Genomic DNA, 144179 nt, shown 5'->3' on the forward strand with positions numbered 1-144179 from the left:
GATTGTCAGATTACATGGTCTGCCCAGCAATATCGTCTCAGACCGAGGGGTGCAGTTTACGTCCAGGTTCTGGAGAGCCCTCTGCAAAGCCCTGAAGGTGGAACTCTGCTTATCGTCCGCCTACCATCCCCAGAGTAATGGGCAAATGGAGCGAACAAACCAGACTTTGGAGCAATATTTACGGTGCTTCTCTGCTTTTTCTCAGGATGATTGGGCATCTCTACTCCCATTGGCAGAATTTGCCTACAACAACTCAGTCCATTCTGCTACAAACCAGTCGCCATTTTGGGCCAATTATGGATTCCACCCTTCCTCCATACCTGACACCATTCCTGAAGCTTCAGTACCCGCAGTACAGGACAGACTCTCCATGCTACAGAACAACTGTAAAGTCCTCCAAGAGTCTATACTGAAATCCCAGGCTGATTATAAAAACCACTACGACAGGAAATGGAGAGGAAACCTTCCTCTGAAGATTGGAGACAAAGTTTGGCTATCAACTGCCAATCTAAAACTCCCGTGCCCGTCACGTAAGTTGGGTCCAAGGTACATTGGCCCTTTCTGGATCAAGAGGGAAATCAATCCAGTGGCGTTTGAGTTGTGCCTTCCGGAATCATACAAGATCCACCCAGTTTTCCACGTCTCCCTACTCAAGCCAGCTGTTCCTGATCCTTTTCCAGGGAGAGTAGAACCACCTCCTCTGCCGATAGCAGTTGGGGAGGAGACAAAATACGAGGTTGAAGCAATTCTGGACTGCAGAAGGCGGGGAAGACAAATCCAGTACCTGATCAGATGGAAGGGGTACTCACCCGAAGAAAGTTCCTGGGAACCAAAAGGGAATGTACATGCCCCAGGCTTCTCCGAGAATTTAATTCCAAGTATCCTGAAAAGATGGCCCAAGTGGGCATCCGAAGGCTACCCTTTGGGGGGGGGGGCACTATCAGGGTCCTGTCCACGGCAGGAGTTCCGGAAGATCTGGCATTTCTGCCAGTACTCTACATGGCCGCAGAAGTACACATCAGCCTCAGTCTGGTGCCAGACGGCCTTTATAAGGAGGCTCATCACTTCCTCTATTTGCTGGATGATCTCTAGCTCCCCGTTCCCTGTTCCTGTTTCCTGTGACTTGACCCGTGATCTCCTGTTACTGACTCGGCTTGCTCCTAGACCTGTCTACTCTGCCTTACTTCTGATCTAACCTCGGCCTGGCTTACGGATACTCTCTCTCGTTCCTCTGTGTATGACCTCGGCTATCCCATTTCACTACGTCTGCTCTGATTCCCACCTGGTACCTGACCTTGGCTTGAACCGACTACCCAGTAAACACCTAAATCCCGGAAGGGCTTGCATACCACGCACAGGCGGCTCCTGTCTGCAGGCCTATCTCCGTGCACCAGCTGTGCATCTGAGTGGACCACCAACCAGCACTCCTATAGGCGACCTGGGCAACTTTGGGCCTGACTCCCACTGTCCCACTCTCAGGGGAGTCCGGAACTTAGCCGCAAGGGAAGCCCTCTCTCCATTGGCCTCCATCACCAGGTACGTGATACACCCCTAGCCCTATCCCAGTTCAAATACCCTAATAAAACTTAAAATCAAAGCTCAAAGGCTGGTTACTGTCTCCTGGATGTAAGTTAATGTGGAAAATGCATGTTGCCTAGCTGTGTAGGACTATAGGGGGACCCAAACTTCAGTAACTCCTAAAGGGGTAGTGCTACAATTGTAAACAGGACAAATAGAGAGGGAGAATCTCTTAATGGGTGCCCAGACAGCAAATAAATAAAAAAAGACAAGTGTTCTAATCCCTCTCCACTCTGTCCAAAATTTTAAAAAGTTTTGCCTTTAGTTGTACTTTAAATACATAGCAACCTGCTATCTTCTTACTGCAAATTTATATACAATCATTATTCCTATATTATGTTATACAGTAATAGCTATTGGTCGTATGAATTCCAAACCTTATAATCAGTTATTTATTAGCTTAGGTCAACATTAAAATACCTGTCTGGTTAGGGCGTCCTGACCAATACTTTATAAACATAAGTGTATCACTAATTATTCTAAGTATTTATATAACTAAATTAGATATTCAAATAACACAGTTTTAAAAGGTACCCACAAACAGATGATTATTGCCTGATCCTATCAATTTAAAGTGCAAAAGCAAAAATTATATATATGCTGCAGTCAGCAAGTACCATTAAAGCAGAACTCCACCCAAAAGAGGAAGATGCGCTTTAGGGCTTCATTCCCTGCTCCCTGTTATGGATTGGAACTTTTCAGAAGCGGGGGGGAGATACCTGAATTTGAAAGATACCCACTCCCACTTCTGCTGCGATCGCCTAGGTAATCGGAAGAGGTAGTTGTCCTCCCCCTCCCTACCCATAATCTTCTGGGACACGGTCCCAGAAGACTATGGGACCATTCACAAAGTGCAGCACTTCTCACGCATGCGCAGTGCGCACCCAGCTGTGAAGACACAAGCTGTCACAGCCAGGTGCCCACACTGAAGAAGCCGGCACCAGGAACACTGGGCAGCTGGTAAACCGAACCTGGGTGGTGTGAGGACACTGCTGGATCAAGGGACAGGTGAGTGTCTGTTTTTTAACAGTTTTTGTAACTACTGACTATTTTTTTTTTTTGACTGAAGAGCCACTTTAACACAGTACCTGGGGCCTCCCCCTGGCAATACAGTTTTATTACCTGTAGATCCTGCCAGTAGATATGTTGATTTTTAACTTTCTTTAGGGTTCCTTTCACATAGGCACAACATTTTTACCACCAACTTGACCTCTACCTATAAGCGGACATGGTGCCAAACAAATGAGTATGCACTGCATCTTGGTGCAGCAATATTAATGCTACTTGCTGAGTTTGACAGGCAGGGTATTGGGGCTTTTACCCCTGGGACAGTATTAATATGATATCCATTTGGGGGCCCTGAGTGGAGTTACTTCATCATTCAGACATTACTCAGCGTGGAACTTGCAGTCAATTAGTTCTGTGGAGCGTTACAGATTTGCCTGTTCCCCATTTAGGACTGTGATCACATCTTCTGAGCATATCAATGGCCTTGTGGTACAGCAAACACTGGGGCCAATAGTACTGCCAGTTTAATCAATATAAAATAGGTGATCGCACAATAAACACACGTAAAAAAGCTGCTGGCATAGAAGGATAGAACCCCTAAATCCTCTGGTAAACTGGTAAAACAATATGCAACGCTAGTGGAATAATATTAATCTGGTAAAAACTAGAGAAAATTCAGTAACAAGACATAAAGTGTATAAATAAAATAAATTGAATGGATAAAATAATTGTACCCAAAAAAAATGCACAAAATAAATCAAGAAATATTGCACTAAAAATATATAAAATGTAAACAATAATTGATAAAGTGCCTAAGAGTGCTCAATAATCCATGATCCAGTAAATTCGTGACTGGATGTGAATAAAAACAATGAACCAGAAATAAGCACAAATATTGTACTAAAAATAGATGCAAACATTAAGTGCCAAAAAGTGCTCAATAATCCATAATCCAGTAAACTCGTGACTGGATGAGAATGAAACCAGTGAATGTCATAAAACTTCAAATGTAGTAGTGATTATGGTGACTGGGAAGCAGGAATATTGGAAGTGACTCCAGTGCTCGTGACTTCAGAAGGTGATAAATTGATATGTGCTTGCTCTTACCAGAAGCGCAAGTCATATGCGCATGTAACAATGACTTCCAAACAGTACCCTGGTGGTCATCATGGATCTGGTCAGGGGCAGAAGGGGGCTCCACTGGCACACACATACAGCAGGGGAAGCACTCCAAACATCCAACGGACCAATCCAGCACAAAGGGTGGGGGAGGAACTGCTCCATAATACCCAATTCAGCCAAGGTACTGTCTGATGTTACGCTTCCTCCTTAAATGGATGTATAGAGATAAAAGATGGCCGCCGGACCAACATGCGGCCTCGGCGGATTAACGTCAGCACGGCAAGGCTCCTCCTGGCGCATTTCGTGCGACAGCACGTTATCGAAGGGATGGCCTTGCCACTGATGCCGTAAGCTATTTATAGCTCCGTACTGCCAGTTTGATTAACAGTTCTCTGTGAGTCTCTCTACCTAGACCCAGGGAAAGGTGGCAGCTTCTCTTGCATTACGCTTGGATGCGGAACAAGCTGTCACCTTTCCCTGGTCTATTTGAAGAGACTCATGGCAGTACTGCTTGATGTACACCACTGGACAACTTATGCTCAACCTATTCCTACTCCATGGAAGTGCATTTTATATCTTTTACAATCAAAGTTGTTTTAGTTATTGCACAAAATCAGTGCAATCTGTTTTGTTTTATTGTTCTGCTTTTTACCATAGCCACAGATGCGGCACCATGGATCACTTTGAGTGGTACAATTTCTTTAGCCTACAGAAATCTATCCCTACCATGAATGAGTTAGTTGCCCAAGGCCAAAAGTCCCAAGTCCTCCCTGTTATTTTAGCTTTCTTACTGGCAACCAGAAAAAAAGACCCTATTAATTACAAAATTAGATGTATATTTGGGGGGTGTACAATACAGGCAATATTTTTGGTGAAAAATTAAGATTCTTCAAGGGCCCCCTGCTTACCAAAGTTTCACTTCCTAAATCCAGAGCTATGTTGGCAGTTCTACTCATATGAACAATTTATTGCTACTATTCATATGAACGGTAGGAAAGGATTTTTCAATAATATGCCCTTCACAGCTAAAAAGAACAGAAGGGTGCAGCAAGCACTTGTTGATTTTTTTGCTCATAGACAGGGAGGCACTTTTATGACCAAACATATAATGCCTTGGTTGTACCTACCACCTTGAATATGTGAGATTTGGTTGGTGCATGTTAGATGTGTCTCAACATAGCTTTCTTCTAGCCATACTGATAATCCTAAATATGTCTCAGTTTAAGAGATTGTAGCTATATGCCTCTCCACAAACATTTCTAGTAGTCATACCGATAACCCAAATATTGTCTCACTTTAGGAGACTGAAGCTATCAGGACTGGACTTACTAGGAGGCAATAGGCTCAGTAAATTCTGTGCTCAATAACCTTTTTGCCTATTTGCTCTGGATCATTATCCCAGTGACAGTTTAGTGAGAAGATGTACATTCATACTTTTAACCAATTTGTGCATCCAACCTTTTTTTTAGCTGTTGCATTTTATATCATTTATATTTTTTTGTAAAATGTTAACTTATTATTAGGGTAAATTAGAGCATATCTATGAGTAAATATTTATAACCCTACCATAACCCATTTGGTAAGGAGTGCTACATTTCCTTGCATCCTTTGTTATCCGGTGGTCATCAATGAAACAACTGTCAAACACTGCTGACAGTGGTCTGAAATTTCTACTTTTTCTTTTTTTCCTAAAACAATTTTTTAAGCTTTTATCTTACACATATGACTCCTTTTGCACCATTTTTGCTGCCATGTGTCCCATTGCAGTTTTATGCAACTTTCTATTCCAAACCACCAAAGTTTCCTTGGTAAAAGTGTTTTTTTTTTCAAATGGGTATGAGTAAGCGGGCCACCTTGACCACTAGAACATTAGCATTTGTGGTCTAGCAGACATAAACATACAGCTTTATGCTGTTATTCATAGACTGCTACTGTAACTGCTGGATTTCTTTCAGCCAAAGACACATGAAACACTAGTGCTAGGGTTGCCAGCTTCCCAAAGCAAAATTTACTGACACAACACCACAAATTAGACACAGTCAAGTTTTTATGGATATTTCAAGACATTGCAAAAGTACAATTTTCAGTGCAAATTTCAATAATTAGCAATGAGATTAAAGTAGACGCAAATGCAAAAACGTACTTCTCATTTTGGATACAGTAAGAGTGGGATATTATAACCAGTGTTTTCACCTCTGTCCAGTTGGAGATATTTCCCTTTAACTTATTTTCCAAAATAAAGCATTATTAGCCTTTTAGGCAAAGATACACAAACAACTCCAACATTTTCACAACTCAGACCGTAATTTACTATGTTTGAAACAGTTTAAATGCTATAATATATTTAGAAATCAAATTAGCACATTCTTCTGACACCTGCAGTCAGTCCTCTTCCTCAACTACCACCATCATTTCATTGTCATTTCCGGCAGCAGAAGAAACACTGAGCAGTTTATCTTTTGGGTTTGCTAAAGTTTCAAGCTTGTGATCCATACACTGGGACATCAACATCTTTCGTACACTTACAATAGATGGATTTTACTATTTTTGAGTCCGGAAACCAGTCAGCAATGTTATCAGTAAGATCATCTAACAAACTTAGTGGCAAATCTTTTTGTGAAAGAAAATTAATCATATTTAACTCCATTTCAGAAGTTCTTTTTTATGAGCCAACATTGCTGGATCTGGTGGTGGTGTTTTGTTTAGCAAAATTAACAATTCTAGAGTTGGCTTTCCTAGATGTAGCCACGGAGTTGTGTTTTAAACTTGCAACAAGACTACAGACATCACGAACACCACCACGTTTAATTCAGCATCTGCTGTTAACCAGTATTTAAACTGCACATCTGTTAGCCATAAGCCTGAAAAGAAACAAACAATGTCTGTGTTGGTGAGTTTTCTGGCAGGAGGTGCTGACACTTCCATTTCTACAGTATAGTGGAACTGCAGACATTGTAATCTACAACCCACACAAATTTTGAAATGTGCAGTTTTACTAACATCAGCTCTTAAATGTGTCAAACTTTAATCTGCAGTCTTTTACAGCCCTATAAAATACTTTTCCACTTTTGTAGGAAACCTATAGCTAAAATAGCATTCTTAAATTTCACCCGCTTCTAGGTGTAACTATGACCACACCATTACTTCTGGATGTAACCTACAGCAACACCAGCCATAATAAATTCCACCACTTCTCAGGCTTTGTATGCTTTGGGTTAAAAGATATCAGCAACAGGCAGATCTTTATGACTTGACCTAGCAGGTGAAGGTACAGACAAAAGCCAGAAATGCTGACAATATTCATTGTATTAGTTTACAAAATTTGCCTAGCTTGTACTGTGGTTAGGGCCTAATTTTTGACACATCCAAAGCAAGAATGGAGATGAACATTTGCTTTTTTATTAGGTTAAAAGTATCTGCAGTTCCGCTTTAGTGTTACACAAAAACCTAACGATACGAACAATTTTAAAGTGCGAATCTGCACACTTGAAGACGTTTCTCATATTTATAAATGTACTATGAGCTACCACATACTGTATATACTGCCTTGTGTGCTGCAGGAAACCAATTGCTGTTAATGAAAACTAATCTTTGCATACAAGCCTTATTTATAGATGCATCATGTGTGAAATTTGGTTTACATTCTTAAAGGAGGGTGCCTAAATTAAAAAAAAAAAAAAGAAGAAAAAAAATCATGTTGTCTGTGTTGCCCATTTGCCATATGCAGTAGGGTTCTAAGACAAAATGGGTGTATTAGTATTAAAGAAAAACACTTACAATTTAGTAAATCATGTTGTATAATTTGGTTGCGATGGTGGGGGTGGCTGGCGTCTCAATGCACTGACTGTTTTCTAGGGCAAAAAAACAAAATTCGAATTGGTCTGATTTCCACACATATAAACAAAGTTGACACACAAAAAAAATTTGGCTTTCAAAAATGACAAAGACTTAAATATCAGTCCAGTAAATGCAGTGGTGATGGTGGGTGAGAGTAAAGGCAAAGTTACCTATACAAAAGAGGGAGAAAGAGAAAAAACGAAAGTGAGATCATTGCAACAAAATATTGGAAAAAAACATGAAAACAAGCTGTGTACCTACCATAAGATCTAACTGTAACTTCAATCCTAAGACTGTCACTGAATGTTTCCAGAATTTGCAGGCAGCAGTGGTGTTTGTATGCAGGCACCTGAGTGTCCTTGGTGCAGCTAACTTGATCAAAAGAGGCTGTTGAAAAAGGTTGGTCAATAACTGTGACATCAGTGGGTGAGGGTCCAGAAGAAGCTAACTGTACAAAGAGTGAGAAGGTGAAAACTTTGACCCCAGAAAGAGAGAGAGAGAATGCTCCACATTGCCCCATAAAAAAGAGACTGCTGCACATTCCCCCAAGAGAGAAAGAGACTGATCCACAACATTGTCTCCATAGCCCAGAGAGAGAGACTGCTCCACATTGCCCCCAGGTCCAGAGAGAGAGAGCGAGAGAGACTGCTCCATACTACCCCAAGGCCCAGAGAGAGACTTCTCCACATTGCCCCAGGCCCAAGGAGACATACTGCTCACATATTGCCTCAGATAGAGAGAGACTGCTCAATTTGACCCAGAGAGAGAGACTGCTCCACACTGCCCCAGACGGAGAAACTGCTCCAATATTGCCCCCAGTGAAGGAGAGAGACTGCTCCCATATTGCTGACAGATACCCAGAGAGGGAGGGAGACTGCTCCCAGTTGCCCTGAGGTCCAGAAAGAGAGAGACTGCCCCAGAGAGAGAGAGAGAGAGAGAGAGAGAGAGACTGTCCCAATTTATAAATATATATATAAACAGTGCAGCTCTAAAATAAATGTGAATAAATAAATAATGCAAAAATACAAAAAAAAACCCAGTGCACAAAGGGGTTAAACTATTATAAAGTGCAACACGTGCATTCCCTAAGGGAATATTAAATGTGTAAAGGTGATCGGTGTCCTACCAGCACTCAAAAAAATCCAAAAAAATCAAATAATCACTCTGCCGTGCAATACCTGAGATACTATATATCTTTCCTGCAGGATGACTGGCTGACACTTCTACCAATGGCGGAATTCGCTTATAACAATGCGAATCATTCCGCCACCAACCAATCCCCGTTTTTTGCTAATTATGGGTTTCACCCTACCTTCCTGCCAGATCTGGTTCCTGAGAACTCAGTCCCGGTGGCCCAGGACACCTTAGAATTCTTCACTGCCAATAACAAGCTACTACAAGAGACAATGGCTAAGGCCCAAGAGGACAGTAAAAGGTTCTGTGACAGGAGGAGAAAGGGAGAATTGGCTATACATCCTGGGGATTGGGTTTGGTTATCAACGGTCAACCTGAAACTGACTTGCCCATCCAGAAAATTGGCACCCAAGTTTGTGGGGCCCTTCCAGGTAGAACGTAAGATTAACGACGTAGCGTTTAAATTGACTCTCCCTGAATCCCTCAAGATACACCCAGTCTTCCATGTATCGTTGTTTAAGCCTGTGATTCCAGACCCCTTTTTAGACCGCAGGTCTAGACCTCCAGATGCCATAGACATCGGGGAGGAAGAATTTGAGGTGGAAGCAATTTTGGATTGTAGGAGGAGGGGTGGTCAGTTACAATATTTAATTAAGTGGAAAGGCTATGGGCTGGAGGACAACTCGTGGGAACCTGCCCAGAACGTCCATGCCCCCAGAATAATGCGGGAATTCCTACGTAACCAGCCTCAAAGGAGGAATCGGGTGAGCATCCAGAGGCTGCCCGTAAGTGGGGGGCAATGTCAGTGTCAGGGATGCAGGTGTGACCAGAAGTGTGTGGACTGACACAGGGATACACAGGCCTCAGATATAGTAAATAATATAATTTATTAAGACTAACAATACAAATATAAACGCAGTGCACCAAACCCCAAGCTAACACAAATACATACAACAAGGTGAAACAAACCCAAACCTAAACTGGTATAGATACACAGGTACATACACATATAGAGCACAACGTAGTCAGGCAGGCCGGGTCGATAACTATAAGGCAGGTAGGTACAGGAGAAGCAGGTGGAGAGTAGTCAGGTCACGAGCCGAGTACAGCAACTAACGGACAGGTAGGTACAGGGGGTTAGGCAGAGAATGGTCAGGGTCACAAGCCAGGGATCAAACAGGAGAAGTCAGCAGAGGTCGGGATCAGGCAGGGTCGGCAACAAGTCAGGCAGAAACAGGAACAGGACCAGGAATGCAGGTTACAAGGTACAGGGGCCCATGGAAAAACACACACCAAGGCACAGACTGCAGGTCTGGCCATCCCTTAAATACACCACCTGCAATCAGCCCCAGGTGATGGCTAATTGCCGAAGTGAACCTCTGGTTGTTGAGAGCACCGACTGGCCAGCCCTGGTACTGCAGCCCACAAGGCAGGTGAGTCCCACCACTATTGGCAAGTCCATTCCTGACAGTACCCCCCCCCCTCAAGGAGCGGCCTCAGGACGCTCCAAACAGTCCTAGCTGGGCCAAATGTTCCACCGCCCGGGTCCGGTGACTGGCGGGATATCAAAGACTGACACAACGGGCTGGGCACCGGACGGAGGCACTTCGGGCTGGGCACCGGACGGAGGCACTTCGGGCTGGGCACCAGAAGGAGGCACTTCGGCCTGGGCACCGGACGGAGGCACTTCGGCCTGGGCACCGGATCACCAGGCGGAGCAGCGGGCACCGGGCCACCAGGCGGAGTGGCGGGCACTGGGCCACCTGGCGGAGCGGCGGGCACCGGGCCCCCAGGCGGAGCAGCGGGCACCGGGCCACCAGGCGGAACGGCGGGCATCGTGTCGTCTGGCAAGACTGCGGGCTCCGAGTCGCCTGGCAAGACTGCGGGCTCCGAGTCGTCTGGCAAGACTGCGGGCTCCGAGTCGTCTGGCAAGACTGCGGGCACCGAGTCGTCTGGCAAGACTGCGGGCTCCGAGTCATCTGGCAAGACTGCGGGCTCCGAGTCATCTGGCAAGACAGTGGGCTCTGAGTCATCTGGCATAATAGGATCATCAGGCTGGATCAGTTCATCAGGCTGGGTAGAGACATCAGGCTGGGTAGAGACATCAGGCTGGGTAGAGACATCAGGCTGAATTGTGGGCGCCGAGGCACCAGGCTGCACCACGGAAGGCGGGTTCTCAGATGGCAGGCTGACCGGTTTGGATACTGGCAGGATGGTATTGGTTGGAAAGAATGTTCGCCTTTTCCTGGTTTTAGTTACAGGAGCACTGTAAGTAAGCGCAGGTTTGTAAATGGATGGAGCAGCTGAAGACAGAGAAGAGCTGGAAGATGGAACAGAGGAGGGAGCAGTTGCTACAGAGGACTTCTTTACAGGGTTAAAGGCAGGATAGGTGCAGCGAGTGGGAGCAGAGGACTGATATGTGGTAGTTAGAGTATACTGGGCCGTCACTGGGGGTGCTGTCGGGGATGCAGGAAGAGTGCCTTGAGCGGAGGAATGACGTTGCAAGCTGACTGAGGCTGGGTGCAACAAGTCTGACCATGTCTGCAGTATGGGTTGAACAAAGCTCAGCTTACACAAAGCCTGTCTGGTCAAAGACTGCACTGCGTTTATACAATCTCTTAGTACCTGTTGTGAACATGCAGCATAATGCTCCAAGAAGCAATCCACATCATCCTCTAATAACCATACCAGGGACTCTACCTGGTCTGCACTAAATGGTGGCAAAAAGTCATTCCTGCTTTCAGGGGTACCAGATAAAGCCAACTCTGCACAAACCTGAATCAAAGGCTGCACCTCAGAGAACTCTGTGCCCTGATCTACTAGAACATGAGCAATCCGTATACATTCTAGCAGTTGATCCCGGGTATACTCCCTCAGAGTCTGATAAGCATATTCTCTGTCATCAAAAACCAGCAGCGACAAATACACAACCTCATCAAGATCCATCCTTCCCAGCAACAAGCCAAGATGGCTTCCCTGTGCAGCCACTTCTGGTCAGGAGGGCCTTGGTGTAATGTCAGGGATGCGGGTGTGACCAGAAGTGTGTGGACTGACACAGGGAAACGCAGGCCTCAGATATAGTAAATAATATAATTTATTAAGACTAACAATACAAATATAAAACGCAGTGCACCAAACCCCAAGCTAACACAAATACATACAACAAGGTGAAACAAATCCAAACCTAAACTGGTATAGATACACAGGTACATACACATATAGAGCACAACGTAGTCAGGCAGGCCGGGTCGATAACTATCGGGCAGGTAGGTACAGGAGGAGCAGGCGGAGAATGGTCAGGGTCACAAGCCAGGGATCAAACAGGAGAAGTCAGCAGAGGTCAGGATCGGCAACAAGTCAGGCAGGAACAGGAACAGGAATGCAGGTTACAAGGTACAGGGGCCCATGGAAAACCACACACCAAGGCACAGACTGCAGGTCTGGCCATCCCTTAAATACACCACCTGCAATCATCCCCAGGTGATGGTTAATTGCCGAAGTGAACCTCTGGTTGTTGAGAGCACCCGCTGGCCAGCCCTGGTACTGCAGCCCACAAGGCAGGTGAGTCCCACCACTATTGGCAAGTCCATTCCTGACAGGGAATGGGAAGATCGCCGCGGTGATCGAATCTGCACATGCGTAGAATCCTGACAAAACGTACAGGCAGGCGGGCACTAGGACCCAGGTGCGCCTTTCACCAATGACGGCGCCGGGCAAGCATTAGGACCCAGGAGCGCCTGTCAGGAGTCGGGCAGGCTATTTAAACTCGGCTCTTGCAATGCTCAAGTGCCGTATGGTCTTATCTGTGTTCCTGTGAGTAGATTGTTTCTTGCCGACCCTGCCTGACCCGGATTTGCTGTCCGTCTCCTGCTCTGATCCCTGGCTTTGTCTGACCATTCTCCTGCCTAACCCCATACGTTCTGACCTCCTGTTGACGAACCCGGCTTGTGACCTGTTTATCCCTCTGCCTGCTGATTCTGTACTACACCGCCACCACTGTTACCGCCCCGGCCTGCCCGACGCTGCTCTAGTTACCTCCTCACATCAGACTCTTTTTTTTTTTTTTTTTTTTTTTTTAATTTAAATATTTATTAAATTTTTCATATTATTACAAAAACCCAAAAAGGGAAAAAAATTTTCATACAAATAAACATTTCTAACATTTCTATCTATCCCTTACTAAAAACTCTTTTCTTTCCCATCCCACTACCCCCCCTTCCCACCGCTCCTCCCCCCACCTCCCCCTCTGCAGACTCTATCCCATTCTACTCTCTTGAGGCTTATTAAATTTTTTTTTTTTTTTCTTTTTTTTCCCCTTCCTTTCTTTCTTTTTTTTTCCCCTTTCCTCTCTTTTTCTTCCTCTGCTAACATCCTGGTTCATATTTTCCTATATTTCTCTTTCAATCCTGCTCTTTCCCATTTTTCCCATCTCCTGAGATAAACTCTCATCTTATCTTCCTGCATATGATATGATCTTTCCATTCTACCTATCTGGTTTACTCTATTAATCCAGTCTTCCTCCTTTGGTACCTCAGCCCTCCGCCAAAACTTGGGTATCAACCCTTTCGCCGCATTCAAAAAATACCAAATACCTGAGTCTTTATATTTATTTACTGATGTCTCTACATTGTGTAGGAGGCACGTCGTTGGGTCTAACCCTATGTCAATTTCAGTTATTTCTTTAATCAATTTGACTATTATCTTCCAAAAAGCCTGGATTTTCGGACATTCCCACCATATGTGAAACACCGTGCCCTTCTCTCCACACCCTCTCCAACACTTATCTGAGTCCTCCCCATTCATCTTGTGCTCTACACTCGGTGTAATGTGCCATCGTGTCACACACTTATAATTAACCTCAACCTCTCTCATACTCACATTATCGTGTATCAATCTAAACATCTTTTTCTGTCTATCTTCGTCAAACCCAACTCCCATATCTCTTTCCCATTTTGTGATAAAGATTAACTTTGTGTTTGTGTCTAATTCTGTGAGTATTCTATACACTTTTGAAACACCGTGCTTCCCATCCCTTCGTGTCTCTAACAACCTTTCAAACATATTCCACTCCTGTTTTACTCTCAAGGGTTTCGGAAGATTTCCAATAAAACATTTCATTTGATGATATTTCCACTCATCTATTCTAATAAAAATATCTCCCTTATTCTCCATTACATCTTTAAGTGGTCTCAATTCCCCCCCCACCAAAACATCTCTCAGTTGGGTATCCTCCTTTCTAAACCATCTCCCCGATATCTTATTTTTTCCCGGAGGAAAGTAATCAGTATTTGTGAGAGGCATTAATATAGAATTAAATTCCCATTTCATGGTCACATCAGACTCTTAACCGCTATACACCTTCTACGATGCCTCTACCACAGCTGGGTGAACCCAGGGGCCGCGACCTGGTCTCGGCCTGCTCCAAGTCCATCCCCACCATCAGGGGCTCTGGTGAACAAGCAGGTCGGAGCTTAGATTCTGCGCCTTGGGGGATTCCGGTCTGTGGAGTGCTAGAGGATTCCTGACAATAGGTGCCAGTCATATGTGTCCTCATGAGACGTTTAACTGTCTGGCCCTCCCAGTCCAGTATAGGGCTTGTCGTGGCTGACCCAGCGCCGAGCTGAAGATCTGCATGAGTGCGCTGGCCAGACTGGGGTGACCACTAGATCTAGATTATCCAGCCAGTCACCCAGCCCAGATGTTGTTTGAAGATCTCCGCAGGAAAAATCCAAGGAAAAAGCTATGGAAAAACAAGTCTCAGCAAGAAACCCAGTTCTTACTGCTGAACACTAGGCAGAAAAAGAAAATGAGATCTGCAAAATACTCACCATGCCTCTTAGCAAATACCTTGGGGTGTCTACTTTCTGAAAATGGGTCATTTGGGGGGGAGGGTGCTATCCTGGAATTTAAGAACTTCTGAAACTGTGATAGGCAGTCAGGAAGTGAAGAGAATTACACCAATTGAAAGCCTGAAGGCAATCAAGGTTTTCGGCCTCTGTAAGTGGCTAGGCTGCCATAAAGTCTCTCACATGTGGTATCCCCATACTTGGGAGAAATATCAGAATGTGTTTTTGGGTGTAATTCCACACATACCAATGGCATGTTTAAGAAATGTCTTATTAAAGTGACAACATTGTGTAAAAAATTATATATCTTTTAAAATGTTCCAAAAATTTGTGCTAAACAATAAAATCTTCCATGGATTCAAATGCCCCTCAGCAAATAGCTTGGGGTGTCTGCTTTCCGAAAAGGTAATTTGGGGTGGTGGGGGATTGGTTATGCTATCCTGGCATTTCAGAGCCTCTGAATCTATGATAATTAGTCAGGAAGTGAAATGAGGAAATTACGCCCTTTGAAAGCCTGAAGGTGGCCATTGTTTTTCGGCCCCCATACGTGGCTAGCCTCCAAAAAAGTTACACATGTGATATCTCTGTACTTGAGAGAAGAATGTGTTTTGGAGTTTAATTCCATGGCATGTGTGAGAAACATCTTATTAAAGTGACATCTTTGTGTAAAACAAAAGGACTTTTTTCATATTTTTAAAAACTTGTGACAAAAATTAAAATCTTCCATGGGCTCAACATGCCTCTCAGCAAATATCTTGTCTACAAAGGGGTCATTTGGGGGTGTTCGTACTGTCCTGGCATTTTAGCACCTCAAGAAATGTGATAGGCAGTCTGAAAGTAAAAGCTGTGTTAATTCCTATATTCCATAGTTTATAGACGCTAGTGGTGATCAAATACCATCAGACGAAAGCTCTATTTGTGTGAATAAATTACAAATTTAATTTGGATCAGGTGTTGCATGACTGAGCAATTACCAAGGGCCAGTTTACACTATGCATTTCAGTTGCTTTTTTTTCTGCATCCAAAACACACAGGAAATAGGTTGTATGGTTGTCAATGTCATAGTTCACATCAGTGTTTGCAGTTCCAGTGTGTTCCGGATACAGAAAAAAGTAGAACAGGCTGCATTTTGCCTGCACAGAATTGTACTGGAACACAGTAAAACGCATCAAAAACACACTGGAATGCAGTAAAACACATCAAAAACACACTGGAACGCACATGTCCCTATTTAAGGCTCCGTCACACCAATGTGTTTTTTAATGCTTTTTGCAGAAACGCACTAGTCTATCTAACATGGTTTCTATGGAACATGTTCACATCTATGCTTTTTTGAGCTGCTGCGTTTTTGGGAAGGGTTAGGGACTTTTTTAAAAGCAAAAAGCAGTGTTTTTGCTACTATAGAGTTCAACGGTGAAGCATGATAGTGCGTTTTTGCCGCATTTTGCATTTTTATTCTGGCCAGCAAAAAAAAAATTCTGCTTAAAAAAAAGAGGTAAAGAAAACGCAAAAGCGGTAAGGGATCATCAGTTCCACCCTCAGCCTAGGTTCACACCTATGCTGTTTGCATTTGATCCGTTTCTGCAGTGCATTTTGTGGTGCATTTTTGCACATGCGTTTTTTACGTATTTTTGATGCTTTTGTGTTTTTTTTGTTGCTAGGCAGATTTAAAATGCAAAACATATCACAAAAAGCAAAAGCGCAGCAAAAACACACCACGTGCTTTTCTGCAATGTTTCCACTGAAGTCTATAGAAAAAAATGCTACTTTTTGTGTTTAAAAAAGTCCCTGACCCTTTCCAAAAAAAAATGCACCTGGTGAGAATGCAGAGATGTGAACCTGCCCCCTAAGAAATCATGTCAAATGGACTGTGCTGCGTTTCTGCAAAACGCTGCGGAAACCACTTAGGCTCCGTTCACATCAAATCCGATTTTGAAATTGTGCGACTTGCAGTGAAGTCGCATGATTTCAAAATCAGGTGAGATGCCGATTTCCTTGCGATTTACAAGTCATCTGACACAGATGTCTATGCAAATCGGAACTAAAGTAGTACATGCACTACTTTTGAAATCAGTGCGGCTCTGACCAAGTCGGATCCGCACCATTATGACCGCTCTAATTGCGGACAATAGGGTGTGACTTGGCATGTGATTGCAGGTCATAGGGCATGCAAATCACATGCTAAGTCGCATCCAGTGTGAACTAGCCCGTTAGGTGTGAAACTAGGGTCACACATGATCTCTACGGCTGAGTGACGTAAGGCAAGGGGAGTGGAAAGTGAAGGCGGGCGGAACAGATTAACAATCACTGGAGGCCGAACACCCGCCCTTCTACTACAAGCAGCCCCACATAGAGCGTGATTGGCCTCTCCAGTTGTGTCCCCGGCGGAAGCCATTTTGCGTGAGGAAGTTTTGTGTCATATGACAACGAAGTCTCCGGAAAAATGGCGCCTTCATTTGTTTTAAAGTCAAGCAACGAAAGACGGGTTATATACAGTGTTCATTGACACTTTCTGAGAGTTGTTTTTTTTCTGTGTATGTCGCGATACGTTAATACGGGCGAACACTTGCGTCAGTTTCATGTTTGCAGTGCTTTATTTCGTTCTTGTCACACATTATCCCGTCGCGCTTTACAGATTGGTGAAGGGTATAATGGTTTGTTGCTTTTGCGGAGTAGTAATGTAATCTTAAAGTTACTATAAATAAGTAAAGTTTTAGTATGTTCCATCACTTTCAGTAGCTGAAAGTGTAAATTGTCAATAAAGCTGGATGAAGATTAAAAAAAAAAAAGACTTGTGTTGGTTGGCTGATCGGACCATGTGACTTCCGTCACCAAGATGGCGGCCTTCTCGTACAGGTTGTGTGTGACCGGAGTGAGAGGAGTCCTGTGGAGCCGGGTAATGGGGTGAACAATGGATGGGGAGTTACTAAGAGCCGACATGTGACTACAACCGATTAACAACCTTGCAGAGCAGGCCATTTTTGGCACTTTTTGTTTACATGTTACTATTAGTACTTTTTGCTAGAAAATGTCTTTGAACCCCCAAACATTAAATATATTTTTTTTAAAGCGGAGGCCATAGAGGATACATTGGTGGGTTTTGTCATTTTTATGTCACACGGTATTTGCACAGCAGTTTTTCAAACACTTTTTTTTTTTAAATACACTTTTTTGAATTGAAAAGATATTTGATTTAAAGCAGAGTTCCACTCACCCTGGTGATAAAAGTCCGGAAGTGACAAAACGTGTCGTTTACCGGAAGTGCGACCGCGGCCATTTTGCTTGTGGGAACACGCGGTTGTTCCCACTCTCTACAATTCCTGTGACAGCTGGCCTCTGTATTTTTATATGTGTTTTTATATGTGTGCAGGGAGTGTTTTACTAGGGGGGCGGTATATGTGTGCTTCGTTGTAATCACACTGCTCTGGATGGCTGCTCTGGATGGCTGGATGGCTGTGCTGTTCACAGCCATCCAGAGCAGTGTGCCCGAGATGACAGAGAGGAGAACTGTTAGTAAACAAAACAGTCTTCCTCCCTGTCAGAGATCTTTGGAAATCGCTGGGCGCCGGCGAGTAATTACCGACCAGGACCCGGTGATTGACAGCCATGGCCGCAAATGGCAGCGTGGGTAGGGCGCTCGTGCGTATCCCCTACCCGGGAATGCAAAATCATGTATATATACATGATTTTCCGCACCCATGCCACCCTGTAGCAGTATTTCTGCTATAGGGCAGTCAGGAAGCGGTAATATTACTTTTATTGTCATGAGAAATGTAAACATCCTTATGACAACAATAGGCATATGCAGGAACTCTTTATGTAGGAATCTGGGCTCTATAAGATTCCGACTTTGTTCAGCTCTCCGACTGGTCGCTCAGATCCCCCAGCAAGCCATGGCAGGGGGGATGCCCAATCCCATTGCTTGTAATAGTAATTAAGCAGCTACTTACCAGCTCCGATTGTTCTTGGGAGAGAGCCGACTGCCGGCTTTAAAAAAATGGTACCGGGTTGAACCCCCGTTTTTAACACAAACTGTTAGGACAGTTCGGTTGGTTGCAGGCTGGTCGGTGAGTTGAGCTGGGAATTTTTCTTTTTTGTTGTTTGACATGTGTCGCCTATCCATGTGCTCCTTGCTGCAAAGGCCAGTTATAGATTGGGGCAGTGGCCATTTGTGTGTACTGAAATCAGTTTCAGGTCTCTGGGAATCCTTGCTAATAATTATTGTATCTACATCTCATGGTGTTCCTGCTGAGTTTGTGGAACATGGGAGGGATTTTTATACAGGCTTGGAGCATGACATACTTATTTCAGGTACTTCTATAGTGCCGTCAATTTACGCAGCACTTCACGTAAACATTCTACATTCATATCAGTCCCTAACCCTCGAGGAGTATACAATCTAAAGTCCCTAACTTATATTCATACATATACATACTAGGGCCTTGTCTTTGGAGTATGGGAGGAAACCAGAGTACCCAGAGGAAACCCACGCAGGCACAGGGAGAACATGCAAACTCCAGGCAGTTGGTGCCGTGGTTGGGATTCGAACGACCCTAGTACTGCCAGGCAGAAGTGCTAACCAAGTGACATTTCTCTACATGTCTACAGCTCATGGCATATTAGCTTGAACAATAAATTGAAATATAAAAGAGAATCACAGATGTGTATTTGACACCTGGGGCTGATTTATATCAGTTATTTTCAGTAATAACAATGAAATAAAAGTAATAAAAATTCTGCCCAGAAAAAAATATGCGGACGGTGAGTATAGTATCGTTCTTTGGCACTGATGTTAGTGTAGTCTTCCTTTTATATTTGTAGTCCTTGTGGTCGTCAGGGTATTGTTTCTTTACATTGGTTCTCTTTTACACAGACACTTAGTGGAAGGGGCCCCTTTACATTGGTGGTTTGTAGAGAAGGACCCTTTTACATGGTAGGCGCTGGGAGAAAGAATGTCATACTTCATTGGTCTCTGGGAGTTAGGGCCCCAATACTCTGGTGGTCATTAGGAGAAGGACCCCTCTACCTTGATGGTCATTGGAAGAAATCCTCCTTACACTGGAGGTCACTGGTAGAAAGGCAGTATTTCTCTGGTTGTCAGTGGGAAAAATGTCCTTTACTTTGGTGGTCAGAGAGAAAAATGCCTTCCTTACAGATAACTAAAATAATAATTGGTGTTGTATAATTTTCTGATGGTCAAAAATTGCTCAGGGAACCCCTAGTAACCTCTGGGGGGACCTGGTTGAGAACAGCTACTGTAGCATGTTTACAGGGCTGGGATGAAAGCAGTGCGCAAATATAGAGAGCCTGGTTAGCTTGAAATGCTGTCCTTAACTCTCTCAGGCTTTGTGATGCTGTAAAGGGGATTACAGGACGCTCATATCAAGACAGCTTTAGCTACTTATGTTCTACGAAAAAATGCATTTCATGATTTTTAAATGAACACATACTGTAGTTGGATCAAAGTATGTTTTTTTTTAATATCTGCCTGGAGTTCAGCTTTAACTTTGATGTGCTTAAATAACAATTGCACAGATGATTGGTTGAATGCCAGTTAGTAGTAATGTAACAGATATATAAGAGACGTGTCATTTAGCAGTGTGATGTGCAGATTTCTAAATTAACATGAGGAAACTGAGCAAAATAGCTGAAACATGGGCCTGGACTATGTGATAGGGAAGGAGAGGAAATACATTTTCTTCCAGTGGTACTAAATTGTATATACATTTTGTTTCTTCTATAGCCCCTAGTGTCTGTGCTGCCTGTTGGGGTTCGTGCGCTCTGCAACCCGCCTGAAACATTCAATGTGCCATCTCGGTATAAAGATAAGCCCTGGGAATATATGAACAGTGAAGGTATTGTACTTTAAGCTACACTTGTTGCGTGTTTATTTTTTAAATAAGTTCACCCTATGTAACCTGTTACACCGGTATTCAGGGTGTAACATGTGACTTTGGAGCAGTCCCCCCCCCCCCCCCCCCATTTTTCCCTTTGACTGCAGGCAGGGTATCCTCTCCCCACACCTGCTGTCACAATTTAAAAACAGTGCTGTTGTGTGGAGATCCACCCACACAGTCACTTCATTCATTCACATAGATCTGTGAATGAATGAACTACAAGTCCCGTCTGCCACCATGTCAGACAGCTTGCAGTTCTCAATGAAATGAACTGTGACGGCACTGATGAGCGCCCTTGTAGTTTACTGACTCTTCCTGCACTTCAGTAACTGCCTGCAAGAGCCTGACACTGCACCTGTGATCCACTGATTGCAGGTGCAATGTTTTGCAGGCTGCAGTGTAAAAAAAAAAAAAAAAAAACATTCACATCATTTTTTTTTTTTTTTTAACGTGCAAAATCATGTGCATTTATTTATTTTATATTTTTTTTACAAAAGATTAGCTTAGCCTTTAAGCTTAAAGTAACATTTCACATTTTTGCTTAAAGTAGAGAGACCCTTGAAATTATTTTAGGTTTCAGAGGCCCCCTCACTTAAATGATTTTATTTGTAGCTCATGGTACATTACCATGATCAGTAAATTGGAGAAAAGTTACTTCATTTTTGTTGAGAAAAAAACATTCCCCTCTGGATGATGTATATATATATATTGCAGGGATTTTAACCACTTACCTTCCAGAGGATTAACCCCCCCCCCCTTCTTGACCAGGCCATTTTTTGTGATATGGCACTGCGTTACTTTAACTGACAATTGTGTGCTCATGCAACACTGCACCCAAAGGAAATTTAAGTCCTTTTTTTTCCACAAATGGATCTTCCTTTTGGTGGTATTTGATTGCCTGTGCGTTTTTTTATTTTTTGCGCTATACACAGAAAAATGACAATTTTGAACAAAAAATACTTTTGACTATAAAACATATCCAGCAAAAAATCAACTTTTACATATACTAGTAATGGTGGCAATCAGTGACTTACAGCAGGACTACGGCGGGCATTGTGACAAGGAGGGTGACTAACAAACTGACACTGCCATCCTCAGTGACACTAATACAATGCACTGACACTGTACTAATGACACTGGGCAGGAAGGGGTTAACATCTGAGGCAATCAAAGTGTTAACTGTGTGCTGTTTTACTAACTGTGATGTGTGTGTTTTACTGTGCAAGCATGCTGTTTCGTATTGCTGTCCTATGCAGAGCAATACAATGCAGCATGCTGGTGCTGACAGGGGAGAGATCTGTGTTGTTTACATACAGACCTCTCCCCTGCCAAAGTTCCTGGTGGTCGCCGGGTGCTGGTGGGGAATCTCCGGCCGGTACCCAGTGATCAACAGCCGTGGCAGCTTGGGTAGGGCGGCGCGTACGCCCCCTACCTGGAAATGCAAAATCACATATATATGCAGTTAGGTCCATATATATTTGGACACAGGCACAATTTTTGTTTTTTCAGGTATTTACTAAAACATATTCAAGCTATAGTTATATAATGGATATGGGCTGAAAGTGCTTACTCTCAGATTTACTTTAAGGGTATGTACATCCAAATTGGAGGAAGGGTTTAGGAATTACAGCTCTTAAGAATAGCCACCCCCGCTTTCTCAAGGGAACAAAAGTAATTGGACAATTGAATCATGGCCAGGTGTGGGCTACTCCTTTTGTTATTCCTTCATCAATTGAACAGGTAAAAGGTTTGGAGTTGATTCTAAGTGTGGTATTTGGAATCTATTGCTGTGAACCTACATCATGCGTTCAAAAGGAGCTCTCCATGCAAGTGAAAAAGGTCATTTGTAAGGTTTCAAAAACAAAACAAATCCATTGGAGAGATCACAGCAACATTAAGAGTGGCCAAATCAACAGTTTGGTACATTCTGAGGAAAGAATGCATTAGTGGAGCCCAGCAACATAAAAAGGCATGGTATCCACAGAAGACAACAGTGGTTGATGATAAATATAGTGGCTCTGAGGAAGAGGCAAGTCCTTGAAACGCGTCAGCCTTTTGGATGTCTATACTCCCTATTGCGGACTGTTACTCAGTGCAGTGTTGACCCAGCTGTTCTTTTATGATGCGCCTTGACTATATTGTCGTTTGTGAGTACAACACATACTTTATTTTTTATTAAACATTGTTTATGGTAATGCACTAGGCCTGTGCGCCCTCTGTTTTTTCTTTCCTCATTCAGTGGTTGATGATAGCAGGATCCTCTCTATGGTAAAGAAAAACCCATTCACAACATCCAGACAAGTGAAGGACAGTCTCCAGGAGGTGGGCGTATCATTGTCAAAGTCTACAATCGAGAAGACTTCACGAGAGCAAATACAGAGGGTTCAACACAAGGTGCAAACCATTCATAAGCCTGAAGAATAGAAAAGCCAGATAAATTCTGCAGTGTTTAGAGATATACTGTCAGCCCAGATTCATCCAAATGCAGCAAAGTTGATTGGACAGCGCTTCACAGTACAGATGGACAATGATCCAAAACACACTGCAAAAACAACCCAGGAGCTTTTGAAGAAAAAGTGGAATATTCTGCAATGGCCGAGTCAGTCACCTGACCTCAACCCAATTGAGCATGCATTTCACTTGCCGAAGGCAAAACTAAAGGCAGAAAGACCCACAAAACAAAGAACAACTGAAGACAGCTGCAGTTTGAGCCTGGCAAAGCATCAGAAAGGAGGAAACCCAGTCTTTGGTAATGTCCATGGGTGCCAGACTTCAGGCAGTCATTGCCAGTAAAGGATTCTCAACAAAATATTAAAAATGAACATTTTATTTATGATTATATTCATTTGTCCAATTACTTTTGGCCCCTTGAAAAAGGGGGGATGGCTACTCTTAAGAGCTGTAATTCCTAAACCCTTCCTTCAGTTTGGATGCACATACCCTCAAGTTAAACCTGAGAGTGTGCACTTTCAGCCCATATCCATTATCTAACTATATCTTGAATATGTTTTGGTAAATACCTGAAAGATCTAAAATTGTGCCTGTGTCCAAATATATATGGACCTAACTGTATATGATTTTGCGCAGCCCTGCCAGCCTGTAGCAGTAGTTCTGCTATTGGGCGGTAGGGAAGCGGTTCACAAACTTTGTTGCAGATTCCAACCTTTTGGTATTCTGAAATAAATAGATTGCAGGCAGCCTGTGAAATATTCATATTTGGTGAGACACTTTCAAGATTCTCACAGACTGAAGAGATAAGGATAAAAGGATGCTACTTTTTTTAATCATAATACTGAGGCTAATTAGATGATTAAAAATGTAAGCAGATAAAATTTTGTACCTCTGTCTATTGTGGTCAACGGGACAAAGAGTGAAAGGAATATCCTCACCTTTCTACTTTAAAACATGGCATAAGCTGAGATTAGTCCAACACCACCAATATGATAAAACAGGGCAGCAAAATGATCAACTTAATTGTTAATTATTTTTATTGTATTTGAATGTGTATATGTTTTATCATATCAGAGACTCAGCTACTTTATATTTCTCCTTTTCTAGAATACCTTGAGCGTTATGGGGAAAATCTAGTATGGGCTAGTTACAGGAGGAACTTCAAAGGATCAATCCCACCACAGAAAACACGAAAGAAGTGCATTGTAAGTAAGTTCCTTTATACAAACAAATTAAAGATTTCCCTGCACACATACCAGCTAGCCTACAGGAAAAAAAAATGAGGCTAACAATTTACCTTAAAAACAGAGTATAGTTGCACAACATATGTGGAAGCTGCACAGCCTTGCCAAGCCTCTTCTGTAAAGTGGTCCTAATGCTATATTTGAGAGTCTGCAAGTTGGAGCATATATAGTAGTGGCTACATTAAGGGCAGGTATGCCTGGAGGGAGCCCATTCCTCAAAGTTGCAGGGACACATTAGAAGCCCAGCTGGAGTACTGTGGCTCCTGAAGGCGTCCAGCAAGCAAGCTGTACTAGAATGGCAACCAATCCAATTTATAACTATGTTTCAGTTAGAGACAAATCTCATCTCGGCACAGTTTGCCTGCATTTTCACTTTTGCTGAAGATGTGAGTTTAAGTTAAGAATAATGTAATGTATTTTTGCCTATGAGCCCTTAGATGTCATAGCTGCTGCCATAGTTTTTTTTTTTCTTTTTATTCATCTGGTGGAAAGTAACACATGTTTTGTAGTAGGGTGACAAAGTACTTTATAAAGAAGCTGCATGGTTTCCTCTCTTCTATCTACTCAACATATGGTGGTATTATGTAGTCCACAGAAGGACTGGAAACAGTCCTCACAGATAACAGTCAGAATAGAGCACAGAGTTTTTGTTTGTTTGTATGTCTTTATATAGATTAAAAAAAAAATTGGTTTACATAAACTTTAACCATTTCCTGCCCGCTGTATAGTCATTATACAGTGTCGGGGTGGTTCTCCAGTTTTAGGAGTCTGTCCAGGTATGTCCTTCCAGTCGCGTACCTCACACACGCATCTGTTAGATCCTGTGACTGGTGGATCACAGTGCTTGGTACCCAGCCGCTATGAGCGACCGGGGTATCATGTGATCGCTATGACCAACCATAGCGAACACGATAAGATTTAAACAAAATTGTCATGCCTTTTTTTAACATGGTGTCACCAGTCAGTATCCTCGTTAACTGCCACACCAGCCATATGATGACACTGTACTGCAGTGGTGACAGTATGTAAAAAAGAATTGTGAAAAAAAGTTTTATATAATTAATTTTCCAAAAAGTGCCAAAAATTGCAAATTCAAAAAACTTGCCTCTTACTAAATACCTTGCTAAATACCTTGGACTATCTACTTTGCAAAAATGGGTCATTTGGGGGTATTTGTACTGTCCTGGCATTATAGGGCCTCAAGAAATGAGATAGGTTGTCGGTACATCAGGATTGATCCATTTTCAAATATACTGTGTATATATACCATAGTTTGTAGACTGTTACTTTCACACAGATTAAATAATATACACTTATTTGGGTTATTTTTACCAAAGAAATGTATCGGAATACATTTTTGCCTAAACGTACGAGGAAAGATTATTTATTTGCAGAATTTTATAACCGAAACAAAGCAAATTTTTATTTTTTTTTTCAAAATTTTGGGGTAATTTTTCATTTATATGGCAAAAAAAAACCCAGTGGTGATTAAATACCATCAAAAGAAAGCTTTATCTGTCTCAAAAATGATAAAAATTTCATTTGGGTACAGTGTTGCATGACCGTAATTGGCATTCAAAGTGTGATATGACAGTGCTGCAAATTGCCTGGCCAGGAAGGGCGTGAAAGTGTCTGCTATTGAAGTGATTACTGCTAAACTCCAGGCAAAAAACTAAATCCAAAGATGAAATCCATATATAAAAACTATTTTACCTGCCAAATGATTTGTATTTCTATTCTTTTTCAGTCCTGAAATGTATTAATAAAATTGTGGTCATATACAATTGCTTCTTCATTCTGGTTTGACAGAGAGCGGGCAAGGTCTGTGGAAACCCATGTCCAATCTGTAGAGATCACAACCTTCATGTGCATTATCGAGTGAGTATGACTACCAATGCATATTCTACATCCAAAAAGTGAAACCTAATTTTTACAGGAAAAAATAAAAATGAATCCTCCTCCGCTTCAATGGATGATCTCTATACCTAAGCTGCTCACACCCAATCCTAAACCCAATAGGTGAAACAACAAATGAACATAAATGGTGTAGTGCTAAAAACTATATCATAAACAAATTAAATATATGTGCATATCACAAAAATATAAATACAATAAACAACAAGTGATAAGTTCCTCTCTGGGTCCAATAGTGTAAAATGGATAGTGAATCGAGTAACACGAAAAATCCTTGAAGTGAACACACGCATATATACACAACGTCCTCTCCCCAACTGGGGGATCAATAAATGGTATAATATGATGAATATAAAGGTGAGTCCCCTAAAACGAGGATAATAAAGTGTGTCCCCTGACAAGGGGACAAAATAAACTCAAAGTGATAAGTGTCACAAATAAACACACTTAACCACAATTAAATGAAAGTGACAATTATGCATAACATAAAAAATTGCAGTCCGCATAAAGCAAGTCCAATTAAAAAAAATCACATGTGAACATATACATGTGATCCATAAACGAAGATCATGCATGTGATGAAGTAAAACTTGTGCTCACAGCAATGGTGTAAGTATACTTAAATAGCCCAAGTGCCCCCTCACCTCCTCAAGGTGACCACAACGGCCAGCTCACTTTTTGGATTAACCATGATCCTTACCGGAACTAATACGTCACAGGGAAGAAAACCGCACTGGATCTCATCAGTAGTAGCACTTACTTCTCCTGGGTTCCCTCCAGATATAAATAATCGCAATACCACTCACACTTCATCAGAGGATCATAGTAATGAGACAAAAAAGATCCTCCATAGTATAATCCAGTTTTATTAAACAAATTAATAACGCCAAAAAATACCCACTCACATATTCATCCTGGAATAATCAGCCTTTCACCTCATGTAATGGGTGTACTGCATGGGTATCCTGGTGTACTAAGATGGCGCCCACTCCAGAAATGATGTCACCGCGTACATTGTCAGGAGATACACTCTAGTTTTTACAGGCTTTAACCTGACCATGCTAAGCAGAAGAGCAATGTACACAATGCTTTTTGCATGCTTCGAACATCTTTCTTAAAGCCCTTAAAGTGTATATCAAAGCAAAAAAAAAAAACCATTTGCAGTACTTCTGTGCAAGACATGCATATTTCCCTTTGTTTTTTGCAAGTACAAAAATACTAAATTTTTGGAGGTTTTTATGTAGTGTTCAGGCCTGAAATGTTTATTTAACTGGTTTCCACCCAGCCAGTTGTAGAATGATGGCCATAGGGGACCTCTCTCATTTTGGGAGGAACGTCATGACATCCTCCCATTCTTGCCGCGTATGCCCTGATTATCAATGCAACCCCATCAGTGCAGCATATCAGTGCAACTTATCACTGCCGCCTCATCAGTTCCTATCAGTGCTGCCTCATCATCATCAGTGAAGAAGAAAAATTAGCAAAATGTTATAACGGAAACTAAGAAATGTTTTTCCTTTTTCAAAATTTTTTTTTGTTTAGCAAAAAATAAAAACTCAAGTGGTGATTAAATACCACCAAAAAAAAGCTCTATCTGTCTGAAAAAATATGAAAACAAATTTAGTTTGGGTACAGTGTTGCATGACCACACAATTGTCAGTGTGAAAGCACTGAAAGCTAAAAATTGGCCCGGGCAGGAATGGGGTGGACATGCCCAGTATTGAAGTGGTTAAACTTGTGGAGAAAAAAATGGCTCCATAAACGCAAGGGTTCATGTTTTGGAGATGAAGACTGTGAGAGTGGTTACGTAGTTTTGCAAAATTGTGTAGGGCTGTGTCGTTAGCCCACAATAGGAATTTAAATGCTCAACTGCATTTCTGGCAAAGAAATTGGTATTTTCCTAACTTTTTTTTTATATATTTTTTTTAAATCAGATCTTTTTTTTTATTAGTTTTTTTTGCATTTTGTTTTTAAACAGACGCACAATTTGTGTATGGCAAACAAATCAAATAACATTGGTCATACAGTGACAAAGCAGCAATCAGTAAAAAAGACATATACGTCCTTGTCCATAAGCATACAAGCAGTGCCGCAGTATCATCTGCAGGAACAATCATCAGTATTCCTGCCATTGCCTTTCAGTTGGCATTGTATATAAAATATAGAGTAACTTTCCAATCAAAAATGTACATCATATGAACATATATCCAAAGACATAAAACTGCTAAACCAGCACAAGTTGGCCTGAATCTGTTACCTCTTCCAATAACTTCAAGCTGCATGTGTCTATCTGCATATGTATAAATTTCATAAATGGGTATTTTCTGAAAGGGGATACCCTGTAGAATATAATGAACAATGCAGAAGAGCTGAAGGCCGCTATTGAAGCATCCTGGTCTTCCATAACACCTCAGCAGTGCCACAGGCTGATAGCTTCCATGCCACGCCGCATTGAGGCAGTAATTGCTGCAAAAGGGGCCCAAACCAAGTACTGAGTACATATGCATGCTTATACTTTTCAGAGGTCCGATATTGTTCTATGTACAATCCTTGTTTTATTGATTGCATGTGATATTCTAATTTTCTGAGATTGTGGATTTGGGGTTTTCATGAGCTGTAAGCCATAATCATCACAATTATGACAAATCACGGCTTGAACTATCTTGCTTTGCATGTAATGAGTCTATCTCATGTATTAGTTTCACCTTTTAAGTTGCATTACTGAAATAAATGAACTTTTGCACGATATTCAAATTTTTCAAGTTTCACCTGTATATTTTAAACAACTTTATTACAAAACCTTCACCAAAATTTAAAAATTCTTGCACGAACAGCTGCTGAGAGCTCACACTCCAGAACTACATCTGCCAAGCACCACAAGAACCCTTTCCCTACATACAGCAAGTGGGCAGGCTCTTGAGAGTCAGAGAAATCAATGTGTGCATGTGAAGTGGGATATGGAGGGGTGGTGGGTAGGAATAGTTCAGTACTCCAGCAGACTGAGCTAACAAGCTGCTTGGTATTTCAGTGCAGGTGAGATACTGATGTAAGTCCAAACTGAGTTGAAAGCACACTGGATTTTTGACAGATTAAAGGGGCACTAAAGTCCAAAAAAAAAACCAATTATGTAAGTTATAAGATACTAGTATGCACCCCATACTAGCACAATATGACAGACTTACTTTAAAACGAAGGCCTCCAGCGATCTGAATGGAAGGCAAACTCCAGTATGCTGTGCATTCAGTGCGCATGCGTTGGTGACGTCACCGGCCTCTACAAGTTTTTATATCTCCTAAATGGTGCAAGTTTAGGAGATATTCACTGTACCTACAGGTAAGCCTTACTATAGGCCTACCTATAGGTACAAGTCCTAAAGTGGACTTTACTATCGTGTTATGAGGTATTTTTCTGTACTTACAGCTTTTTAAAGCGATAAATATTGGGAAATTCAGTATGTATTTCAGAAATATACTTAATGTTTGTTTTCCCCCAACATATGTTAACCAATTCCACGCCGCCCTATAGCACAAATACTGCTACAGGGCGGCACAGGCGCACAAAATCACGTGTATATATACGTGATTTTGTAGTTCCAGGTAGGGTCTCTGACGGGGGAGAGACCTCTATGTAAACAATGCAGATTTCTCCCCTTTCAGCTCCTGCACACTGCTTTGTATGGCTCCACATAGCAGAGCCATACAAAGCAGTGTGCTTACAGTGAAGCGCGCACACAGCCCCTATAGTGAAACAGCACTGAGTTAACCCTTTAATCGCCCCAGATGTTAACCCCTCTCTGCCCAGTGCCATTAGTAGTGTCAGTGCTTTTTATTAGCACTGATCACTGTATTGGTGTCACTGGGGATGTCAGCGACACCAAGTCAGTTCCCCCCAGTCCCGCTATAAGTCACTGATCGCCGCCATTACTAGTTATAAAAAAAAAAAAAAATCCAGTATATATACCGCCATTTGTAAGTGCTATAACTTTCACGTAAACCAATTAATTTACACATATTGGGATTTTGTTTTTTTAGTAAAGATATGTAGCAGAATACATTTTGGCCTAACTTTAAGACGAAATTTGATTAAGCTTTTTTTACTGGATATGTTTAATAGCAAAAAGTCAAAAATATTGGGGGGTTTTTTCTCAAAATTGTCAGTCTTTTTTATTTATAGCGCAAAAAATAAAAAATGCACAGGCGATCAAAAGGACATATATGGAATTTAGTTGCAGCGTTGAATGACCGTGCAATTGTCAGTTAAAGTAATGCAGCGCCGTATAGCAAAAAATGGCCTGATCAGGAAGGGGGGTATATCCGCTGGAGGGCAAGTGTGTTTGCAGCGTACATAGTAACAGAGCCCTTAAAGCCCAACAATAGCTAACCCTCCCTTACTTAGTCTGATAGCTGCTGTGCAAGGTAATGTAAACACAGATTTAGGTTGTATACCAATTCAAAATGCAATATCCTTATTACAACTGAATGATGTTTTAACAATTTTGTGGATTACGGTTGTTGATCTGTTTGCAGAACATCAGGTTACTTGAGCAGTTTATTTGTCCGGATACTGGAGAGGTGCATGATCACACAAAAACAGGTGTGTACTCCATTATAATATGGCTTACATTCAGAATACGTTGCTTGCATAGTGTACCCCATTGTTCACATTTTACACCTTTTTTATGTGGATTAGGTGTCTGTATGCAGCAGCACAAGATGCTTGTGAAAGCCATAACTGATGCTCAAGACCATGGTGAGTAACTGTTCTGCTAAGAGACTCATCACTTTGTGTTATCCTGCACCCTTGTGTCCTGACCTGATTTCAAGAGCATAAGCTGCCTGCTAATGTCATCAGATTACTACTAGATTTAAAGCTAAACACTAGGCATGTCTTATCACTTTGAAGTTGATATTGTGAAAGCGTACATGGGGGTATTCTTCCTCATTTGTTTGGATGGAGGAAACTTAGACTTTTTTTTTTTTCTCCAGCTAGTGAGGTGAAGGAAAAAAAAAAAAAGCTAAGTGTATGGCCACCTTAAGATTGAAATCAATTCCAGACAAAATAGTCACCTTTTGTCTTACATTTATGACTTTTTGCAGTGCCTGGAGTGGTTCTACTTTAAAGCAAACAAACAGTTAGTGCTTCATTCCTCTCTATGAGTTAAACTTATACATTTTTATACAAAATAATATTTACTCATTCCTTATACCATCCATGACAAAACAATGAATCAATGCCACTGAATGATATACCACCAAAAGTGATAATTCAAAGTGACTCCATCTAAAAGAGAAACCCATATACAGTCAGGTCCATAAATATTGGGACATCGACACAATTCTAACATTTTTGGCTCTATACACCACAATGGATTTGAAATGAAACGAACAAGATGTGCTTTAACTGCAGACTGTCAGCTTTAATTTGAGGGTATTTACATCCAAATCAGGTGAATGGTGTAGGAATTACAACAGTTTGCATATGTGCCTCCCACTTGTTAAGGGACCAAAAGTAATGGGACAGAATAATAATCATAAATCAAACTTTCACTTTTTAATACTTGGTTGCAAATCCTTTGCAGTATATTACAGCCTGAAGTCTGGAACGCATAGACATCACCAGACGCTGGGTTTCATCCCTGGTGATGCTCTGCCAGACCTCTACTGCAACTGTCTTCAGTTCCTGCTTGTTCTTGGGGCATTTTCCCTTCATGCATGCTCAATCGGATTCAGGTCAGGTGATTGACTTGGCCATTGCATAACATTCCACTTCTTTCCCTTAAAAAAAACTCTTTGGTTGCTTTTGCAGTATGCTTTGGGTCATTGTCCGTCTGCACTGTGAAGCAGCGTCCAATGAGTTCTGAAGCATTAGGCTGAATATGAGCAGATAATATTGCCGAAACACTTCAGAATTCATTCTGCTGCTTTTGTCAGCAGTCACATCATCAATAAATACAAGAGAACCAGTTCCATTGGCAGCCATACATGCCCATGCCATGACACTACCATGCTTCACTGATGAGGTGGTATGCTTAGGATCATGAGCAGTTCCTTTCCTTCTCCATACTCTCCTCTTCCCATCACTCTGGTACAAGTTGATCTTGTTCTCATCTGTCCATAGGATGTTGTTCCAGAACTGTGAAGGCTTTTTTAGATGTCGTTTGGCAAACTCTAATCTGGCCTTCCTGTTTTTGAGGCTCACCAATGGTTTACATCTTGTGGTGAACCCTCTGTATTCACTCTGGTGAAGTCTTCTCTTGATTGTTGACTTTGACACACATACACCTACCTCCTGGAGAGTGTTCTTACTCTGGCCAACTGTTGTGAAGGGTGTTTTCTTCACCAGGGAAAGAATTCTTCGGTCATCCACCACAGTTGTTTTCCGTGGTCTTCCGGGTCTTTTGGTGTTGCTGAGCTCACCGGTGCGTTCCTTCTTTTTAAGAATGTTCCAAACAGTTGTTTTGGCCACGACTAATGTTTTTGCTATCTCTCTGATGGGTTTGTTTTGTTTTTTCAGCCTAATGATGGCTTGCTTCACTGATAGTGACAGCTCTTTGGATCTCATCTTGAGAGTTGACAGCAACAGATTCCAAATGTAAATAGCACACTTGAAATGAACTCTGGACCTTTTATCTGCTTATTGTAATTGGGATAATGAGGGAATAACACACACCTGGCCATGGAACAGCTGAGAAGCCAATTGTCCCATTACTTTTGGTCCCTTAACAAGTGGGAGGCACATATGCAAACTGTTGTAATTCCTACACCGTTCACCTGATTTTGATGTAAATACCCTCAAATTAAACCTGACAGTCTGCAGTTAAAGCACATCTTGTTTGTTTCATTTCAAATCCATTGTGGTGGTGTATAGAGCCAAAAATGTTAGAATTGTGTCGATGTCCCAATATTTATGGACCTGACTGTACAATCCAACAAATCTGTGTAAATAAACCAAACTAAAAGTCCAGTGTTCATTGTTGTTATTCATAAATTGGTAAATTAAAGTGTTTCTCCCCACACACTGTAATAAAATATGCGCTCACCATGAAGTATTGGCCTCAATGATTGAGGCTGCTAAGTGTACCTAATGTGGCTTCCTGTGATGGTGTGGTAACAATTTTGCACTGCTCCTAATTTCAGAGCAGAGCTAGCACTCTAGGAGGTTGTTACCGCTGATTCACAAGTCTTCAGTGTTTGACTCCATTTTCTTTTAGGGATTATCTGTAAATCAAGACGCCTTAAGCTGGCCATAGACGAGACGAAAACCAAATGTTCTGAAAATAGCACATACAATTGTGCCATCATTTGTTTCATTTTTCTAAAACAAAATTGAGTACATTGGATCGGGAACTTTCGATTGTGGCACAAAAATTGGCTGTCACAACTGGCCCACTAATGATGTGAAGAATGAACGACCAAGAATTTCCATCGGTTTTTGACTCTTCTATAGCCTGCTTTAATCAAGAGAACTGCTAGAATAAAACTATTTTCCTAATTTAGATACAGTATGTGGTGTTTGGATAGTCTGAGCTGACCATAGAGGTGCATTGGAAAAGCACAGTAAAGTCTGTTCACTGTGCTGTACTGCTAAGTAGGGGTCATATATGTGAAGAACAATATAGATGTGTACAGTACAAACAAACCTATCATTCTCATTTGTCTAGAGTTAACCTCTTGTTGATAAACGGCAGGGCGGTGGCACTCCAGGGGCGGGTTGCCGTTCATAAACGGCACCCGCCTTTTCTAGCTGTGCGCGCTCCCTGGGAGCGCGCAGCACCGCGATCCGGTGCCCGCTGTGTCCTCCGGACACAGTGAAACACCGATCGTCAGACGGGACCTCTGTACGAGGTCCCGATCATGTGATCACTGATTGGCGAATCAGTGATCACATGCAAAGTAGTAAGCAAGATGTCACTTGTGACATCATTGCTTACTACGTGTGAATGATCACAGAGGTCACATGGTACAAGGCTATTCACAACAGCCTTGTACCATGTGACAAGCTGTGACCAATCACAGCTCACTCAGTACTTCTCAATGACTGCAAGAATGCAGAGAGAAAGAGAAATGATTGCTTTTACATCCTATATGAGTGTAAAAGCAATCAGTGTAAAAAAAAAAAAATCTTCATCACCCCCCACAAGTAGTACAGTGTCACCATGGTGACACTGTACTGCTAGGGTGACAGTATGTAAAAATAAAAAATATAAAAAAAAATATAAATGTAAAAAAAAAATGTTTAAAAATTATAATTTTTGGTTATAAACTAATTTGGATTTTTTTTTTTTTACTAAAAAAATTACGGAATAAATTTTGGCCAAGATTTATGATGAAATATTTGTAAAATTTTATTAAAAAAAAAACACTTTCAAAATTTTTGGACATCTTCATTTACATAGTAAAAAAAATAAAAATCCCAGCGGTGAATAAATACCACCAAAATAAAGCTTTATCTGTCTCAAAAAAATGGTAAAAAATTCATATGGGTACAGTATTGCATGACCGCACATTTGTCATTCAAAGTGTGATAGCGCTGAAAGCTGAAAATTGCCCTGAACAGGAAGGGGGTAAAAGTGTCCGGACAGGAAGTGGTTAAAGTCCTATTTGTCAGTAACTGAAATAACAGTCTGTAGCCACAAGATTCTACTTACCATTTACACCAAGTAGAAAAATTAGATCGAGGATTTGAGCAGTTGCTATAAATAACACTAACAATTCTCCTTTCAGACATTTTAATAAAATAAGCAGAGAGGGAGCCGAGTTTTCCTAGTGTGATGTAAAAACTGATCACTTTCTCCAGGTCTTCTCCCAGTGATGATACAACAAAAAGATGTGACCTTTGGAGAATATTCATATAAACATGGAGCTGTGACACAAACTCCACCCGCTCCAGAAGGGCCATGGTATTCCTGGTACGAGTGGCAAGAACCACCAGCCAAAGAAGTGACCCGACTGCGCAAGATGTACAGGCCGCACTTGAAAAAAATGATGGGGGAAGAATAAATATGGACGATAATTGCTTATTATTGTGTGACATGTTAAATAAACCCTGAGAATGGATTTAGCTTGTCAGTGTTTTATTTTTAACATAGCTGAAGAAAGAGGTGTTGTGACCCACAGCAAGCAATCCGGTTCTATTGCCTAACAGGTTCTGAATAGGAATACGTAGAGATAGTCACCTATCCTTTGTGGCAGAAATTGACTAAAAAAAGCAATGCAATCCTTACAGAGGTTCTAAAATTTCTTCACTAGAACATCAATAAAAAAAACTTAAAGGAAAAAAAAATGACTTGATCCCACTCATGCGATACAGTTTATGTGGGTGAGGAAATTCTTCCACTAAAGTATTGTATTTCTGACAGTGGGGAAGACTTCCCTGCAGTCAGGATACACTGATCCAGCACTGCTAGCTCTAGCCAGCAGCACCGACCACTCAGAAATTTTCCAACATCGACTTCTGTACAATCAGCCTCTCTATACATGGATTGAACATCAGCTGGTTCCTACTGAACTGTCCGAAAAGTTATCCATGTATGGCCAGCTTTAGAGCTAAATGCTGACTACACCCTCTAGAGACTTCATCTTTTTTTTCATCCAGTTGGATGGAAATTTAAACCACAATTTGCCACCCATAGCTACAGCCATTTCGTGGATTCCACCACGAAAAAAAAAAAAGTAATTTAAAATGGAATGGCAGTGAAAGTTAACACCAATATGATGCAGTGATCGGTATGTTCAAGAGCACTTCCAATAGCTTAAAGCTGGGACTGAAACAGCAAGTGGCAGATTTAAGAAAAAGGATGGTCCATTGTTATGACAAATCTACTACCTCATGGGGTTTCTTTTTTTCCCCATAATAATGTTTTATTGAATAATGCAAGTTTTTAACATTCCAAATATTACAACAGTATTAAGAAGAAAAAAAAAACACAGAGCCGTCATCAGATTACTGAATAACAATTGGCCCAAGTCCGTAATCTACTTTGCATAACTGGCTGACAACTGAGGACGACATTAAAAAAAAAAGGGTGGGGGGGAGGGACTAAGGGAATACAGTTGGCAACCGTAGCCTAGACCAAGTCATCTCTCGAAGTTTTTATTTTTAAAAAAAAAAAAGGAAGGGGGGGGGAGTAAGTATCTTCCCAGCATAAAGACAGCGGATGATTAATTCCATGGTATCTCATCGGGTGGTGCAAAGTGTGCGATCAGGAATCCCACCATGACAGTATATCGCACTCCTTCCAACGCAGTACGCCTCCATTGATTGGGAAAGTAAAACAAAGTGATCAGAACACAAGGTCCTTTTAGTCATCTGAAGCTTTAAATGTAGCCAGCAGGCCCACGTTTTGGTGAAGGCCAAGATCCTGTCCTGAGATGTAAAAATGAGCTCCATTTCCTCCAACTGTTCAAAGCGGGCAAGCCACTCCCATATACTGGGTGGCTTAGTATCTCCCCAATGTAGAGGGATACATAAGCATGCCACATTGATACTGTGCCAGGGAGAAATCCATGGCAGTCCCTGTCACGTGAAATAATGTCATGGACCTTGGTTCAAGACTCGGCAATGAGGGGGCAGTCCCACCAGATGTGGAAGAACATGCCAGCATTGGTCTGAAGTCACTGGGTAGATCTGGGATTTTTTTTTTTTTTTTAATTCTATGACCATTATGGGTATCTCCAATAATGCCTCAAACAAAGAAAGACATGAAACATTGGTACACTGAAAAAGATAAAACCTTTTATACAAAAGCTGTACAAATAAGATAGAAACAACAAAGAGGGAGGCTGCAGCATGTACAGGATCTGTGTGATATTCTCCATCTCTTCTTCCTAGAAAAAAGAAAACAATATGAGGGTTCATACCTCTATATATATATATATACACACACACGCAGTATATATAATTCCTAAAGGGAAGTCTGTTATGACAGAAAAAAAAGATTTGGAAGTGTACCTTTAGTCAAAAAACATCTTGATCACTTCATGCTGGCACCGTTTGCCAATATAGCTATGTAAATAATACGAAGAAGTGCCTTTTTCGGTTTAAAATCCAGTAATACAGTGTCTCACCCTGCTCTGCACATGCTCATTTACTCTCTAGTTTTCAGCCCAGTGCCAAAAATGTAAAATGTGCATTTATTTATTTTATTTTCCATTGGAACATGAAAAGCATTGCACCCACGATCAGTGGCTTGGGGGTGTAAGGACAGGCTTGTTCTCTGTTCATACTGAGGTACAGGCTTTCAAATGGAGTGCTGGAGGAAGTGGCAATTGCCAAGTAAGGTGAATATCTAACTTGTGTGCCACTGAAATCTAGAAATCTGTGTCACAGTGGCAGATCTTTGTGAATGAATGATGCAGCTGTACAGGCAGAGTCATCTGCTTTGGGGAAAGAACAACCCCTGCATGCTATCATGGAGAGGGGGCACTCTAGGGGTGGGAAGTCTGCTTGGCACCATGGTGTAAATAATGGAGTTTGCCTTTAAAGGCATCATCATAATCTCAGCTTCACTGCCTTGCTGGTCACTGCATGGAATACATATGCATGACAGAGCTCTGACATTTAATCTTGGCTGCAGGCCATTTATTTATCCTTGGTTTCTTTAAAAGCAACTGTCGACACCTAACTGAAGATAAAAGAAAAAATAAATTGTATGGGAAAATGCAGCTTTAATTAAAAGTTCACTCATTGCTGATGTGCTAGGGGAGGGAGAGCGGGCACACTGCATGTGCAGTTGAGTGATAGAGCACTTGTTCCTCTATGCAGCATGTCCCAAAATGGTAGTTTTCTGGCTAGTTTTTGGGAAGGCTGCACTTGGCCTACAGATATTATGTAAACTAATCTCAATTTGTCCATTTACATCCGTCTACATTCAATCTGCTGGGCAGATCAGATGGCAGTCTGTTTATATCCGATCACCCATAGAGGAGAGCTAGCTGTGTTTGACACACAGACCTGTCATCAGCCTGCTCAGTGGGAATCAGCAGACAGATCCCCCATTGAGCAAGTGAATCGCAGGTAGAGTCTGCCCCATGTGAAAGGGGCCTTACACTATGCTGACATCATGCTCCACAGATCATTGTTCTTATTAACCTCCACCCACTCACAGCATCCCTGATCACCACCACACCAGCCAAATTTCACTGCCACATCAGTCCCGGTGTCACCTGACCAGTATCAGTCAGCAGCAGTGTTCCTGATTACTGCCACACTAGTCCCCATTGTCACTAGACCAGTGCAGCCAACAAAAATGTTCCTCATCACTGTTGCACAGTGCAGTGTTTCCTCTGTCTGCCGCCTGTTATGGCTCTGTCCTGTTTATTGACCACAGTTCTGCCTGTTGCCTAGACCGAATCTTTGCCTGTTTACTGGCCATGACTCTGCCTGCAACCTGAACTGACCCATCTGCATGTCCAACTGACTATGTTCCTGTAAGACACCAGTACCAGCTATCCCCTGGGACTGCTATAGGGGATGCTACACGAAGTTATATCCCTTGATCACTCATAGAGGTGACCATTACAGTACATTGGTTTTTATACAATTGGTTGATTTGTGTGACACACGATACCACATCCGGTATATAATCAACCCAGACAGTGAAAGTTTCACACGTGGTATCACCATACTCCTGTTAAACGGACAACTTTGTTTAAAAAAAATTTAACTTTCTTTCTACATTTTTCAAAAACTTGTGTCAAAAAATGAAGTCTTCAAAAGACTCACCAAATAGGTGTATTCACTAAAGCTTGAGAGGGCAAAATCAGGCTTACTTCTGCATAGAAACCAATCAGCTTCCAGGTTTTATTGCCAAAGCTTAATTGAACAAGTTGAGCTTAGATGCTGATTGATTTCTGTGCAAAATTGAGCCTGATTTTGCACTCTCCATCTTTAGTAAATAAACCCCCATGCCTCCTAAAAAATACCTTGGGGTGTTTGCTTTGCAACATGTGGTTATTTTGTGGGTGATTCCACTGTCCTGGTGCTCCAGGGCCTCCAAAAATGTGATAGACATTCAGGATATTAGGAGGTGTAATTTATCTCCCTAGAACACCTGAAGGTGCTCTTTGGCTTTTGAGCCCCTCTAAGTGGCTAGGCTGTGAAAAAGCCTCACATATGTATCACCATACTCAGGAGACATAGCAGAATGTGTTTTGGGGTGTAATAAGTATGCCTATGCTGTGTGGGATAAATAACTTAAAATGACAACTTTGAGACAAAAAAAAAAAAAAATTGTATTTAATTTCTAATTTTTTTGTCGCAAATTTTTGTAAAATTAAGAACTTTTAAAAGCTTGCCATGCCTCTTACTAAATACCATGGGGTATCTACTTTCCAAAATGGGTCATTTGGAGGGGGGGTGTACTGTCCTCATTAAACAAGATAGGCAGTCAGCACATCAGGACTGATCAATTTTCAAATATACCTGTAAAATCCTTTTCTTGGGAGTACATTACGGGACACAGAACAGGCTATTCATGACTATGTGGGTTATATGCCGCCTATACAGTGCCTTGAAAAAGTATTCATACCCCTTGACATTTTCCACATTTTGTCATGTTACAGCTAAAATCGTAAATGTATTTTATTGGGATATTATGTGATAGACCAACACCAAGTTGTGAAATGAAAGGAAAATGATAAATGGTTTTCAAAATTTTTTACAAATATGTGAAACGCGTGTCATGCATTTGTATTCAGCCCCCTTTACTCTGATATCCCTAAATAAAATCTAGTGGAACCAATTGCCTTCAGAAGTCACCTAATTCGTAAATAGAATCCACCAGTGTGTAATTTAATTTCAGTATATATACAGCTGGTCTGCGAAGCCCTCAGAGGTTTGCTAGAGAACATTAGTGAACAAACAGGTCAGGGATAAAGTTGAGGCGAAGTTTAAAGCAGGGTTAGGTTATAAAAAAAAAAAGTATCCCAAGCTTTGAACATCTTATGGTGCACTATTCAATCCATCATCTGAAAATTGCAATGTAACTGCAAACCTATCAAGACATGGCCATCAACCTAAACTGACAGGCCAGGCAAGGACAGCATTCATCAGAGAAGCAGCCAAGAGGCCCATGGTAACTCTGGAGGAGCTGCAAAGAGCCACAGCTCAGGTGGGAGAATCTGTCCACAGGACAGCGATTAGTCATGCACTCAACAAATCTGGCCTTTATGGAAGAGTGGCAAGAAGAAAGCCATTGTTGAAAGAAAGCCATAAGAAGTCCCGTTTGCAGTTTATGAGAAGTCATGTGGGGGACACAGCAAACGTGGAAGAAGGTGCTCTGGTCAGATGAGACTAAAATGTAACTTTTTGGCCTAAAAGCAAAACGCTATGTGTGGTGGAAAACGAACACTGCACATCACCCTGAACACACCATCCCCACTGTGAAACATGGTGGTGGCGCATCATGTTTCGGGATGCTTTTCTTCAGTAGGGACAGGGAAGCTGGTCAGAGTTGATGGGAAGAAGGATGGAGCCACAGGGGTATGGAAATGTTTGAAAAAACTACCTGTCCAGGGACTAAATCAGTGCCCCAATTTGCTTGTCCCTCATGACAATCTACTTGTCCAGATAAAAAAAAAATAAATTTGACCCAAGACCATATTTAAATCATTGGTGCTTTTAGGAATGTCTGGGGCTTTTAAAAGCAAAAGGGGCTTTACGGCAACTTAAACATGTAATAATTTTAACATTGCGCTGTTTATCTCCTCCTCACCTCCCTGCCTGTTTCCAGCATTGCACCCGGGGACTAGCAGGTACTGCCGATAACCGGCAATTGTCAGAGACTGATCGGCACCGTGCCCAGCAGGGCCACCCACCAGTGCCGTCAGTCAGTGCCACCTATCAGTGCTGCCTCATCAACGCACATCAGTGAAGGAGAAAAATTACCTGTTTGCAAAATTTTATAATAGAAACAAATAAGTTTTTTTTTCAACATTTTTGTTTTTTCATGTTTATAGTGCAAACAATAAAACACCCAGCGGCAAGTACATACCACCAAACGAAATCTCTATTTGTGTGAAAAAAAAAGTATAAAAATGTCATATGAGTACAGTGTTGCATGACCGCGCAATTGTCATTCAAAGTGTGACAGCGCTGAAAGCTGAAAAATGGCCTGGGCAGGAAGGTGGTATAAGTGCCCGATAGGCTAGTGGTTAAATACCACCAAACTAAAGCTCTATTTCTCTAAAAAGAAATGATCAAAATTTCATTTGGGTACAGTGTTTCATTCAAAGTGCGATATATATATATATATATATATAAATACTGTAGCCACTAGTGCACACAACCCATGTCTCAGTGGGGCAAATAATAGGAATAAAGGTGAATAAAAAAATGCTGCCCTACATCAAAAAAATTGCTCAATACCTATGAATCAAAAAACATTTGAAAATAAGAAATTAAATATGAAAAACAAGAATCACCCAAACCAAAACAAAGAATAATGATTTTGAATCAACCAAAAAGTCAAACTCAAGTCCAATCAAAATAGTGTTCTTCTGTAAATCCTCCTGTGAATAACAATATTTATTATTTTATTTCAGGTACTTCTATAGCACCGTCAATTTACGCCGCACTTTACATATACATTCACATCAGTCCCTAACCCTCAAAAGGGCATACAATCTAAGGTAAATATGTGCAGCTGTCACCAATTCCAGTGAGAAAACATCCTCCACCATATGTCTGCTCAACTCACATTGTACAATGTTACCGTCTAACTGCACTTTTGGTCCCAACTGGACTCAGAAGATCAGCTTGTTAGATGATGTCTCCAAAGTATGCTACCTCCTTATAAATGTCTTGGTGTCATCTGTATTCCTCATTAAAAAAAACTCAACAGTGCTTTATCCTTTTAAACTTTTATTGAGCAATAAAACACAGGAAATGCCCTCACGTTCTGCAGGTGCATATCTGCACTACCTATGATGAACATTCAGCAATATATCGATTAATCACAAGATGGCAGTATCCTCTGAACAGGAGAGTCGTGTATGGGCTCAGGAAACCGTCACCATACAGAATGTATTGCATGGCAAAGCACGGGCCCTTCACTGTAAATGCAATTGCCTGCTAAAATGCTGTTCCTGGAGCGGTTTCATAAATACTACAACCGCTGTCCCGATGAATGGAAACATTGTGACATCATCCGTACGCTCCTCCTACCACTCCATCCCCCACAGCCACTTCCTCCTGTACCACTATCCCTTCCCTTCTAGATTGTAAGCTCGAAAGAGCAGGGCCCTCGACCCCCTCGTGTTTTGTTACTGTATTGTCTCATGTTCTGTCCTCCACTATAATGTACAGCGCTGAGCAAACCTTTTAGCGCTATATAAATCCTGTATAATAATAATAATACACTCTGTATTGGTGACGGTTTCCTGAGCCCATACATGACTCTCCTGTTCAGAGGATACTGCCATCTTGTGCTTAATCGATATATTGCTGGATGTTCATCATAGGTGGTGCAGATATGCACCTCCAGAACGTGAGTGCATTTCCTATGTTTTATTTCTCAGTAAAAGTTTAAGGATAAAGCACTGTTGAGTTCTTGTTAAAGAGGAAAACGGATGACACCAAGACGTTTATAAGGAGGTAGCATACTTTGGAGACCTCATCTAACAAGCTGATCTTCTGAGTCCAATTGGGACCAAAAGTGCAGTTAGACCATAACATTGTACAATGTGAGGTCACACTGCGTGAGGTGAGCAGATATATGGTGGAGAATGTTTTCTCAATGGAATTGGTGACAGCTACACATATTTTCATTATCCATAAGAGGGTTTACAGAAGAACACTATTTTGATTGGACTTGAGTTTATAATGACTTTTTGGTTGATTCAAAATTATTATTCTTTGTTTTGGGCGATTCTTGTTTTTCATATTTAATTTCTTATTTTCAAATTTGTTTTGATTTATAGGTATTGTGCAATTTTTTTGTGTAGCGCAGCATTTTTTCTTCACCTTTATTCTTCCATGTACCTCATAAGATGGAGATGTATCAATGTTATGAGGTACATGGGAGGCCTAAAAGATGTGGATCTGAACTAGTACGGTTGTGCTCAAAAGGTTGCTTACCCTGGCAGAAGTTGTGAAATTTTGGCATGGATAATGAAATTATGACTGACCATGCCAAAAAAATGTCTTTTGTTTAAGGATGAGGATCACATGAAGCCATTTAATATCACATAGTTGTTTGGCTCCTTTTTAAATCATAATGATAACTGAAATCACCCAAATGGCTCTGATCAAAAGTTTACGATGTTTGGCCTTGGTACAGACACACAAGGTGACACAAGCAGGTTAAAACGGCAATTAAAAGGTTAATTTCCACCATCTGTGGATTTTTAAACTGCAATTAATGTCTGAATAAATGGTCAAGGAGTTTGTTACCTCTCACGTGGATGCACTGAGCCTGCTAGATACTGAGCCATGGGGAGAAGAAAAGCCCTGCTTAACAAAGTAATGGAACTTTATAAAGATGGAAAAGGATGAAAAAAGATATCCAAAGTCTTGAATATGCCAGTCAGTACTGTTCAATCACTTACTAAGAAAGATTGTCGCCACAACTACCAAAAGAATTGTTCGGGATACAAAGAAAAACCCATAGGTAACCTCAGGAGAAATACAGGCTGCTCTGGAAAAAGATGGTGTGGTTGTTTCAAGGAGCACAATGTGACGATACTTGAACAAAAATGAGCAGCATGGTTGAGTTGCCAGAAAGAAGCCTTTACTGCGTCGATGCCACAAAAAAGCCCACTTACAATATGCCCGACAAAACCTTGACACACCTAACAGCACTGGCACATTGTAATCTGGAGTGGAGAGACCAAAATAGAGCTTTATGCTCACAACCATAAGCACTATGTTTGGAGAGAGGTCAACAAGGCCTAGTGAAAAGAATACCATCCCCACTGTGAAGCATGATGGTGGCTCACTAATGTTTTGGAGATGTGTAAGCTCTAAAGGCATGGGGAATCTTGTGAAAATTGATGGCAAGATGAATGCAGCATGTTATCAGAAACTACTGGCAGACAGTTTGCATTATTCTGCACAAAAGCTGCGCATGGGATGCTCTTGGACTTTCCAGCATGACAATGACACAAGGCCAAGCTGAACCTCCAGTGGTTACAGCAGAAAAAGGTTAAGATTCTGGAGTGGTCATCAGTCTCCTGACATTAATATCAACAAGCCGTTCTGTGGAGATCTCAAAACATGCAGTTAATGCAAGATGACCAAAGACTCTGCATGACCTGGAGGCATTTTGCCAAGACGAATAGGCAGCTGTATCACCTGCAAGAATTTGGGGCCTCATAGCCAACTATTACAAGAGCCTGCATGCTGTCATTAAAATGCTAAAGAGGGCAATACTCAGTAGTAAGAACTAAGAGTATGCAAATTTTTGAACAGGGGTCATTTATTTGTTTACTTGTTGCCATGTTTTGTTTTATGATTGTGTCATTCTGGTATGAGATACAGTTGAATGAGTCCCATAAGAAATAAAAGAAATGTGTTTTCTTTAAAAAGTGTACATACTTGCATATGTATATTACCAATTCTCCAAGGGAAACTTTTGAGCACAACTGTAGGTTGTTTTATCTGGTGAGATTCCATTGCATGAGGTGGACACATGCTGGTAGATAGGAAGATTGAGCATTACACTGGTGATTTTGAGATTGCAGTTGTACATTTTATGAGAGAACAATGAGTGTTTTTAAAGTTTTTTAATATAATACTACATTATGGGGAAGATTTACCAACACTGGACTGAATCTGGTGCAGCTCTGCACGGAAACTAATCAGCTTTAAACTTCAGTTTGTTTAATTAAGCTTTAGCAATAAAACCTGGATCTGAGAACGTAATGTCTGAAGCATCTTCTGTGGAAGAAACATTCTGACCTGAGCCCTGTCCAGGACTAGACTTGGATACTCAAACTGTGAACGATTTCCAGTGAGGATTTCTGTAGGTTCACGATCCACCTGAACTGCTGCAACTTTGGAACAGCCAAGACCCCATTGTCCACAAAAAGCCTGCTCTGGCTGTTCTATACACACCCCATAATGGGGTTCCATGAGAGTGTAGCAGAGCTAGTAGTCGGGCTAACACAGGCTAAGAACCTTCCACAGGAATGACACCTTGATGCAGAAGACCTGGGGGGGGGGGTAGGAAATATACCAATCTGTGGGATGAAACAATAAGGTCTGAGGTGCAAAAAAGATGGGTCAAGGAGCAAAATGCTAGCTTTTAGCCCGGGGATACTATCTCCTGTACCCAAGTATCAGAAATCTAAATTTACCAAGCATACCCTATGCTCTGGAAAGTGGGGACTCACTTGCATGCCAAGGATGTGGGTTTGATACTGAGTGCCAGACCGAGCAGGCGGAAACCCTGGCTTGGAGGAACTTGACAAGGAAGCGGAGTAGCAAAAAAAGAATGTTTCTTAACAGTCTACTCATTAGGCTTCTTCTGCTCAGAAAGATTACTGCTCTTACTATCAATAGTGCCCTAGAAAGTGTCTAAAAATGATCTGAAGAGACACTGTTCCTCAAAGACCAAGAGCAAATTATTCACAGTCCGAGGAAGTCACGAGTAGCCTGTGACGTAACGCGTAGGTACGCTATTACGCAGCTTCCACTGCACGGTGACGCACTTCCGGCCTCAGCCGCCATCGTGGTATACCCAGGAAGTTCCTTTACATGCAGTACACCCACACATTGGTGAGGAAGGAGGACTGCGGGAACATGCGAGTGGATTTTTCTTTTCTTTTACTGACAATAAAAAAAAGAGTCTTGGTGAAAATAATACTACACTTAGAGGATTCTTTTTTGGCTCTCTGGGTTGGTGAGCAATTATTCTTCAGAAGCTTCCGGTCTGGGGCAATGGGAGTCCCTTAAGAGATCCACATTGTGAGGAGAGGTACTTGTCTTCAGGAATAGGGATCCAGGGTGATCCTGAAAGCTGTTTGGCCCCTGGGGGTCACTTGGAGGAGGTGAGGAGGCAATTTAGCCTTAGTAGGTGAAGAGTGTGGACACGCTCACGGAGTACAAGCACTATTTGCTCATTGCATGAATTTTATATCACCTATTGATTACTTCATGGACATTTCGTTTGATTATTTGAGTGGTATTTGAAGTGTGGTCACTTTATTGCACTTAAGCACTGCTTAATTATCCTCCTTTGAAGGGGGCTGTTATCATTGTTTTACTGTGTGGGCACTACTGTTAAGAGATTATTTTAAGTGGCACTATATATTCAAGATACATTTTATTTATTGATTTCATATATTTAATATCATTTGTATTATATAATATTGACTTATTTGTATGTGAGCACAGTTTTTTGAATTGCACTTAGTATTGGTTTAAGCGCTGCACTATTTATGATTATTTTACACACTGTTTGGGTACCAGTTGAAGTGCTGGCAGCTTTCAGTAGGTAGACTTCCTTTCAGCGCAGGAGGACTTCTGTTTCTATTCCTCCTGTATAATTTGTTATAGGTATGGGGTTTCTGGACACATCTGAAAATAAGGAATTCTTTAAGTTTATCAATGTAAGCGCAAAAGTATGGGCAAAGATGCCCAGGAAAACGGTGTATAAATAGAGCACTCCCGGGTCTGCCGTTTCATCCTGAGAAGCCATGATGACAAAACGAGTCTGCAGTAATCAGTGAAAAATTCTATATACTGACACTGGACAAATGGCACTGGCTGGGTGATGAGGTGATCAAAGGGTTAATAGGGGCGATGTAAGAGTTAAATGTGCTAATCTAACGTGTGCATGTAAAATATAGTGCTTTTACTCAGTGTTGTGTTCGTTCCTCTCTCCCGGGACGGCATGGGGGCAGTGTGGGGGTGAATGCATGTGTACGCACACCAGGAAATAGAAAGCGACGCAAGATTACATCGCTTTGCCCACAGACACTGCTCGCCCACAGAATTTCTCTCAATTTTTTTTAAAAGTTTTTAAATTTTTATTAAACATTATTTTTCTTTTTTTTCTATCCTTTTTTTTTTTTTTAAATACTTTCATCAGAGTAGTGCATTGTTACCATAGTGACATTGTATTATTCTGGGGGGTGATCTGGGACTTTTTTTTTACACTTTGCATTGCATGAGCAATGAATATCATTGCTCTGCAATTCAAAGCTTGCTTTGTACTGTCATGAATGTGTTAAGTTCATGACAATTCAATATAATAGTGATCTGTGATTGGCTCCAGCTGGTCACATGGTACAGGGTGCTGTGATTGAACCTGTGGGGTTTATTTACTAAACCTGGTTGACTCAGAATCTTGTCCACTTCTGCATAAAAACCAATCAGCTTCCAGGTTTTATTGCTGAAGCTTAACTGAACATGCTGAGGTTAGAAGCTGATTGGCTACCATGCACAGGTGCCCAAGATTCTGAGTCAACCAGTTTTAGTAAATCTCCTATTGTGTGTCACGTGAGAGATGCGGACCAATCACAGCTCTCCAGGAACAGAATCAAAGCTTTTATGAATCAGATTGATTCATAAAAGCTTTGTTGTCATTGCATAGCGATCACATGATCACCGTGTCCCTATTACTGGGATTTTCATTTCACTGGTCCTGTAGCTGCCGCCCATCCGCAGTACATTGCGGGCGGGTGGCCCGAAAGTGGTTAATAATGTATGAGTTTATTCTGCTATAAAGAGTACAACTATTTAGTGCAAAAAAGGAAAATGAATTATATGGCTGCAATGCGCTATTCAATGGCACTACAGTTGTCTTATGCTTGTAAATTGAGATTCAATGTGGAAAAGGTTGATGACCCCTGGTCTACATGTTAACTGACACAAATAAATATCATTGAGAAAACTGATCAGCAGAACTGCTGTATATGGCACTTTAGTTAAGTAGTGATTGTTTTCAGGCGACATAGCAGCACAAACCTGAGTTCAGTATTTAACAGCCCATCGCCTTATCGCTTCAGCCCAGCTCATCTTTGCTTTTCCCAACCTGTTTTGGCATCTTCTTGCTGGCTGCATCCTCCAACTCTTTGGACTTGTAGTAATGAGGAGCTACTTCCAGCAGCCATGGACTTTCAATCTCTATAATCTGTTGGAATAAACATAATGAACCTGTCATTAAGTGTATGAGGACAGAATAGATCTTGCTGATGGACAAGCATATGTCACCTTCTGTTTCCACCCTGTTTACTAGATAGTGAATTCACATCTTCTGTCCAATGAGCAGTGATGTGACTAGAAGAGCACCAAAGCTGAAACAGGAGGCTGTATCTTTCTAGGTGTGCATTGTAGCAAATGTGTATAAATCTCACAAGGGCTGAACAAAATGTCAAATCCTTTGGCAGGAAAACCGTCCATATTTATATATTTCAAATATGTATCCTGTTCGTTGGACTTTCACTTTCAATTATATTTTAAATCTGGACAGTAAAAGCACCTAAACATGCTTTTACTTTAGCTTTCTCTAACACCCCACACAGCAGGACTCAAACTTAGCAGCACTGGGAGCTAACTAGGCCCTACTGTATTGCAGTAGTTAATCTAATGTCAGGGGCTTGCTAGCAGAAGAGAGCAGAAAGACAGCTCTATCAATGTGCTAAAGCTCCTTCATTATTCAGTCAGCTGGAGGGAGAGGTGGTAGCCAAGCTGAATTGTCAAATAGCAAGGGAGAAAACTGGGGTCTTAGAGCTGGGTATGTAATGTTGCATAGATACCTAGATGGGTACCTTACTGTGAACAGAAATACAAATCCTTTAGCAGGTAAAACTCCACCTCACTTGAAAAAAGCCACAAAATGCAAATCAAAGTGGTTCTAAAGGCTGGGTGTTTACCTTAATGCATTCCCTGCACTAAGGTAAAAAACACCCACTGTTTCCCTCAACGCAAGTACAATCTCAATGCTCACCTGTCTCATGTACTCCTTGGTGGTAAAGACAAGTTCGTGGTATATAACCCAGCGTGGCTGCTCCTCATGCAGACTGCTGTTTGGATGAATGAATACGGATTGTTGCTGCTTCACTGTCTTGTACCCACTGCGGGTGAGCCTGGCTGTGTGGTAGAAATAGCCAGCTGTGATAGCCTGACAAAAAACAGAAGATAACACAAGTTGAGGAACAAAAGCATTTGTGCCATTGCAGAGCATTATATTGCTATAACAGATAAGAAGAAAATCTCATGTAGAGCAGCACAACCCCACTGATGCTGGACGCTGGTTTAGTCAACACAGGGGTGCTTACAGAAACAGCAATAAATGCCTTGTGCAAAACCAGTACTGGTAGAAGAAAGTCAATATCAATCCATGCATGCATTTATGAATTTCCTTGTAATGTCACATAGGTCAAAACAGCCAATTGTTCAGGGCCTTGCAGGGTCCCCATCAGCAGGACAACCGTGAAAATAACATACAATTAAAATGGCAAGTCGCAACCCACAGTAACCATGGTCCTCCACTCCTAATGACATCATAATGGCATCATAATCCCACCAAAAAAACAGTGCTGTAATGCAAAAGTTATAGTGGTACAATAAACAGTAACAATTCTTCAATCAAAAATAAAGTTTACATATACATGTTCTATTTGTTTGGTCTGATCAATGCAGGTAGGATAATATCTAGCTGTCTTTACCTTCCGGATAGGTACATTGTCCCCTTCACATGATGTCAGCTCAATTTCTATCCTTCCCATGAGTCCCTCCAGCTGCTCTCTGACATCTCGGGCTCGTCGGAGGGAGCGAGCCTGGATGAAGTTTTCATAGCACCACTGCAGCGAGTGTGCAGTCTCCACCCACTGAACAAAACAAGACAAATGAGGATGGCAAACAGACAGAGGAAATTAGGAGACAGACTGAGACAACACCAATTCACAACTCTGGCCACAGCAGCCTCTATGGTCACCAAGCAGCTCATAGACAAAACCCAAGAAGCTGACCAGGCAGTAACTATGTCCTTTAAACACCTCTTCTGATCTTTGAAACACTATTGAGCTAGATTGCACTGGTCTACTTATAACTAAAGCAAGCTGTACTGTCAGTAATAGAAGTTAGCATCATGGTATCTTGCCTGGTAGCGAGCTATTGGGATCCATTACTCATCAAGTTGATCTTTAGCGTCCATTATGGGACCAAAAGTGCGGTTAGACCGACCATAGTATATGTGAGGTCGCACTGCTGGAGCTGAGCAGACATCTGGTGGAGGAATTGTGCACATTTCTGTGGTTGGAGTACCAGGTGATCACAGGAGGAAGGATATTCTATTCAGAAGCAATTTCTTTGGGACTTTTATTTTATTATCACTTATACTGTTCACCATTTAATTATATCTAATTAATTTTGTTATTGAAGTTTCACAATTTGTAGCGCTGCACGTTATTTTCATTTATTTAATGAAACCCAAGCAACAAGCCTTATCAAGAGCAATGGGCAGCCACCATGATTCTCTTATGACTGTTTTTTTAAGTTTCTATACAGCACGTTACAGGCCAGGCTAATATCTCTAGATCCATGGATCTGGGGCTGATGGGGGCAGAGGTGGCTTACAAGAGAATATTTCTAGTGAATCACAGGGATTTGGAGGCCACCATAACACTGCTAAATGGCAAAAAAAATACTCCACGACCAGGTTCGAAGGAGCAGAGTTCGTGATCTTTTATAAAGCCTGTTACCTCCGAAAATACTAAGGTAAAGCTGATAAAAATACTGAAAACACCAAGCTAAAGCGAAGCTCTTGCTTCTGTGAGGAGGGCTGAATAGTCCACAAGGTGAAAGCATGAACATCTACTTTTGCTTAGTGTCCGTCCTCAAAGGGTCACTGCTTCTACCACAGAGGTCTGCTGTGTCCTCCAACGAATGTCATAAGAAAACCAACATCTGACTAGTTGCTATGAGCCATACGTCTACCTCCCTAACTTTAATCAAACGTACATTTTGGCACACCTACCTGGGTATACACATTGAGAAGCACCAAGTGGTCTCCACCTGGAACAGTGAAGTTGGCACGAGCTGTATCTGCATGGACTACCTTATCTTTTGGTCTATAGAAAATTGCGTTGTTCACAGACAACATAGCAGCAATGGTGAGAATCTGCTCTGAACAGCCATACCTTGATAATGAAGAAAAAAAAATATATGTAATCAATCGTAGTCCAGAAGCAAAATGGTAGCAAGAGGACATAGCTAACACAAAAATGGGGAGTGCAACTAAGATAAACAACTACATATGCATCCTGGTTGTGATAAAATGTTGTTTATAAAGTGCATGTCAGATAAAAATATGTTAACACCACTCCACAATTGCCTGCAATTACTTCTGCTATTCTGCAAACCACTTTGCGTATGCTTGAGATACACCCAGTTCGATGTGTATCTCATATCTATATCCAATAGGTGATCTGGCTTTTCTGGCTGGAGGGCACTCGTGCCGCCGCAGTTGTGCTGTGATTAGTTACAGCACAAGCCAATTAACTGATCGGCAAAGCGGATGACAGGAGAGAGCTCTGTGAATGTAAACAACACAGAGCTCTCTCCTGTTAGCGGGGATGTGCCAGTTTTTTTTTTTTAACGTATGTACTCTCCAGCACCTCAGGAAATGCACAGCCAAAGAAAAGCCAAGGGGACCAGGACAGCGACAACCAAAGGAGATGCTTCAGGGGTGCAGCCCTCCTCAGACAGGGAGATCAGCCACTAGATAAAAAATAAACAGGTGGCGCGCACACCTAGTGCATTATCCAAGGTTTATTCAAAGGTATAAAAGACAAAAAAAAACATATTCACAGATGAAGCATGTATCTAAAAAGCATTTGCATTATGAATATGGCCACAACGGCAAGCAAGGTGTTCCAAATGCGGTCAAATGGCTGAAGCGTTTCGGGGACAAGTCCCTTTCCTTAGAGCTGCTGACCAGCCTCTAGGACTGGTCCAGATGTGTAGTGGATATGGTGGACCGATGGTAGGGGCCTTGCTCCTGATGCCTGAATGCGGTGCATACTAGCACAATATGACAAACTGGCCAGGGCCCAATTTTTTTTTAGTGCTGCGATTTACTACTGCTTTCACACTTTGATTGCCCCTAGATTTTAACCCCTTCCCAGCCAGTGTCATTAGTACAGTGTCAGTGTATAATATTAGCACTGATCACTGTATTATTGTCACTGGAGATGTCAGTGGCAGTTAGTTCCCACAAAGTCATTTAGTGTCACTTGCTATAAGTTGCTGATCACTAGTATAAAATGAATAAAAATTACAGTGTATATTTACACAATAGTTTGTAGACATTCTAACTTTCATGAAAACCAACTAATATACCCTTATAGGGATTTTTTTAACCAAAAATATGTAGAAGAATACATTTTGGCTTAAATTTATGAAGAAATTAGATTTTTTTAAATTTTTATTATTGGATATGTTTTATCACAGAAAGTAAAAAATACTGGGGTTTTTTTTCAAAATTTTCAGTCTTTTTTCGTTTATATAATAAATCATAAAAAACCCAGTGGTGATCAAATACCACCAAAAGAAAACTCTATTTGTGTAAAAAAAAATGATATAAATTTCATCTGGGTACATCATTGCATGACCACGTAATTGTAACTTAAAGTAGCGCATTGCCATATAGCAAAAAATGGCTTGGCCATGAAGGGGGTAAAACCTTCCAGAGCTGAAGTGGTAAGCCCTCAAAACTGCATTCATTCATTTCCATGTCAGACTGCACTGTACAGAATTTTTTTGCTCTGAAAATGCAGATCATTACCTTTCAACGATTTTTATATGCAGATTGCCTACCAAGTCTCTATATCTCCTGCTCTAGGTGCCTGCTTGTGAATAATAGGATACAAATACATACAGGCATACACAGATTACAGTGGAAGTTGGCTATACTGGCACATAATTTTGTAGTCCACTGTAGAAACATGTGGTTGACAACGCTGCTCCTTCATGGAGACTCTAGTAAGGCAGTGCTGTCACCCTGTTAACAGAAGTGGTTAAGGTACAAAGTAAATGTCCTCCTCCATCCCCCACAGCCATCTCCTCCTGTATCACCGTCCCCTCCCTCCTAGATTGTAAGCTCGAAAGAGCAGGGCTCTCAAACCCCTCGTGTATTGTATTGTTACTGTCTTGTCTCATGTTCTGTCCTCCTTGCTACTGTACAGCGCTGAGCATACCCTTTGGCGCTATATAAATACTGTATTATAATAATAATAATTTCAATAAAACAAAGCCAGCACAGGAGAAAGAATGCCAATACAAGCCAAGGTAGGATGCATCTGTTTTTAGTATTTGGATGTAAAGAAAACCAAGTGTCGCAGAAACTAGCAAAAAGAAAACAGTACAAATGACTCACTTCTCAGAAGCCAGAATCATCTTGGATAACATGGGATCCACTGGGAGCTCAGCCATTCTCCTTCCCAGCTGCAAGGATAAAAAGAAGGCAGAATATGAGCAAAAATTCATGAAATGACAGAGTTCACATTGAAAGAGTGTCAAAATGGAAAAAGAATCTCCACAAAATGATATAGCCCAAGTGCATATGCACAGGCCTTGGTCAACACTGTAGAGAAGTCCCAGAACCCCCTGACCAATCAAGGTTCAGTGCTCACTGTAGAACACATTTGTAAAATGTCAGGGTTTTCTTTCTTTTCCAATCACACCTGACATGAGCAGGATAACTAAACACTGCAAAAATGAACTAAAACCCACTGACTAAGCACCACTAACAGGTCTCTTACATGAGTGTAAGAATGCAAATGAAGCAAATGCCAACAACTCTACGAGACAAGTAATCAGATTTCTGGTAAAAACTGATCGTCTCACCAAAAATAAAAGCACCTATTGCAGGGGTGCTTGACATTTGACTTTTATCCAAATTCTATGAAAAGCAGTAAGACAAGAGAAAACAAATTTGACTTCTGGATGCATTCTACACACCATTTTGTAGTATTGCATTTCAGGTTTTCAGGCTTATCAACCACTGATCAGAGCGATCAGTTTGTTCCGCAGCATCTGCTGAACAATTCTGCTATACGTTCATGGTCACTGAAGTAACCAAGAGCTTATAGCAGAGAAGGAATGCAGGACCATACGGCATACAGACCTGGCCAGCTAGAGGCAGTGTTGTAGGTCAGTATGCCATAGCAGACCTGGCAGGGAAAGGGTTAAGACCTGTGTTTCAACAGCCATGCTATTAAGGCCAGACACTGTGAAGCAGGATAGAATAGAGGACCTTGTGATACAAGAGCTATTATGTTGGGAAAGGGCCAGGGAGTGTAAAATGGCTATATTTATGGGAAGTTCTAGCAGCTTTTGGAATTGGCCTTAACTTTATTAAATGGATACAGATACTGTTTACCTCACCTGAAGAAAGAGGAAGATGAATAATGCACTATCCAGTCTTTTCATACTTCAAACAGGAACCAGACAAGACTGTCCATTGTCCCCAATCCTGTTTTCTCTGGCAGTAAACCATTTAGCGATAGCCAAAAAACAATCCCTTAATATAGAATTTAGAATATGTCTGTGTACCATGTTTTTCTGGGCCAACCTGGTGCAATTAGATACACTCTTTCCTCTCTTGCTCTAATTTGAGGAGCAGGCGAGGCAGAGTTTGCACTGGAGGATACATTAGCCTGAACTGAGACCTGGGGATTATTTGGGCATCCGAGCCTAGGACCAGAGGACCCCTGGTTCTGGTAACAAAGGTAGATTGTTGTGGAATCTAGGCTAGGATGTCTACATACACAATGCCCCATCTTTTGCACATCAAATTGAACACACCTGGATGAATAGAACATTCCACTTGGTCTAAGTGGTGGAGGCCCAAACAGTCTGCCTGCCAGTTGTCCACTCCTGGTATATGGACTGAAGAATCACTGGACAAGGCATCCACACAAAAATGCAGCGCAGAAGGCAATTGCTATAAATTCTCTATAAACAGATTAATCTTAATCCGGGAATACAGGGTCAAGATGGTTGTTCATTGTTCTAGTTCAGTTAGCTGCAGTTTGGCATATAGAAACTGCAGAAAGAGCTAGTTGCAGAGTTGCCTGCCAAGTTAAAGAGGTTTTAGAAGCATATCAAACTTTCTATCTGCAGAAACTCTGAAAGAAGAAACATCTTCAATAGGTACAGTGAGATGTTTGTTTAGAACACAGACAGCAACCACAGGAATAGCCCATTTCTTTGCAAACTCTTTTTCCACCAGCAATTTTGAATTGGCTTCCTTTTGCCTGGTCTCTGCCATAGCTACAAAGTATTCCCTGTGGGGTGCTCACAGAGTAGGGAGTGGGAGATAGTGTAAGCATGCCTGGTAGGAGTATGTGGCAACACAGGTGTAGATGGTTCTGAAACTAATCCTCGTGGCAAAATGAAGTGCCAGAGTACCTTATAAGGGCTCTAAGTTGATGTGGCGTTAAAGTGTGCGACTAGTGGTGTGATGCAACTCTTAGTTATCCACTTGAGACCAAGCTCTGAGTGGATAATTTTAGTGCAAAGTTTGAAAAGTTTATTCTGTGAAGTGAATACATAGTCCCATTTTAACTGTAATGTACAGAGATACAGAGTGACTCTGTCTTACCTGTACATGATACTGGACTGTATTTAAAATTAGAAAAACAAAAAAAAAATGTCTGTGGTGCTTGTTCACAGATCAGGTGCTGTTAATGGATTCAGTGGAATGAACCGCTGCTAGTGTTTGACTAACAGCATGGTCTACTCATTAACTCAACTTTGACTGCTCAGAGATTACATGTGGGTGGCTGCAATTAGCTGTGAGGTGGCAATTGCTTTCAATGGGGCTGCCTACTCAATTGCAGGCAGGGTGCATTCACAGGTGTGAATGCACCCTCAGGCATAATGATCAACAGACAATCTCAGTATGCAGCAATTCAAGGACATTGTTTCTTATAGAGAAGAGAAATTGACAATCAGAAAGCAAGAAGAAGGAAAAGAGTTTTTCTCCCGCAGGCCCGAAAAAAACACAAAACTAGAGGAGTCCCCAAACCCATTGGAGATAGACTGGGGAACTCATACATCCACTAAGGACACCAGATCTTCAGGAATTTAGTATCAACAATACTGATCATTTTTTCATGTAGCATCAGGGTGGTCAGAATAGGCTTAACCTTACAGAAAGGGACAGAGGGTGATCTCCAAGCCTTGGCAATAACCCGTTTAGCGGCTATAAAGACGTACGTGGCAAGCTTCTGCTGGTGCGCAAACAGGCCCATAACTGGGCAGTGAAGTAATGCCGCTTTCACGTCTTTCAGAATGGAAACATGGAAAATGGAATATAGTAGGCCAAAAACTTTGGACCAGAACCCAACTAGACGAGGACATGACCACCAAATGTGAAGTACATCCCCACACATTCCACAGCCACAGAAGCATCTGTCCAAAACGTTGGGATTGGCGCATGCAATGCGAGCAGGCACCCAATATCAAAACTTTATAAGTAGCCTCCATAGTCGCCGTATTGAAAGAGCAACAGGATATAATCAACCATGCTTTACTCCATTCAGCTGGGTCTATAGATGCTCCCAAGTCCCTCTCCCAACCAGAATTTTTAATGATTACATAACTGGACTAAAATGTTTGGGGTTTTTTTTGTGTCTGTCTGGCATTTAGTTATTAATGTTAGTTAGCATCTCAGTAGTCTCTATGGGCAACACAAAATGTAATGTTTTAATATTTTTTTTCCTATACATAAAACCCATAAGCCATTGTTTCCATTCTAACCTTAGTGAGCTCGCCCAGATGGTTTAGGGCCCCCAAGGCATACAGCTGCTCCAGAGCCAAAACCAGAGTCTCGTGAGGAGGAGGATCCATGAAGTCAAAGTGGATGAGATCATTGATACCTGGAGGTGATACAGAATACTAGTCAGCTGCAGGAGCAAACACAAAGGAAAGGCTACACACAAACGTTAAGTGACCAGAGGTATAATTCTGATGGGGCACATGTTACAATCTGTCCAATCCCTTAAAGCAGGCCAGGTATGCTACAATCTCATTGTACAAATTGAAAATGGTGGGAAATGGTAGGCCAGTGACACTGGTAAGAAAGATTAGATTTTTTTCTATGTTACTTCATGTTTCTAATTATTGCTCAAACATTCACCACCACTTTTCACTGTTCTAACTCTCCTACACAACAGTGTGACTTTGCCACTCCTATGCTCAGCTCACCTAAGCTCTTCAGCAGCAACACCACATTTCCCAGGTTAGTCCTCTGGATTTCCGGCACTGTTGAATCTTCCATCTCATTCTTGTAAGCCCAGGCTGTATACAGCCGGAAACACTTTCCTGCAGCCACACGGCCAGCTCTTCCTGCTCTCTGATTGGCAGAAGCCTGGGAAAGAAACACCATCCATTCATGATTAGATTGAAGGAGAACAAAAATTATATTAAATCTATGGGCAAAAGCCTAATTTAATATATGATGCAGGCATTTTTTTTTCAAATACAAAAAAATTGCTGCTGTAACATCCTGAAAATCACTTGCTGCTGTAACTGCTGGAGTTACGCATTCATTTGTTAGTCTCTTGGTTAAAATTCATTTTAAAATATATGTCAATCTACAACTACTCTGTTCTTGGGATGACAACGTACAGTTTCCTACTGAATAAATAGCATTGTCACCCTATTAGAAGAAGCAACAAAATAAGGGACAATCTACAGGTATGATTAACAGGTAATCCAAACTATGTTACAAGGCGACTCAGAAAACCAAAAACTGTTAATTCTAGTAATTTTGCCCATAGTCCATTTTTTAGTTAGTTATGTATTTATTTTGATCTGCCTCTGCCCTCCCCTCCTTTGTTCTTGCCTAAACAAGAATGACATTTCATTATCCTCTGTTGCCTCCTCAGTTATCCCAGGAGGCATTACTTACCCCATTTGTAGAATGCAGGGAAGTAAACAGAGGTGGCACTAGGCCTTATACGTGCAAAGACAGAAAGTGTCCATTTACATGTTGTTCTATGAAAGGAGGAAACTAATGCCATCTGGAATAATGGACATCAGTATCTCAGCAGCCAATACTATCCTTCATTCATAGAATAATATGTAAACAGACGCTATGCTAGATCTTTGTCTGAGCATGTGCAAGATCTGACGCTGCATCACTGGAGAACCAGCTGCAAAAAATCAGGAAGAGACAACTGGCTCCCCAAAAAAAGATGGTGGTGTGGATCAGGACCTGTAGGAGAGAGGTGCCAAAGAAGAGGACAACGCTGAATATGTTGGGCTTGTAAGTATAAGCACTAACGTTCATTAGGGAAAGAGAGACAGAAATTTGCAATGGGAGGGTAAAGTTTCTCTTAACCACGTCCTGCTCGTAAAACATCATATGATGTCTTTGGGTGGAAGTGGTTAGAACGGGATTATGCCTGCACCTGCAGACATCATCCCCATATCAAAATTTTACACCGGCATTTACCTATAAAGCAGAAGTGATTTGAGTGGCTGAACAGCCAATCAAGCACTTCTGCGAGCGGTGGAAGGTTGTGTCCCCCTTCCCTCCACCATCACCTTTCCTGGGCTCTGCCATCTGATCTCTGAGTCCGGGAGTGGTGTGACTGGTGGCGATGCCGGCACTACATAGAGAAAGAGGAACTAACATTGTTCCTCCCTCTCTGTGACCCTGGAAACCAGAAGCGACAAGTCACTTCCATTTCCCGTTCTTTGTTTACCTGGCCATTAGCGACCACGGAGTAGCCAATCAGACCGATCTGTGTCTAATAGACCTCAGATCTCTTCATAAAGAGGACCTCTCATGGCTCATGCTTTCACAAGAGATGTTGTTCATCCCTTGAGAAAGCAAAAAAGTTGTTAAAAAAATATATACAGTTCTATTCAAAATAATAGCAGTCAGACATCACTAACCTGATCAATCACTGTTTTTGATAGAAATGATATTTGTACATGGCAAATAAGTTACTAGCAGGTGTAGTAGAGTAATAGAAATCCAACAGACCCAACAGTGATGACATGCATGCTGCTGATTCTGTGTAATTGAATCACTAATTGAAAGGGGCATGTTCAAAATAATAGCAGTGTGGAGTTCTATTAGTGAGGTCATTCATTCTTTGAAAAACAGGTGGCAATTATTGCCCTTATTTAAGGAAGGAAGGCAGCAAATGTTGTACATGCTGGTTACAGTGCATTTCTCTCTGAAATTCTGAGGAAAATGGGTCGTTCCAGACATTGATCAGAAGAACAGCGTACCTTGATTAAAAAGTTTATTGGAGAGGGGAAAACATATAAAGAAGTGCACAAAATGATAGGCTGCTCAGCTAAAATGATCGCAAATGCTTTAAAATGGCAACCAAAACCTGAAAGACGTGGAAGAAAGCGAAAAACTACCATTCGAATGGATAGAAGAATAGCCAAAATGGCAAGGACTGAGCCAGCAATCAGCTCCAGGAAGATCAAAGAAGGTCTAAAGTTACCTGTGAGTACTATTACAATTAGAAGACACCTATGTGAAGCCAAGCTATCTGCAAGAAGCCCCCGCAAAGTCCCACTGTTGAAAAAAAGGCTGAAGAGGTTACAATTTGCCAAAGAGCACATTGACTGGCCTAAAGAGAAATGACGCAACATTTTGTGGACTGATGAAAGTAAGATTGTTCTTTTTGGGTCTAGTGGCCGGAGACAGTTTGTCAGACGACCCCCAAACACTGAATTCAAGCCACAGTACACTGTGAAGACAGTGAAGCATGGTTGTGCAAGCATCATGATATGGGGATGTTTCTCATACTACGGTGTTGGGCCTATTTATCACATACCAGGGATCATGGATCAGTTTGAATCCATCAGAATACTTGAAGAGGTCATGCTGCTTTATGCTGAAGAGGAAATGCCCTTGAAATTAGTGTTCCAACAAGACAACGACCCCAAACACACCAGTAAACGTGCAACATCTTGGTTCCAGACCAACAAGATTGACGTTATGGAGTGGCCAGCCCAATCCCGGATCTTAATCCAATAGAAAATGTGTGGGGTGACATCAAAAATGCAGTTTCTGAGGCAAAACCAAGAAATAGAGAAGAACAGTGGAATGTAGTCCAATCATCCTGGGCTGGAATACCTGTTCACAGGTGCCAGAAGTTGGTTGACTCCATGCAACACAGATGTACAGCAGTTCTCAGAAACAGTGCTTATACAACTAAATATTAATTAAGTGATTCAAAGGAAAACAAATTCTTCAAACATTTTTCAGTTTATATAGTGAATGTTTGAGTTTGTAAAGAAGAATACAAACACTGCTATTTTTTTGAACAGTCTAATATTCACTTTTCTTCAATTTTTTTTAGAGGAACAACACAAATTTGATATATTTTTCTTCGTGTTTTGATTTGGAATAGAATATGTAGTGTTCCCAATGCATTTGTGTGTATGGAAATAAAAGCTATTAGAAGGATTTTGAGCTTTTTTCACTTTTTTCAACACACTGCTATTATTTTGAACACAATTGTACATATATTAAAGAGACAGTGTAAAAGAAAAGTTTCAAATAAAAAATTTTAAGCACCCCTCCCCCCTTGCTAACATGCAAATCACGAATGCATACACAAGTCCCACACGCATAGGTATACAGTGAACACACCAAACCTGTGAGGTATCCTTGCGAATGTCAGAGCGAGAGCAATAAATTTAGCTCCAGACCTCCTTTGTAGCTCGAAACTGGTAACCTCTAAAGGCTTTTAAACCGTTGACTATGGAGAGTTTTAGGTACCGTAGTTTGGCAACGTTTCACAGGCGTACACAATTTTAAAGTGTGACATCTTAGGTATCTACTTATCTGACATATCATCTTTTATATTTTAACAAAAATTAGGTATTATATAGTGTTTGTGTGCAATAAAATTAAAGTGTATTTTTTCCCAAAAAAGTGTTTGAAAAACTGCTGTGCAAATACCGTGTATAAAAAATGGCACACCCATTTCATTCTCTAGGGCCTCAACAAAAAAATATATATATATATTATGTTTGGGGGTTTTAGGTAATTTTACAGCAAACAATATGGATTTTTACATGTAGGAGAGAAATATCAGAATTAGCCCAGTAGAGAAGTGATTAAAATACTACCCATAGCAACCAATCAGGCTGCCTGGTCCCCTACTGCACTCTGTGGCCCCAAGGTCACAAATGGATACACTGGAGAGGTATAGGCCACTAAAAAGGGACCACATCACACAGTGTCCAAAATTGTTCGATGCTAAATATATGCCAGTAAGCTTAGCTCCTCAAGACAATGAAAATTGCTGGTTTGGGTAGCATGATGGCAAGTATTTTTTCCTTTGCCAGAAGCCCTATTTTTGTGTTTTGTAAACATAGAGACAACAAAGTCCTGATAGATGTTTAGTTAGCTATATGGTTTGATCTACGACAGCCATCTTATAGCAGCTGTAAAAGAACTGCAATTTGTCACCTTAGAGCAGGGAGTAACAATAAGGGACTCCATTCCTGAACGAGCATTGTAGCTTTTTTGCTTGCAAAATCCTGGATCAAGGACATAAATTATCCCATCTATGGTCAGTGAAGTCTCTGCAATGTTGGTAGCTACAACAACCTTCGAGAGGAGAGAAAAAAAGAAAAAAAAAAAAAGACATAAGAAAGACATTCACTTTCTTAGCAGTCTGTCCTCCATTTTGTTCCTCTTTTCTAAAATACACTACCTTTCTGGCCCCAGGTGGGGTGGGTTCGAAGATCTTGGCCTGCATGTCAGACGGTAAGTTGGCATAAATTGGTAGAACAAGCATCTCTGCTATCTTCGAGCCAAGTCGGCGACACCGTTCCTGTAACATCTCAACACACGCCTCAATCTCTTCCTGCCATAAACAAAACAGTAAAATTACATAGGTAAAAATCAAAAGATTCTCAGTGTGCTGGATAATTGCTGATACAGTTAATTTTTTGCTTCTAGTAGATGGTGCAACTAGAAAAGGATTACAGCTCATTCACGCCAAGACCGCTGTTTTCTATATGACTTGTTTACCCCGCACTGGCGCATTGCAGAAAAAGACTGTACTTGTACTCATGCAAATGCTCCAATACCTACAATTTGAGCCCTTACAAAATGAATGAGAATTGCATGTGATTTGAACTGAAATTGCACTATTTCAGCTGAAGTAGCAGTGCGATTTCTGCTTGAATCACATGCGGTTTTGCAGCCTGTGCAATGCAAATCGCACCATACCCACAGGGAAATGGCATTTGATTCGGACAGGAATCACACCGCATTCCCATCCAATCACATGCAATTCTTGTTGTATGAGCTCAAATTTTACCACAAAGGTATCGGTAATCGTTACTGGCAAGTACCTGAGCACAAGTATCGGTATCCGTACTCGCAGATTTTTAAAAAAGGGCATCGGTGCAACCCTAATATCAAAAGAGCCGCCATAACAGGAGCAAAAAAAAAAAAAAAAAGGTAAAAATAATAGAAACCTCCTGGATTGCCAAATCTTAAAACAAAAATGGTTCTGTACATAAAGCAGAACTACAGTCTGCTATATGACTTTGGCCATCTTGATTGGCGAGCCCAGAATGAAATAACTGCTACGCATGAGAGTTGATTCCTTTCGGCACCAATGTGTGCCGAGAATACACACGGAGATACACCAGAGTGCTCAGTGTATATTCAAAATCAGCTTTGCTGGAAGGAAAGATGCATTTATACAGTTGTGCTCAAAAGTTTGCATACTCTGGCAAAAATTGTGAAATTTTGGCATTTATATTGAAAATATGACTGATCATGTCACAAACTGTCTTTTATTTAATGATAGCGCTCATATGAAGCCATTTATTTTCACATACACCCTGTTCCAAATTATTATGCAAATGATATTTTTCTCATTTACCTAAATAATTGATATAAATAACAGTCAGCATAATTCTCATGTTATCAACTATTAAGAGTACAATTCACATTTTATTGAACAAACCTCCTAATGATAACAGTATTTTTTTTAAACATAAAACACTTCCAATGCACTGTTCCAAATTATTACACACAGTAAGTTTCAAAACACTTTATAGTTTGTAAAGAACTGAAAATTGTCATTTGTTGTGTTTGCAGCATATTTACTGAAATCAAAAGCTATTTCAATCAAACTTAACAACATTTTAACTTTTTAAACATTTTAACAGGTCATGTTACATTGTAACATAGGACCCCTTATTTGATAGCAGCTTCACAAGTCTTGCATCCATTTAACTTGTGAGTTTTTGGACAGTTTCTGCTTGAATTTGTTTGCAAGATGTCAGAATAGCCTCCCAGAGCTGCTGTTTGGATGTAAACTGCCTCCCCCCCTCATAGATCTTTTGCTTGAGGATGCTTCAAAGGTTCTCAATAGGATTGAGGTCAGGGAAGGATGGAGGCCACACCATGACTTTCTCTGCTTTTATCCCCATAGCAGCCATTGATGCAGAGGTATTCTTTGCAGCATGAGATGGTGCATTGTCATGCATGAAGATGATTTTATTACAGAAAGCCTGTACCAGGGAAGAAAGTGGTCAGTCATAAACTCCACATACTTTGCAAAGGTCATCTTTACACCTAAAGGGGCTGACCAGCTCTGCTCCCATGATTCCGGCCCAAAACATGACTCCATACCACCTTGCTGACGTCGCAGTCTTGTTGGAACAGGGTGGCCGTCCACCAACCATCCACTACTCCATCCATCCAGACCATCCAGGGTTGCACAGCACTCATCAGTGAACAGGACTGTTTGAAAATCAGTCTTCATGTATTTTTCTGCCCAATGCAGCCGTTTCTGCTTGTGAGCATTGGTCATTGGTGGCCAAATAGAAGGTTTATGCACAGTTGCAAGACTTTGGAGGACTCTACACCTTGATGTCCGTGGGACTCCAGAGGCACCACCAGCTTCAAATATCTGTTTGCTGCTATGTAATGATATTTTAGCAGCTTCTCTCTTGATCCGATGCATGGATCTGGCAGAAATCTTCCTCAATGTGCGTTCATCTGCACAAACCAGTCTGTGCTCTGAATCAGCCACAAATCTCTTAATAGTGCAATGATCACGCTTAAGTTTTCGTGAAATATCTAATGTTTTCATACCTCATCCAAGGCATTGAACTATTTCACTCTTTTCGGCAGCAGAGAGATCCTTTTTCTTCCCCATATTGCTTGAAAATGGTGCTCTGCTTAATAATGTGGAACACCCTCCTTTAGTAGTTTTTCCTTAATTTGGGCTCACCGGCCAATCTAATTATCACAGGTGTCAGATTGTTTTCAGTGATCAAAAGAGCCCTGACACACAATGCCATCCATGAGTTAAACTGAAAAACAAAATATTTAATCTTTGTGACACTTAAATAGAATTTGCATAATAATTTGGAACAGGGTGTAGTTGTTTAGCTCCCTTTTAAATCATAATGATAATAGAAATCACCCAAATGGCTCTGATCAAAATTTTACATGCCCTGGAATGTTTGGCCTTGGCACAGACACACAAGGTGACACACCGGTTAAAATGGCAATTAAAGGTTAATTTCCCACATCTGTGGCTTTTTAACTTGCAATTAATGTCTGTGTATAAACAGTCAATAAGTTTGTTAGCTCTCTCACGTGGATGCACTGAGCAGGCTAGAGACTGAGCCATGGGGGAGCAGAAAGGAACCGTCAAAAGACCTGCAAAACAAGGTAATGGGAACTTAATGTAGAAAGGATATAAAAAGATATCCAAAGCCTTGAATATGCCAGTCAGTAATCTTCAATCACTATTAAATTCTGGGATCTCTTGATTCCAAACCAAGGTCAGGTAGACCAAGAAAGATTGCAGCCACAACTGCCGGAAGCAATGTTCAGGATACAAAGAAAAACACACAGATAACCTCAGGAGAAATACAGGCAGCATTGGAAAAAGTTGTTTCAAGGAGCACAATACAAAAAATGAGCCGCTTGGTCGAGTTACTAGAAGGAAGTATGCCAATGCCACAAAAAAAACAAAATTACTACCGGTATATTCCAAACAACACCTTGACATGCCTCACAGCTTCTGGCACACTGTAATCTGGAGTGACAAACCAAAATAGAGCTTTATGGAGAGGGGTCAACAAGGCCTATAGCAAGAAGAATACTATCCCCCCACTGTGAAGAAGGGTGGTGGCTCACTGATGCTTTGGAGGTTTGTGAGCCCTAAAGGCACGGGGAATCTTGTGAAAATTGATGGCAAGATGAATGCAGAATGTTATCAGAAAATACTGGCAAACAATTAGCATTCTTCTGCATGAAAGATGTGCATGGGATTTTCCAGCACAACAATGACCCTAAGTACAAGGCCAAGTTGACCCTCCAGTGGTTACAGCAGAAAAAAGGTAAAGGTTCTGGAGTTGCCATCACAGTCTCCTGACCTTAATATCATCAAGTCACTCTGGGGAGATCTCAAACGTGAAGCTCATGTGAGACAACCAAAGACTTTGCATGACCTGGAAGCATTTTGCAAATACAAATGGCCAGATATACCATCAGCACAAATTTGCAACCTCACAGACAACGATTACAAAAGACTGCACACTGTCATTGATGCTAAATGGAGCAATACACAGTAGTAAAAACCAAGGGTATGCAGTGTCAGCACCTGTGGCAGTGAACTCTTAATCCACAGCTTGGGGTTCCCCAGGGCGCGGAGTCTAAGCCCCAGCCCGCTTGTTCACCAGAGCCCCTGATAGTGGGGATGGACTTGCAGCAGGCTGGGACCAGGTCGCGGCCCCCAGGTACACCCAGCTGAGGTAGAAGAGACCGCTAGCAGGAGCAGAGTACAATGGGAGTAGACTCAGGAGATCCAGTAGGCTAGCCGAGGTCAGGACAGGCGGAAGATAGGCAATGTCAGGAACGAAGCTGAGGTCGGTACACGGATAGACAATATAGGAGGAATGTCAGGGACAAGCCGGGGTCAGTACACAGATATACTAGACCGGATACTCAGAGGACCACAGGGGAGCTCAGACAACAAACATTGCTCAGGCAAAGTGAGACAGACTGAGCATATCTTAAATAGACAGGCCAGCTAGGAGGCGGGCCAGGAAGTGATGAAAGGGAAACACATAAAACCCAGGGAATAGCAGACGACGCCCATAGGTGAGCACAGAGAAACACACATGTGAAAGAACAGCAAGGAGGTAAGACAAACAAACAAGAGGCTGCAGGCTAACTTGTGACAGTAACCCCCCTCTTACGAGGTCTCCCCACTTTTTTAGGGCCAGGCTTAAGGGGAAACTTCCGATGAAAAAATTCCATCAGGCGGGGAGCAGAACATCAGCAGAAGGAATCCAACACCTCTCCTCAGGACCATATCCCTTCCAGTCAATAAGATACAAAAGCTTCCCTCTGATGAACTTAGAATCCAAGATTTGCTTGACTTCATACTGATCCGAAGTACTCGCTATTGGGGAAGAATGACGATGAGGACGGGAAAACCTGTTAATAATATAGGGTCTCAGAAGAGAGACATGGAAAACATTAGGGATTCTCAGATGTGAAGGGAGGCGCAGTCTGAAAGCAACAGGATTGGCCTGGCGGAGAATGGTAAATGGACCAATGAAACGAGGAGCAAATTTCATAGAGGGTACTCGTAGACGGATATTCTTGGTAGAGAGCCAAGCCTTGACACCAGGGAGGAATTTGGGACTTACGGCGGTGATGACGATCTGCAGCCGTTTTGTACTTGGAAGCTGCCAGATGTAAATTCTTGGAAACCTCTGCCCAGATGGAATTGAAGGATCGTTGTATATCTGCAGCCGTGGGAACCGTAGAAAAGATAGGAACAGGAAATGGCACCGAAGGATGATGACCATACACCGTGAAAAAGGGGGACTCACCAGTACTGGCACTGGCATGGTTATTAAGGGCAAACTCAGCCCATGGTAGAAGGTCTACCCAATCATCCTGATGGGCCAAAATGAAGGCACGAATATAGCGTTCCACGTTTTGGTTGACTCTTTCAGTTTGGCCATTAGACTGCGGATGGAAGGATGACGAGAAATCCAACTCGACTCCGAAGGATGTGACTAGAGCCCTCCAGATGTGAGCAGTAAATTGAACCCCTCTATCTGAAACAATGTGAGAGGGCATACCGTGAAGACGGAAAATCTCCTTAATGAAGGTGGAGGCCAACGTAACGGCCGAAGGAAGTCCCGGAAGTGGAGTAAGGTGGCACATTTTAGAAAACCTGTCCACAGCCACCCAGATAACAGTGGAACAGCAGAAGGGGGTAGTTCAGAAATAAAGTCTATGGAAATGCAACTCCAATGCTCATCTGGAACAGGTAGAGGTAAAAGGAGTCCTGCTGGAGCAGACATGGAGGATTTAGATTGCACACAAATGGCGCAAGCCTGGACATATTCTTTAACATCCTTTCGCAGTGAGGGCCACCAGTAATGACGCTGCAGGAAGGCACAGGTGCGTAGTACCCCAGGATGTCCAGAAAGTTTAGAGTCGTGTGCCCATTTGAGTAGCTTTGGACGAAGGGCGGGGACCACAAAGGTCTTTCCGGGTGGGATGCGTTTAGGCTGAAGATGAGTGGTGGCTAGGATCCGATTAGCAGAAATGATAGGTTCTGATTCAATATGACATTCAGAATCAGCACTGTCAAATGATCTAGACAAAAGGAATCCGCACGGGCATTTTTGGAACCGGGCCGAAAGGTAATGTCAAAATTAAATCTGGCAAAGAAAAGAGCCCATCGTGCTTTTCTGGGATTCAAACGCCGGGCGGACTGGAGATACTGGAGGTTCTTCTGATCAGTGTAAACCAAAATGCGATGTGGGGATCCCTCCAGCAGATGTCGCCATTCCTGCAGTGCCAGCTTTATCGCCAGCAATTCCCGATCACCGATCGTGTAATTCTTTTCAGCATCCGAAAATTTCTTAGAGAAGAAGGCACAAGGATGGAGTTTACCATCATGCATTTGGAGCAGGACGGCCCCCACTCCCAAAGAAGAAGCGTCTACCTCCAAGAAAAAAGGATGAAAAATGTCTGAACGTATGAGAATCGATGCGGAGAGAAAAGTGGATTTTAGTCTGTGGAATGCGTCGACTGCCTCGGAAGGCCAGGTTCTGGCGTTGGAACCCTTTTGAGTCAAAGAAGTGATTGGGGCCAGCAGCGAAGAATAGTTAGGAATGAACTGGCGATAGAAGTTAGTGAACCCCAAGAAACGCTGAGTGGCTTTCAACCCAGAGGGCTGAGGCCAATTGGAAATGGCTTGGAGTTTGGCAGGATCCATAAGCAGCCCTTTATCCGTGACTATGTAGCCTAGAAAAGGAACCTGGGTTTGTTCGAAGAGACACTTCAACTTAGCATACAGGCGATCAGAAAAAATGTCAATAACGAAGTTCTGGAAGACGGCTGGAGCATTACACAAGCCAAAGGGCATCACAAGATATTTAAAATGCCCGTCTCTGGTATTGAAAGCTGTCTTCCACTCATCACCCTCACGGATCCTAACCAGATTGTATGATCCACGGAGATCTAGCTTAGTGAAAATTCGAGCATCTCGGAGTCTGTCAAAGAGTTCAGAAATCAGAGGTAAGGGGTACCGATTCTTAACAGTGATAGCATTGAGACCTCTATAATCAATGTAGGGTCGTAGTGAACCATCTTTTTTCTACACAAAGAAGAAGCCAGCCCCAGCAGGAGAATTGGACTTACGGATAAAACCTTTCTGCAGATTCTCCTGGACGTATTTGGACATGGCTTGAGTCTCAGGAATGGTGAGAGGGTAAACTTTACCTCGTGGTGGAGAAGACCCAGGTTGTAAGTCAATAGCACAGTCATAGGGACGGTGAGGCGGCAGGGAGTCAGCAGCTTTCTTGCAAAAGACATCTTGGAAGACCCGATAGTGCGGACTGAGTATTGGAGAGGTGATGACCTCCGCCACGGGTACACACCTAGGAGGACTCACTTTAGGAAGACAAGTCTGATGGCATTGTGAGCCCCACGACAATACTTAGCCAGAGTTCCAGTCAAGATAGGGTGAATGTCTCTGCAACCACGGAAGTCCCAGAATGATGGGACTTGAAGACTTAGGAAGGACCAGAAAGGTAATTTCCTCATGATGAAGAACGCCCACATGCATGGTTATGCTGATAGTTCGAAAGCGTAGAGGTCCTAAAGCCAAAAACTCAACTGCAGATACGGATAGGGGCATCATCAAGGGAACAAGAGGAATGCCCAATTCAGCAGCCAAGAATTGTTCGATGTAATTCCCAGCTGCCCCAGAGTCCACATAAGCCGAAACCTGGTATGAGTTCAGAGCCCAATGGATGGAGACAGGCATAACAATTCGAGGGAAGGAAGCGGAGTTCAGGTTCTGGTCTAGATCGACTCCCTCAAAGTGACCTAGACCCGGGAGTTTCCCGGTCAGACTGAACAAGACTTAATAGCATGACCCTTAGCCCCACAGTAAAGGCATAGACCAAGTCTTAGGCGATGCAATCGCTCCTGTGGAGTGAGGCGTGTACGGCCTAGCTGCATTGGTTCCTCGGAAGTCGGCCCAGCTGCAGAGGTAGGTGGTACAAGGAATTTTTGGGAAACAGGAACAAACAAACCCACTTGGGAGTGACGTGGACCAGACTTTTCCAGATCTCGTTCCTGGAAGCGGACATCAATTTGGATGCGAAGAGCAATCAACTCATCCAGGACGGTGGGTATGTTTCTTCCAGCTAATTCATCCTTAACCCGGTCCGCTAAACCCTGCCAAAAGGTTGCAGAAAGGTCCTCATCATTCCAAGCAAGTTCTGAAGCCAAGGTGCGAAACCGGACTGCATACTGACCAACCGTCATGCTACCTTGGCGTAGCCGAAGAAGGGCTCCCGCAGCAGATGAAGTCCTGCCGGGCACATTGAACGTTTTCCGGAAAGCTTGCTGGAAGGCTGGGAGACTGGAGATAGTGTGGTCTTGATGCTCCCACAGTGGCGAGGCCCAAGCCAGTGCTTCACCTGAAAGGAGGGAGATCATGTATGCCACCTTGGAACGATCGGTAGGGAAATGATCGGCTGCTAGCTCAAAATGAATCGAGCACTGATTGATGAAGCCTTGACAGGCCTTGGGATCACCAGAAAAGTGAGGTGGTGGAGGCAGCTGGAGTTTCAAAGGATGGGGTTCCACAGGGGGAAAAGCGGAAGGTGGAACAGCAGGAGCCGGAGCAGGGCCTGAAACCGAAGATGAGGAAGTGGACCCCGCCTGTAGCTGATCCAACCGGGAGAAGAGTTCCTGCAGATAATGCATAATCTGTTCTTGATAGGCCTGCTGGACATCGACTCTTTGCACCTGAAGTTGTTCTAGGAGAGGCTGCGGTGTCTCAGAGGAGCTCATGGCCTGAGCAAACTGTCAGCACCTGTGGTAGTGAGCTCTTAATCCACAGCTTGGGGTTCCCCAGGGCGCGGAGTCTAAGCCCCAGCCCGCTTGTTCACCAGAGCCCCTGATGGTGGGCATGGACTTGCAGCAGGCTGGGACCAGGTCGCGGCCCCAGGTACACCCAGCTGAGGTAGAAGAGACCGCTAGCAGGAGCAGAGTACGATGGGATTAGACTCAGGAGATCCAGTAGGCTAGCCGAGGTCAGGACAGGCGGAAGATAGGCAATGTCAGGAACGAAGCTGAGGTCGGTACACGGATAGACAATATAGGAGGAATGTCAGGGACAAGCCGGGGTCAGTACACAGATATACTAGAGCGGATACTCAGAGGACCACAGGGGAGCTCAGACAACAACCGTTGCTCAGGCAAAGTGAGACAGACTGAGCATGTCTTAAATAGACAGGCCAGCTAGGAGGCGGGCCAGGAAGTGATGAAAGGGAAGCACATAAAATCCAGGGAATAGCAGATGACGCCCTCAGGTGAGCACAGAGAAACACACATGTGAAGGAACAGCAAGGAGGTAAGACAAACAAACAAGAGGCTGCAGGCTAACTTGTGACATGCAGACTTTTGAACGGGGGATCATTTAATATGTTTTTTCTGACATTGTTATGACCTACAGTTGAATATGAATCCCATAAGAAAAAAAAAGTATTTTCTTAAAGTTTGTATAAGCAACACAAAAGGGGGCTAGAGAGAGGGCAGCGCTGTTGTGAATGGATTCTCTTTCTGTGTATGTGTGGTTCCTGTTTGGTACATTTTACTGAATGCCTAATTTCAATGCCAATTACATTACATGGTACATGATTTAACTGCCTTGTTTGGGCTCTGCATAGCCATTCCATGTTATATCTTCATTTGCAATACTGTGGAAAGGCACTACTGAAATGGTTTTCTTTTATTTCTGACTTTTGCAGTTGCAAATGTTTTTTTCTGTAAACAAGAAAAATTTGAATAAACACCTTTAAAAAAAAAAAAGAAATTAAAGATGTGTTTGCCTGCTCACTTATGTGTTCTTTAAAAATGGTACTGTTTTCTACCAATTCTCAAAGGGTATGCACACTTTTGAGCACAACTGTAACAGAAGAAAAATTCAGAGGTCTCTTCTGCAACAAAAGCCTGCCTGCCAGCATGCTTTAATTTTAAATCTATAGTTCCACTCTAAAGTAATCCTTACCCAAGAGAACCATTGCAGCTGCTGTTGCAGACTTATTCTGCAAACCCTAGATACCTGGCTGTCATTCTGACCCCACTGGAGTCAATGCTGTGACCTGAAATAGGTAGGCTGATAAGGATTTTTCACTTTCCTGATCTGTGTACTTATTTTGGGTTAGTGAATTATAAAGTATTTAAGAGGAAAGGATGAAAGGTTTACCTATGAAACTGGATTTGTTTATAATGATGGTTACTATCCTTACCAATGCCTTCATGTCTCCAAGGCAGCATAACAGTTTTAATAGCTGTAACACTCATCACAGTGAAAATATTTATCTACCTGCCCTGTCAAGAACACCAATATGTCTCCGGAAGGTTGCGTAACATGAATCTGTAGGACGGACACAACACACGCCTCTAGGTAATCAGCCTCTGGGGCCTGCAGGATAGAGTTACATGTAAAAATCAGCAGCTAGCACTGTTATAACATTTCTACAAACTGACAAAATCAGTACATACATGTACTTACTGTATCAAGTACAACAGAATACTCATGAAAGGTGCAACCAGCTTTAGGACACTACACATAGCTTTCACTTATTGGTTGTTATTTTATCTGTTTCAGTTATTTGAATATTTAAGGCTTTCTTATAACCAGACATGCATAAAAAAAAAAAAGAAACAATCATGCAATTGGGTCATGACCAGGGATAACATTACATTATTTTAAAGAAAAGTGCCCATCAATTGGCAAATGTCTTTATGGAAATCTTTAATGTTTGCTTAGAGCAGGAGGTAGTGCCTTCTTGCCCTAAAACATTTGTTATTGTCCCAGTTACTCAGAAATCTAGTAGTTCTCATCTCAGGAACGATTGTCCTGTTGCCATGACATACACCCATTATAATGAAATGTTTTGAAAAGGTAATTTTAAATCACATTAAACAGTGTATTCCGTCAGGGCTGGATAGCTACTAATTTGCCTTTAGAGCTAATCAGTCCACAGAAGATGCTATTGCCTTATTCTTACATTAGATAAAAACAGCTACAGTGCCTTGAAAAAGTATTCATACCCCTTGAAATTTTCCACATTTTGTCGTGTTACAACTGAAAACGTAAATGTATTTTATTGGGATTTTATGTGATAGACCAACACAAAGTGGCACATAATTTTGAAGTGGAAGGAAAATGAGAAATGGTTTTCAAAATTTTTTTACAAATAAATATCTGAAAAGTGTGGTGTGCATTTGTATTCAGCCCCCCTGAGTCCATACTTTGTAGAACCACCTTTCACTGCAATTACAGCTGCAAGTTTTTTTGGGGATGTCTCTACCAGCATTGTACATCTAGAGAGGAACATTTTTGCCCATTCTTCTTTGCAAAATAGCTCAAGCTCTGCCAGATTAGCTGGAGAGCGTCTGTGAACAGCAATTTTCAAGTCTTGCCACAGATTCTCAATAGTATTTAGGTCTGGACTTTAGTTGGGCCATTCTAACACATGAATATGCTTTGATCTAAACCAATCCATTGTAGCTCTGGCTGTATGTTTAGGGTCGTTGTCCTACTGGAAGGTGAACCTCCGCCCCAGTCTAAAGTCTTTTTCAGCCTCTAACAGGTTTTCTTCTAAGATTGCCCTGTATTTCGCTCCATCCATCTTCCCATCAACTCTGACCAGCTTCCCTGTCCCTACTGAAGAAGAGCATCCCCACAACATGATGCTGCCACCACCATGTTTCACAGTGGGGTTGGTGTGTTCAGGGTGATGTGCAGTGTTAGTTTTCCGCCACACATAGCGTTTTGCTTTTAGGCCAAAAAGTTCAATTTTGGTCTCATCTGGCCAGAGCACCTTCCTCCACATGTTTGCTGTGTCCCCCACATGGCTTCTCACATACTGTGAAGAAGACTTCTTATGGATTTCTTTCTTCTTACCACTCTTCCATAAAGGCCAGATTTGTTGAGTGCACGACTAATAGTTGTCCTGTGGACAGATTCTACCACCTGAGCTGTGGATTTCTGCAGTTCCTCCAGAGTTACCATGGGCCTTTTCGCTGCTTCTCTGATTATTGCTCTCCTTGCCCGTCCTGTCAGTTTAGGTGGATGGCCATGTCTTGGTAGGTTTGCAGTTGTGCCATACTCTTTCCATTTTCAGATGATGGATTGAACAGCGCTCTGTGAGATGTTCAAAGCTTGGGATTTTTTTTATAACCTAAGCTTGCTTTAAACTTCTCCACAACTTTATCCCTGACTCATCTTGTGTATTCCTTGGTCTTTATGATGCTGCTTGTTCACTTATGTTCTCTAACAAACCTCTGAGGGCTTCACAGAACAGCTGTATTTATGCTGAGATTAAATTACACACAGGTGGACTCTATTTACCAATTAGGTGACTTCTGAAGGCAATTGGTTCCACTAGATTTTAGTTAGGGGTAGCAGAGTAAAGGTGGCTGAATACAAATGCACACCACACTTTTAAGATATTTGTAGAAAATGTTGAAAACCATTTATCATTTTCCTTCCACTTCAGAATTACGTGCCACTTTGTGTTGGTCTGTCACATAAAATCCCAATAAAATACATTTACCTTTTTGGTTGTAACATGACAAAATGTGGAAAATTTCAAGGGGTATGAATACTTTTTCAAGGCACTGTATGTTCATATGCTTTTTATTGATTTAAGCTCAGCATTTAATTCAATCTTATCGATGAAACTTGTTGCTATGAGGGGCATTCAAGTCAAACCGGGACTTTTAATTTTACAGGTATAAAAAGGGATGCTATCATGAAGGTACTACATGCAGTCGTAAGTGGTGTGTCCTAATATTGATAGGCGCCGCACATGCCATGGGCTAGTCCAGAGACCGTTAATCAAGATGGCAAACAACAGTGTTAGTGCGTGCATGGAATAGAATGTTGTGATGAAGTTTCTTGTGAACAAAGGTGTAACACCCGTAGCGACCTACAAAAGACTTCAAGCACAGTACAGTTATGAGACACTCAGCCGCAGTAAGACATTGGAATTGTGTAAAAGTTTAAAAAATTGAGGTATGTCCATCAGTGGCGATCTCGGCCATGGTGGTTCCCAGCACACAGTAGTCATTCCTGTGAACGTTCAGTGTGTGGAACGCCTGATTTTGGATAATTGATGCATAACCTGTCCTGAAATTGCACAAAAGATGAATCTTTCTGTGGGAACGGTGAACACAATGATGACAAAGTGAAACAGGCTGACCTAGAATGGCTCAGGCGTACTGACAAATCTTTCTATGCCAAAGCTTTCCAGGGATTAGTTGAACGCTGGGATAAGTGCATAAAAGGTAGCACGGGAGTATGTTGAAAAATAAATGCAGTTTCCACTCTTTGAAATTTGTTCTTTTAATTGGCCCTATCCTCCCCATTGCTCAATCCTCACCTGTATCATAACAAGGTTAGTACACTGTTTGGCAATTAGTGTTTACTAATCGATATCGGAGTGATCTCCACTCTGGCTAGCTCCAATACAATGGAAATATGCATAAACATCTTTCTTAATAATTTACTTTTTATCTTTCCCCTTTCCCTTTAGGTTTTATATATGCTGTTTAGCAACCATTGTGGCCGAGCGGATATTTTTGAGGCCTTTATATATTTATCTACATTTATCACTTTCAGTGAATATTCTCTAGTGGCCTTTTGGGCTTTAAAATCGATGTTCACATCAATCTTACAGCCGATATCTTTGGAAGGTTAGCATAACACAATTTGTGACCTCTATTATATTGCTATTTGGATTGGGGAAGGGATATATAGCTATTTTATGATCTATATACCTCTTTTAGATTTTGAGAACAACCCCTTTATAGGGACTGTCAAGTGGCGTTTCATCCTCATGGGATCCCCCTGCTGACTTGCTTGACATGTGGTTGCTCCATGCGGGATCTTCATCTATCCCGACACACTTTCTGCTCTGTAATCAATACCTCAAGGTATTTTTGAATTTATATAATTCACAAACAATTCTATACCATGTGACATTATGTTATATGTATATTCAATCCTTTTCTCTATGTAGTAACTCCTGAAGAAGCGATACTGTCGCGAAACATGTTAAGTAACTACAGAGTAACCATCATGTGATTACCCATATCGACATTCGATTTATGTATTTTGATATCTTTACCGGGATACGGTACATTTGTGTCAATTTTAATAATAATATTTGAAGAGTTTTGTAATCAGCATAGAATACTCTACCCCCCCCCCCCCCCCCTTGGTGGTCTTGCATTCGTAGCGGAGTAACATGTATGTAATTGCGATGTAATGGTTTACATTTCTATAATAAATTGATTTCAAAGATATATTTGTTGCAGTGCCTCTAAAGTCCACAATTGGCCCTTTTTTATTTTTTGGATTATTCTATTTAGTATTATGGGACGTGGCACACAGGAGCCTATTATATGCCCTTACAGTTGGTCACTCTGTATGGGGTATTTATCCATGTTGATCTTTTAATTATATAAAAACTCAAAAGTCCCGGTTTGACATGAACGACCCTGGTAAATTAAATTTGCTGGGGTTACGTCCAACCCTTTGTAACTGGATTTTGGATTTCCTAGCTAATAGGCAGCAGAGGGTAACGGTTGACTGTTGCTACTCACTGACGCTGTCTTAGTACAGGGGTGCCACAGGTATGTGTGCTATGCCTTTTTTTGTATTCTTTATATACATATGATTGCGCCTCCAGCTTCAAGGTGAACTCTGTTCTAAAATTTGAATATTGGTGTCATGTTAGTTGGAAGAATGAAGAGTGGTGACGAGGCTGCATTTAGGCAGGATATAGGAAACCTAGTGAGTTAATGAAGGAACAATAATTTAGAGCTAACTGTGGATAAGACAAAAAAAAATAATTGTAGATTTGAGGAAAAGTAGACAGATCACTCATGAACTAGTTGTGACTGATAAGGCAGAGGACGAGAGGGTAAAGGGGTTCTGTTTTTTGGGAACAATTAGGGAAGATCTGTTGTTGACAGGGCACATATCCTGCCTGGTGGGCAAGGCTCATCAGAGATGTACTTCTTGAGGAAGATGGGTAGGGCAGGCTTTACCAAGCGTGTTCTCCTAAGCTTCTATAAGGCTGTCATTGAGAGTGTGCGGATTTATCACATCTCTCTGTGGCAAGGGATGTGCTCAGTCCATGACAGAAATGCCTTAGAGGGAAATAAAAACAGAGCAGAAGATTAAAGGGGCGTACTTACTGATTATGAACTGAAGAGCTATTAAAATCCTAAAAAGGATAGCTCCCATTCTGTGAATGCTTTGTTTACAGTGCTACTTTCTGGCACATGATTTAGGAGTATTTCCTCTCCTACCACCAGACTTCAGAACAAGTTCCTTTCGTGGTCCATACTGTTTTTGAATGGTAAAGGATTTTTAGGGTTAAATTAAATGTGTAGTATGTATTTATGTCATGTATGTGTTTTTATGAAGATAGTGTTTTATGTGATGTGTTATTGTGAGGGGGCGTGCATCTGCATTTGTTTGATTTTTATTGTAACAGGATATAAAATTTTTCTGATTCAGAATATCCGAAGCACATTTTATTTTAGCTCTAGATCTAGTGTGGAGGGGTTAGAACCTCTTGTGTTTTAATTGTGTGGATAGAGATGCAGCCCCATTTACATTATACATGCATTACCATGTTCTAAGGTAGGGGTCTTCAAACTTTCTAAATGAAGGGCCAGTTACTGTCCTTCAAACTTTAGGAGGGCCAGACTGTGGCCAGTGGGAGTAGAAAATGTCTTGGTGTCAGTGGGAGTTAACCGTGTCCCATTTTTGGTGGCAGTGGGAGGAATAGTACCCCATCGTTGGTGTAAGGTGGAGGAATAGTACCCCATCGTTGGTGTCAGTGGGAGGAATAATGCCTCATCGTTGGTGTCATTGGGAGGAATAGTGCCCCATCGTTGCCGTCAGTGGAGGGGAGGAATAGTGCCCCATCGTTGCCGTCAGTGGGGGGGAGGAATAGTGCCCCATCGTTGCCGTCAGTGGGGGGGAGGAATAGTGCCCCATCGTTGCCGTCAGTGGGGGGGGAGGAATAGTGCCCCATCGTTGCCGTCAGTGGGGGGGGAGGAATAGTGCCCCATCGTTGCCGTCAGTGGGGGGGGGGGGAATAGTGCCCCATCGTTGCCGTCAGTGGGGGGGGGAGGAATAGTGCCCCATCGTTGCCGTCAGTGGGGGGGGAGGAATAGTGCCCCATCGTTGCCGTCAGTGGGGGGGGAGGAATAGTGCCCCATCGTTGCCGTCAGTGGGGGGGGAGGAATAGTGCCCCATCGTTGCCGTCAGTGGGGGGGGAGGAATAGTGCCCCATCGTTGCCGTCAGTGGGGGGGGGGGGAATAGTGCCCCATCGTTGCCGTCAGTGGGGGGGGAGGAATAGTGCCCCATCGTTGCCGTCAGTGGGGGGAGGAATAGTGCCCCATCGTTGCCGTCAGTGGGGGGAGGAATAGTGCCCCATCGTTGCCGTCAGTTGGGGGGGGGGAATAGTGCCCCATCATTGGTGTCAATAGGCAGAACAGTGCCTCATTGTCAGTGGCAGGAACTTTGCCCCACTGTTGCTGCTTATGGCTTAAGGGCCAGATAAAAACAAGCAAAGGACCACAGTTTGGAGACCACTGTTCTAAGGCATGTCATGTTAAGGCAGTCAAGCGCTGTGGGTGCTTTGCATGCTATTATAACAATGCACTGGGGTGCCATTCACAATGAATGGTACCACAGTAAAAAAAACTGTATGTGAACTGCTGCTCGTTACAGTAAAGTGTGTTACCATAATTCACCAATGTGAATAATTTTTTTTAGTCTATTAAGAGTATTAATTTTTTTGCCAGTATACTCTTGCATAAATATTTCTTTGGGAAAATCATTTTGAACATAGGCAAATGCAGTATATTATTTACATAAACAGAATTGTTTATACTTGTGATTTATTCTCTATTTATACAAAATCCCCAACATTCACGTCAAACATGAATGTGTTGGGGATTTTATATAAATAAAATAGAAGCACTATAACTTAAAGTATATACAATATACGTTTTTGTTTGTGTCTCTGCTTTATGTGGTATTTTGACAGCTGTCAAATTTTACAATTGTCACTGGAACAGAAAGAGAGGGAAAACCTTCCAATAGGTAACTGTTTAAGTGGAAACTGTGCCTGACAATAGAAAGATTGAAAGAGTTCCTCCTTCTTTCTGTTGTGTCCTGTGGCAGGGTATCTCCCCAAAAAAAAACAAAGAAAAAAAAAACCACAAAAACACGCACACAAATCTAACCGTAATCCTACAAATTTCTTACTGTTTTTGATTTTGATATTCTTTCAGAAGAGAATCTCTGAAATTCTGCTACTCAGCCACTGCCCTCATGTTTTCCCTCATCATCTAAGCTGCCTACCTTGGTGTAATAGATATCCACAGGGTACCGACGTCCAGGAATGCGGAAAACCGGTGCATCGTCAAAGAAAGAAGAGAAGCGCTCTGTGTTCAGAGTAGCACTGGAGACTAGGACCTTCAGATCTGGTCGGAAACGGGAAATGTCCTTAATGAGGCCAAACAGCACATCTGTGTGTAAGGTCCGCTCGTGGGCTTCATCTATAATTATTACACTGCAAAAAAGTCATATAAAAATTACTTGGATTACAGGAAACATTTCCTGAAAGAATCATGGAGGCTGTCATTCTGCTAATGCTAGCTTGCCTGGCTCTTGCCTCAATATACTGTGCCACTGACATAAGGCCTTCTAGCTTTAATGGGATTAGTTCCAGGTCTTACTCAGAAGTTCCAGGTCAATGATTCATAACATTGTGAAGCAAACGGTCTAGTGTAATGGTTAAGCAAATAGCATCTTCAGAAGGAGCTCAAAAACAGCAGAAGTTGTAATATTTCTAGCGTGCCTTAATCATGATTACCAGGGGAAGAAGAAGGTGAGCAACACTTTCCCTTAGGAGTTTCTTTTGGTATTAGAGAACAGTACATCATACCTGTAACTAGCCAAGTCTGGTTCAGTGAGGAATTCACGCAGCAACATCCCGTCAGTCATATACTTCAATACTGTGCGCTCAGATGTGCAGTCCTCAAACCTAATGCTGTATCCCACCTGGAATGGGGAGGGTAGATAAGGAAAGAATTAAAGAGAATACAAAAATCCAGTGAACCCTACTATAGGCGCTGCCTTTGCTGCACTGAAATCTCAAGCACTATTATCAGCAGTACCCAGTCCCCTCTGTTGACTGCAGAATCCTTCCCCTATGTCATGGAGAGGAGGAGGTGTTTAGTTGTCCAAATTTGGAAGTGAGCTGCCTATGGTGCAAGACTGATCCACAATAAACACAGTAAAGGGAGCGTGCTGACAAGATCACAGGGCAAAAATTCTCATGCAATCACCATATCTAAAAACTGGTAAGCTTTAATAAATTACATTTGTGTTTTTGGGTTTAGATAAACTTTACTAAACTTTATTCACTGCCATCTACACAGGACAATGTTGTGTCTCCAAAAGAATAGTGTCAGAAATAGAAAAGCCAAAAGCAAAAAATGACAACAGCAGAAATAAAACAAACTACAGTTATCATTGATAGCTTTATTACCTCATTGCCCAGTTTAACAGACATCTCCTGTGAAACACGAGCTGCTACACTCATGGCTGCTACTCTTCGAGGTTGTGTGCATCCAACCTTCATTCCGTTACGAGTGTAACCCTATAGAAGATGGAGAAGAAAAATAAAAGCACTAAATATTGTGCAAAGCATTACAGCGAACCTGTGAAAAAACAAAGTGTGAGATGCGGTTGCTGACCGGTTTTTAAAATGGTACCAGCACCATCATCTCGAACCTGGCTTTACTATATAGCAAGGTGCTGACCTAATATATGCAGCCTTTTGTTTTTTTTTAAATATCACTTGCTACATAATTGTTCCAGGTCAGTGACTAAGTAGAGAAACCAGGATTAGGGTGATGGAAGCAAAGCCCACACCATATAAAACCAAGCCCAAAACAGAGCTTCAGTCCTTCATAATTTCCTTAAAAATACACTGATTCATTCAGGGCAAAGTAACAGTGTCTGTAAAAAGTACCCCCTCAACCCAATGATACTGATATTTTCAGCTGTTTCTAACTGCTCTTTCCTCCACTGCCGCTAGCAGCAAAGTACCCAGTGTTGGCTGCTGCAATAGCCTAGGGAAAGTGGTGATGTTACCTCCTCCATCGTGCATCAGTGGTCAGGGGCCTAGCAATTGGCCGCTAAACCCGAGCACATGTTCCACCCTCCAGTGGTGCAAATTTGCTGGAGCGGTAAGTTTCAGTAGGACATGGGGGTGGGGATGGGAATTTTATGGGATCCATAGGCATCAATCTCAGTAATAGCAGATATAATAATAATAGAAGGCAACACAAGGTTCAGCAATTCAGCACTACTACCTTAGAAACATATCAGGCCTAGTCAGTACACTTTAAGGGTTTATTTACACCTGCGTCAATATTGAAAAGTGATCTCCAGTGGATTGCTTTTCATAGAGAAATGCAGATGCCACTGACAGATTTTTAGGAGACAATACAGCAGCCCTCTGGGTGGGTTTTTTGGGAGGTTTATTTGGCAGCAGTTGTGGCGTGGACCCACAACTTGAAGGGGTAGTGTTCAGCTAGATGCAGTACTGGATGATGAATGTGATGGGGGGATGTTTTTGCCAACAAAATGTGTACATCACATCTGGTCTTGCTTTTGCAGCTTGAAGGGGGGGGGGGGCCTCACATCTGAACTAAGCCTTTATATAACCGGTTATAGATCAATTAGTACAGACTCACAATTCATTCTGCACAAAAATAGTATATAATAAGAACAGACTTTGAAGCATGGACACCCACTTCTTCATGCAGATACTGTGGGATCTGGGTTGTCTTGCCGGATCCAGTCTCTCCTTCAATAATGAGCATTTGATGCTCAGAGATGGCTTTGAGGAGATCTTCTCGGTACGGAAAGACAGGAAGGCTGCGGCGCACCTCTTGAATGGACAATTTCTTTTTTTCCAGCTCAGAGAGTACTTTTTCGTTTTCATCTTCCTGACAAGTTAGGAAGAAAAAAAAAAATATGGCTTAACCTAATATTTCAAACAACTCTTCAAATTTGTCCTAAGATGGACACGAAGCCTAAGATTATAAAAGCACAACAGTTTGTGTCGGGACTAGTAAATGTTATGCAATGACATTTTAAAGTAAAGAGATCTAATTGAAGAAAAACATAACTGGACTTTTTCAGTTCCCTATAGACACATACAATAATTTATTCCAAAATATAGATTTTATTACACAAAATCAGGTTAAAAATCACAAATACATTATTGATTTGGCTAGCTCAAGGTCTGGATAAAAGTAAAGTAATATAGAAAATTCTGAAAGTTCTATGGTTTCATTTTAAATAAAATGATCCTTTTAATAAAATGAGGCCTCAAATTCACTCACTAGCAACTTTATTAGGTACTCCTGTTCAATTGCTTGGTAACACAAATTCCTAATCAGCCAATCACATGGCAGCAACTCAATGCATTTAGGAATCTAGACGTGGTGAAGATGACTTGCTGAAGTTCAAACGAAGCATCAGAATGGGGAAGAAAGGGGATTTAAGTGACTTTGAAAGTGGCATGGTTGTCAGTGCCAGACGGGCTGGTCTGAGTACTTCAGAAAGTGCTGATCTACTGGGATTTTCACGCATAACCATCTCTAGGGTTTACAGAGAATGGTCTGAAAAAAAGAAAATATCCAGTGAGCGGCAGTGGTGTGGACAAAATTGCCTTGTTGATGTCAGAGAAGACTGGGCAGAATTGTTGCAGGGACATTCAGATGATAAGGTCAGAATTTGGTGTAAACTACATGAAAGCATGGATCCATTCTGCCTTGTAGCAAGGTGTACCTAACAAGGTGGCCGGTGAGTGTATTTTTAACCTAACATTATACCCTTTCCTACTGATACATGGTTTTGTTTGAATTGGTACTGCAGCCATCCAAATCCTCCTAGCTTCTAAAAGCACCAAGCAAAGGTCTGACATGCAGACATCCAACACAAACAACCAATACACTTCAGGAGCCAATGCTTATATGTACTTGCCCACCTCTGAATTTTAGTTACAAAGTTCTCACGCTGGTGTTTAGTTGAAATAAGACTCAGCTTTTCTGTGCTCTCTACTAGAAACTATTTTGTATTCAGAGTACACATTTTAAATGAGGGAAACGATAAAAACTTGGGACATAATCAAGATCATCTAGAAAACAAAAATGGGGGCAAATGCGTTTTATCTGGCCAGGCAAACAATCACACAGCCAGGTTGTTTGACAACCATTTAGCAGGTACAGTGGGGGAGATTTGCTAAAATTGGAGCACTCAGAATCTGGCGTACCTGTGCATGGTAGCCAATCAGCTTCTAACCTAAGCTCGTTCAATTAAACTATGGCAAGAAATCCTGGAGGCCGATTGGTTTCTGTGCAGAAGTGCACATGATTTTGCTTTCTCCACCTTTAGTAAATAAACCTCATTATGTCACCCAGTCAATTTAAAGTAAGCCTTTCACAAAAATACCATGAAAGTTGTCACTGCTGATCTGAAAATAATAGTTGCCTAGCTGTTATACTGACCTTATAGCTTCAGTACTTTGAGGCACCAACTCAGAGCAAGTATACGAAAGTCAAGAAACACAAATTATTGCAGCTCTATAGCCATTAATAATTAATTGAATGTATTTGTTAAATGCAAGCCGTGCAAGGACCTGAATTTGACCTGATATCAGCCTCTTGCAGTCCCTGGACAGCAGGGCTGGTGTGTGACAGGAAAAAACAGAACAAGGAGCCAATTTGTTCATGTACTAACAAGAAGCATACTGAAGAGAAAGCAGAGGTGAGCTAATCACTGTTCAGCTTCTTTCACTGTCCATTCACTGGAGGTAGGTCCAGGATAACCTGGGCATAGAAGACGTAGGTTGAATGACACTGACCATCAGACTGAGGTCATCTAGCATCAGAAAAAAGAACTGAGGGGGTAAATCTCTGGGTCAAAGCTGAATATTGCAGCAAAGCTAGTTTTATTTATGGAAAAACTTTTAACCACTTGCCCTTCACAGGATTTATCCCCCTTCCTGACCAGGCAATTTTTTGCGATATGGAGCTGCGTTAATTTAACTGACAATTACATGGTCATGCAACGCTGCACCCAAATTACGTTTACTTCCTTTTTTCCCCACAAATGGAGCTTTCTTTTGGTGGTATTTGATCACCTGTGCAGTTTTTAATGTTTGCGCTAAAAACAAAAAAAGACAGACAATTTTGTAAAAAAAAAAAAAAAAACAATTTTTTTTAACTTTTTCCTATAAAACATATCCAGTAAAAAAAAATTTAAAAAATCAAATTTCAACATAAATTTAGGCCAAAATGTATTCTGCTACATGTCTTTGCCAAACAAAATCCCAATTCGTGTAAATTAATTGGTGTACTTGAAAGTGATAGTGTCTACAAATATATACTGCGGTGTATATACTGAATTTTTGAAAGTGAGGTTAGTGTATAAAAAGTTTTAGTTTTCAAGTGTCTTACTTTAATAGCACCACAACTTCCTTTCCTGGCAGCATGCTATAGATAAAGACTGCCAATATCTGTGTGAAAGCAGTAGTCTGTATCACGCTGTTTGACACTCCCTGCACACAAGTACTGTTCTTTGAGCATTATAAATTTGAAAGCAGTAAATTGTGACTCCGCTGGGAGCGTGTCAGCCCATTACAGACAGACCTCTGCTCTCACACAAAGCGCAGCAAAAATTAAATTCACCTTGCTGCCCAGGAAGAAGAGCCTCTGCCAGATTATTATTTTTTTTTTTTTATAGTGTGCAAACACTGAAGCGCTAGTAGTGAAACTTCTAGGATACAATACTCTTGATAAAATCTTCCATCACTGTTTAATAAATGAAAATTCCATTTGTACATCTTTGTTGCTCCATTTACCAGCAATGGATGTTCCACAGCATAAGTGAAGCTTCTGTAACTATCAAAACAGACACCTCCACCACATTAAAATCACAAAGGCTTACTAGAGGGTAGAACCTCAAAGCCTAGAGACCAATGTGCACATACATGGTACCATCTCCATAGGATTTTAGAACAGAACACAGCCTCTTCACGCCACTTGTTTGGTGTTCATAGCGGTTTTTCATTGCGCTCTCTGACCCCATTAGGAAGATTTCCCCTCACTTTCTGCAAGGACAGGAAAGTGATGGGAATGTTCTTCAATAGGAGACAGAGAAAAAAAATCATTGATAAAATGAGGAAAGGTTTGAAATTGACAATGTTTTTATTGCCATTGGTGCCTTCCTTTACAAGTGACAACTGCACTGCTCAATTCCAGTACAGGTGTCACAGAGATAGACAGAAAATGTGTAGCTTTAAATGTAAAATGTTTATATTTGACTGAAGTGCATCTCTAACCAATGGCATGAATCAGTGCTCTTTGGGGTGTAAAACAAAGACAAACTAGTGACAGTGGGACCTCTCACCTTCTCCACAGTTCCTTTCATTTGTGTGGCACTGACAAACTGTATAACTTCATCCTCCTCCATAACATAGTCGTACTGCTTTTGTCCCCGTACACGAGCATCCTTTGCACCAAATGTCAGGGCTGCTGCTCCAATGTGCTCCTCCTCCCATCTCCTCTGTTCTTCACGAGGGGCAAAACGCTCTTCTGTCACCGGCTCCTCATAACGGTCTGGAATTTTCTGTACAGTATGAAATACAACCATTAAAAGTACTGCAATTAGTAAACCGGAATATAGCATGTAGCAAAATTACCCTTAACACCTGGTAAAATGATAAAACACATATTCAGGGCCCAGTGTAACTGAAAAAACTGTACTGATCCCTTTGACCCTTTACCCTGGCAGGACCTAACCCTTTCTCCTCCAACAGATGCATAACTTACCAACCAAATGCTGCAGCCTCTAGTGTTTGTTTACATCTCCCACTGTCTCACTTTGTCCCCAGCCTCAAGATGCAGCCCCACAGAAGTCTATGGGGTTGTAATGCACAGATGCAGACAGGACAGCAAGACTTGTGGTGCTGGATGTAAACAAGCACTGGAGGCTGTGTTCATCAGATCTAGGTAGGCACGTACCTGTGGAGAGAGCTGGTGGGTTAGATGAGATCATGGCAAAGGGCCAAAAAGGGATAAATGCAAACTGTGAACCCCAAATAGGGTCAGTTGGAGGGTATTAAAAGTAAACTTTTGGAAGCTTGGACTGTGTAACTTCTTATCTCTCCATTTTCTGCATCACAAACGACATTCAAATTTACAAAAATCCAAAACTGTACTACAGTATGTAAAAGTAAAAAGCCCGCAGTGAGTGTTCCAGCATCACAAGCGGGCACACTGCAGAACCATCAGATTACTGACAAATGTTCTGGAGTGAACTGTTGCACTACAACTATACCTAGATAAAATAAGGTACTGAGTAAGTAGGCTATGCTCTCTTTAGGGATCTTAACGCTTCAACAACAGTTACATTTAGGTTGCAGAATAAGGGCCTGTGTTGATGAGCTTTGGGTTTGTGTTGATTGTGAGATCATTCAAAATTCATTAGGTGTATTTAATCTACCAATGACCCGCTTTAAGTGTATTTTGCATACCTATGCTGTAGACCTGTATGGAGGTGCAAAACCCATATAAAGCAAACAAAAGGACTACACTGGTTGCCACTTTTATTTAAAAAGGAAAACTACAGTTGAGTTTTGAACACAGACCACTTTTAGTGGACATTTCCTTGTTAAAATGTTCTTTGATAAAATTTCACACTATAAAGCTCTACCTTAGGTATTACTCAAACGCTCACAAGTACTAAGGAACGATTTGTCTGAAACAATGTCTTTTTCTTCCAATGCTCAGTCAACTTTGGCAAGGGTCAGGCACCTGTGACATCAGGTATGCAGATTAGAGTCAGCCAAACCAATCATAAGCCAATTTGTCTCTGATCGGTTCACTTAAAATCAAATGTGCCCCTCCCTGTTTTCAGAACAGACAGAGCAAGGGTCTTAGTTTATGAGTTCTGGTTTAAATCTGTGATGTACCTTACTCCTCGTCTCCTCAGGCATAACGTAACGGTCATGTTTTTCCCTGTGCTCCTTCTCTCCGGCTTGTTTGTATTCCTTCGCTAGATCCCTCACTTTGCGCTTATACTCCAAATTTTGTATCTCATGCTCTGTCAGTTCAGGCCCAGCAAACAAATATTCTTCATCTACTATCTCTGCCTCCAGGTCCTCCAGCTTGTCCTTTTCTCTTTTCACCAAGTAGTCCCGACGAGACTTCTTCCTTAGCTCCGGTACCTGTAGCAACATAGACATGTAAACGCGTGACATGTAAGCCTTAGTGCAAACACTGCAAAGAATAAGCATTAGTCACAATAGTCAATGAAGGCCTCAATCTTATGGATAAAACTCCCAAAAATGCCCATGTAAGAGTATTGACATTTAAACAGTTTTTGAGTCAGTACAGGCATTTAATTGAAAAGAAAACTGCAACAGCTAAAGATCAACAAGTGACCAGAAAATGAATGGTCCAGACAACAGATACAGTTATATATAATGGCTCATTTACTAATTCTAACTAGCCGGCAAGGCAATACAGACCAGCAAAAAGGACTTAGATAAATCTTCCCTGAAATATTAAAGTATAACTAAAAGCAAAACTTTTTTCTTTATTTTGGATACAGTGGAGATGAATTAGAACCCCTGTCAAGTTTTTATTGCCATCTGTGCAACTGTTGGGGAGATTTACCCTCTCTATTTGCCCCACTTACCATCATTAAGGAGAATGAAACTAAAAGAAAATCTCAAATTATGGGTTGTCCCCAGAAATGTAATAGAGGGAAAATTTTCCAAAGGGGACACTAGTTCTGGTGACCTGGGGGGCCCCAATGGATTCCTTTAACTTGCAGGGATTTCCTCTCACTTTCTTTTTGGCTTTGTAACAGGAAGTGAAGGTAAATCTATGTGATGGGACACAGATGGCAAAAACTCTGACAGTGGTTATAACAATCCCTTGTTCTACAAAAATTGAAAATAAATAAAATGTTTGCCTATAGTTCTACTTTAAGATTTATGTGTCAGTTGACTCCAAATACTTAAAGAAGTATGGCTAAAGTTATTTTGGCTATACTTCTCTAGGCCACAGGAGTTCTTTCTGCACTCCTGTGATCCATTTTCAGCCAACCGTGGGCTTAAGCCTGCTGTTGGCTGATGCCACTCACACCGGTCTAGGCTCAGGAAAGATCCTGACTTTACAATCAGGGTTCACCTAGATGCCTGGACCAGCAGCTGGATAAGCCTCTCAGCAAGCCGCGGACACATGTTGCCACCCTAGGATCTGTTTACCGAGCACTGCACTCAAGCACTGTACAGCACTGGGACCTGCAGTCCAGTAGGAGCTGGACATGTAACTACTAAGAGCCTTGCACTAGCAGTTAAATGCCAGGATGCAGCTGTCGGAAGCAGAGAAGCCGTGCAGACAGACAGATTTACTACTACCCCAGGCAAAAAGTTAAACACTGGAATATCAAATTGAAATTAAGTTTACCATTTTTTTACGATCTTCTTCTGCCATCTTCAGTCTCTTCTGTGCTTCTTCATATGCCTACAGTGTAATTGTACAGAACACAAATTAGAGTTTTAAAAATACAATGAAGAAATGAAAGCACTATCCGTAAAAAAAAAAAAAATTAACTGGTGCGGGCATTTTCGGCAAATAGACTATTTTCCCACAGTGCCTTCTCCCTATAGCCAACGTTACGTACCAGACCACCTTACCTTCTTATCTGACCTCTCCACAATATTCCTGGTTTTCTCCTTATCTCTCTGCTTTACTCTTTCTGCAAAAGCATCCCTTTCCTCCAGATCTTTTAACCGTTCTATCTCTTCTTGGTCTTCTTCATCTGAGATTATATGAGGCGATGGAGCTTTTTCTTTTCTGGAAGTCATTGAGAGAAAGACCAGTCAGTACGAAGAACAGAACCTATTCTACACAGTATAACATTCTTCAGCAGATGAGCTGATAGGTATGACTAGAATCTAGAAACTCTCAGGGCCAGATGGCTGTGTCAGGCTTTGGACCTAGACACTGCACTGGTGGCTTTAATGTACCCAGATTATGTAAACCTTGACTTCTAGAGACTAAACCTTTGGTGTACAAGCATACTTATAGTGTTGAAACAAGAATAGTCAGTATTCATAATAACATCGGCCTCATCCGTGCAGTTAGGGAAACTCAGACTAATCCAAGTAAACACCACCTATTGCAAATGCTAAAGCTATAGCCTTCAATTTAGGAGGGGGTTAATGCTTATCAAATATGCGTTGGCCCTAAAGTTTGCCTGTAAAAAGACCAAAATGGATAGTTCACCACTGACCTATAGTAGTCACCACCAGCTGTCTCCTCCAAGTCACCATTCTACTGATCACCCTGGAACCCCCACAATTATTGGTTCTCTACCATGCAAATTTCACCTAGCTAAAAGGTCCCAAGAAAAGGGGAGTTTAGATTTTGATCAAAAGAGTAGTGAGAATCTGCATATCACAGTTTCCTGGTTTTCACAGCTATCAGGTGAGCAATAAGAAATTAAAACCAAAGTAAAACCGTGAAGACGTTTGCTGTACCATCACAATGGCATTTTAACATTATCTATGCATAGGTGTATACACTCACTGGTTACTTTATTAGGTACACCTTGCTAGTACCGGGTTGAATCCCATTTTGCCTTCAGAACTGCCTTCATTCTTTATGGCATTGATTTAACATCAGAGATTTTGGTCCATAGTAACATGATAGCATCATGGAGTTTCTGCAGATTTGTCAGCTGCACATCCATGATGCGAATCTCCCGTTTCACCACATCCCAAGGGTGCTTTATTGGAGTGGGATCTGTTGACTGTGGAGGCCACTGGAGAACAGTGATCTCATTTTCATGTTCAAGAAACCAGTTTGAGATGATTTGAGCTTTGTGACATGGTGCATTATCCTGCTGGAAGGAGCCATCAGAAGATGGGTACACTGTAGTCATAAAGAGATGGACATGGTCAGCAACAATACTCAGGTAGGCTGTGGTGTTTAAACAATGCTCAATTGGCACTAAGGGTCCAAAAGTGTGCCAAGAAAATATCCCCCACACCATTACACCACCACCACCAGCCTGAACCATTGATACAAGGCAGGATGGATCCATGCTTTCATGTTGTTTATGCCAAATTCTGACCCTAACATCTGAATGCTGCAGCTGAAATAGACACTCATCCGACCAGGCAACATTTTTCCAATCTTTTATTGTCCATTTTTGGTGAGCCTGTGCAAATCGTAGCTTCCGTTTCCTGTTCTTAGCTGACAGGAGTGGCACCTGGTGGGGTCTGCTAATGATGTAGCCCATCTGCTTCAAGGTTCAACATGCTGTGTGTTCAGAGATGGTATGCTGCATACCTTGGTTGTAAAGCGTGGTTATTTGAGTTACTGTTGCCTTTCTATTATCACGAACTAGTCTGCCCATTCTCCTCTGACCTTTGACATCAACACAACTGCCTCTCACTGGATATTTTCTCTTTTTCAGACCATTCTCTCTAACCCTAGAGATGGTTGTATGTGAAAATCCTAGCAGATCAGCAGATTTTGAAATACTCAGGCCAGCCTGCCTGGCACTAACAACCATGCCACGTTCAAAGTGACTTAAATCTCCTTTCTTCTCCATTCTGATGCTTGGTTTGAACTTCAGCAAGTCATCTTCACCACGTCTACATGCGTAGCTGCATTAAGTTGTGGACGTGTGTGAATCAGCTCTAAGAGATTGAAGCTCAAGTTTCAATTGATATAGTAGCTGTTCACAGGTTCACGTCAGGTTTACATCAGGTTCAAGACAGGATTAGCTCAGAATCTTATCCTGTTATCCTGTTCTCGCGGTTTCGGAACGATTCCCATAGAAGTCAATAGCCTGTAATCCGCACCTGAACCTGAAGCCACAGCTCAGAAATCGGGCATGACTCTTTTTATAACTGCACTGAATCTGCACTGGCCATATGTGAACAGGCACCATAGGAAGCAATGTTATTTCACATGTCATGCAGATTGGATGCAGTTCAAACCGCATCCAATCCACATATATGTGAACAGGCAGAGGTGATTCACACATATGCGATGCAGCTTAAAGCTCATGTTTCACAGCTTATTGATACAGTAGTACACATGTTCACATCAGGTTTACGTCATGTTCAGGCCAGGATTAGCTCAGGATCTTATCTTGTTCACCCATCGAAGTCAATAGCCTGTAATCCGAACTAAACCGGATCACACTGCTCAAAAATCGGAAAGGACTCTTTTTAAGCCTGGCTTCACACTGATGAGGCACGAAATTTGCACCGGTTTCTGTGCGATTTTCTCACCACATCATAATTGCACCCCGTTCACACAAACCATTGCGGGTGAGTATTTTAAGTTAACGACACCCCAAAATCAGTTTGCAAAATGCTGTGCGATGTGCAGAATCGGATCGCATGGGTGTGAACTCCCATGCGATTCGATTCTAGTGCAGACCAAAAAAAAAGGGTTCTGCACCTTTTTGGTGCAAATGTGGTGCGATTTGAGCCATACAAAAATGTATGGCTCAAATCGCACAGCACAGAATTTGCATGTGATTTGCACAGGATTGCGGTGCGGTTCCTATGCGAATAACATGCGGTATGCTGCACAGCACAAGTGTGAACCCAGGCTAAAACCGCACTGAATCTGCACAGCCAGTGCACCGGACATATGTGAACAGGCACCATAAGAAGCAATGTTTTTTCACATCATGCGGATTGGATGCGGTTCAAACTGCATCCAATCCGCATATATGTGAACAGGCACTTAGAGTGGTTGTAAACCCTTGCATGCAGTGAGTATAAAAAAGAATCACCCCCCTTTAAAATAATCATATTTTGTTGCTTTTCAGCCTCAAGTGAAGACAGACACAGTTTTTGTTTTATCCAACTCAGTGCAACTTATAACATCCACGTAAAAGATATAACAACATGTCAGAAAAAATGTTTTAAAAATTCAAAAACAGAATGACCTAGTTGGAAAAAGTATCACCTCCTTATGTCAGTATTTTGTTGAACCAGCTTCTGCTTTAATTCCAGCCTTTAGTCTGTTGGGATATGTCTCTACTAACTTTGCACATCTGGAATTTGCAATATTTGCCCGCTCTTCTTTGCAGAACTACTCAAGTTCAGTTAAATTTTATGGTGACCATTTGTGGATTGCAATCTTCAAGTCATTACACTGGTTTAAAATGAGGCCTAAGTCTGGGCTCTGACTAGGCCATGCAAGGACATTCACCTTTTTTCTCCTTCAGCCACTGTGTGCTCATTTCTGCTGTGTGCTTTGGCTCATTGTCATGTTGGAGGGTAAACTTTTTTCCCATTGACAACTTTCTGGAAGAGGGCAGAACATTTTCCACAAGAATTTGAGTATTTTTCCCCATCCATTTTTCCTTCTATCCTGACAAGTGCTCCAGTCTCTGCTGCAGAGAAACACCCCCATAACAGGTAATTACCACCTCCATGCTTTACTGTAGGAATGGTGTTACTTGGATGGTGAGCTGTACTGGATTTCTGCCAGAAATATCATTTAGTGTTGAGGCCAAATAATTGAACTTTAGTCTCATCTAACAACACCTTTTTCCATGTGGCTTCAGAATCTTCAAGGTGCATTTTGACAAAGCTCAGTCATAACTGAGGATCAGCTTGTTTCTTGCAACCCTCCCATACAAGCCAAATTTGTGGAGAATATGTGATATTGTTGTCACATGCACACAATGACCACGCCTTGTCATAAATTCCTGCAACTGCTTAAGAGTTGCTGTAGGCCTCTTGGTAGCCTCTCTGACCAGTATCCTCCTGGCTCTTTCATCCAGTTTGGAGAGATGGCCTGATCCAGAGAGGGTCTGTGTTGATCCAAACACCTTCCGCTTCTTAATAATAGACTTCACTGTGCTTCTAGGCATTAATAAAGCCTTTGACCTTTTTTGGTATCAATTTCCTGACCTGTGCCTGTCCACAACTTTATCCCGAAGATATTTTGACAGTGCCTTGCCACCCATAATTGATTGTTTGCTTCAGTTGCGCTAACATAGACTGAAATGCTCCAGGAAAGCTCTTTTCATACCGAGCTAATCAAACTGACCGCAGCTGATCATAGCTGAAAGTCAAATGGATTTGTGTGCCATTGACAAGGTGACTACCTACACCTGATTGAGTTTACAAGCCATTTTTAGGAGGGGGTGATTCTTTTTCTAACTCAGTGATTCTGTGTTTGATTTTATTTTATTTTTTCTGACATGTTGGCGTTATCTCTTTCACTTGGATGTTATCAGTTGCACTGAGCAAATACAGATGGATAAAACAAAAAATGTGTCTGTCTTCATTTCAGGCAGCAAAGCAATAAAATGTGATTTCAAAGGGGGTGATTCTTTTCTATACCCACTGTATATCCAGTGAAGTGACTGACATCAGATGATAGACAGATTAAACAAATCCTCCTACATAAGTTGTACCTGAGTATCTGCGGCCCTCTTCTCTACATCCATTCAAAGTTCAGAATTTACACAGCATTTCTGACCTTCAGGGGGGCACAGAGCTGAAGTTACACCCTGTAGATCTCAATAAGGAGAGCTGAGAAAGGAATGGAGGGAAGGGAAACACCCTGTGTCACACAGCACACAGGAACTGAGCCGAAGCTGTCAATCACAGGTGTGTGATGGAATTCCCTCCCCTATTACTTTTCTACCTCTTTGTGTCAGAAAAACGTGTCGGAAGTGACTTATGTTGATATCAGAGGAACAGGCAGCAGACAGGTATGACACTTGAGCTCTGGACTGAGACAAATAAACACTATAGAAGGATAGTCTTTGTTCATATTTCATGTCTGAAGTTTACAACCACTTTAACACAAAAAAGATGAAAACAGGTATTTAATTAAGAAAAAAAAAATTGCACTTAACTAGTAGTTTAGCAAACTAATTATCTCACCCACTTAGAGTTTACATCTATTTAAATTGCAAGACAAGACATCATTAATGTCTTATTTGAGCAAAACCAGCATGGCATACTTGCCACATTACTCTATTTTTAAGTATGGCATGATGATGGGAAACAGATTTTTTTGCTATTCTACAGTGTATACTAATTATTACATAACCGTTACACAAGTCACAGACCAGCTGTACTCACTGTGCATGGTCACTCTCACTGTCAGACGACTCTTCTTTTCTCCTCTTCCTCAGATTTTTCTTTTTTTTCTTGTCATATCTGCTCTCTTCCTTTGCATCGTCCTCATCGCTATCCTCCAGAAGGGTGTAGGATTTGTTTTTCTGTTGCATGGCCAGGGCCTCTCGCTCTGCAGCCCGAGCTGGACGTTCAACTGGTGCTTTACGGGGAAGCTGTGCAAAAGAGAAAACAAATCAAGATCATTATTAAAAGAAGATAGAGTGATCTCCATTTGGTATCCAACAGTAAGCAACTAACAATGTTGCTGTAGCAGTGTATAGTATGTATTGAAAGGTACCCCAATGAATTCAGTGGGACCAGTAGGCTTCAGGCATCTATGATGAGGATAAGGAAGTATGAGCAGCCAGGGTAGGAGATTACTGGAGAAACTTCACAGCAGGCCATTAAAAGCCTCTGTGCCAAACTCTTACCAACAAAGGAAGATAGAAAAATAATTAGTCTCCCTGACTCACCAAATGGAATCATCAGATGAAACTTTTTAACTTGATACAACATATGCCTCAGCCACCCTTCACACAAAGCAACTCTTTTTCAAACAGTCCCTATAGAGCAGAGTAAGGTGACCGTGTCTCTGGAAAGGACTCGCCTCTGATCGCCATAAACTCACCTAACCTGCTCCCTTGCAGCTGCTTGCTCCTCTTCAGCCAACAGGTATGCTTGGCTCTTCTGCATATGGAGAATGTGACCTGCTCCCTTGTGATGGTGCCAGGGCCTTGCAGCTAATGGCTGGACTCAAGCACGGTCACATCACCGATGCCTAAGGTCGCCAACACAGCTGATCACTGCATCAGCTGCAGAGAAGCAAAAAAAGTGCATGTAAGGGGGTCTGAAGATGCCCTATCCAGAGACACCTGAATAGTTAAAGTGACGGTGTGTGCCTTTAAAACAAAGCTATACCTAAATATTAAAAACTGTGAGCAGGCAGATCTATGTCTCTTCTGCTATAAGACACACTTACCTGCCTACTCACAGCGCAGCACAATTCGCAGCTCAGCATGCCTTCCTGCCACACTGCAGATGTGCCGGAATGACTAAACTTGCGAAGTTTAACTCCTTTAAGAAAACATTCTGGTCTACAAAGAGTTGTTTAGATTTCTACAGATACCCTGGTTAAGATTAGTGTCAGTGTTAGGCTGGCCATGGATGATTCACAAGGTGGTGGATGAAGGAAACCTCCCAACTGTGCTAAGGGAGCCCTATGCTGTCAGAGTACACTGACAGCACTGCAGCTGCTGATCGAATTAACATTTTCCTATTAATGATGGATCGAAATTCAGTCGGTTCAGCAGGGACTGGTCAAATTTTGATCCATGTATGGACAGTTTAAGCCATGTTATATCTGTCCCTAGCGATCACAACTACAACATTGTAAAGAGGTGTGGCCATAGTCCCTAGTCTTTTTGCATCCCTTTTAACTCTTTCACATGTGAATGACTGTAAAAGCTGGTCATACTTGCAGCAATAAAATATAATTGAACTTCTGATTACATTTTTTACCACATAAAATGGTGCTTTTGTTTGGCCACAAGCAGACTGAATTGAACCTGCCCCAAATGAACATGGTGGAAACATTTTATCTTGTTTACCAAAATTGGCTTAATTTTTCCTTGCTTCAATTCAATATTTCTGTATTAAAGCGGTCAATTTATTGTCCAGTTTTGATATCATACTCGACCATATTCTGTTGGTTAATGAAGCTTGTGGGGCGACTTGTTTCTGGCGACTATTTCCTTTTTTTTTTTTTTTTTTTTCAAACATCTGTTTATTGGTTGTATTAAAGGGTATAAATACAAAAACAGAGCCTCCTGGGCATTCCCTGGCTGACATACTAAACAATAAACGATGGTGATATAGTGCAAAACAAGAGAGGTAACAAACTACGCCAAGGCGTAACCACGCTCATTGTACTAGTACATACTTAGGAATAACAAAGTAGGAGTACATTCATGTCCCCAAGATGTCCACAACCACTTGGTGTGATAAATTGTACCCAGGAGATAGAGGTTTGCAGGAGAAAAGGGAAAGAAGGGGGGTAGGTGGGTATAAAGGGAGAGGGCAAAGAGAGCAGGAGGAGAAGGGTAAGGGAAAGAATACATGAGAAAGAGCAGTGCAACAGTACTGGCAACTTAATAGGCGTGGACAAGTAGATTGACAGAACACAAAGCATCTGCTACACCGCTGTCATGTGTGATTCGACCCAGATGTTCCATAACATTTGAAACTTTTGAGGGCACTCCCTGGCATGGTAGGTTACCTTGTACAAAGGGATTACAGAATTAACCAGTGCTTTCCAGACTGTAAGGGTAGGGACAGTAGCTGACTTCCAGTGAAGGACAATTGCCTTCCTGGCATAGAACAGCAAGCCTAAAAAGGTTCTGAGCGCTCTGGTATGTACCAGAGCATGCACCAATCCTAGGATACATATTTGCACCACAAGTAGAATTCGGATGGTCATCGGCGTATAACGCCAATTTTTCATCGATAGATCCAATATAAATGCCCTGAACCCCTGAGGCGTGGCGAAAGGCAACTTCCATGGGCTCCATCATAAAACCGAAAAGAGCCAGGGAGAAGGGGCAGTTCTGTCGGGTCCCCCTCTCCATGGAACAGGAGGGAAATAGATCCCCACTAATTTTAATTTGGACCAAAGGGCAAATGTATAGTATGGATATCCACTTCCAAAAATTTGGACCAATACCCATTATCTCTAAAACGTCCAATATATATACCCAATCCACAGAGTCAAAAGCCTTCTCTATAACGAGGGAAACCAAGACTTACTTGGCCAGCATGAATAGAAGGAAGCTGCAAATGGGACAGGACCCAGCGGAGGTTCACATCCATAGATCGCCTTGATATGAATCCTGTTTCATCAATATTAACCATAGATGGCAGAACTTCATCAATCTGGTGGCTAGGATTTTTATGAGAATTTTCAAATTATAATTAAGCAAGCAGATAGGCCTATGGGAGGAGTAAAGCATGGGGTCCTTTCCTGGCTTTGGGGTCAAAACAATATAAGCCTGACACATTGAAGGGACAGCATCTTCCTTGAAACAGTAGACCTCATGTAAGTGGGGCACTATATCCAGGGCATAGGTTTTACACCACTCACCCAGCAAACCATCTGGCCCAGCAGTTTTTTGGCATGGAAAGGAGTGAATGGCATCCTCAATTTCCAGTTGGGAGATATCAAATTGTAAATGGGCAAGGTCATCAGGTGGCAACACAGGAGGAGGTAAGGAGTATAATTAATTACGGAGTTCCTCAACCGGAGGGGTTTGGACTCTGGCATACAACTTGGCAAAGAAGGAATGGAATTCTTGCAAGATAGCAGAGGGGTCCAAAGTTACAGTGCCTGAGGTCATGATATTTGAGGGAATGACTACCTAGTATTTGGGATCTGCCACCAAATTTTCCAAAAGCTTGCCATTTTTATACCCATGTGCAAAAAGTCTCTCCCTAGCAGACTGCGGAGTGGAGTTAGTAATCATGGTATAGTGGATGGACAAATCCCAACTGGCCTGGGAGAGCTATTCATATGAGAATTGAGAATTCGTAGTAGCAAACAAAACCTCAGCTTCAGAGACCTTGTCTTCCAGCTGAGTAGTCTGGGATGCACCAGCCACTCTAGCTGCCTTAATCGCTGAGAAATAGTCACCACAAGTAGAGGCCTTAAAGGTATCTCTTACTATCAGCTGAAGAGCAGTATCAGCATTCAATTCCCAATACAAAATAATCTCCCCATTCATATGTTCGAAACTTTGATCCAGCAGGGATCCAGGTGCCAGCACTTGGCCCGTCTATGATCGCCCAGGGTCAGGACAATCTCCAGTGGAGAATGATCCAATAGGCCTGCCGGTAAATAGTAAACCGAGGATATCATTGGCAAAAGCAGCGCTGTACACCAAAAGTCAGATTGATTTGTGCCCTAGTGATGAGTAGCTGACAAATTGGAGTAGGTTTTATCACCAGGGTGCTTCAAACACCAGAGCTCAGTCAACTCTACAGTGTTCACCCAGAGGGACAAATCTGGGTCAGGAGCCCAATGGGGATTAGAGGTATCAAGTGAGCCATCCAGAATATTGTTAAAGTCCCTGGCCAACAGAACTTTAGTTATTTGCATTGCAGTCAGTTTACCACATACCTCATAAAGGATAAAGGCATTAGATGGTGGGGGTATATAGATATTAACAAAGGCAAAAAAAGACCCCTGAATGGTGCGTAGCAAAATAATATACTTTCCCCCTGGGTTGGTAACAACCTGGTCCACCAAGTAGGGTAATGACTTGTTTATTGGGATTGCCACCCCCCCTTCCCCTGTGCAAAGTTAAAATAAGTGGCAAGATATGCCTGCCTGACCCTGGAACGTCTAAGTGCAAGAATCTTACTACCCATGAGATGGTTCTCTTGCAAGAGTATGTGGGGTTTGTGGTCAAGAAATAAAAGGATGAAAAAAAAAAAAAACCAAAACATTACACAGTAACTCCAAGTTCAGAAGCGGCAGATGGGGGAGGGCATCCAGGTGACTTTGGGGAATCTTCAAGGTATCCCCTCTGTCCTTGTGTCAGGAGGTGTCAGCACTAGGATATGTGAGTAACCATGGAACGTGGGCCCCGAACAATGTGAGAGGCCATCTTGGTGAAGGTGCTACAAAAGGCCGAAGCCTTTGCTGTAGTGCAACAGGCACAAAATGGAGGATTGAGCTATGTTCCCAGAAGAACAGAGTGCCAATGGAATAACAAAGCCAGGAGTGCGTCTGGGAAGCATTTGGGTCCCAGGGGGGGAACATTGTTACCGCAGGGTGAGAAGCCAGGTGTCAGCGTCCTCTGGCGTATCATAGAACTTCACCAAACCGTTACAGGAAAACACAAGGGGGCGCCAGCCTAAGTGCAGGATGTATTACAAGTTTATTTAAAATATAGCCAAATAGCTACTCACGAGAAAAAAGGGTATACAGGCATTAGATTGTATCCTCAAAAGGGCCAGTGTAAAGACACCATCTAATGCCTGTATACCCTTTTTTCTTGTGAGTAGCTATTTGGCTATATTTTCAATAAACTTGTAATACATACTGCACTTAGGCTGGCACCCCCTTGTGTTTTCCTATATTTGCACAGAGCCTGCTTCACTCTATGGGGAGCTGCCACCTTTTAGTGCATAATCATGTACTCTATGGACTTTTTTATAAATGCTTCTATTACAGGTTTTTAACCTTTTTCATTTAATACTTGTGCTGCAGTGTCACGGTGCCATTGTCTTCTCTCAGTGCCAATTACTTATATTGCTTTTTACCAAACTGTTATGGGACGCCCGTAGACTGCTGGGATATAGCATCCTGTAGGCAATATTTTTCTCCCATAGGCGTCTGCGAACATCCATGAAGGTCTTGCGCTTTCGTTGTACCTCAGCGGAGAAATCAGGAAAAAGAGATGTACAGTGGTGATTTCAAAGGCCAGTGAGGGCTGTTTGCTATCTGCAGTAAGTATGCGGTTCCTGACACGGTAGTTGAGGAATTTTATCAGGAAAAGGATAAGCCGGAGCTTCAGGGATGCGTCTGTGCACCTGCTCCTCCACATAGGTTGGAGAGACCTCCACAAGGCCTAGGAGATCCTGAAGGTCTCGGCAAAGTCGGCAAGATAATCACCCGCTGCTCCTTCTGGGAGTCCTAGTACTCTCACATTGTTGTGCCTCAGGTGATTCTTAGCATCATCCGAGTGGGCAACAAGGCTACGAACCGTGCATTATCCAGGAGGTCAGCGTGCTGGGCTGTGTGATCCTCCATGGTGGAAATGCAGGATTCCATTTCATGGAGGTGGACCTTCAGCTTGTCAGTGTCAGCCTGGATTAAATTGTATTCCTCAGCCAGCTGGTCAATGCGGGTGAGTAGAGAGGTCTTGCTTTGCTCTATCACTGTGAGAATAAGAGCTGTATCGCTGGCCGGGTCCAGAGCCACAGGAGCGAGCTCCTCGTCTGCATCTGCTGACATAGCATGGAGCTTGGCAGCCAAGATAGCATCGGAACATGTGGCCTAAGATGTCGGAGACCTGTTGGTCTAGATGGATGCCACGAAGTGCCGGCGGGAAGGCATTATGGGCTGCACCACTGCCACAGGTAAGTCAGACATTAATCCCGGCTGAAGGGACCCACAAAGGAGAGGTCACGGTGGGATTAAACGACAGGATAGCTGGAGCTCAATCCCCAAGCCTTGGTCTACATCCGGTCATGCCCCCCTCTGGCAACTACACTGCTCAAAAAAATAAAAGGAACACTTTTTAATCAAAGTATAGCATCAAGTTAAATAAACTCCTGGGATACTGATCTGATAAGTTAAGTAGCAGTGGGGGTTGTTATTCAGTTTCAGCTGCTTTGGTGTTAATGAAATCAACAACAGGTGCACTAGATGAGCAACAATGAGACAACCCCCAAAACAGGAATGGTTTTACAGGTGGAGGCCACTGATATTTTTTCCTCATTTTTCTGTCTGTTTTCCACAGGTTTTGCATTTGGCTAGGGTCAGAGTCACTACTGATAGCATGAGGCCATACCTGGACCAGGATGGCACATCAATATGTGCCATTGCCAGAAGGTTTGCTGTGATACCCGGCACAGTCTCAAGAGCATGGAGGAGATACCAGGAGACAGGCAATTACTCTAGGAGAGCTGGGCAGGGCCGTAGAAGGTCCTTAAACCCATTGGGAGGACCAGTATCTGCTCATTTGTGCAAGGAGGAACAGGATGAGCACTGCCAGAGCCCTACAAAATAACCTCCAGCAGGCCACCGGTGTGAATGTCTCTGACCAAACAATCAGAAACAGAGTTCATGGAGGGTGGCCTGAGGGCCCGATGTCCTCTTGTGGGCCCTATGCTCACTGTCCGGCACCATACAGCTTGACTGGCATTTGCCATTAAACACCAGAATTGGCAGGTCTGCCACTGGTGCCCTGTGCTTTTCAAAGATGAGAGCAGGTTCACCTTGAGCACATTTGACAGACATGAAAGGGTCTGGAGAAGCCATGGAGAACATTATTCTGCCTGTAACATTGTTCAACATGACCGTTTTGGTGGTGGGTCAGTGATGGTCTGGGGAGGCATATTCATGGAGGGATGCACAGACTTCTACAGGCTAGACAATGGCACCCTGACTGCCATTAGGTATTGGGATGAAATCCTTGGACCCATTGTCAGACCCTACACTGGTGCAGTGAGTCCTGGGTTCCTCCTGGTGCACGACAATGCCCGGCATCATGTGGCGAGAGTATGCAGGCAGTTCCTGGAGGATGAAGGAATAGATACCACTGAATGGCCCCCACACTTGCCTGAACTAAATCCAGTAGAAAACCTCTGGGATATCATGTTTCGGTCCATCCAACGCCGCCAGGTTGCACCCCAGACTGTCCAGGAGCTCAGTGATGCCCTGGTCCAGATCTGGGAGGAAGTACCCCAGGACACCATCCGTCGTCTCATTAGGAGCATGCACAGACGTTGTCAGGCATGCATACAGGCAAGTGGGAGCCATACAAACTACTGAGCACCATTTTGAGTTGCTGCAATAAATTATGCAAAATGGACTAGCCTGCTGCATCATTTTTTCACTTTGATTTTCGGGGTGTCTTTGAATTCAGTCCTCTGTAGGTTGATCATTTTCATTTCCATCAAACGATGGGACATCCTTACGTTCCTAACACATTACCCAGTGTCACGATATAAGGTCAGGTTCAGAGACCAGTTGCTACAGCAGTTGTAAGGCTTACCTGAAACCAGCAGGACTGGTACACCAGCGGCCCACCCTGGGAATGACACAGGCTCACCTGAGGTGCGGGGTCTAAGCATCCACCGGTCTTCCCCAGAGCTCCTAATGGTGGAGAAGGATTTGGCTGTGTGTGAATGCCAGGTCGCAGATCTCAGGATCACCCAATCAGGGAATGAGTAGGCTGGAAACCAAAAGCAGATCAAACAGTTCAGAGATCAAACGGAAGCGGAGTCAGTCACAAGCCAAAGGTCGGTCACCAATGGTAGTAGATAGGATGAGGCAGAATCGTAGTCAGTAGCAAGCCAAAGGTCGGTAACGTAGATGAAGACAGCAGCAGGAACAGTAAGCGAGATATTGGCTGGTAAGGCACAATAATCTGGCAAGGAGGAAGTGCATGGACATGGCTTTTATAAGGAAGTTCATGGGAGGAGTAAGGAGTTCAAGGTTCAAGAGAAATCAAGGCACAAGGCAGGATTATCCAAGAATTGTCAAGAGAGCTGTCCAGCATTCCAGATAGCTCAGTGAGAAGAGACATTGCCTCCCACTGCAGAAGGACCAGGTACGATCCCAGGCTCTGACAGTACTCCCCTCCTCACAGGACGTCCCCTGGACGTCTTAGGACCAGGCTTGTGAGGAAACCTCTGGTGAATTTCTCTGTCAATCTAGGAGCATGGACGTTTTCTTCAGGCTCCCAAGAATTTTCCTCTTGCCCATATCCTTCCCATTGGACAAGATACTGCAATTTTCCTCTAAACATCCTAGAATCAAGAATCTTCTCTACCACATATTCTTCTTCACCCTGTACCTCAACAGGTGGAGGAGGAGGAAGAATTCTTCCAGAGAAAGGATTTTCATGAAATGGTTTGAAAAGTGATACATGAAACACAGGGTGAATCTTCATACTGTCAGGAAGTTTTAAGCGAAAGGTGACTGGGTTGATCCGAGCAGAAATCTGGAAAGGTCCAACAAACTTTTGGCCCAACTTTGCAGCTGGAACATGAACCTTCAGATTTTTGGTAGATAGCCAAACCTTGTCGCCCACATGAAAGATAGGAAGTGATCTGCAATGACTGTCGGCAGCCCTTTTATAATTTTCCTGAGCCTTCCCCAAGGTCTCGATCAACTTCGCCTGAATCTCCTGCAATGTAGTTAATCTGTTGGCAACAGCAGGAATTTGAGTTGTGATAGGGAGATCCGGGATAAAAACTGGATGATACCCCATATTAAGGAAAAAGGGGCTTTGGGAAGTGGAGCTATGTTTAGCATTGTTATAGGCAAACTCTGCCATAGGTAGATAGTCCACCGAGTCATCCTGAAGATAACTGACGAAGCACCGAAGGTACTGTTCCATAACTTGATTGGTCCTCTCAGTCTGACCATTAGATTGTGGATGAAAAGCAGAAGACAGGTTAACGGTTACCCCTAAAGCTGAACAAAAGCTTTTCCAAAATTTTGAAGTACATTGTACTCCTCTATCAGATACCACATCATCAGGGATTCCATGTAATTTAAAAACATCTTGAACCATCAACTCCGCAGTTTGTTTAGCAGACGGTACCCCCTTAACCGGTATGAAATGAGCCATTTTAGTAAGGCGGTCGACAACTACCAAGATCGTAGTCATTTCTCTTGAAGGAGGTAATTCGACTATAAAGTCCATAGAAATTGACTCCCAAGGCCTTGATGGAACAGGAAGTGGTTGGAGCAACCCCAAAGGAGAAGCTCGGGGTGTCTTATGACGTGCGCATGTCAAACAAGAGGCCACGTAGCTTTTGATATCTTTCTTATAACAAGGCCACCAGAAGGAACGTGCCAGAAGATCCTCTGTTTTTGACATCCCAAAGTGTCCCACCAGTTTGGAGTCATGCACTAATTTGAGGACTTCCATCCAAGCCGACTTAGGTACATAGAGACGATGCTCTAGAGTCCAAAACCCGTTCTTGTACTCAAGGTTAATGTCTCTAGGAGTATCACTGAGAAGTGGGTCGTTCTCATACCCCTCTTTGAGAAGATTCAAGAATGTCTTTGCACTTGTGGCCCCTAGAAAGTTCTTTTGGGTTAGAATCGAACATTCGGTATTACATCCTGGGGAGGCTCAGACAGCATCCTTGATAAGGCATCGGCTTTGCCATTCCTCGATCCAGGTCGATATGAAATGATAAAATCTGGAAAAGAATAGCGACCAACGTGCTTGTCTAGAAGACACTCTCTTGGCCGAGCGAACAAATTCCAGATTCTTATGGTCAGTGAGAACAGTTACAGGGTGATTAGCCCCTTCTAGTAGATGCCTCCATTCCGAAAAGGCTTCCTTAATTGCCAGTAGCTCTTTGTTCCCAATGTCGTAATTTATTTTGGCTGGAGACATCAAATGGGAAAAATAGGCACAAGGATGAAGCTGCATCTTTTCATCACTTCGCTGAGACAGGATCGCTCCCACGGCAGAATTGGAAGCATCCACTTCCACTATAAAGGGTAGTTCAGGATCGGGATGTACCAAGATTGGTGCGAAAGTGAAAAGAGTCTTCAGCTTTTCAAACGCAGCTTGTGCCTCAGAGGTCCACACGAAGGGTACCCCTTTCTTTGTAAGTTGGGTGATTGGTGCGATCACTCTAGAGAAGTTTCTTATAAATTTTCTGTAGAAGTTGGCAAACCCGACAAAACGTTGAATTTCCTTAACATTTCTAGGTGCTGACCAATCTACCACTGCTTTGACCTTCTCGGGGTCCATGCTCACTCCCTCCGGAGAAATGATATAGCCTAAGAACTGGATTTGGGTTTGTTCAAACTCACATTTCTCCAATTTAATGTAAAGTCTATTTTTCCTTAATCTTTTGAAAACTGTGCAAACATGTTTGCAGTGTTCTTCCCAATTATCAAAAAAGATAAGGATATCATCCAGATAGGCCAGGGGTGTCCAAACTTTTTTCAAAGAGGGCCAGATTGGATGAAGTGAACATGGTGGAGGGCCGAACATTTTTCCGAACATTCTTTGAACCATTACAATTAAATGCAAATAAATTATTTTATGTCAAGTTAATTGCAAACGACATATTTTTCATTTCATAACATTAAGATCAACTGACAGCTGAGTTTTCACAATGTATTGAAAATAAATTTTAAAAAAACTTACCTGCACTAATGTGAAGGGTGAAAAAGGTAGCTGTAGCTGAAGTCTCTGCTCGGCAGCTGGGAGGGGAAGAGAAACACACTTCACACTGGAAGCCCGGCCCTGACATCACCGCCCTCTGTTGCTCCCAGCGCGGCGCAGTCACGCATGCGCACTGCTCTCAAGCAGAAGACTGTCTGCCACAGAAGGGAGGGCCGTGCGACAGCCGCATTTACACAGACTAGGGAAAACGCGCCGCAGTCAGGCATGCGCACTGCCCTCTGCTCTCAAGCAGAAGACTGTCTGTCATAGAAGGGAGGGCCGTGGGAGGGCCACATTACACAGAGCAGGGAGGGCTGTTGGAGGGCCGTATTAAACCGACCCCCGGGCCATAAATGGCCCGCGGGCCGGACTTTGGACATGCCTGAGATAGGCAATTACAAATTGGTCCAACAGATCACGAAAGACATCGTTGATAAAATGTTGAAATGTTGCAGGGGCGTTGCAGAGTCCAAACGGCATCACCAAGGATTCAAAATGCCCATACCTGGTTCTGAAGGCAGTCTTCCATTCGTCTCCTCGACGAATGCGGACAAGGTTATATGTCCCTCGTAGATCAAGCTTGGTAAAGATCTTGGCAGAACGAAGTCTTTCCAACATTTCTGAGATTAAGGGTAATGGATAGCGGTTTTTAATAGTGATTTTATTCATGTCTCGGTAGTCAATGCATAGACGCAAGGTGGAGTCTTTCTTTTTAATGAAGAACAGGACTGCCCCTGCAGGAGAAGTTGAGTGTATAATAAAGCCTTTTCCCAAATTATCATCGATCCACTCCCCGAGTACTTTTAGTTCAGGTTCTGACATATTGAACAGGCGGCCAAAAGGTATTTCTGCCCCTGGGAACAGCTCAATGGGGCAATCATATGGGCGAAGAGGGGGCAATTTATCTGCATTTTTCTTGTCACAGACATCCCGGAACTCATGGTAATGTGGGGGCAAATTGTCATATGACTGGATAGCCACTATATCACTTAGCGCCTCCTTGGTTGGTGACGGACTTGGTTGGCAAGGTTTTTTGCAATATTTTTTACAGTGGGAGGACGTAAAATCTATAGTTCGTGCTCCCCAGTAAATGGCAGTATTGTGAGTGGAGAACCAAGGAATGCCCAGAATGATGGGAAACTTGGGTGATGTAATCCGCTGAAAGCTGATGGTCTCACAATGGTCAGCCTCAAACAACAGAACCAGAGGAACCGTTTTATGGGTAACAGGTCCTGAAGATAAGGGTGACCCATCAACTGTCTCCATATCAATAGGGGTAAATGTGTCTCTTGCTTGAATATTATTGCTGTTGGCAAACTCTATATCCATAAAGTTCCCCCCCGCCCCGGAGTCCAGCATAGCTGAGCAGGAGATTTCACAGCCCTCAGATACAAGTTTAATAGGGATAACAAAGTGAGAAAGTAGTGAGTTCACTTTATTCTCTTCAGAAATCAGTGGGGAGACAGACTGGCTTATAGAGTTTATGTGTTCAGGTTCAATCACATCAGTCACAGCAATAGTTCTTTTAACCTTGTTAGGACAATTAATTGCATAATGACCAGAATCCCCACAATAAAGACATAAGTTCTCTGAACGTCTTCTCTTTCTCCTGGATGGAAATGGATCTCTTGATCGCATCAACCTGCATAGGCTCAGGAGTGTTAGAACTCAGAGAGACTCTTGAATCCTGCTGAACAAATGGACTAGCAGAGAGATGCATGCCCCTATTACTTCCAAACATTCCCAACCTCTCCTTCCTCCTTTCTGTAAGCCTTTGATCGATTTGGATACACAATTGGATAAATTCCTCAAGATCATTAGGAATATCTACTCTGGCAAGCTCATCCTTTATCTGTTCAGAAAGCCCTTGGCGGAATTGGCTCTTTTGTGCTGCAGGGTTCCAAGTGGTATCTGCCATCCAACTTCTGAATTCGGCTGTATATTCAGTGACCGAGCGTCTACCCTGCCGCAGACTATGCAATTTTGCTTCGGCAGTAGCAAACTGGTTGGGATCATCAAAAACCTGATTCTTTGCAGTCAAAAAGGTATCAAAATTATTCAGAATGCTATGGTTCTGCTCTATATAAGGGGAGGCCCAAGCTAGAGCTTCCCCAGTCAGAAGCCCAATAATAAACATTACCTTCTTTTTCTCTGACGGAAACGCAGCAGGGTACATTTGGAAATATACACGACATTGATTAAGGAAACCCCTGTAGTGGCGGCGGTCTCCATTAAACTTAGCTGGTTGGGGCTGGGGCATATGGGAGCTAGGATCATCTCGGTTCAGCAGTTGTCTCTGCAGAGCCTGAATCTCTCCCTGTTGCCTTTCTACTATACCTTGCAGTTCAGAAAATTTTTCTTGGTAGGTAACACCAAACTCTTGCAGCTCTGAAATTTTCTGCCTGACAGGAGCCATGGCATTTGCTATAGCGGCCTCCATGTTTTGGGCCAGATTATTCTGTCACGATATAAGGTCAGGTTTAGAGACCAGTTGCTACAGCAGTTGTAAGGCTTACCTGAAACCAGCAGAATTGGTACACCAGCGGCCCACCCTGGGAATGACGCAGGCTCACCTGAGGTGCGGGGGTCTAAGCATCCACCGGTCTTCCCCAGAGCTCCTAATGGTGGAGATGGATTTGGCTGTGTGTGAATGCCAGGTCGCAGATCTCAGGATCACCCCACCAGGGAATGAGTAGGCTGGAAACCAAAAGCGGATCAAACAGTTCAGAGATCAAACAAAAGCGGAGTCAGTCACAAGCCAAGGGTCGGTCACCAATGGTAGTAGATAGGATGAGGCAGAATCGTAGTCAGTAGCAAGCCAAAGGTCGGTAACGTAGATAAAGACAGCAGCAGGAACAGTAAGCGGGATATTGGCTGGTAAAGCACAATAATCTGGCAAGGAGGAAGTGCATGGACATGGCTTTTATAAGGAAGTTCATTGGAGGAGCAAGGAGTTCAAGGTTCAAGAGAAATCAAGGCACAAGGCAGGATTATCCAAGAATTGTCAAGGGAGCTGTCCAGCATTCCAGATAGCTCAGTGAGAAGAGATATTGCCTCCCACTGCAGAAGGACCAAGTTCGATCCCAGGCTCTGACACCCAGTCCATATCAGTATAGATATTCAGCATATTTTTTCCCCATTGAGATCTGATGTGTTTTTTCTTTTCATTTTTTTGAGCAGTGTATTTTCAATATTTCCAAATCCCAGTGGCTCGAAAGTAGTTGAAATTGACTAAAAAAATTACACGTGTGGACACCTTTAGCAGCATGTGAACTCCATTAATAAAGTTTTACGTTGTCAGTAGTGCATAGAAAAATTCTAAGAAGGGAATTGTTACTACTTTTCTAATAATGACTGGTATGTGACGTTTACCTTCAATAGCAGACAGAGGATGGAATGATTGATGAACATAATAAATACGTACCAGTAAGATTTAAGTTAAATTTCTATATAACACATTGTAGACAGGCCTAATTAAGCACACAATAAATATCACTAACATTTTACATCAAACATCCTGTATTCTTAGTCTAATGACAGACCAATTAATACCTTTGATTGTTTTTTCACGCTACAGTCTACGAAGAGCACAGAGAGCTCTCACCTTCATCCAGAGTTCCTCTGCAAAGCGTTTCACTTTATCTGTGATATCGATTACTCCTGTGCTACTTAGACGGCTTAGGAAATCTACAGCGCTTGAACTCCGTCGAGCAGTGCCAACGAGGAACTGGGCCACATGACGATCGCTCATACCCAGAATTTCATGAAGCTGATCCTTCACCCACGCTTCCACCACATCCATTCTTAGTCAATGGCAGGTTAGAGTGAATCTTGGAGACAAAAAAGGAGAAATTATATAGTGCAGGACACAAAAGACCTAGCCCAGGGATATCTGGATGCTCGTTCACACATGAATGCAGTGCAGGAGAGCCATATTCCCACGCAGCTTCCTGCATTACATTCTGATTGCATTGCCTTTGTGATCTGCTCCAGGGGTCAGTTAAAAGTTAACACCACATGCAGGTCACAAACACACTGTTTGCCTGCATCGGATCGCATGGTACAAAAGTAATAATCAGACAGCAGCTGCAGCAATGGGAACATGTTACAGGTTTCACCGTAAAAACGAGTGGAAAATAGAACATGTTCCCAAAGGTGAACTTATCCTTTAAAAAAGTAGTGTATGCACTACTTTTGGAGCGGTGCGGTGAGATTTCAGCCCATTCAAAATGAATGGGCTGAAACTGCACTTCACAGAACTGCATGTGGATCACACAGAGTTTGTGTGATTCACATGCAGTTCCTAGAGTGAATGGTCCCTTATAAAGTCCAAAGTCTATCAATGAAATATAAAGTCCATGGAGGGTGCACACACTTCAGACAGCTTGTATTTAGACGTAGAAGCCTCGTTGCAGTGCAAACGATACAAAGAAACACACAAGCGCCATTTAAGTGTAGCAGTAAATAAACAAATGTATTGCACTAAGAAAGCAACTCACAAAATGGAGGTAATAAAAGCTCATCAGTATATCACTGAAAAGGGCGTTTGGTATGCTGACTCAGATGCATATCGCAGATGGTAAAGCAAGCACTGGAGATTCCAATGGAGCGGCCCAAGCTGGAAATCAAAGCCTTCTGCGGACAGCAGGGGAGGTGGATGTGATGCCACCAAAGATGTGATGTAGGTTGGCGACACATTTGCAAGGTATGCACGCTCCTTCTTCAGGCCATTCGGCATCCTCCTGGTGGCATGTTTCCTGCGGCAATGCACTGCAAACATCCCTGGCAAAGGGAGATCTTCTACATATAAACACTGGACATGCTTGCACCGAAGGGCCTCAACGAGGACATAGAGTCAGTATGGTGAAATAGACATTCATTTTTAACCCAATATAATCAAACAGTTATTTTTTCTGTCTGTCTTAAATTTTTTAGTTTTATCCTATTTCAGTTATATTTTTTAGTTGTAATATTCATGTTTCCTTGGGCATAACCCTTACACACATACTACAGTATATTCATATTTTTTATGAATATATATTTATAGTTGGATACATATACAAAATACTTATTATGGTTCCACCAACTGTGCTGTAAGACTGATATGGATACAGCTCCATGATGTTTTCTTCCTGCCTCTTTTTATGATTAACATTATTGTATGTGGCTTCACACTAATTTTATTTTTATTAATTTAACCATGTTTTAAATTTACTTATCTTTATACACAAGTTTCGCTTCTGCATTTTTCTCAGGGGGATGGTTTTTTGGTAATGACAGACTTAATGAATTCATCAATTGTAAGTACCAAGATTTTTATTGTTTCAATCTGTTTTTAGGTTTATAGTTGCTGTCATCTAATTCTATTGTTTCGTCATCTGTTGTTTTTTGTGGGTTGCACCGGATCAGCCAGGACGTCTTGTTTTACGGCCACTGATGCCCTTATATACCACATCCTACCTAATGCCGAATGGCCTAAAGGCGCATGCACGCTCCGCAAACGTGTCGCTATACCTACATCGTGTCATTGGTGAAATCACGTCCACCACCCCTGCTGTCCCCAGAAGGCTTTGATTCCCAGCTGGGGCCGCTCCATAGGAACCTCCGGTGTTCATTTTATCATCTGTGGCTGGAGTCAGCATACCAGACACCCTTTACAGTGATACAGTGGATATAAAAAGTCTACACACCCCTTTTAAAATGTAAAAAAATTAGACAAAGAAATAATTTCAGAACTTTTTCCACCTTTAATGTGACTTATAAACTGTACAACTCAATTGAAAAACAAACTGAAATCTTTCAGGGGGGGAAGAAAACATAAAAAACTAAAATAATGTGGTTGCATATGTGCACACCCTCTTATAACTAGGCATGTAGCTGTGTTCAGAATTAAGCAATCACATTCAAAATCATGTTATACAGGAGTCAGTACACACCTGCCATCATTTAAAGTGCATCTGATTAACCCCATAAAAAGTTCAGCTATTCTAGTAGGTCTTTCCTGACATTTTCTTAGTTGCATCCTACAGCAAAAGCCATGGTCTGCACAGAGCTTCCAAATTACAAGAGGGATCTAATTGTTAAAAGGTATCAGTCAAGAGAAGGGTACAAAAGAATTTTCAAGGCATTAGATATGCCATGGAACACAGTGAAGATAGTTATCAAGTGAATAAAATATGGCGCAACAGTGACATTACCAAGAACTGGATGTCCCTCCAAAATTGATGAAAAGACGAGAATAAAACTGGTCTGGGAGGCTGCCAAGAGGCCTACAGCCACATTAAAGGAGCTGCAGGAATATTTGGCAAGTACTGGCTGTGTGGTACATGTGACAAAAATCTCCCACATTCTTCATATGTCTGGGCCATGGGGTAGAGTGGCAAAACGGAAACCTTTTCTTATGAAGAAAACATCCAAGCCCAGCTAAATTTTGCAAACACATATCTGAAGTCTCCCAAAAGCATGTGGGAAATGTGTTATGCCTGATGAAACCAAGGTGGAACCTTTTGGCCATAATTCCAAAAGATATGTTTGGCACAAAAACAACACTGCACATCACCAAAAGAACACCATACCCACAGTGAAGCATGGTGGTGACAGCATCATGCTTTGGGGCTATTTTTCTTCAGCTGGAAATGGGGCCTTAGTCAAGGTAGAGGGAATTATAAACAGTTCCAAATACCAGTCAATATTGGCACAAAACCTTCAGACTTCTGCTAGAAAGCTGAACATGAAGAGGAACTTCATCTTTCAGCATGAAAACCACCCAAAGCATACACCCAAATCAACAAAGAAATGGCTTCTCCAGAAGAAGATTTGGAATGGCCCAGCCAGAGCCCAGACCTGAATCTGATGGAAAATCTGTGGGGTGATCTGAAGAGGGCTGTGCACAGGAGATGCCAAAGACAGACTTGGAGTGATTTTGCAAGGAAGAGTGGACAAATATTGCCAAGTCAAGATGTGCCATGCTGATAGACTCATAGCCAAAAAGACTGCTGGATTCACATCAAAAAGTGCTTCCACAAAGTATTAGTTTAAGGGTGTGCACACTTATGCAACCATATTATTTTAGTTTTTTGTTTTTACTTCCCTCCACCTAAAAGATTTCTGTTTGTTGTTCAACTGAGTTGTACTGTTTATAGGTTATATTAGAGGTGGAAAAAGTTCTGAAATTATTTATCTTTGTCTCATTTTTTTAAGTAACAGAAATCCGACATCTTAACAGGGGTGTGTAGACTTTTTATATCCACTGTATACTGATGAGCTTTTTATTACCTCCTTTTTGTCAGTGACTTGTATTTATTTACTGCTACACTTATATGACGCTTGTATGTTTCTTTGTACAGTATACAGTGAATCCTGGAAGCCAAACTGGAAGAGCTGAGCTTCAGGAAGAGGGGGCAGGGGTAGCTTTAAGTAAGAAAGAAAGACAGAAGAGTCAGATGAAAAGCAGATGCAAACATCAGTCCTGCCCATTTGCCTTTGCCATAGCAAATACTACCCAACTTTGCCCAAGAGTCCTAGTGAAAACAAAAGATACTGCCCTATGTAGGCATAACTACATGTTCAAAAGGTAAGTTCACCTTTACAAAAAATAATAAATGCATATATTTTTGCAGGTAAAAAACTATGCATTTTTTTTTTTTATGTTAGAAACCTGTAAAGCATTGCACCCACGATCAGCAGCTTGTGGGTTTAATGCCACAGTCCTGCAAACTGTGTAGCTGTCTGCCCGTACCTCTGATTCGGGCAGGCTATTACACACTGACAGGAAGACTCAATGAACTACTAGAGCGTTCAACAGCTCCCTGGTAGAACTACAAGCCATCAGCCTCAAAGGCTGAGTACTTGTAGTTTTCCCAGTCACAAACACTGTAAAGCAGCGGTTCTCAACCTGGGGGTCGCGACCCCTTTGGGGGTCGAACGACCATTTCCCAGGGGTCGCCTAAGACCATCGGAAAACACATATTTCCGATGGTCTTAGGAACCGAGACACCGCTCCTCCGTCTCAGGCGATGTGTGGGCGGGATGATACGCTGCTCCTGTCACCTGGCCACACCTCCGTGGTCGCTCAGCAGCTCCGCCTCCTCGCCGCTGATTGGCCACCGGAACTGTAGCTCAGGAGAGGCACAGAGGCGGCCAATCACCGGCGAGGAGGTGGAGCTTGGAGAGGAGGAGCCGAGCGGCAGCGCGCGTACATCAAAGAAGATCGAGGGAGCTGCCGGAGCGAGTGAAGAGGAGAACGGCCAGAGAAGGAAGACAGCTGACAGGTAAGTGAGAGAGCGAGCCCAGGCTGGAGCAGGGGTCAGCAAGGTAAGTATCATTGGTGTCAGTGGGAGGAATAGTGCCCCATCATTTGTGTCACTAATACCAACGATGGGGCACTATTCCTCCCCCCACTGACACCAACGATGGGGCACTATTCCTCCCCCCACTGACACCAACGATGGGGCACTATTCCTCCCCCCACTGACACCAACGATGGGGCACTATTCCTCCCCCAACTGACACCAACGATGGGGCACTATTCCTCCCCCCACTGACACCAACGATGGGGCACTATTCCTCCCCCCACTGACACCAACGATGGGGCACTATTCCTCCCCCCACTGACACCAACGATGGGGCACTATTCCTCCCCCCACTGACACCAACGATGGGGCAGTATTCCTCCCCCCACTGACACCAACGATGGGGCACTATTCCTCCCCCCACTGACACCAACGATGGGGCACTATTCCTCCCCCCACTGACACCAACGATGGGGCACTATTCCTCCCCCCCACTGACACCAACGATGGGGCACTATTCCTCCCCCCACTGACACCAACGATGGGGCACTATTCCTCCCCCCACTGACACCAACGATGGGGCACTATTTCCCCCCCCCCTGACCCCAATGATGGGGCACTATTCTCCCCTCCACCACACTGACATCAATGATGGGGCACTATTCCTCCCACTGACACCAATGATGGGGCACTATTCCTCCCCCCACTGACACCAACGATGGGACACTATTTCCCCCCCCCCCCCCCCGACCCCAATGATGGGGCACTATTCTCCCCTCCACCACACTGACATCAATGATGGGGCACTATTCCTCCCACTGACACCAATGATGGGGCACTATTCCTCCCACTGACACCAATGATGTGGCACTATTCCTCCCACTGACACCAGTAATGGGGCACTACTCCCACTGACACCAGTGATGGGGCACTACTCCCCCCACTGACACCAGTGATGGGGAACTATTCCTCCCACTGACACCAATGATGGGGCACTACTCCCCCCACTGACACCAATGATGGGGCACTACTCCCCCCACTGACACCAATGATGGGGCACTACTCCCCCCACTGACACCAATGATGGGGCACTACTCCCCCCACTGACACCAATGATGGGGCACTACTCCCCCCACTGACACCAATGATGGGGCACTATTCCTCCCACTGACACCAATGATGTGGCACTATTCCTCCCACTGACACCAGTGATGGAGCACTACTCCTCCCACTGACACCAGTGATGGGGCACTACTCCCCCCACTGACACCAGTGATGGAGCACTAATCCTCCCACTGACACCAGTGATGGGGCACTACTCCTCCCACTGACACCAATGATGGGGCACTATTCCTCGCACTGACACCAACGATGGGGCACTATTCCTCCCACTGACTCCAACGATGGGGCACTATTCCTCCCACTGACACCAACGATGGGGCACTATTCCTCCCACTGACACCAACGATGGGGCACTATTCCTCCCACTGACACCAACGATGGGGCACTATTCCTCCCACTGACACCAACGATGGGGCACTATTCCTCCCACTGACACCAACGATGGGGCACTATTCCTCCCACTGACACCAACGATGGGGCACTATTCCTCCCACTGACACCAACGATGGGGCACTATTCCTCCCACTGATACCAACGATGGGGCACTATTCCTCCCACTGATACCAACGATGGGGCACTATTCCTCCCACTGACACCAACGATGGGGCACTATTCCTCCCACTGACACCAACGATGGGGCACTATTCCTCCCACTGACACCAGTGATGGGGCACTATTCCTCCCACTGACACCAGTGATGGGGCACTATTCCTCCCACTGACACCAGTGATGGGGCACTATTCCTCCCACTGACACCAGTGATGGGGCACTATTCATCCCACTGACATCAGTGACGGGGCACTATTCCTCCCACTGATACCAACGATGGGGCACTATTCCTCCCACTGATACCAACGATGGGGCACTATTCCTCCCACTGACACCAGTGATGGGGCACTATTCCTCCCACTGACACCAGTGATGGGGCACTATTCCTCCCACTGACACCAGTGATGGGGCACTATTCCTCCCACTGACACCAGTGATGGGGCACTATTCCTCCCACTGACACCAGTGATGGGGCACTATTCCTTCCACTGATACCAACGATGGGGCACTATTCCTCCCACTGATACCAACGATGGGGCACTATTCATCCCACTGACATCAGTGATGGGGCACTACTCCTTCCACTGACACCAATGACATGGCACTACTCCTCCCACTGCAAAATTACAGTTATGAAGTAGCAACGAAAATAATTTTATGGTTGGGGGTCACCACAACATGAGGAACTGTATTAAGGGGTCGCGGCATTAGAAAGGTTAAGAACCACTGCTGTAAAGGAATGACGAAGCTAGGTGGACAGAGCCCTGCAAGGCCACATTTTTTTTTAGATTGTGGCAGAGAGTGGAGGGAGAAGATTCCCCATTTGCTGTCAAAATGGGGGATCATGGGGGGATGGTGCTCTGAATATGAGTGTAACACGTTACAAAAGATGAACGTCTCCTTTAAAGTGAATGTAAAGGGAATTTGTTTTAAATAACATATATGGTATACTTACTCCTCTTCTCAGGTCCTCCGCCGGCAGTCCTGGATCCTCCCTCTTCCGATTGCCCCCATAGCAAGACGCCTGCTATAGGGGCACTCATGCAGGCTTGATCCCAAGCCACGGTCTTTGTGTCCATTGATACACAGAGCAGGGCTGAGCCCTGTCCCCTGCTTCTTCCTCACAGGCTGTGATTTTCAGCTCCCGCTGCTGCCTCCATGCCCAGTGAGGAAAGAGAGAGAGCAAAGAGAGCCAGCCAGTGCTCTTGGCACAGTCCTGGATTGAGATCTGGCATTTTGTAGGTAGAGTAAGGGAGGGATATAAACTTTTTTTTTGGCATCTCTGTTTGAGAGCAATTTCCTTTGCTTCCTGTCCTGTAGACTGTGCAAAAAGTGAGAGGATATCTTTCCAATGTGAAAAAGATTTGCTCACAGATGTTGTCACAGAAACAAGTGTACTCATTGGAAGGTTTCCCCTCTATTTCTGTTCTGGGGACTACTCAAAATTTTGGATTTACTCTCACTTTCATCTCCCGGTGACATTGGTGATCAGGGCAGTTACAGCACACTAATCTTCTTGAAGCAGAACTTCACTCTCTCAATCAACATTGATTATTAGTAATCCTTATGCTGTGGAGAAGCATTAGGACCACATAGGCAGCCGAGCCATCACCTGCCCCGCAGCCACGCCTATACATGCCTCTTGCAAATGAGCAGCTGCAAAGCCGGGAATACCTGGGCTGCCTATGACTGCCTTTCACTTTGACAGTTTTCAGGCAGAATAACTCAGGCAGGTTCAGATTCATATCTGAACATGCCTGAACTCATTGCTAGAAGTCCACAGAACAGGCATACAGGAAAAATCTTGGAATGGGGACACTAGTTCTAGTGACAACTGTCTTGGTAGGGACTTCCTCTAAGTTTGTAGAGATTTCTTCTTCTTCTCTGTTGCATCTCTGGGACAGGAAATGAAGGGAAATCACCCCAATGTGACAAAGACAACAAAAAACAACCTGACGAGGGGTGAATGTGATATTCACCAAACATTCTCTGGTGCAGAATCTTCTAGGTCTGTATGTATTAAATGACAGTAATCAATTCTTCACTAGGTAATGTCTGCTGAAAGTCCCGAACGAACGTAGTCACCCTCCAAACTCCTTGCTAATCTGAACTCTCGCTTTCTATACTCCAGTGAGCTGTGTGCTGGGTCATGTGAGATGCAGGCGTGGGAAATTACCGAGCCCGCAGCTCATTGAACTACAAAAAATGGGGGTTGTGGTTAGAGAGGGGTTCAAAGGATGCAAGCTAATTTTTCTGGAAATGTCAGTCAGCCTGAGGAAGGACATGGAGACCTCAGAACAGGGATGAATCTGCTCTGAAGTTCCAACACCTTTAGGACCCATTCACACATCTGTGTTCTGGGACCGCATTGAAAAAACGTGCATTTCTCCGCACTTTTCTCAAAAATGCACCAAAAAATGCTTGCAGTGTCATTAAGCCCAATTCACACCTGCACTGTGCACATTTTTACACACTTTTTTTGTGCGTTTGTCATGCAACAGCATATGACAACCTATTCCCTTGAATAGGCTGCCCTACGCATGCCAAAATAGCTCCTACACCTTTTTTTGGCAGTGGGCCTTGCTCGTTTGTTTTTGTGATAAAACATGGATCTGCTGGCAGCATTTAGGGTGTCAGTAAGAAATAATGGCAAAACAATGCACGATTTGTGTACGTTTCCGGCACACAAATGTTTGAATGGGCCTCATTTCCTAAAACAGAAACCCTCTTTTCCTTTTCAGCCAAGGAAGCTGCCATCTTGGCCTCTGTTTGATCTGCAGTTGCCATGGTGCAGCACATGTGATCAGTTATGACACCAGCCATTTGACAATTTGCTTGAAAACACAGGCAACTGTGACAGTTATCATTCCTGGCAAGCCGGGAACGTAACTGATTTCTGAAACCATTAAATTGATGGGTGTAGTTCCAGTTTTATTACAACCCAAATGCAGCTAGCAGACGCCATTTGTCACACCAAAACACACAGGAGCTGCTTTGGAGCATTTGACAGCCCAAGTGAATAGGCTGCCATATACTATAGCAGGACAAATGCACATTGCACAGGAGTGAATGGGGACTATATATGTACACAGGTCACCTGGTGGAGATTATTTTCCCACACCTAGAGTTCCACTTTAAATGTTGGAGTTAATTGTGGTCAGAAGGCAAGCAGTATTCTTCTCACTGGTCAGCACTCTCCACGTCTATAAATACACGACACTTCATTGGACCCATGGGGTTTATTTACTAAAGCTGGAGAGTGCAAAATCAGGCTCACTTCTGCATGGAAACCAATCAGCTTCCAGGTTTTATTGCCAAAGCCTAATTGAACAAGATAAGGTTAGAAGCTGATTGGTTACTTTGCAGACGTGAGCCTGATTTTGTACTCTACAGTATAGTAAATAAACCCCATTGTGTCTTCTCTCCACTACAAGTCCCAGCTTGCCTTTCCCACCAGCCTCTGTCCCTAGTCAATGGTGAGGGCTCCATCTCTAGTCCTTCTAATACTCACCATGTAAAACAGCCACCTCTGTTCCCTTGCTCCCCTCACATTCAGCTACCGTAAAAGCATCCTTCGGCGCTTAATGATGACATAGTCCACAATTTCCACTACACTTCCGTGTTCTGGAACGCACGCTGCGTTTCAGCTGCTCTACGCAGAGACGCCACGTGGGTCGGGGGGCCGGACATTGCGCACAAAAGCAAAGTGAACTAGCGTAGAGAGTGCGTAGGATGAGCGTTATCCAAGGATACTTAGAAGGTTTGTTGGCGTAGGGTACGTAAACAGGGGAGCTTGGCTCACGTACGTAAACAGGGGAGCTTGGCTCACGTACGTAAACAGGGGAGCTTGGCTCACGTAGGACAGGTTCAGGACAAGTGACTGGCGTAGACATGGATGCTTGGCTTCCTTACATTTGCAGCCCCTCTTTCCCTGAAGAAAGTGATCCCAGCCTTCTCTGGCCCATTCACACGTGTAATCGATAATAGCTGTTTATGTATTTTTCGAATGGTCTGTACACGCCGTAGTGGCATTACTGGAAGGAGCGGTGTTAAAGCGGCATGTTTATTTTTAATGAGCTAGTGGTGTATGTAGAAAAAACACATAATTCAGGCTGCATGAGCATAGTGAATTCAAGCAGTTTTTGCGCACATTTCTTGCGTGATTTGTGTGTGTTTTTTTAGCTAATAGAGAACTAGGTCTTTCAGCTTTGTTAGCTTTTCCATCAGCTTTTACTTCTTTTTTTTTTATTTTTATTTTTTTTTGCTACAGTAAGGGGTTAGAGTTAAGGATAGGTTAGGGTTAGTATTAGGGTTAATATTTTCCTCCTCTTCTTCCTCCTCCTCTTCCTCTTCTTCCTCCTCCTCTCCCTCCTCCTCTTCTTCCTCTTCCTCCTCCTCCTCTTCTTCCTCCTCCTCCTCCTCCTCCTCCTTCTTCTTCCTCCTCCTTTTTTTTTTTTTTTTTGTTAGGGTTTAGGGTGCTATTAACAAAATGAATAAATGCAAAATAAATACAAATAATCATTAATGAATACTATGTAATATAAATTTAACATTAACCCCCAATAAATTATTAAAAATAGTAAAATAAAACATCCTAACACACAATATATTATTATTATTATTATTTTGAGTTTTTATTTTATTATAATTAGAATAGGGGTTAATAATATATTATTACATATTTTTTTTATTGATGATGTTTATTTGTGTATTTATTTTGCATTTTATTTTTTCATATATTACTATTTTTTTTTATTTGAGCAGAAAATTGCACGAATACGTGCAAAAAAAACACAAATCGTGCGTTTCCATTCATTTCTATAGGTATAAAAACGCCACCAAAAACATGTAAATCTGCCAAGTTTGAGCTACAAAAAATGTTCCAGAACGTGTTTGAGCTTCAGGCTACTTGGAGTGGAGATGTGAAGCAACTCCATTGAGAATAATTTATATTTGCTCCTCAAGCATTTTGGAGCTTCATGCTGCAAAATGGTCAGGTGTGAAAGGGGCCAAAATGGATGGAAATAGATGCATTTTCCCTGTATTTTACTGCAAGTCAATGTGAATTCAGACTTTGTAGCCATGTACATCTGCGCTGTCCATGAATGAAAATGCTTCTGCATGCGTTCACGAAATGCACAAAAAATGCATGTCATGGTAGTAGTGCCATTCATTGTTAATGGCACCCTAAACACGGCCAGAAGATGTTCATTTTCATGCATAGCAACCGTGCTAAAACATGTGCCAAGCTCTATGCCCAAAAGAGGTCCAGGAGTCTCTTTTATCGTAAGTAGGGCAGCCCATTCAAATAAATGGTCTGCCCTATGTGTGACACACAAAAGATGCACAGTCACAAGATGCAAGGTGAATGGGGCCTTAACCTATCCTTATCCAGACAGCTTAGTACATATGTTCCCCGAAACATACATTTCATTGTGCCATGCTATAATAATAAAATGGTCTGCAGCTATCAGGCCACCCTGGGCTTGGCAGGCCAGGGGGACTAAACCGTGTTCCCCTGGAGCTTTCCCTACTGGGATTGTACTGGGAATGCTGGCAGTGCTGAGCACCTTGTATACCAAGTCTTAAAGTGTATGTATATTGTAACGGAACCGACCCCAGACTGCTCTTGGGTACTTCCATTATAATACCGCTTCCTCGTCCGAACACCGACAACAGACACCACAGCCGACCATACAAGACTAGATGACACCAGTCTGAACATGGAACTCTTTATTTGAAACTCGACCTGGCTTTTTATACACTAAGGGGACAATTCCCCCTCCCTGCATAAGGATACAGGGCGGGGCAATCTACACTTAGCAAGAAGAGACACACAGATATTCAAACTTCACACCAGCAAACAGTCCCATCAGTAGGGAGGGCTGCTGGAGACAACCCGCCACCAAGCCAATACACATAAACACATACATCCCATAATAGTTTGCTCCCAAGCAAGACAAATAATAGAACAGTGGGATGCAACCACATGGCATTAAACAATCCACAACCCCCCACCCCAATATTAGGACAGATCACCCTGTACCCCTAACAGGCACAGGGTGACTTACACATAAGAGGGATATGGGGAGCTGAGACAGAGGTCTCCCCACCTCTCCAAAGTGAGCTGGGTTCCATGGGCCCCAAACCCAAAGTGACTCCGTCACATATATTCAAAACTTCTTTTCTCAATTGTTCATTGGTGCAGGGTTCCCCAACCCCCGGGTGACCAGGTTGCACGGCAGGAGGTGGGCGGTGACCATGGACCAGAGAGGACAATCATAGACTGCAGTTGCTGCTCACCTCCTGCTGTGCAGTAGAAAAGCCTATATCCTGCCATCATGCTGCAGAGAAGAACCTTTGCTCTCTGTTCAGAAGCAGTGGTCTCTCTGCCGAAGTCTGTCACACCCCCTTCTGAGTCAGACCAATAGCTCTACAATAAAAGCTCATGCTGAGCGAAAGAAATCTAGCAGTGTATGGCTACCTTTAGCATGAGGTTATCAGTCTGCTACTTCTTCACCATTGTTTGGTCAGCAGGCTGGGGGCTGAGATAATGTAATAGAGGAAGTGGTGTCTCCCTGCTGGCTGTTCAGTGTGGCATGGGTTGTGTAAATCACAATTGTGGCCCAACAAAATCACACATTTCTTTCTATATATTGTGCTGTTTGGATGGAGTTCAGCTTTAAAGAAACTTGTCTAAGTGCCCATTTACCTGTCACATAAAGCTGGTGTCTGCCATTGCTGACTCCTGGGAGAGGTGCCAGTTGCAGGGCAGAACACATCTCTGCAGTATCACGTCATATGACACCCTATCCTTAGAATTGGCACTTCCTCTGAGAGTCAAGCAGTGGCAGCCACCACTCTGGATGACAGTCTTGGTTGTGCCAAGGAACGGCTATTCTGACTGGTTCTCTTTGATATGAAACTGTGCATTCATTCTCCATGAAGAGTTTGCAAAATATATTTCAGAAAGCCGTGAAGAACAATTGTCTACAGGGGAAAAAAATGGTATGCAACCTGATGTCTTGATTTCTAGTTCAGCAAGGGTAGTCCAAGGTGGCCCATGGAGGCCTAACGCGCTGCACATACCTTTGCTTCAGCTCTGCAATGCTCTGTTCAGATGCTGGATACAAAGAAAAATACCTGGTACGTTAGAGGAATGCAGCGGCAGCACAGTGGCTAAGTGATTATCACTTATGCCTGGCAGCACTGGGGTCGTTAGTTCGAATCCCAACAACAGCACCATCTGCCTGAGTTTGTATGTTCTCCCTGTGCCTGTGTCGGTTTCTTCCAGGTACTCCGGTTTCCTCCTACACTCCAAAAACATGCTGGTAGGTTCATTGGATCCTGTCTAAATTGTCTCTAGTATATCTATGTATGAATGTGAGTTAGGGACCTTAGATTGTATGCTCCTTGAGGGTTAGGGACTGATGTGAATGTACAATATACAGTCAGGTCCATAAATATTGGGACATCGACACAATTCTAACATTTTTGGCTCTATACACCACCACAATGGATTTGAAATGAAACAAACAATATGTGCTTTAACTGCAGACTGTCAGCTTTAATTTTAGGGTATTTACATCCAAATCAGGTGAACGGTGTAGGAATTACAAGAGTTTGCATATGTGCCTCCCACTTGTTAAGGGACCAAAATTAATGGGACAGAATAATAATCATAAATCAAACTTTCACTTTTTAATGCTTGGTTCCTTTCCTTCTCCATGCTCTTCTCTTCCCATCACTCTGGTACAAGTTGATCTTGGTCTCATCTGTCCATAGGATGTTGTTCCAGAACTGTGAAGGCTTTTTTAGATGTCGTTTGGCAAACTCTAATCTGGCCTTCCTGTTTTTGAGGCTCACCAATGGTTTCCATCTTGTGGTGAACCCTCTGTATTCACTCTGGTGAAGTCTTCTCTTGATTGTTGACTTTGACACACATACACCTACCTCCTGGAGAGTGTTCTTGATCTGGCCAACTGTTGTGAAGGGTGTTTTCTTCACCAGGGAAAGAATTCTTCGGTCATCCTCCACAGTTGTTTTCCGTGGTCTTCCGGGTCTTTTGGTGTTGCTGAGCTCACCGGTGCGTTCCTTCTTTTTAAGAATGTTCCAAACAGTTGTTTTGGCCACGACTAATGTTTTTGCTATCTCTCTGATGGGTTTGTTTTGTTTTTTCAGCCTAATGATGGCTTGCTTCACTGATAGTGACAGCTCTTTGGATCTCATCTTGAGAGTTGACAGCAACAGGTTCCAAATGCAAATAGCACACTTGAAATGAACTCTGGACCTTTTATCTGCTCATTGTAATTGGGATAATGAGGGAATAGCACACACCTGGCCATGGAACAGCTGAGAAGCCTATTGTCCCATTGCTTTTGGTCCCTTAACAAATGGAAGGCACATATGCAAACTGTTGTAATTCCTACACCGTTCACCTGATTTGGATGTAAATACCCTCAAATTAAAGCTGACAGTCTGCAGTTAAAGCACATCTTGTTCGTTTCATTTCAAATCCATTGTGGTGGTGTTTAGAGCCAAAAATGTTAGAATTGTGTCGATGTCCCAATATTTATGGACCTGACTGTTTATATAAATTGCTGTGTACATTGATGGCGCTATATAAGTACCTGAAATAATAATAATAATAACCTCCCTGGCGGTATTCCCGAGTGTAGCTCGGGGTAAAGTTTCAGCACCACAAGCGGTAACCCCGAGCTACAGTTGGGCTTACCATGCGGCGCTGCTCCGGAATCCCTCGATCACTTACCTTGTCCTGCGCTCCCGCGATGTCCCTCCTGCAGTGTCCCCGGCAATGTAATCCTGTGGATGCCGGCATCTGTCTTCCGGGTTCCGTTCCCTGCAACGTTGGGAAGTACGGGGGACGGAACTGGCGGGAAATTTAAAAATTTCAAAAAGTGACATTCACTAAATACACTAAAATCACATAGTATTACATTACTGTATCAAAGCATTTCACATACATTTTGTCCTGAGTGCTTTGTCCTGTGCCCTGCCTGCATTTTGTCTGTTCTTTCTGCCTGGAAACTGAGAAACATCCATGGTGTCCAAAAAGCGTCCCTTTAGGTCAAAAGCGATTTTAGACCAGCTAGAGAACAGCGATAGTAAATCAGAACCACTTGCAGAATTAAGTGATAATGATTCGTGGAGAAATTCGTCATCAGACACTGAAAACGAATTTGCGACTTTGCTCAGTGATGTGCGAACTTGGTGCTATATCTCAAATGTCAGTGTTTTTGGTTTGATTATATTATTGAATTAAATTTATTATTATTATATTTTTTTTATGATTATTTATTAAATTATAATTTATGATTTTGTGTTTCCAATTTTAACATCCCCGGGATGTTTACTAGACTCTTGTTCAGACAGATTTCAGTGAGTTATTCCTAAAAATTACAGTCCTACAATAAAAAAATACATATTTCCATGCAAAAAAATGTACCGCTTTGAGCACAGAAATATGGACATAATCAGAACGCTAGGGAGGTTAAATGTGAAAACATCAAATACAACTTTTTTTCAGTCAATATACAGCAGTTACATTGTGCTCTGCAGTGTGGTTGTGTTGCTACTACTTAATAGACGTGTGGTTTATTTCATTCCAAATCAAAATTTGGACAGATTTTTCATTATTCAGTGATTCAGATGTATCTGAATTTTTGAATTACAATAGTGAATTTAAACAAATCCAAGAGAACGAAACTAAATTTTGTCCAAAATTCAAATCAAATTTGAAATCGAATTCAAAAACAAGAATAAAATAGAACAGAAAATCAAGGAACAGAAAAGAAAAAAATAGCATAAAAGAATAGAATAGATCAGAAAATAATAGAATAGAACAAAACAATAGATTAAAATAAAAAGAATATAACTATCTTTCGAATTTCATGTAGACTAAATTCAAACAGAATAGATTGGAATAGAATAAAATAGAATAGAACAGAAAATAATAAAACAGAATATAACCGTCCTTCAAATTTTGAATAGATTAGAATAGAAAATAAAAGAATAGAAAAAAAAAACAATAAAATAGAAATAGAGTAGAACCATCTTCTGAAATTTGGATTGAATAAATTCAAATAGAATACAATATAACCAATATAACCATCTTCCAAAATTCAAATAGATTAGAACAGAATATAATGAAACAAATAGAATAGAAAATAAAAGAATAGAATAGGAAAAACAATAGAATATAACTGTCTTCCAAAATTCACATTTCAAATAGAATAAATTCAAATAGAACAGATTAAAAAAGAATAGAAAATAAAAATATAATAGAAACAATAGAATAAAATAAACTTTCTTCCAAAATTTGAATAGAATAAATTTGTGTGCCGATTCTGTACTTTTCGATTTGGTCAAATTGAATTCAATTCCACCGAATTTGGAAAATTTTGATTAAATTCAAAAACAAACTAAACAAATTCACGTCTGCAAATACCTACCACTTAATAATGGGGGAGAGTTACTAAAACTGGTATACACAGAATCTGGTGCAGCTATTGACAGTTACCAATCAGCTTCCAGGTTTTATTGTTAAAGCTTAATTAAACAAGCTGAAGTTAGAAGCTGATTGGTTACCATACACAGCTGCACCAGATTCTGAGTGCACTAGTTTTAGCAAAACTACCCCAGTGTGTTTTTAACTATCCAGTTTTTTCAATAGGTTAAACCCCTGGTGCACCAACCTGCAGCCCTCTGGCTCCTGTGACCCCTGCCGCTGCATGTGGCCCTCTAGCACATTTTGTGTGGCCTTCCGGGCCCCTACAGACACTAATCTGTGTTTCCCTATTGCTTTTTTATAGCAGTGATCTCTAGCAGTCTCCTGTAATGTGTCTGCAGTCTGACTGTCTCTTGAAGCATGTCCACAGTCTCTGACCATCTCTTGTATCAAGTCCATTGTCTGACCATCTCTTGTATCATGCCTGGAGTCTCTGACCATCTCTTGTATCATGCCTGGAGTCTCTGACCATCTCTTGTATCATGCCTGGAGTCTCTGACCATTTCTTGTATGATGTCCACAGTCTCTTCCCATTTCCTGTCTCATGCTTGCAATCACTGACAGTCTTTTGTATCATGTCTGCAGTCTGTTCCCATCTCTTGTCATGCCTGCAGTCTCTTTCCATCTCCTGCCTCTCGCCTGCAGTCTTTGATAATCTTTGTTTCTTGCCTGCATTCTCTGACCATCTCTTGAATCACATCCGCAGTCTCTTCCCATCTCCTGTCTCGTGTCCGCAGTCTCTTCCCATCTCCTGTCTCGTGTCCGCAGTCTCTTCCGTCTCGTGTCCGCAGTCTCTTCCCGTCTTGTGTCTGCAGTCTCTTCCCGTCTCGTGTCTGCAGTCTCTTCCCGTCTCGTGTCTGCAGTCTCTTCCCGTCTCGTGTCCGCAGTCTCTTCCCATCTCCTGTCTCGTGTCTGCAGTCTCTTCCCATCTCCTGTCTCGTATCCGCAGTCTATTCCCATCTCCTGTGTCGTGTCTGCAGTCTCTTCCCATCTCCTGTCTCGTATCCGCAATCTCTTCCCATCTCCTGTCTCGTGTCCGCAGTCTCTTCCCGTCTCGTGTCCGCAGTCTCTTCCCATCTCGTGTCCGCAGTCTCTTCCTGTCTCGTGTCCGCAGTCTCTTCCCGTCTCCTGTCTCATGTCCGCAGTCTCTTCCCATCTCCTAGAGGGCGGCACGGGTGCGCAAAAACACGCATGTATATATACGTGATTTTGTATTTCTGGGTGCCCGGTGGTTTCTGAGGATCTCCAATGGGGATAACTGTTTTGTTTACTAACAGTTCTCCTCCCTATCAGCTCAGGCACACTGCTTTGGCTGGCTGTGCACAGCGCAGCCATTCAGAGCAGTGTGCTTACAGTGAAGCACACTGACACAGCCCCCTATGTAAAACACTCCCAGCACACAGTTAACCCTTTGATCGCCCCTCATGTTAACCCCTTCCTGCCCAGTGCCATTAGTATCAGTGTCAGTGCTTTTTTTTTTTTTTTTTTTTTAGCACTGACCACTGTATTTGTGTCACTGTGGATGTCAATGACACCAAGTCCATTCCCCCCCAGTGTCAGAATGCCCACCGCAGTCCCGCTATAAATCGCTGATCGCCGCCATTACTAGTAAAAATAAAAAACTACAGTATATATACCGCCAGTTGTAAACACTAAAACATTTACGTAAACCAATTAATTTACATGTATTGGGATTTTGTTTAGCAAATACATGTAGCAGAATACATTTTAAACTAAATTTATGACTAAATTTTATTTTTTTTACTGGATAAGTTTAATAGCAAAAAGTCAAAAATATTGTTTTTTTCTCAAAATTGTCGCTTTTTGTTTCCATAACGCAAAAAATAAAAACCGCACAGGTTATTAAATACCACCAAAAGAAAGCTCTATATGTGGGGAAAAAAGGATGTAAATTTCATCTGGGTGCAGCGTTGCATGACTGCGCAATTGTCAGTTAAAGTAACGCAGCGCTGTAGCACAAAAAATGGCCTGGTCAGGAAGGGGGGTAAATCCTCAGGAGAGCAAGTGGTTAAAGCTCCAAAGAGACTGTGTGTGTATTGCCTTGTGAGCACTTTGGACAACAGTTGTTTGCCCAAACCCAAGTAATAGGTGAAAAGTCTAGTGGGCTCCACCTTTTTGTCTCTGAGTAACCCTCAGGATATTTGGAACAGGTTGTTCAGTTCTATTCTAGGAAAATCACTGAATCTCACAGATAATTATTCCTGATTTCTTTTTCAAAGGGAACCTCCTAGTTCAATACTTGTTTGTAGCTGTGCAAATTGTTGGAACCAGAAAATAAGGCATAGCTTGCATAGGTGAGGTTAAGGTTTGGTACATAATGAGGTTGAGTTTAGGCGTAATAGAGTTCAAATTAAATCGTTCTTATGCTAAATCCGTCAGCTAGCTTCTAATAATATCCAAAAAATATGCTTCGTTTACATAAACAGAGCTAATTGTAATCCTTTGTAACCTTGACTGTCTAACTTTCCACAGGTGCTTAATATAGGTTGGGCACCTTCTGTCCTCCCAGAACACAAAGATAGGAATACCTGGCCTGCGCAGTCACATGGCTCAGCCGTTAGTATTCCCAAAAAAGTGTATGTTGGCACCAAGCTGAATTTTTAAAATACAGCTCCACCTTTACCTAACTATAGCAATTCTTAGCCTCCCTAAACTAATTTGCACTAATCTCCTCCAGCTTGGCGCTCACTTATTTTCATAGCACTTCCATAGCCTTCTCCAATGTTTACAGCCTGTCCAACAAAACTCTTTGGATTTGAATGTGGGATGTCTCGCTATACTGCGCATTCAAGCATATGGGGACTCGCTGCCCAGGCATGGACATAATTAATAAGATCATATGTAAAGACTTGGCTAAACATCCATCCTGCACCTTCACTAGGGTTGCCACCTCATCCCTTTAAAACCGAACACATTCTTTACACAGGTTCTGGGGCTAATTGGATGCAGATAAGGCACCAAGTGAGTTTAATTATCACCTTCATCAACCACGGAACCTGTATAATTAATAGGTGTTCGGGTTTAAAGGGATGAGATGGCAACTCTAACCTTCAGGCCTGATAAAGGGCGTACGGCCAATTGAGACACCAAGTAAATCTATACTCAAAAATGTATGTATAGGGTGTAAACGCCGAGGAAGGCTATGGCAGCGATGTGTAGGCAGCTGGGTTGGGGGTTGATGCAAACTCACTTAGGGGAGCTGGGGGGAGGGAAGCACAGTACTTTAGCCCTTTCCCTGCAACTGATGTATGTCATACATCCGCAGCAGGGGGTTTTACACACTGGGGATACACTGTACCTGCACATCTGACAAATTTGACTGTCAGCTTGAAGTGATCTGGCAGTTGTACAGCCACCTGATCGTGTCCCCTGGTAGTGCGACCTCCCTCGTGGGGCCAGGGATCCCCATGGCGGATGTCACTGGGTGTAGAGGGAGGGAGACCAGTGAATATTCTTTCACTGATCTCCCCTAACTAACATGGAAGCAGTGTGCATTACGTCACTTCTGGGTTTCAGCTGTCAATTTCTTGGCCTCTGTGGCCAGGGAACAGACTAATGAAGTGTGATCTGAGCATCATTAGCTTCAGTGGAAGGCAGGTGAGATAAGAGTTTCCCGTAATGTCATTGGCCATATATGGTCATGTTCCAATATGATAAATGCCGTCACCTGAACACCCCCGCATCTTTGCTTATTTTGCATGGACTAGCGGATGACATTTGTTGGGAGTCGAGTGCTTTTTTTTCCATTTGTTGGGTCAGCACCATGATTGATGTGGATCTGCATCACTGGACAACGTGGCTGATGGTGCATTTACATTGTAAGCATTGAAGGACTTGTCAAAAAGTTTGTGTTTATTTACCATCAACTTTATTTTTGTGAATGAGCCCCTCAATCATTCATGTAGGGGGCAGGGAAAGTGAAATCTGGGGGCCCCCTTTTTTTTGTAATAGGGGCTTGCAAATTCCAATAAGCCCCTTGCCTGCAGACCCACTCAACCACTGTGCCTTATCAACATAAGATCCTTTGCCTGGGATCCCCCCCTGGCAAGGCAGCCCCCATTTTGAGGGCATTTGGGAGAGGGGGACTGTATGCTTGTCTCCCGTTTCTTGGCCACCCAGGCTATATGCTCACATATTCTAGGGGTCTGGTACTGTATATGTTTTGGGATGTACCTCATCCCTGTTTTTTTCTGTGAAGTTCCCCTCAAAATCTATACCAGACTCAGTTCGTGAGGGACCGCATGCCTTTTTTTTTTTTTATGGGGTCCCAACTAAAAAAAAATTTTGGTGTGTAATAATGAAAAACAAAAATGAATGGGCCCCTGGCACCCCAACCACCCCCCCCCCCCCATGCTCACGTGCAAAGGCGAAAGCACGCGTTGCTTCCGCATGCACAAAAGCAGTGATTGACACATGTGAGGTATGGCCGTGATTATCAGTAATTTTAGCACTAGACCTCCTTTGTAAATCTAAAGTGGTAACCCGTAAAGACTTTGAAAGCATTGCCTATGAATAGTAAAATTTACTCATGCATGCATGAGCAATTTTAAAGTCTGACATGTTTGATATCTATTTACTTGGCGGAACATCATCTTTTATATTTTCCAAAAAAAAATAGGTTATAAATTGTGTTTTTTTTTTTGCAATAAAATTAAAAAAAGTGTATATTTTCCCATAAATTGTGTTTGAAAAACTGACATAAAAAATACAAAAACCATCAAATTTATTCTCTAGGGCCTCTGCTTTAAATAAAATATATATGGGGGTTCTATGGGCATTTTCTAGCAAAAAATACAGATTTTAAAATGTAAACAAAAAGTGCCAGAAATAGCCTGGAGCTGAAGTGGTTAAAGACTACCCTCCACAACCAACGTTGTCTTCCACATATACAAATGCCTGCAATCATTCCCATCCTTTCTGGAACAAAATTGAGTTGTACTTATGTTTAAAGTGGTAGGAAACTCTTAATTTTAACTTTTCCCTACAGGTTAGCTTTTAATAAAGCTTATTTGTAGGTAAAATGAATATTTCCTACATGTGCACTGTTTAGGAGATATTTGCTCCTTTTAGAGCCGGCGCATGCGCTCTGAAGCGACAGCATGCCTGTGCTGTTCCTTTAGAGTACTGTTCTGTGGCCAGTCAGATGGTCAGAGCTCGTGAACCCGGAAGGAAGACTGGGTGAAGATGGAAGCCCTGTCATTGGTGACAGCTGGAGAGCTTTGTTTTAAGGGAAGTCCTACATAATATGTGATGCATACTAACACATTGACATTTCCTTGCAGGGGATTTTTTTATTTTAGTTTTTTACCTGCGGTTTACATCTGCTTTAAATACATGGTTTCCTTTGATTGACTGAGGGCAAGCTCATGACCTCATCTGAGGACCTCTCTACCATCAGCTTGGCCCAAACAATCTGAAGTCATAGGAAACCTGGATTTAGGTTTCTGGTCTGCATGGATCAATGGACCTGTTGTGAACAAGCCTCTGTGCTGCTAAGAATGCAGACTAACGCGACTGCTGCTTGTACAAGAGTGGTGTCATGTCATATGTGACTCTCATTTGTGATGACAAAGCCAAGCTTTCATCCCAGAAGTAAAATGTCACCGCAGACTTCTCTGCTTAACAGGAGAGACAAGTGATCTGTAATCCAATATCACCTGTGAACCTCTTCCAAAAAGCTTGTTTTGACATAATAAATTGACACATCTGTAAGCACCTTGAGGCGCATTCTACATGCGTGAGTCACCCAAATTTAGCCTCTGACTAAGCATGGAGAGAAAATATTTGAAAACAGCTGGATTCCTTGATACTTTTCAACAGAAGTCTCATGTCATACAAAGAGCAAAATGTATTATTATAATTGTCGTCCTTTATTTATAAAGAGATGGGGCCAATATATGCAGTACAAAACAAATACCAGAAGGGAAGGAATTGCAGAACTCTCTGTTTCACTCCCCCACAGGTCTATTCAGTCAACAGGAGCGGAAAGAAAGTTCTGTGTAAATGCCAGAGTCAGGGGCTATGAACTACTCTGTGACAATGCTGATTGGCCCAGTGCTGTCAGGGGTGAGACACATGTTGTTCCATACCCAGAGGAACCTGGTATTTCCTTCAGGTCCCCATGCTGAATACAGTAGTAGAGGAGAGAAGGAAAAGTATTTACTGTATACACAGGTAGGGATTGGACTTTAAAGCAAACGTTATTTCGTCCTGGATGGTCTAAGTACAGATAAAGGAAACTTACACTTACATGTTAGATATGTTAGTTTTGTTGAGGTGGATACATAAAAAGTAATAGAGGGGCTGAAAGTCTTTTGCTGGAGGGACTACTTCTCCAGGCTCCTTCCAGTGCTGATCACACAGGTCAAGAGGAGCAGTAGGTCGGCTGATCAAAAACTAATCCTTCCCATCAGCCGAGATCACATGATCAAGTACCTAGCCCTAGAATCTGAGAACAATAAAAGCAAGTAAACCCAAAACCTTTTTTCTAAGTTTTGGATGGAGTAAAAAGATTATAATCTAGTCAGAGGTCACTGTGTCCCCAATGTGTTCACATTCTCTATGGGGTTGATTTGCCAAAACTGGAAAGTGTAAAATCGGGTGCAGCTGTGCATGGTAGCCAATCAGCTTCTAACTTCAGCTTATTCAATTACAGTTGCTTGAAAAGTATTCATACCCCTTGAAATTTTCCACATTTTGTCATGTTACAACCAAAAATGTAAATGTATTTTATTGGGATTTTATGTGATAGACCAGCACAAAGTGGCACATAATTCTGAAGTGAAAGGAAAATGATAAATGGTTTTCAAAATTGTTTACAAATAAATATCTGAAAAGTGTGGGGGGCATTTGTATTCAGCCCCCCCCCCCCCCCCCCCCGGAGTCAATACTTTGTAGAACCACCTTTTGCTGCAATTACAGCTGCAAGTCTTTTTGGGGATGTCTCTACCAGCTTTGCACATCTAGAGAGTGACATTTTGCCCATTCTTCTTTGCAAAATAGTTTAAGCTCTGTCAGATTGGATGGAAAGCATCTGTGAACAGCAAATTTCAAGTCTTGCCACAGATTCTCAATAGGATTTAGGTCTGGACTTTGACTGGGCCATTCTAACACATGAATATGCTTTGATCTAAACCATTCCATTGTAGCTCTGGCTGTATGTTTAGGGTCGTTGTCCTGCTGGAAGGTGAACCTCCGCCCCAGTCTCAAGTCTTTTGCAGACTCTAACAGGTTTCTTCTAAGATTGCCCTGTATTTGTCTCCATCCATCTTCCCATCAACTCTGACCAGCTTCCCTGTCCCTGCTGAAAAAAAACATCCCCACAACATGATGCTGCCACCACGTTTCACGATGGGGATGGTGTGGTCAGGCTGATGTGCAGTGTTAGTTTTCCACCACATAGTGTTTTTTGCTTTTAGGCCAGAATGTTCAATTGTGGTCTCATCTGACCAGAGCACCTTCTTCCAAATGTTTGCTGTGTCCCCCACATGGCTTCTCGCAAACTGCAAAGGGACTTCTTATGGCTTTCTTTCAACAATGGCTTTCTTTTTGCCACTCTTCCATAAAGGCCAGATTAGGGGAGTGCACAAATAATAGTTGTCCTGTGGACTGATTCTCTCACCTGAGCTGTGGATCTCTGCAGCTTCTCCACAGTTACCATGGGCCTCTTGGCTGCTTCTCTGATTAATGCTCTCCTTGCCCAGCCTGTCAGTTTAGGTGGACGGACATGTCTTGGTAGGTTTGTAGTTGTGCCATACTCTTTCTATTTTTGGATGATGGATTGAACAGTGCTCTGTGAGATGTTCAAAGCTTGGGATATTTTTTTTTATAACCTAACCCTGCTTTAAACGTCTCCACAACTTTATCCCTGACCTGTCTGGTGTTTTCCTTGGCCTTCATGATGCTGTTTGTTCACTAATGTTCTCTAACAAACCTCTGAGGGCTTCACAGAACAGCTGTATTTATACTGAGATTAAATTACAGACAGGTGGATTCTATTTACTAATTAGGTGACTTCTGAAGGCACTTGGTTCCACTAGATTTTAGTTAAGGGTATCAGAGTAAAGGGGGCTGAATACAAATGCACACCACACTTTTCAAATATTTATTTGTAAAAAAATTTTGAAAACCATTTATCATTTTCCTTCCACTTCACAATTATGCGCCACTTTGTGTTGGTCTATCACATAAAATCCCAATAAAATACATTTACATTTTTGGTTGTAACATGACGCAATGTGGAAAATTTCAAGGGGTATAAATACTTTTTCAAGGCACTGTAAGCTTTGACAATAAAACCTGGAAGACTTCTATGGTTTCTATGCAGAGCTGAACCCAATTTTGCACTCTCCAGTTTCAGTAAATCAACCCCTATGTGTCCTGGTGACCATTGTCTCCAGTATAGAAAGTGATGGTAAATACAATATTTTCCGTTATCACAGGAACAAGAGGTAGGGAGAAATCTTCCAAAAGGTGATCCTGTTCTGGTGTCAATGATCTTGATCTGCTGTCTACTTTCACACTGCTCTGCTGAAACAACACATCAAAAACGCATATGCGGTTTTGCTGCGGTGCCTTGCGTTTTTGATGCATGTGAGTTGTGTTTTTCCCCACTGAACAAAGCACTTCCCACAGGTGCACTGAGTTTTTTATGCAGTTTTTTGCTGAGGTTTTCTTTCATCTCAATGGAGGGGTACGGTTTTGGTGTGTCTTTTTTTTTTTTTTTTTTACTTAACATGCATCAAAAATGCAGCATGTTGGATTTTTTTTTCACAGCAACTGAAGGACGAATCCATGTGGAGAGCACCATAGGATTTAAAGGGCTGCGATTTGCTGCTGCTTTTCTTTCTTTTTTTTCTTTAACTGCAGAAAGCACCAAAAGTGGATCAGTGTGAAAGCAGAGGATATCCCCTCGCTTTGGAGAAATCTCCTCTTCCTGCTGAGTCTCTGGGACAGGAAGTAATGAGAAACTATTATTATTATTATTCAGGATTTATATAGCACCAACAGTTTGCTCAGTGCTTTATAATATAGCGCTCAATACAGCAACAATACAATAGGGTTAGGAGGGCCCTGCTCCTTGGAGCTGGGAAATTTCCCTGATGGGACACAGTCTGTAAAAAAAAAAAAAAAAAAAACCTATACTACAGCTTACCAGTCCTGAGATTTAGTGGCTGTGTTGTTTTTCTTTTTTTCAGGTCTTTTCCCTGTTGCAAATAACACATTTTTTTTGTCTGTTTCTATAAACACACTAATCCGCCATAACATTATGACCACTGACAGGTAAAGTAAATAACATTGATTATCTTGTTACAATAGTATCTGAAAGTGGGTTGGATATACAGGCATACCTCGGTTTACGAACGCCTCGGTTAACGTAATTTTCGGTTTACGAAAGAAAATCCATTGAAAATAATGCCTCGGTTTAGAAATTTTTTTTCGCAATGCGAAGCAAGTTTCCCCAGGATGCATTGCGCCTTGAAGGTTATAGTGCTGGCCACGTGCCTTTAAAGTGCACTTTATAAAGAGTTTTGAACAGATACTTTTTTTTTACTTTTTTCTGACCTCCGGAACGGATTCATTGGTTTTCAATGCATTTACAAATTTTTTTTCACAATATGAAGCAAGTTTCCCCAGGATGAATTGAGCCTGAGACGTTTATAGTGCCGACCCCATGCATGCTGGAGTCTGGGTAGCACGTGGCATCGAGTGTGGAGGTGTTGGAATGGTTTTTGCATTGCATTTTGGAGCCATTCTGGAAATTTTTAATCATGTCCCTGTACAGTATTTGTCTTTAAAGTGCACTTTATAAAGAGTTTTGAACAGATAAAAGATTTTTTTTTACTTTTTTCTGACCTCCAGAATGGATTAATTGGTTTTCAATGCATTGCCATGGGAAACCGTGTTTCAGTTTACAAATTTTTCACAATACGAAACAACCTGGAGAATGCATTAAATTCGTAAACCGAGGTATGCCTGTAATAGGCAGCAAGTGAACATGTTGTCCCTTAAGTTGATGTGTTGAAAGAAGAAAAAATAAGCAAGTGTAAGGAGAGAGCCATGGGTGGCTTAGGCTCACTGATGCATGTGGGAAGCGAAGGCTGGCTGTGTATTTCAATCCAGTAGAAAAGCTACTGTATCTCAAACTGCTGAAAAAGTTAATTCTGTTTCTGCTAGAAAGGTTTCAGAATATGAAAACCATTGCAGTTTGTTGTGTATGGGAAAGCATAGAAGACCAGTCAAGGTGCCCATGCTGACCTGTGTCCACAGCCAAAAGCGCCTACAATGCGCAAGTAAGCATCAGTACTGGACCATGAATAAATGGACGGTGTTCTGTGTATGCGTGTGCAGGCAGTACCATGGGTTTGTGCACCCTAATAGACATTATTGGGACTGCACAGGAGCATGAATATGTACACCCTTGTGAATGAGGCCTTAAAGAGAATATTTTCAAGCCCAATTTAAGAAATATTGCTTTTCAGGCCACAATCTGGAACTTGAAACCTCAGACCCTGTCACCAGTCCATTTATTTCAACAACAATCTTACCATAAGATTATATGTACATTTACCATACTTCCAAAATGCATTTAGGCAGCTAGATGGGGTGAAAACAACTTGCTGAAGTTCAAACTGAGCATCAGAATGGGGAAGAAAGGGGATTTAAGTGACTTTGAACAAGGCATGGTTGTTGGTGCCAGACGGGCTGGTCTGAGTATTTAAAAAAACTGCTGATTTACTGGGATTTTCACGCACAACTATCTCTAGGGTTTACAGAGAATGGTCCGAAAAAGAGAAAACATCCAATGGGCAGCAGTTGTGTGGACAAAAAAAATGCCTTGTTGATGTCAGAGGTGAATAGGCAGACTGGTTGCTGTGATATTCAGTTGGTAGGGTTAGAATTTGGCGTAAACAATGAGAAAGCATGGATCCATCCTGCCTTGTATCAACTGGTCAGGCTTGTGGTGGTGGTGTAATGGTGTGGGGGAGATTTTCTTAGCACTAGCTAGGTGTACCTAATAAAGTGGCCATTAAGTGTATATGCATCACTGGTTTACTGAATGATCACACAAGGTCCAACAAGAAAGCATCTCAGTGCTGAGTCCATGTGACTGTGGTTAATCTATGCAGGCTCATGTAAGAATGCACTGAAAATGAATCTTAATTGTGGCTTTTGTAGTTCCTGTGTTCCAGGATTTTAATAGCAGCAGCTGACTCTCTATGATCGAAGATATGGGCAGAACAGGCCGGATCACTTGACTGCCCTTGATGCAATCTGTATTGGATACACACCCTTTCAGGGATAAATATAATTATTCAGTCCGGGGACTGGGGATCAAATTGCAGCATTATTGCACTTAAGTTTGAAACTGGTTGTAGCAGGTTTGGTAAGTTGTTCCATCTGACTCCAGCTAAATTTTAACTCCAAAGTGGCAAACTAAACAAAAAAAAATAGGATATTCAGTGCAAATATGATTGTCTAAGGCCTAAAAAATAAAGGAAAAAATTAAATAGATTTTTTGTATATTCATATTTTTATTATAATTTTCAGCCATCAGTTCCTGGCTCCTTCTTATGATTTTCCCAAGCTACTTTGCCAGCTTCTGAAAATAGTTAACAATAGTTTGAAGTTCTGTCTGAAGCTTGTTAACAATAGCCTGGTCATACGGCCTTAGATTTTATTTCATTCATCATATTGGATAGTCACTTCTGGTTTCAGATGCACCATTTCCTGGCCAGTACAGCCAGGGAATACATCAAACCAAGCCGACCTGTGCTTATTTAGATGGTGTGAAGGGCAGGGGAGACACTGGGATCTATTAGATTTATGTCTCCATAAAGAGTACCTGTCACCTGCCCAATGCTGTCACTTAGGGGTTTATTAACTCCTTGTGATAGAAATCTAGTAAAAATACATAAAAAAAGTAAAAAAAATAAAATTATAATAAAATATATTAAAATAAAAAAAAAATTGGCATAACCCTGTTGCCCTGTACACCTATGTAAACCCAACACAACAAGCTCTTTTCTCCTGTGCTAGGAATGGACTCAGTAGACCCAATAGGAATGTTCTGGAATATGCACTTCTTGCTGCCCTCTACAGACCGGGGTGGTCCATAAACACTAGATGCAAATGGAGAAACAAAAAAAGGGCGCACCGACCTAGTGCATTAACGTTTATAAATATTTATTGAAGGAACAATGTAAGTATCATACTCACAATAGAAATAAAAACACAGGGATGTCAAACTGAACAAGATGTATGATCCAAACAGCATCTGAGTCCATACGATGGAACCCTGGATGACCAACTGGCTAACGCGTTTTTGAGGACACAACTTCTTCCTCAGAGCCACCTATGCAAACGCAAGCCCAGAGTGTGCGAATGTATGTAAACCGTGGCTGCACCACACAACATATTGCTGCAAACATCAGAGGGAAAACAATAATTTTAGCATAAGAGCTCCTGGTTGACTCTAAACTGATGAGCTGTAAAGGCTTTTAAAGCATCACTTATGGTAATTTTTGGGCACCATAGTTTTTGGCGATATTGCAGGCGCATGCAATTTTAAGACATGGAATGTTTGGTATCTATCTACTCAATGCAACCTCATCTTTTATGTATTAACCCAAAATGGCTATTATATTGTGTGTTTTTACACTAAAATTTAATTTTATTATATTTTTTCCTGAAAATTTGCATTTAATAAAAATAGCACAAATATTATGTGACATAAAAATTTGCTACTATCGCCTTTGATTCTACAGCGCCTCTGCTTTCAGAAAATAGATAATATACCACCTCAGTCTCCGCCCAAATCACACACCTACTGAGCGACATATCAGACTGGATGTCACTCCACTTCCTTAAACTGAACCTCTCCAAAACCGAGTTTCTTGTCTTCTCCCTAGCCCGGACACCACCCCCCATTGACTTCTCCATCACATCCAACAACGCCACCATCAAACCCGCAGGCCAGAGTACTTGGTGTCATTCTGGACTCCAACCTATCCTTCCAGCCCCAAGTCCAATCTTTAACAAGCTCGTGCAGACTCCACCTCCACAACATCGCCAAAATCTGCACGTTCCTAACCCCAGAAATCACTAAACAGCTCATTCACTCCCTCATCATATCACGACTCGACTACTGCAAATCCCTCCTCACTGGCCTGCCTCGCCGCTGGCTATCCCCTCTTCAGTCTATCCTGAACACGGCTGCCAGGCTCATTCACCTTTCCAACCACTCCATTTCCGCCACCCCCCTCTACCAATCCCTCCACTAGCTTCTGATTGCGCAACGGATCAAATTCAAAATCCTAACACTGACGTACAAAGCCGTCCACCATACTGCCCCGAACTACATCACTGACCTAATATCCAAGTACCGCCCAGCACGCACACTCCGCTCCTCACAAGACCTCCTTCTCTCTAGTTCCCTGGTCTCCTCCTCCCATGCCCGCCTCCAGGACTTCTCCAGGGTGTCACCCATCCTCTGGAACTCCCTGCCCCAACCCATCAGATTATCACCTACTCTCCTCTCTTCTAGGCGCACCCTGAAAACCCACCTCTTCAGGGAAGCCTACCCCACCCCCTGCTAACTTGCCAACCTCCTCCACTCTTCCTACCACCCCATCCCCCACAGCTATCTCCTCCTGTGCCCCCATTCCCTACCTCCTAGATTGTAAGCTTGAAAGAGCAGGGCCCTCAATCCCCCCGTTTTGCATTGTATTGTTGTTGTTCTGTCACATGTTCTGTCCCCCTTTGTAATGTACAGCGCTGAGCGAACTATTGGCGCTTTATAAATACTGTATATTAATAATATTTTGGGGGTTTAGGTAATTTTATTGTGAAAAATTAAGATTTTTACAGGTGTCCAAAAAATAAAAAAAAATTGCTCTTGGGCCAAACTAGTTAAAGCATATCTAAAGACAAAACCCCTTTTAGTTATTCTTTGCAGTTTATGTCTCATAAGAAGTAGGGGAAATCCTATCTTGGTTGCCACTGCAACAAAGTTTCCCATTGGAAGCCTTCCCCTCTAATTTTCTGGTGACAAATCTAAATTTTGGAGTCAGTGACTGTGGTTACCATGTCAGGAAAGAATTTTGGCTTGAGACACATTAAAGCCTTACTTTAGGCTGAATAGACTTCCTCCCCTTGCATTTCTACTGAATGAAAATCTGATATTTGTGAATGATTTGGAGCTGTCTTCAGGCCAGTCATGTAATGTGCTGGTGCACATTTCTTCCAACAGAGCTGGTGGGCAGATCTCGATGCAGAGAACAATGCAGAATGACCAGAGTGTTGCGCTTTCTACTGTGAGCACAGAGTGGCTAAGTGATGTGCCCACAGGGCGCAGATCCTTTATGGCCTGGGTTTTCAAAAAAGGGGGTAGATGATACTGGACGTTGTTCAACCTGAAAGAGGAATGCGGACTGGGTCTAGAGGAAGATGCAGAGTGCAGCACCGGAACAGGAGGTGAGTTCTGTTTAGAGGCATTTTTTTTTCAACCAAGAAGGATTCAAAAAGCAACAAAAAGGTGGAGTTGGTCTCTAAACCTTTCTGCAGTTCACATTTGGGAGTGGTAAATGCATAAAAGCAGTGCTGAACCTGCTATTAGCCTGCTAAAAGATAGAGCCAGCAATTCTGTATTCAGTGCTCCCAGCTGACACTGAAGGATGCTTTTAAATGGATGCTCCAGAAGAAGTTGTCACCATATAAACTAGTAAAAACATCTGATGCAAGCACCATGGTATCATGTACTGGATGCTCTGTTGGTAACATGCTTCAATTTCTTTGTTTACAAGAAATAGACTACACAAATGCTTTGAATACTGCTTTATTAACAATACAAAAATCAAGTGGCAGCTGCTCTTTGCATCTGAGTAAAAACATCCTCATCTACCTTAGTATTGCTACATTCTATGCCACCTCAGGCAATGCATGCAGTGGCCACCCATTAGACAAGGTAAGAAGTTCTGACCCTACCAGTAACCCTAGTTCTTTTATGAAAGTTTTTTATATTTGCTAACATGAATAATTAGAATTGGTAGAGGGTATCATGTTGTCTAGGCCTGAGCCGATTCCCCATGTCCATGCTAGCAGGAGGAAGCTGTGGGGGCAATAGACATGGCAGAGAACTCTTCTGATGGAAGCCCTGGAGGGGAAGCCACCTGAGATGTAATTCTCAACTTGGCCCATGGTGGGAAAGGTTCTTCTGGATCAGGGGCATAATTACACTATTACTGGGGAAGGCCAAGCTATATCCCCCATTTAATTACATTGTGTAGTAGGATTTCATATTAACCCATATATTTCACATTAATGATAATTATAAAAGGATTCTGCAACCTCTATATTTATGAGCAAATTTTGAATTTGCTCCCAGCTGCAGCTGATAATAAACCTCTTGCTGTCTTGGAAATTTACTGCCTTGTCGTTACTTTCCACATCGATTGACTAGCCTTTTCTGGGCTGAAAAAAATCTGATATGCTGAAAATTAATACTTTTTTTTTTAAATGCTTTAAAGTTTAAATGTAATCATTTTTTTATTTGATAGATTAGAAAAGGGGTTAAAACCTCTGTCATTTCTTTTCTGTCTATGTCCGAACTTTCTTTCTTCTTCTATCCCTGAGACCGGAAGTTATAGAAATTTTCCTCAAAGTGAGAGGAATTTCCCCCTTAAGCAGTTGTCAATGGAACAGATGTCCCTCATTGGAAGATCTCCCCTCTGGTAGCAATTGGTGAAATTTTGTATTTCCATCATTTTCTGCCTTGAGGACAATGGATAACAAGAAAAATACGGTGAATCTCCCCAGGGGACATACAGACAAAGAAATAAAAACTTGACAGGTATTCACACACAAAATGTCTATGTATACTGTGCAGTACAGCTATATAAATCCTGTATAATAATAATAATACTTAAAGTGTATGGGACAAAAACGACTTATTATTAGTTACATGTTCCTATTTGAACAGCATAACTTGAAAAATAAAATTTAAATTATTGCTTACCTTTCTACTTGCTAAAAATGCTACCTAGCTTTCCTTTACTATATAATGTTAAAGTAGTTCCTAAGTGTGCAGCTCCCCCCCCTTATACTTACCTGAGCCTGATCTCGATCCAGCAATGTGCACAAGCACAGAGGGCTCTCCTGGCTCTCTCCCTCCTCTCTGGTTCAGACACCACAGCTGGAGCCACTGGTTCCCACTGCAGTCAATCACAACTAATAAGGTGGGAGCAGGGGGCAGGACTGAGCAACACTCTGTGTCTTATGGACACAGAGCAGGGCTCAGGTGTGAGCATGCACAAGTGCCCCCATAGCAAGCAGCATGCTATGAGGGCATTCAGCAGGGGGGGTAGCCAGGAGCACCGGCAGGAGACCCGAGAAGAGAAGGTTTGGGACTGCTCTGTGCAAGACTATTGCACAGAGGAGGTATCACATGTGTGTTATCTTAAAGAGAAAAAAATTAGCCTTTACAACCAGTTCACATTGGTGCAGCTTTCAAAACGCGATACATCAGCACGATTTCAAGGCCGCACATCAGTCTATGCAAGTCACAATAAAAAATTGGCAAAAAGTAGGCAGGAACATCTTTTTCATAATCGCTGCAACATGAACAGTTCCATTGCCAGTAATGTGGTGTGAGTTGTCATTTGGAACTGTCAGATCGCATGATAAGTCGCACTGGTGTGAACGGGGGCTTAGTATCACTTTAGAAATTTAGATGGGAGTTATGTATACCATAATTAACCTAGTCTGTACTGTACTGGCAGATCTTCATCATCTTTGAGAGAGAGGAGTGAATACCATGTGCATTACCATACCATGTGCATTCAAAAAGTGCTCCCAAAACACTTTTTAAATGCACATGGTATTCACTCCTCTCTCCCCCCTCTTTTTTTTTTTTTTTGGAGAGGTCTGTACTGCGTTTTTACAGTGCATCATTTGCATTCCTCAAGACAGTGAGGTTTTTTTGGTGCATATGGTGATGTTTGGGGCTTTTCCATGAGAGGCTGACGTTGAAACCCGTGGATGAGTGTACCCGTACTACATAGCTGTAGCTAGATAGATTATACTATTCAATTCGTTTGTCCATGGGGTAACTCCATTTTCTTAACAGAGATTATATATTCAAGCTGATAGGCTTATGATCAAACCAGTACCTCCTTGTATGCCGTCACTTCATCTAAAACGGTATGGTATTTGATTTTGGTCTGGTGTTATCAACCATTTAGATGTAAGGAAAACAATTGCAATGGTATTCAGTTATATTGTGCGCAGTACATTCCACTCCAACAGGCATTAATTGCAGCTAAACATACATTTTTTATATATTTGAATAAAGGTTATATTTTAGATTCATCAATTGGGCAGATGGTGCGTAGGGAAACGCACTCTCGTTCAGTATAGATTTGTTATTTGCCAAAAATGATGATTTACAATTAGGGCGTAGTAGATCATCATCTGTTGTAAACTAGGTGTGCATATGATCTGTCCTAACAAAGGGTTATATACTGTATATCAATGCTAGCATGGTACATTGTATGTTAACGCACCGTTGAACCATTCTGTCCCTAAATATGCACATTGCAAGTTATTCTGAACAATATAAGCCGACTATGTAAAAGCCTGCTACAAAGTAACAACTAGAAAGATAAGAAATACAAAAAAAAAAGGTATGCTGTGTGAATGGGAACATAAACATATAGGGGAGGGGGGTTCTCAAATCTGTCTGCAAAGGTGGAAACACTTGAAGTAAGTTGTAAATGAAGCATGAGGCCTTATTCACATGGGCGTACTACAGTGAATGCACGTATGAGGGCCGTGTTTAGCTGCACAGGTGTTCCGTGCAGGTAGTTCCATTCATGTAAATGGCTGTATGGACACAGCCGCTGCTCCCAATTTGACATTTGAGCGGGTGCACAGCCCTGAATGCAGCCGCTGCATCCCAACTTCCAAGAATGGGATGCCTGCACGGGGATGCACTGAACACCTGTGCATCCCATGTAAGTAAACAAGAACCTCATATGGGCACTACTGTGTCCTACGATGATGTGGAGTTATGAGGGAAGAACCACTGAATACCATGGGGAAGATAGATGAATGAAACTCCTCGAAGTGTTGGTGTTTGTACAGGCTTCAGGGGATGGGTTCTCTTTTTGGGGATGCACTGAACACCTGTGCATTCCATGTAAGTAAACAAGACCCTCATATGGGCACTACCTGGGGTGGACTGACAACTCATTGGGCCCCCGGGCAATAGGGGAGCATGGGGCCCCTGTGTCCTTGCCCAAACTCAAAAAAGCCTATGAAAAAGGTACCAGGGGCATCTCATGGGGCCCCCTACTGACCCCGGGCCCTCGGGCAGTGCCCGAGTTTCCAAATGGTCAGTCCACCCCTGGGCACTACTGTGTCCTACGATGATGTGGAGTTATGAGGGTTGAACCGCTGAATACCATGGGGAAGATAGATGAATGAAACTCCTGGAAGTGTTGGTGTCTGTACAGACTTCAGGGGATGGCTTCTCTTTTTGGCGGCATGGGCAGCAGGAAAGGTATTTACTTGTTCTTTACAGGTAACCTCTGTATAAGAAAGCCTTTTGAAGTGACAGAGTCGCTTTTAAGAATAAAGAGAATTCTATCTCAGTGTATAGTTTAAAAAATCCCCTGACCATTAACTATCACAAAATGAGGCGCTGAGGCCAGTTAAAACAATCTACCCATAATTCATTTCATTAAACTCAGATGCAATTGTGATTTCTGCCACGCCACATTCATGAAAAAACAAACAAAACTCCACATCTCAATCATGTAACATGCTGTAAATCATATGAGGACTTTCTAATATTCTTTGATTTTCCCACCTGTATATCATGTTCCATACCC

The 144179-nt window shown here is 42.4% G+C and overlaps 3 protein-coding genes across 3 annotated transcripts in view; 1 reads left to right on the plus strand and 2 right to left on the minus strand.

Moving 5' to 3' along the window:
- Positions 1–17263: 17263 nt before the first annotated feature.
- Positions 17264–35087, plus strand: LOC149460355 (small ribosomal subunit protein mS40-like). The gene is made up of 7 exons (XM_089679865.1): positions 17264–17421; positions 20269–20380; positions 23981–24078; positions 25927–25995; positions 30558–30624; positions 30721–30780; positions 34828–35087. The coding sequence occupies exons 1-7, from the start codon at positions 17362–17364 to the stop codon at positions 35028–35030; spliced, it is 669 nt and encodes a 222-aa protein (XP_089535991.1). The 5' UTR covers positions 17264–17361; the 3' UTR covers positions 35031–35087.
- Positions 35088–36743: 1656 nt separating this feature from the next.
- Positions 36744–118348, minus strand: LOC149460356 (pre-mRNA-splicing factor ATP-dependent RNA helicase DHX16-like). The gene is made up of 22 exons (XM_089679866.1): positions 118252–118348; positions 108383–108608; positions 93821–94029; positions 88382–88541; positions 88152–88208; positions 86648–86902; positions 85084–85302; positions 81420–81614; positions 80147–80257; positions 79541–79656; positions 78955–79165; positions 71880–71978; positions 61683–61835; positions 61436–61576; positions 57190–57352; positions 56743–56861; positions 53354–53421; positions 50954–51116; positions 49644–49805; positions 48923–49096; positions 47941–48106; positions 36744–36857 (listed from the first exon to the last, which is right to left on the minus strand). The coding sequence occupies exons 2-21, from the start codon at positions 108578–108580 to the stop codon at positions 47978–47980; spliced, it is 3102 nt and encodes a 1033-aa protein (XP_089535992.1). The 5' UTR covers positions 108581–108608; positions 118252–118348; the 3' UTR covers positions 36744–36857; positions 47941–47977.
- A 21761-nt stretch (positions 118349–140109) lies between these two features.
- The window catches only part of LOC149460357 (uncharacterized), a 71999-nt gene continuing 67929 nt past the window's right edge, over positions 140110–144179 (minus strand). Inside the window, exon 4 of the mRNA XM_089679867.1 lies at positions 140110–144179. This exon is cut by the window's right edge and continues 5359 nt beyond it. The gene's annotated coding sequence lies outside the window, so the exon portion shown is untranslated.

The sequence above is a fragment of the Staurois parvus genome, unplaced genomic scaffold, assembly GCF_062004578.1.
Source record: "Staurois parvus isolate SC_StPar_1 unplaced genomic scaffold, SC_StPar_1.0 ptg000232l, whole genome shotgun sequence".
NCBI classification, from domain to species: Eukaryota; Metazoa; Chordata; class Amphibia; order Anura; family Ranidae; genus Staurois; species Staurois parvus.

Bases quoted from the DNA above. Each gene is read 5' to 3' on its own strand.
- LOC149460356 (XM_089679866.1), bottom strand. From the start codon at position 108,580: ATGGATGTGGTGGAAGCGTGGGTGAAGGATCAGCTTCATGAAATTCTG. The intron at 88,209-88,381 runs GTAAGGTGGTCT...ATTACACTGTAG, and splicing joins TGGAGAGGTCAGATAAGAAG to GCATATGAAGAAGCACAGAA. The intron at 57,353-61,435 runs GTGACAAATTGC...TTTCTTTCCCAG, and splicing joins TTGTTACTCCCTGCTCTAAG to GCTTCTGCCAATCAGAGAGC.
- LOC149460355 (XM_089679865.1), top strand. From the start codon at position 17,362: ATGGCGGCCTTCTCGTACAGGTTGTGTGTGACCGGAGTGAGAGGAGTC. The intron at 17,422-20,268 runs GTAATGGGGTGA...TTTCTTCTATAG, and splicing joins GAGGAGTCCTGTGGAGCCGG to CCCCTAGTGTCTGTGCTGCC. The intron at 24,079-25,926 runs GTAAGTAAGTTC...CTGGTTTGACAG, and splicing joins AAACACGAAAGAAGTGCATT to AGAGCGGGCAAGGTCTGTGG.